Here is a 144,179-nt window from a genome sequence, read left to right on the forward strand (position 1 = left end):
TGTATGCATGTTTTGCTTGTGTATATGTTTGTCTATTATGTTCATGCCTGGTGCCCAGGGAGGCCAGAGGAGGGCACTGGATCATCTGGAACTAGAGTTACAGGTGGTTGTGGGTGCTGGAAACCAAATCTTGGTCCTCTGTAAGAATAGCAAGTGTTCTTACACCACTGAGCCAACTCTCCAGCCCACTTAATGATTTGCTTTTCCAACACTGCATACCTGGTTCTTTCTATGAACTTGGCAATACAATGAATTTAGTGAATGGCTCAGATGAGGTCCTTGCTTTCATAGATGTTATAAGTAGCAAAACAAACAAACAAACAAACAAACAAACAAACATATGTACAAAGAAGGCAGTTCTGTTGGAGGCAGGGTGCCTGTCTCAAGCACATGGTTGCCTTGGGAACAAGTTGGACTGACCAGTGAGTGCTTTATCCCTTGCTGTCCTCTTTATGCTTCGAAGTTGTTGGCTTAATGAATACGCTCCAGGAACTCCCAGATATTTTCTCTCAAACCACATGGAGCACTTGGAGTTCTGGGTTTTTGAGAGTGATAGATCTGCAGCCACCAACATCTGGTTCTGAAAATAGAAAGTCAACAAAGCCAGACAAAAAAGCCAGACCCTTTCATCATTCCACAGGTTGAAGCCTCCTTGAGGAGACAAAGATTTGCAGTCCCCCTCCCCTCCTTACTAAGGAGGTGAGGTATCTCATCATACACTTCCTGGATGTTTGGGTTTCCTTGCCCTGTGAGGTGCTTGCTCATGGTCTTCATTTTACTTTCTTTGTTGTGATCTCTTCATTTTGCACAGGAAGAACCAGGCTTGGGTCTGCGTCTCACAGGTGCAGCAGGCATTGCTGTGAAGCTGGGGATACCCACGAGTGCTCTGTGAGGAGCCAAGATGCTGTGGCATCATGACCCACACAGGATCACCGTGCTTCAAAATGCCATCAAAGCACTGCTCAAAAACAGAGACACATATCAAAGTGTCTCTTCTTTTAAAATTTTGTTTAAAACTTTTTTTTAGAGCATTTCATACATGAGTACCATATTCATGCCGCTTTGCTCCTCTCTCTTCTCCTTCAAGTCCCCTCCATATTCCCCTCCCTCAAATTCATGGACTCTACCCCTTTAACTACTTATTGTTACATGTATGCACACACGTGCACATAACCTATGAGTCTGTTTACTGTCACTCCAATGTACATGAGTTTACATCTAACCATCTGGGAGTAGATAACCTCTCAGGAGGCTCACCCCTGGAGAAAACAGATCCTCCCCCCCCCACCCCCCCAGTAGCCATTGATTTCCTATAGCTCTTCATCTAGGGGTGTGGCCTTGTGAGGTTTCCTGTAAATGGCATGTCACCTAGTGTTGCCACTATGCAGATTTTCCCTGAACCTTAGGTTCAGGTGTTATATTGTAGATGTACCAGCTGGGATTGGCACACCATGGTCATTTATTCTTAGTATTTTGACTAGTTGTTGATCTCTGTAGTAACTTCTATCTTCGGCAAAAAGAAACTTCTTTGGTAAGATCTATATTTATTTGTGGATATAAATATAAGTATTTAGAATACAGTTAGGAATTATGTCAGTTTAAGAAAAAGGTAGGTTCTTCTCTAGGGTTTATGATCTCCACTGCCATGGGTAGTTGGCTAGGTTTACAGTCCCTGGTATGAATTCCCTTCTATTGAGAAAGCCTTAAGTCTAATTAGACAGTTGTTGAGTACCCCCAAGACAAAAGTGCCATTATTGAACCATTAGGGACATCTTGCTGGGCTGGTCATTGTTGTGGTTCAAAGGCTTTATGTCTGGGTAAGACAACTGATTGGTTTTTCTTCCTCTGAAGCTTGTGGTACCTTCTGATGCTGTGATCTATGCTACAGTTTCTTTGACTGGCATCTGGGCTGATTTCATGTCTACACTGTTGTAAATAGTGCCACAGTATGCGTGAGGATGCAGAGATGGCTGTTGTGTGATGATTAGACTCTGTTGGTGTATTCTCAAGAGTGGGATGGTCGGATCATATGGGAATTCTGTTTTTTAGCTTAGCTTAGATTTTATTTTAGATTTTAGCAGACTCTTCCTCCTGCTCTCCATAGTGGTTGGACTAATTCGTATTCTCAACACTATGTGTCTCCTTTCCCTGACATGTTCATTAACATTTCCTGTTTATCTTTGTTTTCCCGGTGATGGCCATGCTGTCTGTGGTAAGATAGAATCACAGTGTAGTTTTGATTTAAGTTTTCCCAGTGCCTAAAGATATTGACGATTGCTATTATTTTTTTTATTGGCCATTTGTGAAGTGTCTATTCAGATCATCCATCCACTTAATGATGAGATTCTTTGATCCTCTGTCATTTTTGAGTTCTTTGTGTATTCTGGATGCTAGTCCTCTCTCAGGACTAAATGCTGGTGAAGACTTTCTTCCACCCCATAAGCTGCCCATTTGTCTGCCAATAATTTTTTTTTTTTGCTGTGAAGACAAAAAAAAAAGGCTTTTTAATCTTTGCTGTTTTTGTTTTCATTTTTTTTTGAGCAGAATCCTCTTAGAAAATCATAACCCCTGTGATGTTTTGCTATGTTTTGTAGTTTGAAAGCTGCTTGTCTTCCATTAACACTTTAATCCAGTTTGAGTAATTTTTGTACAGGGTGAGAGCTAGGAATCTAATCTCAGTGTTCCATCCACATATGGACGTTAAACTTTCTCACTACTGCTTGTTAGCAGGCCACCTTTTCTCCGCCTTTGGTTTTGGTATTGTGACTGGTAGCTGGCTGAAGACGGGTGAGTTTATTTCTGTGTCCTCTATTCCATTGTTCTACGTGTTTGTTTTCATGCCTACACTAGGATGATTTAAAATAAAAAAAAAAAAAAACTATGACTCTCTAGGGCAGTGGTTCTCAACCTTCCTAATGCTGCAACCCTTTAACACAGCTCCTCATACTGTGGTGACCCCCAACCACAAAATTATTTTCATTGCTACTTCATAACTGCAATTTTGCTACTGTTATGAATTGTAATGTAAATATTTCTGGAAATAGGTTTGTCAAAGGGGTTGTGACCCACAGGTTGAGAACCACTGCTTTAGGATATTTTTGAAACCCACCTTTGTGATATCTTTAGCACTTTCGTTTTGGTCAGGACTGCTCTGGGTGCTTCCAAAGGCCCAGGGTCTAACCACCATAGTTGGACTAAGTTTCTGCCCTGCAGCGTTGTCTGGCCTCAGTGGGAGAGGATGTGCCTTGAAAACTCAGGGTTCAAAGTTGCCTTTGCAGTCACATTCCCAAGCTCTGTCCCTGCAGAGACATGTGGCACAGCATAATGTCAGGATGACAAAACATGGCACCCAACCACCATCCCTCTTTTTATCCCCCCTCTACTTTGACTGCTTGTAGTTACCTTAACACAGCAGGCCATACAGACACTCCTGTCGACTACAGTGGTTTAGAGAAACCCATTTGTCTTGTTAAATGCTATGGAAGTAGGTAGTTAAAAAATAACTGAGTACCCATTTCTTGCAAAAGGAAAAGAGAAAATGAGACTTCTTTACAGTATGGCTGAATCACTGAGGATAACACATGTCAGGGTCCAGTAGATTCCAGCTACCACATGGAAACATCCTTGGTAACTGTAAAAGTCATCAGTGGGCTGTCATTGATGGATGTGGAAGGTACTGGTACCAGGGCACTCTGCATTACCAGGCAGCTGGGGTCTGTGGGAGAAGGTGGCGCTTGGTCTCCCTTGGCTGTCTGTATTTTGTGAGATTACAGGCCAGGATGGATGTGCCAAGTTTAAAGGGCCTGCGTGGGAATACTGCTCAGGAGAGCTGTTCCTATTTGCTGTCTATCCCTTGGCCCACCAACGTAGAAAGATCAAAGCCAGGTGAACTGTCTGTCTGCACAGTGTCCTGGCTCTGGCTCTTCTGTGAGCAGGCTGAAGGACTGAAGAAAGTCCTCTGTCCAAGCCCATTGCTATCATCTATAAAATAACCTGATTCTATGGATGGGCAAAACACCGATGGCTTCACTGACTGTTGTTACGTGCTCTGGAAAAGCAAACCTTTAACAAAGGCCGTACTTATTTAAGAATCTTTCTGTGTAGAAAATGAACATGCTTTAATTTCTTTATTTTGTGTCACTGGTCATTTAATAATATGCATCTTGAACCTCTCTGGGTATATCGTGATTTGCTGTGAAACGTAAATTCCTGAGGGCACAGATGTCTGCTTCATTTACTTTTTAGAACACCCAGAAGAAGGGCCACAAACAAGTAGCTTTCTAATCCGTTTACAGGCTGTTATTGTAGAATGGAATATAAACCACACCCCTATTCAGAAGGACTGTGCTGCTTTAGGTTCTGCAAGACCAGAACTATATGACATTTTCATGAAAGCATCACTGAACGCCCTTCTATGCAGTACATATAGATAAATATTGGTTTACTTTAGTTTTAAAATCATAATGCCAGATGACTTTCTAGAACAAGAACCTGACTTGTGTAAAAAAAAAAAAAATCCCTAAAAGCTTATAGAAAAAAATTTAAAGTAGTGTTTAATTCCCATATATGAAGCTAACTATTTCCAATAGCTCTATATTTTCCTGTGTGATTCATTTAAAGATCTTGTTAATGTTATTAGTCAAATGATTTTAAAGACTTTCAAAGCTTCTTTTTGTCTGTCAGTAGAGATGCCATGTTGTTTCCAAGTAAGAACTATTATCTTCCTGTTTTTCAGTGTTGTAAGTGCAAAGAAAAGACTTGCCAAAAGTTGCTAGTGGCTTACGGTCTCAAAGGCAGGCCATGGTTACTATGAGGGAAACTTTGATCCATTTGTTCCAGGGCACTTCTTCTCTCAGAACCAGGTGAACTACCTCTGATTGTCTCTCCAGGATTATGTCACCCACCAAGGCAACTTTCTGTTTCATTTGGTGATGTCAAGAAACAAAACACCACCCTTGAAGTGAACCAGTTTTGGAAAATAGAGACTGACTTTATACTCCACGGCTTTGATGTGCTCAGTAGTTCCTGTAAGGATCTGCCTCTCTTTTGTTTTGATTGACAAGACCTTCCCTATATATTTGAGTAATCAGGCAGCCTGATAACAGGAAAGAGAGACACTTACCCAGAGCAAACTTTCTCCACTCATTGCAACTTTTGAAAGCCTGGGGTGCAGGTGTCAGCCCCTCAAGAAGAGTTGACTCCAACAGAATCAGGTATGTGTCTCTCCATCTCTTAAGTCCTTCCTCCTGAGGAGAAGCCCATGGCGTCCATATGACGACCTATCATACCAGTAGGAACTGTGAGAGCAGCTTTGGAAAGGCAGCTCTTCTTGAGTGGTACTGACCTTGGAAGTTCTATACACGTGTGTTCTGTGCAGTGGGCAACCAGGAAGGGGCCCGTTGTGTGCTACTAACCAGAAAGGACCAAGAACCAGACAGGACAGACTTCATAGGAGGTTGTGGTGAGCTTTCCAGTCTTTGCTTTAAAACCGAGCCACAGCCTGAGACTTTGCATAGCATAGTGCAGAGGATGGGGAACAGAAAACGTTTTATGAGTGACTACCACACCAGGCGCCAGGTTCTATAATGTCTTCTGTATGGTAGGCTGGGTTAGCAACAACATACCCAGGACACACCATTATTGGTACTTATCTGCCTCTCCCGTTCATTCCTCCTGCTTGACACTAAAAATGCACATGTGTGCTAAGCTCTAGCATGACACATGCATACCCTGGACCTGGGTAAAAAGAAGGTATGTGTTTCCGTGTATTATTTTAGGCTCTACATTTCTTTTGGTGGTCCTCTTATTTTTTCACTGGGATAAATTCCGTTTATGTATAAATCAGCTCCAGGAGTTCACCAAAGAAAAGCCTGAGACTCCTTTGCGGGTAGGGTGTCTAGAGAGAACCACTGACTGTCTACTGGAGCTAGTTAGGCAGATGTTGTTGGAGTTGGTCATTTCCCTGGCTCATTTTTTTCCTGTAATGCTAAGAGCAAGGCCTTGTTGAGAGTGGCCAACACTGGGCAGCACCACTGTGAGCAGTCGGGTATGTTCAACTTTTTTTCCTCTCTCTCCCTGGGAATAGCATGAAGCTGGTATACCAAGTCCTTGGTGTCATGGCCCTCCTTCTGGGCGGCCCTGACTCTGTCCTCAGCAGCTCCAGTGGGAACCTGCACACTTTTGTGGGCTGCGCTGTGAGGGAATTCACTTTCATGGCCAAGAAGCCAGGCTGCAGGGGACTTCGTATCACCACAGATGCCTGCTGGGGCCGCTGCAAGACCTGGGAGGTGAGTGGTCCAGCGGGCTTAGATGGCAGTGTCCTCAGGGACAGCTCCTTGATTTCAAAGTTTCATGATGGAGGGGAAGCTGTCACATCTGCCCTGCCCTGCCATGCCCTGCCCTTCCCTCTGGGCTTTAAATAGCTGATCATACAATTATTTGGCTTCTTCTATATGGTCTGGAAACTCTGGTGATGCTCCTTTCTAGAGGGCTATTGAGGTTGTAATGTAATTTCCATGGTTCTGTGTGTTTGGGGCCATTTCTAGGAGGTCAGGTGCTACAATTTAACCATTGTAACGATCACAAGGAAGGAGTCAAGGGGGAATGGCTGCAAAGTCAGAGAGAGGCAGTGCAAAGTTGGAATGAATTCTTGGCCCAAACCTGTGACCACATCTCCTTCCTGTATTTTCTCAGCTGTGAGGAAGTCAGGCAGTTACCCAGAAGAACTCGGGAGCTGCACGCTGAGGAAGGCCTAGTCCCAGGCTCTGCCACAACTCTTCCCCCTCTGTTCCAGTCCAGTGCGAGATCTGTTCAGTTCCTTTATACTCAGTTCTGTCTGGCCTTTCATTTAGAGTGGGTATACAAATCTCAAAGGTGGCTTAACTAGAGAGTGTTCATGGTGACCAGCTGACATGACTCTTGTTGAAACTGGTGACTTCTCACGACCTGAGCTTCAAAGATGACAGACTTAGCAAAATTAAAGCCAAAACAACTCTGCCCCCCCCAATCAACCAGCCAGCCAACCAACCAGCCAACCAACCAACTCAAAACTCCATTAACCCCCTTCCACCTTAGACCTCACAATCTGAAGTGAAGTGTAATTTAAAATATAGGTAGGGAACTCAGATAAATTTGAATTTCAGATCAATAACAGGTTTATTTTGAACTAAGCCCACCCCAAATACTGTACGAGACAGATTTATAAAATTAAAAAAAAAGTGAAATACAAAGTTAACTGAGTACTCAATTTTTCTAGAATCCCAGAATCCTGAGAGTAAGAAGACAGAACAGAGAGAGAAACTGAGCTCCTCCTTCTGGTCCTTGTAGAAAGAGAGGTCTCTATTTTTATAATATTGAGGCAAGGATTTCATCTTGAGCTGGCTTGCCTGTCATCTATAGGTGTACACTCGCACACGAGCGCACACACACACACACACACTTGTGTGTGTGTGCCTGTGCATATATGTGCTTATGCATGGAGATATGTATGTATCATCTCTTTATTCTATGTATCTGTGTGCGTGTATCTATATAAGTATGTGCCTGTGTGTGCATCTGTTTGTGCCCATGTATAGATGCATGCATTAGCTATCTAATTTCTCTACCTTTTTTTTCTCAGAATAAAAGGACTGTTCCCTGAAAGATTACTGTTATTAATTCATTATTACATCCTTATAATTGCACTCAGAAGAGCCATTGACTACGTGTATTGAACTCTGACCTTTTGCCGGGGCTTGTCTGCTGCACACATCACCTTGTCTTGCTCTGTGCCAATGCTAGCAAAGGTGGTTTGCTTTATAGAAGGGGGAACAAGGGCTTGGAAGAGTTAAGAGCTTCCCCTAGGTCTCCAGCAGGGCAGGCACAGTGGGGCTGGCTGCAGGCTCTGTACTGATCTCTGTGTTTCCTCTAACAGAATTACCTTTGAAGTCAAGGTTTATAAAAGGCAAAGGGAGGAAGTGAACTAACCCTCCCAGTCATTACAGCAGAACATTCAGGAAGCTCCTCGGCTCTGCTGTCTTTTGTGGATTCAGTTGCAAGTAGTTATTGCAAACATCCTGGGTACCAGCCTGGCTGGGTACTGGAGAACAGTGGCTGACTTAGTGGAGCTTGGTCTCCACATTAGGAGTAATGTCATGCAAAAAAGTAAGATACAGGAGATGGTATGTGGAACGGACAAACATAGCAAACTAACCCCTAAACCAAACAGGAAGGGACCAGAGAGCGCCAGGGCTTGGAGGTGGGTTGAAGTAATTTAAAATAGGAGCAGAAAGTGTGCTGTGGATGAGGCGATATTTGAACAAAATCCTAAGAGTTTGGTGATGGAGTGTGTGCATGTGTATGCACATGTGTGTTGTATTCTGGGCAGGGGGAACAGCAGATGCAAAGACCCTCAGTTCCTGTTCTAAAGAAGCATTAGAGACCACTGTGACTGGAGGCTGGAGACAGTATTGGCAAGGCCAGGACCATAGCGGAAATATCAGAAATAAGAGAACCGGGAGAAAATGCAGGGACTTGAGAAGAATCCTAATGTCTGTGATGTTTTACCCTGAGTGAGATGGAGAATTATCGGGGCTTTGAGCCGAGGTGAGCCATGACTGACTTGTATTTTAAAAGGCTCACTCATGTTGTAAACATTCTGTAGGGGGTAATGGTAGGAGGAGGGAGACCAATTATTCGTTTGCTAAATATTTACCAAGTGCATCCTGTGCTCGCGGACTTCCGTGGAAGCTCAGGACATGGTAGCGAGCAAAGCAACTTCCTTCTCTCGGAAGTTTAATCATAGTGGGAAGAGTCAGTATGTAAGTAAACAGCCAGTGATGATTGGCACCAAGAACAGGAAGCAGATGCTGTATTCTAATGTTTTTCCTGTTTTCTTCCCGTGGGGACAGAAACCCATTCTGGAGCCTCCCTACATTGAAGCCCATCATCGAGTGTGTACCTACAATGAGACCAGACAGGTGACAGTGAAGCTGCCTAACTGTGCCCCTGGGGTTGACCCCTTCTACACCTACCCGATGGCTGTCCGATGTGATTGCGGGGCGTGTTCCACTGCCACCACTGAGTGTGAGACCATCTGAAGCCAGCGTCGCCACAGCTCGCGGCCCAAGCCTCACACATCCACTGGCCCCAGGAATAGATCTGCTGTATCCCCTGCATTTGGTTTGGGCCAACCCAAGTTACCTGCCTTCCTCTACCCAGCTTAGGCACAAGGTCCAGGTGCAGCACACTTAGGCTGAAAATGTAAAACAGTATTGGCCCTTCTGCAGAGTACTCTCTCTGGTTCATATGTCTGCAAATTCAGTTTTCTTCGCTTGACTTTTGGAAAGTGTGTTGTATATTGCAACTCTCCCCCAGGTTCTGTTGATACCGTGCCGTTTATTTGAAGGAGTTGGATATCCTTAAGCGGTGGAAAGCCTTTAAATCCCCACATTCTGCCATGGAGCTCGGACTGGATTTATGATTAAAGGGCAGGATGATCAAAACCAAAGTGCTTTCCTTCTGGCTCACAAGGATGCCCATCCGTGAGTGTTTTTACAGAGAGCGCCCCATTTCCCTTTGAACCAAGTGATTACCTAAACAAGAGGCAAGGACAGCCCAGACTGTTAGGAAAAGGTGTTTTGATGTGCCTGATTCATCTCCCAAGCAAATTCTCTAAGTTCCCTCAAGCTCTCTATGGAAGTGTCTGCTTGCCAATTAACAACAAACAAACAAACAAACAAACAACAACAAACCTCACAAAGCACCATTAAGAGCTATCATCCAGGTTTAAAAACACCAAAGACTAAATTCCCAGTTTGAGTGTTCCCCCACAGCCACAGTGAGGCAACCAGTTACAAATGCCCTTCCCTGCTTAGCATATTTTAAATCTAAATGGCAATTTATTAGACTCAGAATCCGGAGTATTTGCGGCAGTAAGATGGCCCTGTCTGTTCAGAGGAAGGAGGTGTGCCCGCCTGGTGCTTGATTGCTTTTTCTGAAGTCTTTAGAGCAGTTGATTCTGTGACCTCCTTTTTAAACTCCAATTTTATGCAAATGTTTGTAGCTTTGGCATTTGGGGAGTCGAGTTTACCTTTGTTCTTTTTTTATATGCCAGGAGCATCGGTACAGTGTCAATAAAGCGTGGTCCCTGTCACTGGAACTCACACAAACTTTCAGTAAGGTCTTTTTTGGTTTGCTTGGTATGACAATAAAGGAAAGTACTTGGAAGTTGGAGGTTCTTTTGATTGAAGGATCGATTTGGGATTCATATTTAGTGAGGGACACAGATCAGATGACTCATGGCAGCACGAGAGCCAGGGGTCCTGTCATCTGTCGCCACTGTCAGGTCCAAGCTGGGAGGCCTGAGTGCTCCTTGAAGCAGGGATTAGTGAGTCCATGAAAATCTACAGAGCAAAGGCTGAGACTGTGGTCAAGCCCTAGAATGCTGAGATTAATGTCTGGGGACAAAGGACTTGAGCAAAAGCCACACCAGCCTGTAGCAGCAGAGGTGTTGGCAGGAGAGGAAGTCGCTTTGAGAAGCTGCTTTGTCTCTGCTAGGAGTGGGTGCTGGTCACAGATGGCTCAGGGGTTCCTTACATTTCAAGGCCCTCCCTCTGGCTCTTCTGGGGGTTAGTCCTCTCGCCACAGTCTCAGGAAGGATGGACACAGCATTAGTAACAACTCAGTCAGGAAATAAGTGACACATTTGACCAGTGTTAAATAAACCAACAAGGAGGGGTGACACACTGGTGCTTTGGAATTGGTGGCCAACCTTAGGGTACAGTGATGGGAAGGATATGATCATCAAATACCAAGGGAAGCACAGCAGCAGAGCAGGTGCCCCGCACGAGCTGTGGCTGTTAGTGGGATGGGGGCAGCGATTTGACAAACAGACATGGGAGGAGTGGGGAATATTCCAGCCACTTTTTATTCCCTTGAATCAAATGGGAATCATGGGAAAGCAGAGACTGAGGGAACCCATTGATCTGGTCCTCCATAAATGCTGGTCATCTAGGAAGCAGGTTGAAAGAGGGTAAGAAACAGATCTAAGGATGTTTTCCTGATGGGAACAGCTATGGGATACAGAGAGGTTTGTGTCCGATAATACCTTATCTATAATGTTTGAGAGATATGAAGGCTGGAGAGTGGTACCTCCGAGGTCTGTGGCATTAGCTGATTATAAAATATGGACGAAGGCCTTCGGGCATGGTGTGGAAGCTCCATTTGAAGAGGCAAAGCTGAATCAGATCTAAGATTTAACTGAGAGAGTGGTCTAGTCACTCATTTAAAAGGCTGACTCTGCCACCATGGCGAGTCTTCTATTTTTACTCATGGTCCTAATAAGGAAGGACAGAGACACAGACACTTGAATGGGAACAATCAGATGGGTGCTCTTGAGGGTCTTCCGCAGAGAGGCGTGCTGGCTTCTCCTTGCCAGAGGAGAGCAGCCGGGAGGCCACATGAAGGACCTCAGGAGGGTGTTATTTTGTTATACTGTCTTCTCAATCAGTGTCCATTATTCCTATATTTTACTGCTCCTGCCTCTTTCACCTAAGGGCTAGGGTATTAGCTGTATGCCTTTGCATCCAGTTTTGTGATGCTGGATATTGAACCCAGGGCCTTGTGCCAACTAGGTAAGTCCTTTATCAAATGAGCTGCAATACCAGTTCCCACAAACTCATAGATTCTAGACCAGTGGTTCTCAACCTTGTGGGTCATGACCCCTTAAGGGGTCTAATGACCCTTTTACAGGGGTTGCTTAAGATAATTGGAAAATACAGATATTTGCATTATGATTCATAACAGTGGCAAAATTGCAGTTATGAAGTAGCAACAAAAATACTTTTATGGTTGGAGTGACCACAACACGAGGAACTGCACTAAAGTGACACACCATTCGGAACACAGAGAAGCTCTGCTCTAGATAATCAGGGGAAAGACTTTCTCTGGTGGGGAGGAATGACGGCCTGGACAGAAGGAGCTACTGGATAATTCAAACCAGAGGAATGGGTAGAAGGTACTTGGTAATGGGTGTGCACTGGGAAGAGAGGCATGAATACACCCAGATGGAGGAATACTCAGGGTGTGTAAGTGTGGTAAGAACATTGGGATCTTTTCCTGGTGTGGTGTTGGCATGGCTCCTGCAAGCATGGTGGGAAATTATGGCTTCTATCAATGAAGAGAAGACACTTTAACTACCCTGGCATAATACTGAGGCCCTAAAGACAAGCCTGCGTAGGACAGGGTTATTCCATGGGACGGAGGACTTAACCAGCTGTCTGTGTTCACCTGAGAGGTTTAGAAGACACCTTCTTTATCCAAGAAACAAGGGCTGCCCCAGTGAAGGGTGTGCTCACCACAGAAAACTTCACGCTGACTGTCCTCTTAGACCAGGGGATGCTGCTGTGGAACTGGGCTTTTAGGTGTCGCAGAGGTGACAGGACTCTGCAGGGACCAGATGGTGACATGTAGCTATATCAGAGCCAGAAAGTACATTACTCCTGTGGCAGACATCAGAACTACAATGGTGACCAGAGGCCTGTGACCTGCAGAGTGTGTGGTACTTCCTAACAGACAGTGGAGTGCTAGTCCATGGGGTTAAAGATCGCAGTAACTATATATTATAATCAGGAAGATTACTAAGGAAAAGGGGGAAAATATCTGCTAGGCTTTAGAACAGTGTCTTTCCCCTCTCTCCATTCCACAGCCTTCTTTTCCACAAATGTTTATCAACTCTAATTTCGTTCAAAGCACTGTTTCGGAAATGAAGATGCACGTACTGTTACCATTTATACAACTTCACAATTATGAATGCTCTTGTGTGTTTGCTCGCATGAGAACACACAACACACCTGTGTGCAAGTGAATGCCAGAGGTCAGCCTCTGATGTCAATTCTCAGGAGCTGTGGACCTTGTTCCTTGGGAGGTCCCTCTCTGAACCTGCAGCCTACTCATTAGGCTGGCTGGCCAGGGAGATTCAGGGGTTCTTTTGTCTCTGTCTCTCCAGGGCTGGAATTACAAAATGGCCACTGAATCCTCCTTGTTTGTTGTTTGTTTCATTAATTTATTTATTTCTTATTTTATATCCTAATCACAGCCCCCTCCCTCCTTTCCTCCAAGTCTCACCCTCCCACTCCCCTTTCCCCATTTCCCCTTTTCCTTCTCCTTAGAGAAGGGGACCCCTCCACACACAGGGTACCAACTCACCCTGGCACATAAAGTCTAAGAACATCCTCTTCCACTGAGGCCCGACAAGGCAGCCAAGATAGTTTGTAAACATGGGTTCTGGGGATTGAACTCAGGTCTTCATGGTGGCATGGCAAACACCTTACTGACTGAACCAACTCCTCTATCTTACTTTGTCAGTCTGTGTCAACCATATTAGGGTCATTTTACTAGTGCCGTTTTATAGATGATGAAGCAAAAAAGCCAACACAGTCCCTGTCACTTGCCCATAACAACACAGCTAATAAGCCACACACGCATGGCTTCTTGGACCAGATCAACCATGTTCTACTAAGGCATGATACCTTTGGGGAAAGTTCCTCCTAAGTCATTCCTGCTTGGAACAATCCGAACTGATGGATGTTAGACAGGCCATTAGCATCTCTGTCTTTCCTGGAGGTTGGCCAGTCCTGTGGAGATTGGAGTGTTTACATGATTTCCTGTATAACCCCAGGAAGGAGTTGGTTTCTGTAGCACAGATCAAGAGAAAAAATAACACGGCAGAAGAGTAAAAGAAACCAGAGGTGAGGGTTATGGCTTTGCATTGGTTTTCTAGGTGATGTGAAAATGGATGCTGAGGATAGTGGTCCAGGGCCTCCCAGAGCAGCTCTGCATAAATGGTAGCTCAGAAATTTCTTATTCCGAAGGACATTTATTTTGTAGTTAATGGAAGGTAAGGAGTAAGGGTTCCTTTCTCTAGAGCATTTTTGATTGGAGAACATAAATCCCCTCCCTTCCCTTCCCTGCTCTCTCTCTTTGAGACAGACTCTGACTCTCATGTAACCCAGGCTGGCCTTTCTGTGCAGTGTGAATGATGACCTTGAACTCCCGATCCTTCTGTCTCTACCTCTGGAGCACCTGGATTACAGATATGTACTTCATGATGGGTTCATACGACAATATACACCCTCATAGCTCATCTCGCGTCTGGTTTTGTTACACCTCCTGGTTGAAGTGGTAATTCATGCTTCCCATCTTTCACAAGACATCGGGAAAGTACTAAGTTCATCTGTGATGGCCCAATTAGTTCATCAGATTGATTGCATTTTGAGTTGATAAAATTATTTGAGAGATAACAAGCTACATATCTGACAGAAAATAATGCACATTGATAAAGTAAATTGCACTTCATAAAGTTTTTCATTCATTCAAAATATATTTTCTTCAAAATTATATACCCCTAGTGCTAGGATTAGTGGTATATACCTTATTCTCAGCACTTGGCAGACTGAGGCAGGAGGACTAAAAGTTTGAGGCTAGCTTAGGCTATGTGGTGAGACCTTATCTAAAGAACCATAAACAAAGAAACGAAATAATATACTCCAATCTTTCTTGGTTCTCTACTTCAGAATTTTAAGCAAACTATTAAAAACAACATTTTATTCAATTCTTTAACAAGTTATTCAACTTTTTTTTCTAAAAAATTTATATTACACTTACTTTTTATTTGAGCGTGGGTACACATGCACATATATGTGCGTGTATGTGTGTCTCAGAGCTATGGAATGTGTGTATGTATGTATACCTGTGTCATGGAGTATGTGTGTAATTCAGAAGATAACTCAAGAGTGTTAGTCCTCTCCTTCTACTTGTGGGCCCTAGGGATTGAACTCAAGTCTTCAGGTTTGTGGCAAGCATTTCTACCTGCTGAGCCACCTCCCTGACCCTGTTGAGATTTTCTTGTAATGGAACATCTATTGGAACACAAATCTTTCTATTTACGTGATGGATCCTCAGGTATTTCTGCTACTATCATCTTCCTTTAATTTTATGGATAGAATAAACTGGAGTGGTGTGTTGGGCAGTCAGGGCTCCATGGCTAGTTGCTGTGATCCTGGAGTGTCTACAGGGGGCGCTAAAGCTCTTCAGTCAGGTGTGATTAAGCACGTAGCTAGGGAAGGAATGGAGAGAACAAGGGAGCTGAGGCACTGCGCAGGGCAGACACTTCCCCAGTGTGGAGGCTGTAGAGGGTTAGTCCAACCTCCTTCCAAGCCTTCATCATCAGAGATAAAGCAAGCCTCCTATGAACTTGCTGGCTTAGTGCTTTTGATCCCAAGCTCCACCATGGAAGAGAAGTAGGCATGACATCCATCCCAAGCCAAGAAGCTATTTTCAATTAATATCTGCTGAGAGAGGGAAAATCTGTTTTGATTTAACAGGAAGATTGATATTCTTGAGGTGAATGTGGTCATTGTCTTTTAGTGATGTTGAAGATTGGACTACAACCAAGGAATAAATGTAAAGCCACAAATCCAACTCACAACCCTTTGAGAGAACACGTGGCCTCTGAAAGCACCGTATGCACACAGAGTAAAGTATATGGTCGTGCTCCAAAGTAATTATCTTTAGGAAGTCCACTTGTAGAACCAAGCACTTGAAGTAGGGCTTCACCCTGTTGATAGACATGGTCTTCCCACCTGGAGACCATGTGTGCTCTTCGGCTTTGCTGTCCACTGCATGGAGACATGAGCCATCAAAGTTAGGTGACTCAAGCTTCCAGGATGTTTTGAACCCACAGCTTCCACTTCCTTTTGTAATGTGGTCATCAAAATTAAAACTGTGATGGCAGTTTGGGATTAGGAGACTTAAGACATCTGGTATTAAAATGTTTCAGGAAGACATTTTTGCTCAGCTTGTAGGACCTGTCTGAGGAAGCTCAAGAGACCAAAATGAAGCTTCTCCCTTTGGACACATTAACAGCTCTAAATGAGAGAGAAAGTCCAATAGAAGCTGCCTGCCAACTTCAGCATTACAAGCCAGAGCCAACTTCAGAGCAGATCCAAGGGGCTAATGGTCCATGGATGGGATCTGTTAGTTTTAAGGGTGTAAGCTTCGAGCAAGGGGAGGAGGGGTAAGCAGGCTTAGACCAGGGGTTTCTCCTTCAGCGTTTGGTTATTACCACAGAACCATTTTTATGTAAGGGAAGACCAGCTTGCAGAAAGCCTGGACTGGGATTTTATTTTACTGTCTCAGAAATGAGACTAGAACTCACCAAGCAAGGGGCCTGTGAAATAGTTTACTTGGTAAAGTGTCTGCTGTGCAAGCATAAGGACCTGAGTTCAGATCCCTAGCACCTGTGTAAAAAGGTGTTTTGTGCTCCTGTAATCCCAGAGGCACACTCAGTCCATCAGATTGGCCTATAATCTATGTGGGGAAAATGTTTTTTTTTTTTTTTTTGATTAATGATTGATGTGGGAGGACTAGCTCAATGTGGTTGGTACCACGTCTGGGCTGGTGGTTCTGGGATGTATAAGAAAACAGGCTGAGCAAGCCATGGGGAAGAAGCCAGCAAGCAGCACCCCTCCACAGCCCCTGCTAGAGTTCTAGACTCCAGGTTCTGCTTGAGCTCTTGCCCTGGCTTCCCTAGATGACAGACTAGAAACTGTAAGGCATGTAAGTCCTTTCCTTTTCCCAAACTGCTGTTGGTCAGTGTTTTATCAGAGCAACAGAGAGACAAAGTAGGACACTTATAAATACCAGAATGACTTCCAGAATAGAATATTTTAGATTTAGCAGATTTTTCAAACCAGATGCTGCTTTTCTGACTGATTCCAAAATATGATGTTCTTTTACTGCAGCTGGTAGCACATGGTGAAAAGAAATCATATTGACAGCCTTTTATTCAACCAGTAAATGAATGATTTAAATAGTGACCTAAGGAGTACCTTCAAGGCAGCATCTGAGAGACCATCTACACTGATGGCTTCTTCATCCCTCAGCTCTGTGTTTGGATATAAAGACTAATTTATCCTCATATTTAGTGAGTCTGAATCACTTGGGGTCTTGTTAAAATGCAAATTCTGGTTCAGTTGGTCTGGATTGGGCGCCAAGATGCTGCAGTCTGAACTAGCTACCAGGTGGTGCTGATGTTGCCAATCCTTGGATAACTTTTTGAGCTGTAAACAGCTGGACAACTTCTTATCATAGAAAGACACCTTTGGAAGGCAATTTGTGTGAGTGCCTGATGGAAATCCCTGATGATCCCACAAATGAGAGCGGGGGTGGGGGGGGGAGATGATTTAATGACATAACAGTAAAAAATGTGATACAAATAACAATACAAATAGAAGTGACGGTAGTGTACACGAAGTAACATTGCATTAATTATGGAACAGGTACAGAGAATAGCCATTATGTAAGAGATGGAAGTCCCTTGACTCTGTGCACCTTACACGGGAGGAGTAGCTCTTGGTGCAGATGGGCAGCATCCCAGAAAGTCCTACATGTGCCCACTGTTTACTTGGAGCAAAGGCAATTCTACCAGGTGAATTCATCAACATTTCTTTTGTGGAGAAAATACCCTGATTGCTTAACGAATGCTCAAAGATGACAGGGAAAGGAGATTTTAGATGCACGTCTATTAACTACCCAAGACACATTGCTGTATTCAGTAAGTGTTTCTGTTTTCCCTCCAAAGCTCTAACAAACTCAAAACACTGACTTGTGGAGGCCACTGAGAGGCTGAGTCTGCTAGTGAAGGTTCCCTTTCTTTACAGTGCAGCAGATATCACATCCTCAGTGACACTAATCATGTCCCATTCAGTGGAGATAGCTCATAGGTTGAAACCTTGGGGTTCATTGCTGAAGACCACCAATTGCTACGGCTTTAGTGTTATGAAGGTTCTAGGCCACCACTGGACGTACACAAAAGGATAGAACATGTTTCTAACATACATGCATCAAAGCAACCATTGTCAACTATGTAACTCCTTAGTTACATAGATGGCAACCAAGATGCTCTGTGCAGCTTTTACTCTAATTCTTGGAGTGGAGCTTCAAGGGCAAGGGCTGCTGTTGAACTTACATTCCACCCTTTCACACAAGAGCCAGACCCTGGTGGCTGAGCAGAGAGCTTGGTGTTGTAAAGACTTTCCTGTTCATTACTGACTATGGAAGCACCTTGAATTGTGTTGTTTTATTTTACATGTCTGCACTTGTAGCATCTGTAGCGTTAAATATAATCTTTGTATTTGGGGATGTCTTCATAAACATGAACCAATATCATCTGTATGTCTGAGTGCACGTATTCCAGAGTCAGCCTTAAGTTTCCCTTGACTTCCCGCTGCACAGTCAGAGGAGGTGAAAGGTTTCCACCCCACCATGCTGTTAAAACTGCAAAGAGCACCCGCGGACTTTTACTGACAGAAGAATTCCTCATGTTAGTTTCCGCAGGGCTTGGCCTGGCTGCCTATGGATGGTCTCGACATTCTTGGTTCTGTCTTCAGTTGGATTCTTGACACTGGGCGGAAGCTAACTGTCCCAGAGCGGGAAAGCCCGTGGTCTGCCCTGGGTTTAGTTTTAACTTCCTCTTTCTTCTCTAAATGCTTCTTTACTCAAAGTGCCTACTGTCCTTTGTAAGCAACTAGGCTTTCCTGACCTCTTTTTCCTTTTTGTTTCTAATGTTCCAGAAAAGATAACTGTTTCTGAGAATACAAATACTTGGGAAGCCTTATCAATGAAGTTAGTAATCACCAAGAGAATAGGTGATCATCTGTAGCTCTCTCTAAAGTGTGGACACTTAATAGCCAGGCATGTGAACAAGGATGGATTTCAGGACAACACGAGCTTGTTAGCTGATACTGTCCAGCACAGTGTCAAATCTGTCTGTTGAAACAAAACCTCAACTTGAAGTTTCATCCCCTTCCTCTCAGGGATGTTTGCTTGGTGAATGTCACATGATGGCTTCTGTTTTTTTTATTTTTTTCTCACAGTGTTACTGTGTAACCCAGGCTAGACTTGAATTCATGATCCTCCTGCCCCACCCAGCCTTCATACTGCTGGGATTATAGGCTTGCACCACTATTCAAAGTTCTATTATATGGTATTTTGAGGTTTCCTTAAATTCAGATATTTCTTTCCTTATGATTGTTGCTCATGGGGACTGAGCCTCAAATAATGATATATTTTTGTTGGATTCACATTCTGGATTTGGTATTTATTTATTTATTTATTTATTTATTTATTTATTTAGAGACAAGACCTCCCTAGGTAGCTTGGCTGGATGGGCACTTGCCCCATAGACCAGGCTGGCTTTAAATTGACTGAAATCCTTGTGCCTCTGCTTCCTAAGTGCAGGGATCACTGCCGTGCCTGGCTTAGTTTATTTCCTCTAAACACCGTGGGCTTGGCTGTGATGGTTTTCTTTCCTCTTCCTTGTTGGTGGGAACTGTGGACGGCTGCGTTCACTTCCTTTGCCAATGCTCCTGCAGATCAGAAATCTCCCAAAAGATTCTTGTATAGTTAACTATCCACAGTATCCTCAGCTTCACAGGGTCAAACCTCATTTCGTATCAGAGCTTCAGGGCTTAGGATTTTACTTTGCACTTTTGGAATTCTTGGTTTAGCTTGTGGTATTTAATGGTATCTATAGTTGTTCTTAGAACATACCTTTTCTAGCCAGAAATCAGTCCAGACTTCTTACCCTGAACGTGGTTTTGATGTGTCTTAGCTTAGGTTGTCCATCAATGCTATGGAACAATCAAGCATCAAAGTGAAAAAAAAAAAAAAAACCTGTCAAACCTGACTTGACTACATGGTGGTTTCCTCTGGGTTTGCAGGCATAGTGTTGGGAAGGTCAAATTCTTGTCACTTGCCCATTACCAGTGTGGCGGATTGTTACTTTGTGTAGGAGCTTAACTACATGAAACTATGCATTTAAAATGTGTCTGAAAGCTGTAGGAGAAACAGCACAACTCTACTGATCTATCCTCTGAACTCCAACCAGATATAGGTGATGTTTCGTACAGTACAGTGCAGGGCTGCAGGGAAGCTGGGTGGGAAGCAGATGCCAGGCTTGCCTCAGTTCCGCACAGCACACTGCTCTTGGTGTCTCGCCTGCACACCAAGGGCTTGTGCAACATCCAGACTCAGGCCTTTTCTGTTCCCACATGGATATCAGCTGCTATTTGTTGACTGTTAGCAACTCTTACTTTTGATTTCTATGACTCTTTGTATTTAATTCTCAGAACAGTTGTTAGTTACTCTTGAGGGAGAAAGACAATTTTGTGAAACAAATCAGGTCCTGCTATAAAGATCTCATTGGTCCATTATGGGATGGCGGCATGGGGAGCAAGTTGTCTCTTGACTGCGTACGTTGGCAAATTCTCCTTGGTGGAGCCAACGTATGCTTTCAGTTTTTCCTCCAGAACAGTAAGAAGTGAGGAGCAGCCTTCTAGCAAGATGCACCTATACCATATTGTAGCAAAACTGGCTCATAGAACTAACATTGTTACAGGACCAGGTACCCATCCCTGTGTGTGAAGAAGGAATGGTAGCCCACAGCATTATGGCTCGTGGGTATTTGATTTATATGTATGAAGGCAAGCAATCCATCTTTGTTTTTCTAAATGTCAAGCTTTGGCTTACAGAACTCCAGTTTCTTTTTAGAGGGTGTGTTTGTGTGTGTGTGTGCGTGCATGTATATATGTGCTTCAGAAAAATTTTAGCTATTATTTGGGAGAGAAGAAAAACAGTACTAACATATAGAAGAAGCAAAAATATATTTCAGAAATTCTAAACAACAGACAACCAACCAACCCCTCCTAAAGATTGAAGGGGTGTCATGGAAGAACTTAAGAAGACCCATATCATACAATTTTCTTCTGTGGTTCTTCTAAGAGCAGAAAAGACTGGAAAGATTGAGATTTTTATTTTTCCTAACAGAGGGCGCTTCAATCTAGAAAAAGTGAAATAATTTCTTATTGCTAAGATATGATTTACTGATGTAATAAAGTTAAAAAAAAAAAGATAAATCAGCTTCCCTGGGTAATTCCAGGGCGTTTGAAAGCAAACAAGCAGGAGCCTTCACAGTCACAACCTCTAATGAAAACACGGATTGTCCCTGGCTGTTTGGTACCATCCTGTACCATCCTGCATCCTGCAGGATGCCTCACTGGGAGCTTCTCCTGCTCAGGGCCAAACGCCTTCTCCCAAATGTTCAATGGAGGACGAGCTTCACCACTTACTGGCTGAGACTAGAAATCATCCTTAATAGAAACTTATATGGAGACAAGCTGAGTAGTGCTTTCACCTAAAGCAAGTAGAAAAGTTGAGGCACTTTGACCCTGAAGGACTCTGGAACTCTTTTTTTTTTTTTTTTTTAAATGTCTGGTGTCCATAAAAAATCACCTTTCTTTTCTTTTTTTTCTTCTTCTTCTTCCTCTCTCTCTCTCTCTCTCTCTCTCTCTCTCTCTCTCTCTCTCTCTCTCTCGTCAGGCTATGACTGAGGAACACACAGATCTGGAGAAAACAGAAAAGAACAGAAAGAGAGTAAAGACGTTGTGTGAGCAAGGCGGGTCAGGCCCACTCTCCTAAACTGAGAAGATGGCTTTGCTGTATTATTGTCCTGAATGCTTTAGATGAGAAGTTGAAAACTGTTTCTTCCAAGACAGTCCACTTTCGGTTTGAGTGACGGTAGGATTTTGCAAGAGCAGACCCTCATCACCTGAAGCATTTGTAGATGACCTTTGGCTAAACTTGAGGAGCTGGAATAATTTACAGGATGTTTTCTTTCAAAAAGGTTAACCGCATTATAGGTCTGTAAGTGTATAAAAGCTGTAAAAAAATTTTTTTTTGTAATTAGGCATTCAGAGGTACATGACAGCTCTAAGAACATTGGCAGAGATCCACTATCAGTTGGCGTGAGCACCACCCAGCTTGTCTTTCGACTGTTTTGATGTGGATTTGTAAGGCTCAGGTGATTGACATCAGGGAACTGCAATAGAAATGAGTGTTAAAGGTGCTTGGGTAAAAGAACAGACTCAGAACAAAAAATGTCGGTGTTGTATTCCCAAGTTTGGTGAGGACATGAACTAAGGCCACCAGTGCAGGACAGAGTACTTGGTTTTCTCGTCATGACTTCCCGTTGGTTCATAACCGTGAGAGGGAAGATGTGAAATACCAGACGGATCCTCACTCGGCTTCCAACACCTCAACAACATACGGTCTGAACGTGGCTTTGCATTCTCCATGCGCAGTGTGGATGGTCTAGCTGGCTTGAGGCTGTGGCAGTGGCTTACAGGATGCTGGGCTGGGAAGTTGGCAGGGCTCCGGAACAAGCGTTCGAATGCAGGAATTCCTTTCTGGCCACGCCCTCTTTTTTGGCTAGAGTTGGGTCACAGAGACTGGCTGCCCTCCATACCCTTGCATGGCGGGGCGATGGGTCTCAGGCAACTTCAGACAATTGCACAGCAGCCCTGGCACCCTAAGCAGCCTTTCTTTTTTTTCTTGGGGTGGAAAATGGTGAGGATGGCTTCATCGAAAACCGCTTTGAGACCCTTCTGAGTCAGGGCAGAACATTCCAAGTAGCACTGCGCTCCGATCTTAAACACAAAGAAAAAGAGAAAGTTGTGAGTGTCAAAAGTCCGACTTGCCAGGTTCTATGTCTGCTTGTTCTACAGACAGCGTGTTTCCACTGTCCTTTCATTTCTATATGGAAAGTGACAGTGACGAGGCTCCTCTGTGTGGGATAAGGCATTGTCGCTGGACCTAAAGAGCAGCTAAGAAGCAGCCACCATAAATTATTCTTGATTGGCATGTATTTCTTGGCAACATGATACCATGTGCTATTATTGTTCAATATCAATAAACTTCGAAAATTAAATTAAAACACTAAAACATGAAGAAATAAAAATCATAGAAGACATTCATTAATAGAGGCTTATATTTTTGGTTGTGAGCCTAGCCTTTAACGGCTGAGCCATCTCTCCAGCCCTAGAGGCACCTTCCTTCACTGTGTATATTTTTTTATGTTTAAGTGATATGTATTTTGTACTGGGTTAGTGTTCTATTTAAATTATGATAACAATTGCTAATTGTTAAAATGAATTGTTATTGCTATTGATGATGATGATAATTATATGTGTGTGGGCATTTTGCCTGCATGGCATATCTGCACATCATGTGCATGCAGTGCCAACAGAGACCAGAAGAGGACATCAGATTGTCAGGAGCTAGAGTTACAGACTATGTATGTTAGTGGATGCTGGGAATCGAACCCAGATTCTTTGGAAGAGCAATCAGTGCTTTTAACTACTGAACCATCCCTCCAACTCTTTGAAGATGAAAACAAAATGACTTCACACTATGTATGGGTTATATAAGAATTAGAAAATCCCATGAGAAATGTGGAAACCCAGGCCAGAAACTGTTGATTCTCATTAAGAAAATCACTGGCCAGGAAGGCTGTGCTTGGCTGTCAGCTTTGATAAAGGAGGAGACCGGAGTGTTTTTGTCTCACAAGCTCACATGAGCCAACTATGTGCTGAGGGCCTCTGAATATTATGGACATCTGGAGAAACACCCACCCACCCCTTTTCCATTTTCCATTTTGAAACTAACTTTGAAAAAAGCAGATCAAATGCAGCAGAAGTTGGCTGGATATTGGACCTAAAAACTGTGGTGGATGGATGGATGGAAAAACTGGGAGGCAGAAGTGTAAGGGTGAGGGTATTACAGATGGAAGTTTGTGGGTAGCACACTGTGATGCTGAGAGACCAGGAGCAAGCAGCTGTGACTGAATGGTGTCCCCACTAGAATGGATGATATCCTTGGGTTCCAAAAATTCATGCTGGACTCATTTCCAATTTACTATACAGTCAGAGATTTAAATTTTTATTTAATGTATACAATTTAAAGAAACATTTTATGGGTCAGTTGGGATACAGATGTCAGATGCTTTCATCTGTCACCAGGAAGCTTGTATAATGTGGAATGAAGAAAAACTTGTGGTTTAGCTTAGACAAGAAAGGATGCAGCTCAGGCAAGGTAAAAGAGGCATTCACCCATTAGGAGAATTACTTTTAAAATCTTTGTCTCTTGAGAATTGTGTGTGTGTGTGTGTATGTGTGAATGTATGTATATGTGTTAGAATGTATGTGTATGTGAATGTGTGTATATGTGTGTGTGCATGTGTGTGAATGTAATTATGTGTGTGTGAGAGACTATGTGTGAATGTGTGTATGTATGTGTGCATATGTGTGTGAATGTGTGTATGTGTGTTAGAGAATGTGTTAATGTGTGTGTTAATGTATGTATGTGCACATGTATGAGTGTGTGTATGCATATGTGTGCAAGTGTGTGTGTGTGTGTTGAGGTCAGAGGAGGATATCAAGGACCCTGCTCCATCACTCTCTGTGTATGTATGAGTGTGTATATGCATGCGTGTGTGTGTGTGTGTGTGTGTGTGTGTGTGTGTGTGTGTGTGTTGAGGTCAGAGGAGGATATCAAGCATCCTGCTCCATCACTCTCTGTCCTATTCCCTTAAGGCAGGGTCTCACCAAACCTGGAACTTGCTGCTTTGGTTACCCTGGCTGGCTACTGAGCTTCTGGAATCTGACTATCTCTGCCCTTATACTAGGGTTACTGGCGTCTTTGTGGGTGCTGGGGATTTGAACTCAGGTCTTTATGTTTGTAGAGCAGGTACTCTTGCACGCCAAGCCATCTTCCCAGCCCTTGAGATGTATTGTTTTTCTTATTCTATGACCTTTATACTCAGCCCAGCAACAAGTTGGCTGAGCTAACAATCACTGAAATGGGCTTATTGAAAGGTCACAGATAAGAAGACTCAGTATGAAATGAAATTGTTTTGGTCAGGTTCAGACATTTATTTCAAAATTCTTCCTACAGACAGCATCTACTTTTTTGGGTAAGTGTTCTTTTCTGGCAAGAATGGCTATTTTATAAGCCAGTGGGAAATATCAAAAGCAGGGTATTGAGGCCATTGGTGCATGATGAAAACCTACTTTATAGATTTTGTTTTGACAATGGTTTGGCCTTTAGATTTGGAAAAAACTTCAACAACTTATTAAAAACAGGGTATGAGAGAGAGAGAAAGGGATAGAGAGTGTTTTCCCCTAACAATGGCATGAAATGTTATCTGCTGCCTTTGGAAGTTGACATGCACACATATAAAAAGCACAGCAGGTAAAGGACTAACTGAACATACTCCCTTGTAATGTGATGGCTCTGTCAGTTATGCAGAGAGGGAAAAAAACTTGGAAAGTGATGTAGGCTATTGCATTTGGATAAACTTCTTACTAATGATTCCAAAGCCCCAGACCAATTCTGAAAATTCCAGGAGTTTGGCTGATTTCCCTCCATTCACTCTAGGACCTGAGAGATGATGGAGGCTTGCTCCCTTCCTTCCCACATCGCTGACAGTATTTTAGTGTATTAGCCTGTCAGCCGGAGCCTCTGAATGAGGCAGGAGGAGCCCAAACTTGTCTCTTCCAATTCTGACACGGGGAAAGATAATGAGAGTCCATAAAGGCATTGTGTGAGGTGGTTCACGTAACATTATGGTGTGCTGATAGTTCCAGGAAAAGTAGACAAAGGGATTCTGGGTGGAAAAGTAGACATGGGATTCTGAGTATGATTTGGGACATTCCATGTGAGACACAGAGCTCAGTTGTGAGGTGATTGTTTTGCCATGCTCTCTACGTGCTCAGGGGGTCAGAGAGGAGAGTTTGTTGTGGTTCAGGGAAAGGGCACAGACATGTTAAAAAGAATTCGCAAAAAATTTATTACGGTCACCAAAGATTGAAATGGAAAATTGTGTCAAGGAAACACAGCCCTTCTTGTTTACAGCGGGGCCCTTCCCTCATCCTTGAAGCCAAATGATCTATTCATCTGAGTATTTAGCACTCATCTGCAAAAGCTCAGAGCCTCCTCATTTAGACACACACGTGTGCAATCTGCAGTAGGCTTGACCAAACTGACACCTTTCACGGAAGTACAACAAACAAAGGCGGGATTGAGGCTGCAAACAGAACACCTTCCTGATACTTTCTTACAGTACTTAAGGCGCATTGTTCCCAGGGCTGGGAAACACAGTGGTACACAACATACAGGATCTGATGAGAAGAGATGAAAACAAGCCAGCTTGTAACAGGCCAAACCAAGCGAAACAGCAAGCTACTACTTTCCCCCTCCTTTGACTGGGGTGGGGTGCTCTGAAGAAGCACAGCAGTATCTAGAAAGGCTGGGGACTGGAGCCTCGCTGGCAGCATTCTTGCCTGCAACAGACAAAGCCTAGACTTTGATTTCTAGCTCTGTATAAAATGGGATGTACTGATGCCAACCAGCAAGAGGTAGAGGCAAGGCTATCCTCAGGTGTGTGTAGAGTTCAAGGCCAGCCTGGGCTACATGAGAACCTTCTGAAAACCAAACAAAAATCAGTAGCTAGAAGGAACAGAGGCAAATGTCTTCCTGGCTGAGGGCCAACAGGCTCACAGGGATCTTCTGCAGAGTCAGAGCTTGTGGTATGTTAGCTCACTGCGGCACTGCAGGAGCCCAAGGCAGTAAGACTTGTGCCAACGCATTTACAGGCCCAAGAGCCGGCCCTAACTTGTGGAGATAAGGATGCGTCCCTCTCTCAAACCAGAGGATGGAACTACTCTGCTCTGCTGTTCCTAGAAGTCTTTGAAAAAGGATTCCCAAATTGAAGAATTTGTTTGCAGACTAGGAAGGAAGCGAAGAGTACTGTGGGAAGACCATCAACTCAGAACCTCTCTCTGCTGCTCACTTCCATAAACTTCATTTCCCTCTAGGAGAGTTTTGACAATAATGCAAACACCACAGGAGGGGCTTCGAGGATTAACTAAGAGGAAGCCTATGCCACGCCCAGGATCAGATCATCACTGCGTTAACGCTAGCTATTATAATGAAGTATCTGACAGAGGAGTCAAAGACCGAGAACCTAAAAAAGTCTCTGTAATTACAGGAATCACCACAAAACCCGTTTTAAAAAAAATCTCATTTGGTTTTTTTAGATTGAATTTTATATGCTCAACATGATTGTAAACCAGAGAGCAGTTGCTAGGAGAGACTGGCAAAAGGTAATCAAGCGATGAGCCCAGCCACTGTTCTTAAAATAAAGATGAAATGAAGCTGAAGGCTTTGGGGTGACTGTTATCACAGGGAAAAAAAAACCCAAAAACAAAACACAAAAAGCAACTTTCCAAACTCAGAGTGAGGCTAGGAAGCCACCAGACAAAGGTGGGGACAGTCCTAGAGGTAAGGAACACAGAGAGCAGGCTACTGCAGAGATAGTGGGCCCTCCTGCTAGAAGCCACATGTATTTTAGTGACCTCATCTGAGGTTGGATGTTGGAGGAGACCCTCAGATCCACTCATTTTCCCAGGGGCCACACACATGGCTGGAGAAGCCAGTGGGGATGATGGTTGGGTGCCCAGGTGCTGGTGTGCACACAGCTGGATTCAACTGTGTCTGTGATTTAGATGTGCTCATCTCCCCAGGGCCATTTCCTCACCTAAAAGAGGTTTAGCATGCCAACATCTCCCCAGGTGGCTTACAGGACTGTGGCAGAAGTAGGGAGGGTTCAAACATCTTTGTGTTGTCCTTATGCATTGTACCCATAAAACACCAAAGCCAATCTACTTCCGTTTGGGACCTTTAAACAAGCTTTAATAAGAGAAATCCCATTGTCTGTCTGTCTATCCTTCTATCTGTCTGTCTATTCTATCTGTCTGTCTATCCCTCCATCTATCTATCTATCTATCTATCTATCTATCTATCTATCTATCTATTATCTATCTAAAGAATAATTTGTACTTAACATCATTCTTGACTGGTTTGGAGAAATGTATGCTTGTGGGCATACATTTTTCAGGGTTAGTTACTTAGAAAGTAAAACATTAAAATTTTAAACTCTCCTGCTTGGGTTGATAGACTAAGTCAAGGAGAAAGTAGATTCAGATTAGAGAATTATGGCCCCTAAGTCTCCTTCTGCACATGTATCCATTATAGTGGTTGCTCCGCTCATGTCTGGTGACAATGGGCAGGCAGAGATTTGGCGTTTGGCAAATACATTTTGAAGCAATTCTGTAACAAGATCACTGTTTATGGGTGACTCTCGGAAGTGAATAATGGTCAGGGGAGGTAATTCCAGCTTCGCTCAAGCCATTTAGATCCCGCACCCTGTTACTCTCCGCTGTGTGTATGTTTTCATATGCTATTCACGGCGCTGCCCAGACTAAGTGGCTATTCATTATAGGAAGAGAAGGATTAGACAAGAGAAACCTGCCAGATTGCAAATCCAATTCTCTACCTGGAAAAAAAAAATCACAAAACACCTCATGTGGGGTCATTTAGATGAGTTTCACTGGTGATAAGCGGGGAGGTTTCCAGGTGTGTGCCTAATGAGTCCCCTTAGTTCATGCTAAATGTGGCAAGTTCATGATCTTGACACTGCCGAAGCAAAACGGTAAGTGCTTAGTTATTGAAACTCTTGAAGTTTCTTAATGAAGAAGAGAAGGTGCCAGCTGACAGGAACACTCTCCAAAATGGCTCCTTCTAGCTCTCGTAGAACAAGAGAGAAGCACAACATAAAGATCAGAAACACTTTGCAGTTTAAGGCAGAATCCTGTGTAGCTCACCCATCCCTGAACACACAATTCAAACGTGATCATACCGCTTTCGCCAGCTTCACACCGTGCTCATAGGTGAGGGGCTTCTCCTTCATGTACAGCAGCCGTGCCAAGGTTTTGGGGTCATCTCGAAGATCAATCTGGGACAAAGATATGTTAACTATTTTCAGGTCTTATCAGTTATTTTCAAGTGGAGACATAATATAGTACCTGATTGCATCTTAACTTCTCTGATGTTGCTGGAGGTTTTCCAAGAAAACAATATACATGCCTGTGCTATGTTTGAGAGTGTGATTTTTCTTCTCTTTGTCTATCTCTCTCTCTGTCTCTCTTCATCTCTTTCTGTCTCTCTTCCTTCATCTCTCTCTGTTTCTCTCTCTCTGTTTCTCTCTCTCTGTTTCTCTCTCTCTGTTTCTCTCTCTCTGTTTCTCTCTCTCTCTCTCTCTCTCTCTCTCTCTCTCTCTCTCTCTCTCTCTCTCTCTCTCCCCCTCTCATTGTTTGACGCAGGGTTTCTCTGTGTAGCTCTGGCTGTCCTGGAACTCACTATGTAGACCAGGCTGGCCTCCAACTCACAGAGATCCACTTGCCTCTGCCTCCCAAGTACCATGATTAAAGGCATGTGCCCAGTATTTTTTTTTTTTAACTTGAACGAAGCAGGGTGGCCTTATATACTCTCCTTCACAGCAGTTACCCTGGCTTCTGAGAACATCCTCCAATGGCATGGGTACCTTTTAATGATTACTCACCTGACTGTAACTCATATTACTTACTATATAATATTTTTTGTGGCTTCGGATCTATTGTTTTTTCTCCCCCTCCCCAGTCAAATCTTGACCTTCAAAGGGGTTGGAGATTTTCTACCCGTGAGACCTTTTCAACAGATAACAAATGGACAGGGAGGCTTTGCAGAGGAGTCCCAGTGAGGAGAGGCCAAAGGGTTTCCCTAGTGAAGCAGCAGAATATCTCTCAAGGGGGAGGGCAGCTTTGAGGGCAACAGGTGAAAGCTGACACTTTACTAAATGTAGTTTCTTTCAAACGTATGTGGGCACGCAGGGTTTGCTTCCTGCAGGAAGTTGGTATGGAGATGCTAGGATTCCATAGATTAGAACAATGCTTACGCAAAGTCATAGTTTTATGTTTCCATTTTCTTTTTATTTTTCTAAATCACTTGACTTAGTGACTATTCTAAACAGACTCAAGTCACAACGAGAGCTTTGAATGCCAATTACATATTTTGGCAGTAGGATCTAGATTTCTCATAATAGACAGGTATTAATATTTGCAGTTGAAGCTAAAACACTTCATTTAAACAAACAGTTATTGTTCAGGGCAGAAACACGACTCATCCTCAGCCGTGTGGATACACGAGATGTACGTTGTATCTAAGTGAACACATATAACCCCTTCTGCCTGGGTTGTTTTTAGAAGTCATCTTTCTTTCATTTACGGTTTTTAAAAATTTTTCTCTTTGTCAAATAGGATTTAAAATAAGAAATCAAAAGAAGCAGTGAGTGAGGCAGACAGAGAGCCCTGCAGCCATAGTATGGTCCTGAGATCGGAACACTAACACCGATTTTAAGACAACCAAGAACTAAAGCCATTTGAGCTATGAACAGTTCAGACAGTCCTCCACCAACAAGAGAGTTATTGATGGAGAGTCAAGCTGAGGAACCTTATCAGCTTCCGGACTCTTCCAAGGCCTTGGCAGTTTATACCTGTTACTCTCAAACATATGTGTTGTAACATCCCTAATGTCTGACTAAGGAGTTATGGAAATGCAGAACAGAGAGTTTCTTTCTTCCCCAGCAGGGCCGTCAAGGAAGTTTGTCATGGTATCTGCCCTGTCCAAACCTAGGGTCATACGGACCCACACACCTATTTCGCTGTATTGAAACAATTGTGTCTAGCTTTAAAAGCATGTCAAACAGTATGTAATCGGTGCTCTTGTTTTGTTACTCAGTTCAGGGCTGGGAAGAGTATCTGCTAAATAATTATCTTGTTATTTATAAAACAACCTGTGAGCTTAATTTTAAAGGCCAGACCCAAACTTTCTCCTGCATATTAAATAGCCCTATAACTTTTCCAACTAGGTAGTTGTGCACCTTCAGAACTTCTCCGCACAGAGATGATATACCTGAGAATCTGTCGTGGTGTTTGATAGAATGCAGGGTTCACCTTTCTTTCACACAGTCTCTCCCACCCGCCCATCACCCTCAGTTTAACCTGGGTTCCAATGAGCACGTAGGGCACATGAGGCATGCAGTCCTTCAGTTCCGGGACCCACTCCTCCTGAACGTTGTGATAAGAGGCAGGGTTTACGACAGAGAAGCAGATGAGAAACACATCGGTGTTGGGGTAAGAGAGTGGCCGCAGCTGGTTGTAGTCTTCCTGTGGGAAGAACAGAGGACAGTTAGTGCAGGTTGTGTGCAGAGGCTCTGTGTAGTTCTTAGGACTCATACAGGGAAAGGCCAGAGTAGCACTGCTGAGCCGATCACAAATTGCCCATTTCAAATCAACTTAGAAAAAAAAAAAAAACTTAAACAGCTTCATTGAGGTAGAATTTACACATCATAATGTCTACTCACTCACTTCTCCTTTATAACCAACTGTATATTAGTTTAAGATCTAGCCACCATGTTTTGTTACATCACAGTTGGGGAAGTCAGCAAATCTGTCTCCTCACAGAGTTATTGATTTTAACGATAACAACACCTAAAACCGTCTCTCAGCCCATAACCATTACCTAACCACACTTTCCTACCATCTGTGTATCAATGGTAGCTTCTAGAATTATCCATCCTGCTTAAGGGTAATTTTGTGCTTTGACTGATATCTCCTTACTTCCTGCCCCTTCTTGCCCTGGTAACAACCAGTCCCCTCTGCTTCTCTGTCTTCAGAAACTCACTCACGTAGACAGTACAATTAACAAGGATGGACACAGGTCTCGAGGGACACTGGAGTTGCATTATCTGGAACATGTATTTAAATTAGTGGGTCATTGGCCCACAAATCTCTTCAACAATTAAACATTGTTTTCAAATTGAACATAGAGTGAGCTAAACTACAAAGTAAGTGTTGTTGCCAAATGAGATACCTCTGTTGAGGAAATGTGTTTAGGACTTGTTCCTCAATGTACCCCGGTGCCACAGTGTGGTCAAGTTAAAAGCCAGGTGTTTAGTGGCCAAGGAGTTTTAGGCCATTCAATAAATAGTCATTGTATATTTTAATAGAATTTAGTAACACATAGGCAATAGGAATGTGTGCACGTGTGCACGCACATTTCCTTTTATATATGCATCCACACACCATTGTATACACCACATATTTAGACCTGTCAATGTATACATTATACATTATACATACATGTTGTAGAACACTGGCCTTTCCTTGGTCATTCCTACCTCATTGTGATTACAGGGAACGGGTCTGTTGATGAACCCTCAGCTTTTCTGTGGGCTTTTACCACAGTGGCTCTCATCAGGGCCACATGGAGAACTTTTAGAAAATCGTGGCACATGCTAAGACCCTCAAGTGAGGGAATCTCAGGCATCACTTGTTACTCTGCCATCTTGTCCTTCCACTCAGACTGCCACAAATGGATCTGGGCCCAGTTTGATTGGTTTTCTTGTCTTCTACCTATACCCTGTCCATAGCAAGTAGTTTTATGGAAAAAAGATGACTTGATATATAATGTGGGATTTAGGGGCTGGAAAGATGGCTTATTGAATGTTTAGGTTGTTCTTCCAAAGAACCCAGGTTTGATGACCAGAATCAATATGACAGCTCACAATGGTCTGTAACTCCAGGGTCCTCTTCTGCCCTCCATGGGTGTAGGCATGTAAGTGGTGCACAGACATGCATGTAGACAAACACCCATACAAATAAAATAATAAAATAAAATTAAAATGATTTAAAAAGTGGGCTTTACAGTGACCTCTAGGTGAGCAAATTCTGCAGGTCCTCCTCCTCTAAAATCAGAATCTCTGGAGCACTGGACTGGATAGTGAAGAATCCTGTACTGATTGGTCAGGTGGAGCCGAGAGTGGAGAGACCTGATTTGTACATAGCCCCATCATCTTCACCATGAAAGCTTGGGTCTGGGGATCATTGCCAAGGACCAGGCGCCATTACAAGAAGTGTGTGTATTACTTTCTGGAGTTCTGGGAGAAGCACTAGACAGATGGTGCTGACAGCCTTCTCCTTTCACAGAAGAGGAGGTCAAGGTAGAGGTATCCACAATAGGTCAATGCTACCAAGTTATTGAATACCACAGTCTGTGTGCGTCCTGACCTAGCTTTTGATTTGGACTGTTATTGCCGTATCTCAGGACTTTAGATGACACATTACGGTTTTTTTGTTTTTTGTTTTTTTTTAAACTTGGCTATCTAGGAATATATTACTGCAGGGATGCATTGTCTGTTTTATAGAGGGCATTGGCTCCAAATCGCCACAAGATGGCAGCAGACACTGTGTATTTAAAATCTCAAAGCTTCTGCTCCCTCTACACTCAAAAACCAAACCAAACCAAACCAAACCAAACCAAACCAAACCAAACCAAACCAAACCAATCCGATTAGCTGGGGAACCAGACAACAGGAGGGAAGCTGATAACTGGTGGTCTGAACGACAGACAGTGTTTATTTAATCCTTGATTCGCTAGCCTTTGAACAAATGCTGCTTAGACGATAGGAGAGTCGGGGAGCTGAGAGGTATGTTCATTTGCTTTCCTGGCAAAGTGGCTCAGGTCCCCGGCGCAGGAATTTCTGGTGGTGTCAGCTTCCGGCTTCACGGTGCTCTGGATTCTAGATTTCTTTGCTGTAGGACTTAGTCCTGTTGTGTAACTCTATTGAAAATGACAGATTACTTATTGGATTTGTGGCTCTGTCAAGGCTGCTGCATGAACTGTATAAGGTGATTAAGAACTGGGAATCAAGTGAGGAAATGAGAATGAAAATACACAAAATAGTTCCACGTGTGTGAACTGAGTTTCCTGCCTCTTTAGTTGGTCTGCTAAGGCAGAGTCTTCATCTGACCGAACTGGAAAATTCCATTGTCAAGTCCAGACAGTCCTCTACACCCGAATTCTTACGCTAACTTCCGAAGGACTCAGTCTGGCAGCACAGGCATCTCGAGAGCTTTTTAGACTCCCAGATGTTTATGGCTTAAGCTCATGGGGATCCCCCCAAGAGCCCCAAGTGGTCCAGTCTGCCTCAAACAGTTTCAGGGTCTCAGGCTACCATACTTCCTTCTTCCTGCCGTCAACCTTGCAGCTCTCAGAATCAGACATTTAAAAGATTTCAACAGAAATAGAGGAAAATTGCTTCCAATGAAGGTTTAGACCCGGCAGGCAGGAGCTCACCACCCTTGGTTGTGGCTGTGGCAGAAACCCAGAATTAATAATAAAAAGGTCTTGGTGGTGCCAAGGGCTTGATGATGCCAAGAGGTTGGGCATTTGAATTCATACCTGCTGGTGGCCTGACTGAGTTCTGTGGCTCTAAGCACACGTGCAGTGTAGATTATGGTCACGTGGAAATGGTGGGGTTCAGCTTCGAGGAAGGGCTAAGTGACCCTTCTGGCACTGAGGCCCCTTCTAATGCTACTCTGGGCAACAGGTGCCTGTGTGTATTTTAAAGAGCTGGTGTGTTAACTCATCAAAGCCACTAGATAGTGCTTTGGAGGGCCAGGATGGACACAAAGGGATTTGGGGCAAGGGTAGGGTAGGTAGGGATTAGGGGGCATGTAGGTTTTTGAGTACCTGCTACCCTTTGCACAGAGGTGGACCTGGGGCTGCCAGGTGTGTGCACTTCGGGAACTCTCAGCACAGACTGGTCAGTTTCCCAGGCCCTAAAGATGTTCACGAGTAGGTTCGCCACAAAGGGACAGTGCTGAAGCCACAAAGCCATTAGCTCTCCTTGCGTTTGGATCCCCGGGAACTCATTGCACAGTGGATTTATACTCAGCAACGGGTCTGGCGTGAAGCCTAGAATGCGCATGTCTGCTAAGTGCCCAGGGGCTGCTGTCTGTGTTGTTAAGGAAAGCAGCCTGCGCAGAGTTCTGTCCCATGCTTCACACTCGAAGAGGCTGGGAGTAGAATTCTGCTTCCTTTGCTTTGTGGGCTCCCTGACATTTATCCCAGGTTGCAGGCACCAGCTCTGGCTTCCATAGTCTAAGTTTAGCTAGTCTCAGAAAGCTGCACAAGGCGTGAGCTCGGGATGTTGCCCAAGAACATGAGGGGTGGAGACAACTTCTCTGGACTCAAATCCCTCCCTCGCCTGTCACTACTACTTCGGTGTAGTTTGTGAGTTCTCGTTATCTCAGTTTCTTTATCTGTAAAGTGTAGAATGCTCATCCCGTGGTGAGAATACAATGCTTTAGTATGTGTGACTCCTCGGATTGATGCTTTGAATACAGTAAGTATTTAAATGACAGAGTGAAAAGGTCCATCCCTCATCCAAAGTCAGCAACAGTTGCAGGTCCTGGAACCCCCGCCCCTATCCCCACTGGATGCCAGGGGCGACTCTGAAATTCACTTCTCTGAACTCAAAGTAGTAATGAGATCGGAATGTTTGTGAACTGTGATTGTGTCTTTTAGTCAAAGTTCTTCATCTTTGCTTTTGCTAATCTTGGGAAAGGTAAGAATGGGTCCTTAGTTACTTTTTAACCAACAGCTTATCACGTGGGCAGCATCCTCCAAACAGCGCAGTCTGAGAAACCACGCTGAGATACATGGGATGAGAAAGTTTGAGTTGCTTATTGAGAGAAAAACATTTATTCTGAGGTTTTAGGCAAACTTTCCATAAAGTGTCGACGCTAGACCCTGTGCTCCAGATGGCCCTGTTGGCTCAGACAATAGCAGAGGAGGAAGTCTTATGTGCTTCCAAGCGGACCTGGGGTTGCCTTTAATAAGCCCCAGCTGTACCCCCCTCCTGCTCGCTCACATGCGTCTGACGAAGAAGCCCTTGTGGGGAGAGAGGAGCTTCACGTATGTATCAGGTCCTGGTGAAACTGTGTGGTTGCAGCCCTGAGCCAGGGAGGCCTTCCTGCTCCCACAGTCACTGGTGGCTGCTAAGCTGCCCTGGGCTGTGGTTTGGCAGTGAGAGATACCAACCAACCCACATCCAATGTGCAGGCCACCTTGCGTCTTGAGGGGCGCATGTGCAGGAAACTCAGATGCGTTCTGAGGAGAAACTGGTGCCTGATTAGGGGACTAGCAGAGAAGGCTGCTCCTGGCTCCTGACACCAGGGCACAGTCATTCCCTCTGGCAGTGATGCTAACTGCTACTTCTGCTAGTGCTTGCTGTCTTTGAGAAACACCTACAGGGAGTGTGGCCCAAGAGCAGGCTTTTCTCATTATCGTTTGTTTGGGTGAGGGTCCACAGAGAAGAGGGAAAGATGCCTCACCACCATGGCTGATCAGCTGCAGACACAGAGGACACCTGGCCCTGAACACTGGCTTGGGAAACCCCTCTCACATTCTACTCTTCCCCAGGTCACGAGTGCTCAGGCTAGGCTCAATCCTCGCCACTCTGGAGTCATGCTTTCCACGTTGTTTCTCATGGCACAACAAGCCAGTGAGGCATGGAGTACGTCTTAGAACTCCGAGAACTTAGAACTTCCCGTAGCTGTGCCAGAGAACTGAGCGCAGGAACCACTTTCAGAGAAACTGTCACCTATACTTGACAAGGAGCGTGAGTCATACAGGTGACCTGGCCTGATGTGAATAGATTATAGATTAAGCTGGAGGAATGCCCTATTACTTGCTGGGTGATCTGAGGGGTAAATTCCTTACTAATCTTGTTTGATTTTTTTTTTTTTTTGAGACAGGATTTTCTCGGAGTAGTCCTGGCTATCTCAGAACTTGCTCTGTAGACCAGGCTGGCATCGAATTCAGAGATCCACCGGCTTCTGTCTCCTGAGTGCTGGGATTACAGGTGTGCACTACCAACACTAAGTGTCTGGAATTCCATCCAAGTGAATTCTGAAGGAGAGATTTTCCTTCAGAGTGCTCCATTCAAAGGCCAAATGATAGTTTGTCTCAGGAGTCTCGGGAGGAAGCCAGCTCCTAAGTGCTGGCAGCATATGCATGGCCTCATTAGAAACCATCGTTAGCAAAAGCTTGGCTGAGCTGGGAAATGGAGAGCTTGAGACTAACTCAGCAGCCGCCATGTTGGAGACCGAATCTCGGAGAGGCAACCCTCAGGGTTGCCTTTGAGGGTAGAGATAACAACTTTCTCTCCTGATCTTTCAGAATACACTTGCTACTTGAGTTGTTCTCAATGCAGCTCCCCTCTCCCCCCACACCCACAGTTAGCTCAGGACAAAGGTGAGGGCACACCTCTATACTCATGTAAGAACATCTAATTACTCAGGTTAGATAGAACTTGATAGCCGGGGTTAGCGACTTAATGCCATTGTGCGTTTGTGGTTCTGGATCTATCAGTCTGTTTTGAGATTAGTTCTCTTTCCTTATTTAGTGATAGACTCAGTGAGTAATTTTTAATTAGTTGTACGTATTCCTTGTGGCTTCAGTGACATCTCATAGAGTGTTGCTGAAGGCTACGCTGTGCTACTTAGAACGGGGACTAGAACTTTTGGGACAAGTCTTACATGATGGCTGTTCTTGGTTGTCAACTTGACTACATCTGGAATTAACTAAAAGCCAAGTGGCTGGGTTCACCTGTGAAGGATTTCTCTTAATTAAATCATTTGAAGTGGGAAGATCCTCCTTTAATCTGGGCCACGCCGTCTGCTAGCAGCCTATGTAAAGGACACAGAGAAAGGAAGTTGCTCTTTGCCTGCTTGCTCTTGCTTGCACTGGCAAGTCTGTTTCTTCTCTGGCATTAAAGCCCACTTATGTGGGTTTCTGGCATATACAGAAGACATCCAACCTCATGGACTAAAAAAGACTGCTGGATTCTTGGGCCTTCTGTTGGTAAACATCCATTGCTGGGCTAGCTGGATCATAGCCTGTAAGCCATTCTATTAATGAATATATAATAAATAATAGATATATGATGTATGACATCATATATTACATATTTGTTCTATTGGTGTTCATCTAGAAAGCCCAGACTAACACACCTTCTAAATTAAATTAGCTGTGAAGTTTTTAGGTAATTTGTAGATGTTGTTATTTTGTTAGGAACATGCTTCCTCTATCAGAGACTTAGATTCATTGATTTGGGGCTGGGGTGTGAGGGCCTGCATTTCTTTCTGTTGTGTTTTTGAGACAAGGTCTCATGTAGCCCAGGATGACCTTGCTTTTCCTGTGTAGCTGAGGATAGGCTTAAATCTCTGACCCAGTTGTCTTTGTCTCCTGAGTATTTCTTGACACCCATTTCTAAGATGCTCCATGTATGAGCAATGATGCCCACTAGCCATCAGCACTTTAATGACAGTTCCCCAAGTCACGGCTCTCAAAGTGTGCTGTTCAGGGGAGCAGCAATGGAAACCTAGCATAAGTGCAAATTCTTGGGGACTATCCTGGACTCGTAGAATTGGAGACTGTGGGGTGGAGCCCGTGGCTGGTTTTTATCAAGCTCTGAGTTGTTCTGGTGCCATGGTCAAGTTTGGGAGTCATTGTTCCAGAACAGGAATGTTGGCTTATCCTTTATTGTAATGTGGTTATCCCTGCATTTAAAATCTTTCACTCCTGAAAAGGCTCCCTTGGGTCTTGATTCAAACTCTTTTTGATTAATTACTTCAGTTCTTTCAGGATTTCTTGAAAATTATCTTTCAAAGTTCTTAATCATAGAACCGGAGGCCCAGAAGGAACCTTCTGCTATGTTCTTATTTCTTTTTTTCCACACTTCGTGGCTTCGTGCTCCCATGTGAATGTTGTCTATCCAGAGACTTCAAAAATAGGTGGAGAAAAACATCAAGGTGAGAGTTAAGTTGAAGAAATAGCTGGAACCTGTTTGTTATTATATTTTACAGCACCTCTCACCCTGTGTCAGAGGTTGGGGCCACCCTACAAGCTTCAATTTCAAGTTTAAAGGTATTTTCACAATCTATTATCACTTCCACTCTTACACAAGTTTTTTTTTTTATTTAAAGGACAGGTTAATGGGAAACAATAACTCAGCTCTACAAGAGCTTTTAAACAGTTTTATTAGATGTGAAGTGAAATAGGGATCAAGGGATATTGCTCTTGGGGCAACTGATGCATAGGACCCGACAACTGCTGTGGGCTACGACAGAAGCGTGGGAGAGCAGAATGGGCACAGGCTTCCAGAGTTTTCTAGGAAGGCAAGGGGGGCGGGAAGCAGTTTCAAGAGTATAAGAGAGTCCTTGTTGTCTTGAGCTTTGCAGACCGGGTTGTGTGCACTCCACCCATGTGGAGGAATGGAGACACCCTGCTGCTTACGTGATTGAGTTAGAGTAAGCAATTCCAGGTTCCAAATCCATGTACCTCATTTGCTGAAATGTTTTCTGGTAAGATACACTCTTTTGTATCAGACGACCCAAATTGATTTTTCCCCTTGAGTAGCTGTGGGGACATAGTTCCCCTAGTTTTGTTTCTGTTTCTTGACATTGATGGGACAGGTCACCCTACCCCTTAGTTCTGACAGTGTTTTTTTTTTTTTTTTTTCCAAACAGCCATCTGGCCATGAGTAGAAGCTGGAGGGTCCTGGGAAGGAACCTTGGGCTGATGCTAGACTATCCAGACTCCCTGCCCTGGATGGAAAACACGGCTTTGGTGTCTCACATACACTTGTCAGTGGTCCTTGCAAATGCACACTGAAGACCTTGAAGAATTTCCACTTATTTATTTTCTAGTAGAGAGCTTTCAAGTTGAGCAAAATGAGCTATCTTCAGATAATTGTGAGAAAAGGTCTCGACAAATGCATAGCTTTTAACAATTACCAAAGAACTCATAGTGGGAAATACCATGGCCAAACACTCACGCCAAAGGACTTAAGCTGAATAAATTTGAACTGACTGAACAACCCGCTGATTTTGACCTAAATAAATGATTCAAGACATATGGTAACACGCTCTATCCAAGAAATTAGGCCACAGCCACGCATGGCTCATGCACATCCTCTCCTCCACCCGGCGAACTTCTTACACTGGATGTTTTCCACAGCCCCGTGTGACGTGTGAGGTGCAGGAAAAAGCCGTTACCAGGTGCTGTTGCCCAAGGACAACCACGTGCAGCCTCACTGCTGGGGATTCATGTCCATGCCTTTCGTTCCAAAACCCAGAGAAGCACTTGTGACAGAAGAAGAATGTTCGGGGAATCTTAGAAACTGTAGAGTCAGTTTTCAGTGGTTTGGGGTTGACCTTCATCATTGGAATGTAGCCAGACCCCTGCTTTCCTTTCAGAGCTTAATCCATCTTATCCACCCCATCTCCTTTTGAACTTTTTCACAGTTCATTAGGTAAATCAAATAAAAGAGAGGCCAAGAAAATAGCATGGGGGCAAAAAGTGTGAAACTACAATTTGTAAAATAGATTCGGACATCTTGGATGTGGAATAGGTTTGGGTTGGAGGCAATTGAAACTCTTGGCTAGAAATGATATTTTGAATATTGATGGTTCGTCAGTGTTTGACATATCACCAGTGTCTTAGACAATGACTTAAGTTTATATATATATATATGTAATATATATTACACATATATGTAATATATAATATATATAAATTATTATATACATTCCAGATTATGCAGCAAGATATATTTAAAATTAATATATATGAGTAAACATATATATATAATTAAGAATGTACATTTGGTCATTGTTTGGGTAGAAAAGTGTATGTGCTCCGATGGTCAGATTGAGAAATGTTCATGTTGTTAGCTTCTGAATGATGAGCCGAATGAGGAACCATTTCTCTCCTACGTCCCCTTCCTCAACCCTGAAGGCAACAAGGCAGTGAGCTCATACCTGTCCTGCGGTGTCATACAGTCCAAGCAAGTGCTGCTTGCCTCCCACTGTCACGGTAACTAGGAGAGAAGAGAAGAGAATTCATAAACACAGGTTTCGATCGGAATGTCTCATGCCAGCGTCTCTCTGGGCAGGGAGGACGAGCATATGTCTCACTGGTGTATATTCTAAACCAAGTTGACAGCATGGTTTCTGAATGAAAGAGAACCTTGGGCCGCAGTGACAGCAGATGGTCTGAGCCACCTCCAAATCTCTCAATGGAGGTGGATATTTTTGGTGTCACTCGAGTACTCTGTAGACTGTTTGGTGACCTTTACTAGGCTCTGCAATATGAAGCTCGTGAAGGAAAGAATGTTCGGTTCCTTTCTGGCTAGGTTATCACAATCTTTGCTTTCGGCCACCTCTCAGGATACAGAATCAGGTAACAAACCATTAGACATCTCTGTGTTCTTGGGGCTGAGTAGATGGCTCTGTTGGTAAAGTGCCTACTGTTCAAACATAAAGACTTGACTTCGGATTCCCAGCACTCATGTAAAAAAAGCATGCACCTACACATATGACACACACACACACACACACACACACACACACACACACACAGAGAGAGAGAGAGAGAGAGAGAGAGAGAGAGAGAGAGAGAGAGAGAGAGAGAGCGCACACTGTTTGTACCTGACTTTGAGATACTGATAAAACCCAGGTGGTGTGTCTGGGCATGTGGTTTTAGGTATGTGGTTTCACATACCTACAGGGTTAGATTTAGCCAGCAGGCTTGATGTCATGCCAAGCAATTGTACCCAAGGTGAGGAGTAATGTGGGCACACCAGCCGCTCCGCACACGTCTGGAAATGACATAAGGTCTCAAGTTGCTGCTCAACCGAGAGGGACCAGATTGCATGCAGGAGGGATATGGTTCTCTTGGTGAGTGGGAAGAGCGAGTTTAAACATAAAGGAACCTCAAACTCTCTTCTGGGAAGCAGGGAATCAAATATGCATGAACACCTCCCTCCCCCAGTTGATTAGAAAACAAACAAGGACAGACTAAAGTGGGTTTGGTCCCCTCTGCTGTCAGCTGTGCAGGACAGGAAGGGTGACAGGACCAGGGCCTTTCAGAACTGGATCCCTAATGTGTCAGACACATTCCCTAGCCCGCAGTGCAGGGTTGCTGACTTGGATTTGATATTTACTTTGATTTATTTTCGGGTTGATGGGGGTCATGTATGTAAAAACGTTTCTTAATACCATTCTTTGAGACGCACTTGTTTTAATGGCACAGCTCCTGGGGGGGGGTGGGGGGAGGCTGTTTTTTTTTTTTTAAATCCACTCAGATCCACATGTGATCTGTTTGATAAAACGACTGCAGCTAGCCGTGCTTCTGAACGTGTGTGTTTTTAAACATCAAACTCAGCTCAATGAAATCCCCACTGCAATGATAATTGATGGCCAGGGATGGGACATTTCAATATTTTTACTTCTGTCCACAAGTCAGACTTAGCAATAGAAATAGAGGTGCCCAGAGTTCTTTGTTCTGCTTATTTCCTTCTTTGTGCACATTGGCAGAAGAGAGTCTGGGCTGCTGTTCCTGAAGTCAGCCTAAATGGGTTCTTTAATGACCAATGGCTTACCTAGTCATGGATCAAGAATGAATGGAAGAAATCCAGTTATTATAACATGGAATTTCCTGCCTCCAGTGAGCTGGGTACATGGAGGTCAGGCTGCTGTTCAGGAGATCCTGCACACTCTTCTGTGATCTACAGGCCCAGGACCACTAGGAGGCAAGACTTAGAAGTTGAGCCATCCCAGAGGCCATCCCGAATACTGCAAATATTCCTAAGAAATGCCCGTGACCTTTGTCACTAGAGTCCTGCAAGTCCAGCTCTCACACCCGCCTTTTCTTAGAGAACAGTTATTCCCCTCAACTCCTTTTCCTTCAGTACCCCTCCTTTTCTCCACGGTAGTGGGGACTCTAGGGAGTCCACCAGGCCTGAGATCAGTGTGAGCAAGGACCATTAAGCCGGGATTGGAGATTCTGTACCCTGCCCCTCTTCCTGGACTGAACTCAATATTGGAATCAGAGAGAGCAGATGCAGAGCAAGTAAAAGCATAGCCACATGCAGTGTAGCATGCACAGGGGAACACAGAGGCCTGGGAGCATGGCTGAGCATGCAAGCATTTATATGCTGTGCTAGCATGTGGTCAGAGAAGGCTTTCTGGTGGAGATGTCTGAACTGAGTCTGTATGGATGGCCCTGTGTTTCCTAGGCTGTTGTGGCTTCCCTGTCAGCCTTTACTCTGAAGGCTTTTTGTCAGGCTCGTAAAGTCTTTTGGCTAAGGAAATGGCAAGAAAAAAAAATGAAGAGAACTTCCTCGGGTTAACGTGGATTGGTGGTGCAGGGTAGTGGGGAGACAGTTGTTGGCATGGAAACGTGGTGGATTTTCAGCATTGCTCCTCCAGCTGGGCTGGAGGATGCAAAGAGCAGGGCTCAGGGCCTGTGTCCTTATCTCCGAGAGTTGCTCCAGCTCCTTTTTCCTGTTTCTGCTGGAGGACATCAAGGGATGTCAGAGACAGAGGTCAGTATCAGTTGTCCAAGACATGGCTTTGTGAGTCCTGGGCCAGCAGTGGATGTCTTATTGTTTACCAACTTGTGTCCCACAAGGCTCCGCAGCTCGGCAAGGACTTAGTCAACAACTCCACTGGAAGGAAGGTGCTGCCACCAAGTGCTAATCATCCATGAAATGAGGTCACAGCGGGGTTGCTCACCCCAGACTGCTCTGCCTTTGACTCCTTTCTCTTCATCATTAGAGCAACCCTGGGGACACCATCGAGCACACCTAAATCCTGTGCTTCTTTTCTATGTGAAAAAACAGGTCCTCGTGGAAGAAGGAGAGAAGTGGCTACCACAGATTATCTTCCGACCTCCATGTGTGTGTGCTGCGGCCTGCCCGTCCCCTCCCCCTAAATAAATGTAATATGAGTGTTTTTAAAAAGTGCAATCCTAGAACATTCGTGAGGAGGATATAAAAGGAGAAAATATCTGTCATATTTCACAGTAGATGCTGAAGGAATGTACCCAACAAGGGCCCATTCTGAGGACAGGGGGCAGTCTGTCTTTTTTTTTTTTTTTCTGACTCCCCCATGCATATGAACTGTCACAGGGTGGGATCTTCACTGTGGACCACTACTTACTTTTTACCCTAAATGATAACTGTTAGTCACCTGCGTTAGATGTCCAACCGCAACTCAGAACAGACCACTCAAGACCACACGGTTGCGGGGGTTGGGGGGAGGTTTATTCAGGAGATAGGGCAAAGGTGTGTGGGGGGGAAGAAGATGGAAGAAGAGAGGAAGAAGAGAAGTAGAGGCCAGCCATGACCACGTGGAGAGAGAGGAAGAGAAGGGGGGAGGGGACAGAGAAGCTAGAGGCAAGAGGGTAAGAGGGTAAGAGAGAGAGGAGGGGGCAAGCAGCCCCTTTTATAGTGGCCCAGGCCTACCTGGCTGTTGCCAGGTAACTGTGGAGGTGGAGAATACTAACAATAGCTGTTCAAATCTGTTTCTGTGTTCCCACTGAGGACAGAGGCTCATGGCCAGCACATATATTCTGCCACAAGAAGTGGATGTTGAAAACTCAACAGGAACTCAGCACAGGGTCCACTCATGGAGAGGAGGGTCCTTGGGGTCATGCAAGGCTGCAACTAGATCTTCCCTGGCTGAACCCTGACTTACAAAGCTGCCAAGAAGGCCACTCCCAAGCTATCTTCCCAGATTGCCTTCCAATTCTGGGAGCTTTTAGAGTTGGTTTCTGAACTTAAATAGCTTTCTAGTTTCTGACCTGTTAATAGCTTTGATGGTTCTCTCAAGAAAGTGTGAAAAGATGTCCATGACCTTTCAGTGGGTAAAATGAAGACTTTCCTCAAACTCATTGATTGTTCCTTCCTTCTGTCGTTCTGGGGTGAATTGGAGTGGTTAATTTCTTGAGGTGTGTAAGCCAGGATACAAATTTGCTTTCTTGAGCATCTTTAACTTTACCCAGAGAGAAAATAGCCCAGGCAGGACTACAGCATCATTCCCACAGTGTTTTAACTTCTTGAAGCTATCTCATTTGCAACCGCATAAACTCTTTGGCCTTCAGTCCAGCCTCCAGTGGACTGGGGAATTGGGTTAAAGCCTTTTCCTTGTTGAGTGGTAGCTGTCTCAGAGACTCATAGTCTTCTGAAGTCAAGTGTAATGAATCAAGGTGAGCCCCATAGATCCTAACAGTGAAAATGCCATATCCCTTAGAGGGAAACCCTGTGCCTGTCAGTTCCCAGTGTGTGACCCATGTCACTGTTGTCTAGTGTACTCTCAGTGGTAGGCTAAAGCCCAACTATGTGGTGTGGTGGATAGCACCACAGGAATGTTAGTTTGGAGGAAGAAGCCCTAACTTTTAGACCTTACCAAGAAACAGAATATTAAGAGAGTTACACATGTGGCTGTCTGCTCATAGGTTTATGAAGTAATGAATGAGTGAGTGGGCAAGATGGTGACTGTATCTAAGGAGCACTTTGAGGAGCTTAGCAGTGGGCAGGCTGAGGCAGGAAGATCAGGAGTTCAAAGCTAACCTGTCCTACACAGCAAGACCTCGCCTCAGAAACAGAACAAAACACCCCTGTCCCTGCCAAAGGCTGCTTGAGCAAATTCGACACCTATCCTAAGTCTCCTAAGGACGGGCAATTCAGAGGCATCAGAAATATCCATTGGAAAGCAAATTAGGATGAATCTAGACAAAAATACTGCTTTCCTAAATATAAGTGGTGGTAGGTTCTTCCCTTGCGGCCTCATCTTTCCAACGCCTGCCTGGCTCTGAGTGCTACGTGGGCCCTTCCCGCTGGCCGGGCACTTCCTGCGGGCCTACAGCTGCTGTCTGCACCAGCTTGTCTCAGCAGCTTGTTTCCTTCCTCCTCAGGGTCTCTCTTGTTACTGGAACACCAGGCTGTATGTACTCGTGAAACAAAGGTCACATTTAAAGATGTTTGAGCCTGAGGGGGAAAACCCAACAGGCTTCCTGAGAACTCACTGGGATTCCCAGTGGAGAGCTGTTTCCCTTTCTCCCCTGACCCCATTCTCATTTCCTTCTCCCCCATATCCTTTGAGACAGAGTGCAGTGTAGTCCAGGCTGCCCTTTAACTCACTCTGTAGTTGAGGCTGGTCTTGAATTCTTGATTTTTCTGCTATTTCTGGAATTACAGATACATGTCATCATGCCTGCCTCCCCCTTTAAAAGACAACTGGAATCCCATTCAAACAGGGCAGGATACCCTTGCTGTGCATTGTCTGACCCTGGTTTTGTTTCTCTTTGCCCTTAATGACGTCCGCTGTGACCAGAGATGTGGCACACACTTGAGTCATTTTCTAATTTCCATGCATTTTAAATGTGAAGAACTAATTGGAGCCCTAAAACTCACTGGGAAACAATGCTGGGACCTCGAGAAAGCCATAGCTTTCCCAAGCCTCCATTTTTTTTTTTTCTTATTGGCAAGTTGAAGAACAAAAACTATCAGGAAAGTGAAAATTTTGAAGATTTCCAAGAGTATGGTGTGGTGTCACTGAGCCAACACCTTCTTAGCGAGCTGTAGTCTGGGAGCAGGGTTTCCTGGAAAGATGCTGGTATGGTTCTGGGTGTGGGATGGATGCTCAGGAAAATATTTGCCTGGTCAGGATTTATTTGAGGAAGAAGGAAACGGGTGGGGTGGGCTGGAGAAGGAGTGGGAGAGCTCTGGACTCAGAGCTGACTTAGTCTGGGGGTGAGGCTAAGCCAAAGAAAGCTCCAGACAGCCACACCCTGGCTCGTCAGTCTTGCTAGGCCCCACCATTCCTTCTTCAGGATTCGTTTGGATTTGATCTCTTCCCATTCCATGCCCTAAATATCTGTATGCCGAATCTTTTTCACCATCCTTCTAGCTGCTCCCATGCAGGCTCCATCCTGCCACTGGGAAAACATCTTCTAATCTTCTTGGTCTTCAGGTTCCACTTTCTGTGCTTCCTTCTCAATGCTCCCAAGAGAAGTGCAAAGGGAAAACCAAATACCTTGTAAGAGCATACCAGATCCTGGTCGCCAGTCCCTGGATCACCTTCCTAAGTCTCTCTTATTTCTTCCTGGCCCATTTTAATCAATAGCTTTTGTAATTTTGGTACTTATGGTACCTTTGCTGGAACTCTTTCTCTGAGATGCTGGAAAGAAAGTTCTGGAATACTTGCTCCATACTTAGCCTTAACCTGGAAAATCTGCCTCCCCGACTCCTTGCCATCTCTCAGGAACCTAAACCTATTTCCATGCTTTCTTTTTGGGTTTCTGTTTTTTTTTTTAAATGTTTTTTTTTTTTCTATGTGTCTGTGTGTATGTGTATTCCTACGTATGCAGGTGCACTTGTGTGTATTTGGGTGTGTGCACATGTGTACGGAAGCCAGAGGAAACTTCAACTGCTGTTTCTTAAGAGCTGCTCATCTGTTTACTGTTTTCTTTTTCTGAAAGAGGGGTCTCTCACTGGCTAGGATCTCCCTGTGTGGGTTGATTGGCTCATAGTGAGCTCTCAGGATCTGCCCGTCTCTGCCTTCTCAGAGTTATGATTATGAGCATGCACCAACACGCCCAGTATTTAAATGTAGGTTCTGGGCATCTCACTTAGGTCTATGTGTTTATTGATTGGCCCATCTCCTCAGCCATGGCCAGATACTATTTATTCTCATGTCTAGATGCTAGCAAATCTTGGGTATGTTGCTACATAGATAGTGTCCAAGTGTCTGAAATGTATATTAAACTCCAACCAAAACTGAAGCTTTTCTCTGAGGCATCTTTGGTATTTTCCAAAAGGTCACCATGAACTTTACTGGACATTGAATGGCAGGATGGGGTCACTGGTCTGATGTCCCTCTCTGCAGCTGTTCCACCTGTTGTGAGGGATGCCATGGAAACATGGCCTCTCTGGGTGGCATCTGAGCTAGTGGTGGTCCTCTAGTTTGACAGTCAGCAGTGGCAGATACATCTCTGTCAGCAGGACAGGACCACTGACCATGTGTCCTGAGGTTCCCATATACTTGCATAAGCCTGATATTAGCCACAAAATGCAGAGGAATTATCACCTGTGATCTTAGAAAGAAGTGACCAGTTTGTAGGTAAAATTTGTATCTGAGGGCTGTGGCCCACAAACTAGAGTGCATTGTTTTAAGGGCCTCTATACAGAGAGACTCTTTAGAAATACACTCTAGCCCTTTGTCTCAGAGCCATACATTGCTGAAAGCTCATTGGAAGTGAGTTGTTGTGGAGACACAATGGAGCAAACATCTGACCTTCTAGGTCTGCATGTTCCAGTTTAGCACGGACTCTGACTCCATGATCTAAATCTTTATAGCCGTCACTGGAGGTGGGAGTAGTAGTCAAAAGGATAGCTCCCTTGGTTTGGTTCCCCTTAACGTTCTGAGGATGTAGGTCTGCATGGTTACCCAGGTCTCTTGGTAACTGAGTCCGCTCTGAACCCAGTTCCTTATCATTAAGGCTAGTATCACAACAACTTGAATACTCTAGCATCCTGCCCACGTGGCAGCCTGTCAGAATACTACATGGACCCCTCATAACGAAACCTTAAAATAGTTGAAGTGGTTCACTGGCATCATGCTTTGTACCACATCTACCACACAACACAGATCAGAGGGGCCGCCCAGGACATCCCAACATTTCGGTGGTGGCAGAAGAGAACAAGTATATTCCTTTTAAGAGCTTTAAAAGAATTGTTAGAAGGCTCATAAAAAGTCTTATCAGGTGCTGGTTAGACCAAGATACAAAATATGTTGGAAAATAACCTTTTCATAATACACACACACACACACACACACACACACACACACACACACACACTATAAATTGTCCTGTAGTGTGGAAGATGTTCACAGGGAAGAAATAGCACAACCCTTGCCAACATATCTAAAGGGAAAGAAATTCCGAGATAGCTCATGGTCTGGGCAAGAAGTTCTATACCTGGGAGCTGTCAAAGCTCCCCAATTTAATTTGCTTAAAGTAACTTCAAGAATTTTTGAATCGTGGGTTTGACAAGTGACTATATTGGCTATGAAGACTTAATTTAGAGACAACAACTAATGTCAGTCTATAGGTATGAATGTTAGTGTATATTGCAAAGTTGTACCAAAGAAGTCTCATTCCAGTGCAAAGATTAATAAGACAGGATAAAAATGTCAGACTCAGTGTTACATATTCAGTCTTTGATAAATGACATTTTAAATAAGTAGGAAAGTGGGAACTGTTTAAATATTGAGTTTAGATAGTTGCTTACCATTTGTGAATTAAGATAGGACTTTAAAATTATAAAAGCCAATGAAGAAAACCGTAAATAAATGATGGACATATTTGATTTAAAAATGAAAAGTACATGTTGTATAAAATGCTCATAATATAGGAAGATAAGGTCTTTTGTATATGAGCATACTTTCTTTTTAAAAACTTGTTTTATTTGCATGTGTGAGTGCTTGTATGTGTGCACATGTATGCGGCTACTTGAGGAGGTCAGAAGAGGCCATCAGATCTCTTGAAGCTGGTGTTCCAGATGGTTGTGGGCTGCCTAATATGTGTGCTGAGATTTGAACTCTGGACCTCATGTTCGAGCAGGAAGCTTTCCTCATCACTATGAAGTCTCTAGCCCCAAGCATACTGAAAAATATTTATTCTTTTCTGTGTATGAGTGTTTCACCTGAATGTATGTGTACCATTTGTGTGTGTGTGTGTGTGTGTGTGTTTGCCCATGGAGGCCAGAGAGGGCATAGAATCCCCTGGAACTGGAATCATAGGTGATCGTGAACCACTTTGTTGGTGCTTGGAACCGAACCCAGCTCCTCTGGAAGATCAACAAGTGCCCTTATGTGCTGAGTTGTCTTTCCAGCTCCCAAACCATACTTTCTAGTCAGTAACAATTACCTCTATAGGAAATTAAAAAAAAATGTTGACATTTGACAAAAATACAAAGGAGTATGAATGAATATTCAAGTCAAAAATTCAAATAAAAAAGATACAATTTTTTGGCCGGTAAATGGCAGAGATAAATCAAATGGTACCGGTCAGGCTGAATGGTACATGTTTGCAATTCCAGTTACTCAGGAGTCTGAGGCAGAAGAATCAAGTTCAAAGCCAGCCTAGCCAAAAGAGCTCAGTGGTAAAGTGCTTTTATAGGGCTAGCATATTGAGGCCCTGGGTACCATATCCAGTAACATGTACAGACAGTTTCACAGACACACAGACACATTAACACACAGACACAGACACACAGAAATAGATACACACACACACACACACACACACACACACACACACACACACACACACACAGACACATGGGGTATTGAGGGAGAGTGCTTACTTGCAAATGGTTAAAAATGTGGGTGCTCACACACTGTTGGAGGAGATGTAAATTTGCTCAAGAACTTTTGGAAAGTTGTTTGGTGATAGATGGAAAGCCTGAGCTTAAAATCTAAATTTCCTCCCTCCTGGCTCAACACTCTCTTCAGGAATGTGTTTCAAGTGCACAGTAATGTATACATAAGAATATTCATCAATTTATAACAGCTAGTGGCTGAAAGGGGCCTAAACTGTCACCTGTCAAGGACGGGCTCTCATCAGTTACGGAGCACTGTCACAAAGGAACCTGGTGAGGGTAAGGAGGAGTGTGGCGAGAGACTGAGGACATCATTCTTAGAGAAACAGAAGATTCCACAGTGCATCCATAAAAGATGCACACGGCACTCTTACTTTTTCCTGCGTGTTACTGCGGCCATGTGACACCATCTTAGAAACAGCAAAGTGCTCTGGAATAGTGGCGAACATTCTGCTGTTGTTACCGCTGCCTACAGATGGGCTTGCGTGTCATATAAGTCACCTCTTATCAAGTTGTTTCGTGTCTTCTGAGTTCGCTCTCTGAAGCTTTCCTGTCAGGATCATCCTGATTTATTTTACATTCTAGATAGAGCCTGCATTTTTATGAGGAAGGAGTGTGATGACAACCTGCTTTGAGTGGGTGCGCACGGGGCTGCCAAGCAAGCCACCTCTCCCAGAGGATGAGGACAGGCAGGCCCTGAATTCTCTACCTGCACTTGCTTTTTGAAGGCACCAAGGAAATGTTATGCACTTGAGAGTGTGGCATCTCTTGATGTGTTACTCACACACTGAGATGCATGCTCTGTAGAGAAAGATGCAGGAAACTGAGTGTAGCCCTTTATTGCCATCCAGGCACAGTGGGAAAACCAGATGAGAGAATACGCAGTGTATCTCTTCTCTTTACCTTCCTCTCTGCAGTGTGGCAAGATAATTTTGAGAACATGAAGCCATTCTTTCTTTTGTGGTTGTTACCCTTAGGTTATATGTATCCACCCATTTCTTTGCTACTCAGTTGAGGATTTATGTATTTGTGAGTTTTTTCTTTGTTTCATTTATCTTTATCGAATATTCATAACTGAATAAGCCTTCTTTTCAGATAACAAATAAGAAGTTCTTTCCAGGTAAAAATTGGGGAGCTTATGATACATTTCTTTATATATGTCAAGAAATATGAATATTAAATAGGCATATTCTTTAGTGCTGCTACATTCTGTATTCTCTGTGTGAAATGAGGCATATTAGAGACACTAAAGAAATGAAAGAAAATACAAATATTTACTGATTAATATTTGATATGTCATTACAATAGGAGGATCTGTGGGTGTATATGTTTATATATCTAGACATCTAAATAACAATTAGAGCTAAAACAGCTTTCTATAACAAATACACGGGAGATCATTATTCCTTGTAACTTATATTCTTGCATATTTTCTATATGTATATATATGTACATTATATTGATATAACATATATATATATATAATATTTTAGTATTTGTATGTGATAAACACTTACTACTTCTATGTTCTTGTTCGGTTACTTTTTTTTCCTAATTGTTTTTCCCCAAATCATCTGAAGTTAAACATACAATTTTATCTAAAGATGTTTCTCAGCAATACAGGATGCCCAGCTAGTCAGTTACATAGGGACAGAAACAGAGTCAGTGAGAGATGCCCGGACAGCTGGGAGTGCAAGGATACTTTCTCTCCTCAGCAGGAGGAAGAGAGGGAAGCTGATAAATGCCTTAATTTTCTATCCCTTCTTGAATTCCTGACCTATTTATAATACAAGCATGCACCCCTGCCTCCAGGCCTACTGGCCATGTTTTAACTCTTCTCATTGTACTGATACCATGTTTCTCTTTTAGATCCCAAGAGTTTTAATGCTTGTAGATAACACCCTTCCTACTGGTCTCCAGATCACCTGCTCTGTCTTCCTCTTATGCTCTCCAGTGTGGCTCCTTGGAGACCCTCAGGTGATTGACAGGTGACACATATGAGAAGGAGCTGTATATTTCATGGAGACAGAGCAGAAGGGAACCTGGATCTGGGCTACTAGTTCATACATGCTCCTTTCTGACCTTCAGATGTCAGGGAGGTTGGGACAAAATCCTATTACCAAGTCTGTGGACAGCTGTAGGGCTCTGTGATCAGAGAAACTCCCCAAGGGGTTTTCATGTCCTGAGTAGTGATTTGAGATGTGAAGGGACTCTGGCCATAAAAGGACAAAGATGAAACTGTAAACGAGTCTTCTTGTAGCTTGGAATGTCTCTGTCCCTTGGGCCATCGCTGGGATGTGGCTCTCAAAATCTGAGAGCACCAGAAGTGTGTGTTGGGGGGAACGGTAGGCATTGGAACCATGGGAAGAGTGGCTTTCTTATTTGTTTACTTCAGCATTTCAGGAGATTGTTCTAACAGCTTGGATGATCATAAACACCCAGTGGTCTTTTCTCTGTGGGGACTTATACTTGTCTTCGAGGTTTTGTAACTCATTTAAAAAAACATACTTCTGGATCCATGGAAACCTTACTGTGGCTATGGGTCCATTGGTCCTCTGTGACAGCCTACATGGACTGGCATTATAGGGTCAAGTGGTGAAGCCTTAGTTCTTATCTTTTATGGGTGAATGCCCCTTGGTTTGTTTGCTCCTTTCTGGCCCTGTTAATCAGTGTCATCTCTTTGTCTTTTCCCTCTTCAAAGTCTATCCTGTCTCCCTATCCCTCCTACACTGAGGTGTTTTAGCAATGATTAATAGCTGGCTGGACTGTGTATTCCTTGCAGGCAAAGATAAACCCTGAGGGCTTGGCTAGTGATGTGATTTTAAGTAGTGGGTATATATTGGATGAATGACTAGATTAAATGTTCCTGCAGCCTCCAGGAGAGCATCTGTTTCAAGTGGGAACCACAGTCAATGGATGGAGTTTGGTTAGGGATCTTAGGAGCTTCTGGTAGGTGGGAGGGGAGTGTGTCACGTCTTACAACTTTCCCAGCATGCAGGAAATCACAGGAGAAGGTGCCTGTGATACTTTTTGGCATGGATGCCAGGAAACACAGTTGTTGAATCAAAACTGATCAATTCTAGAAAACAAGGAAGGCCATTAAGCATTGGATTGGGCATACTACAAGACAGATAGTGATGGAGTATTTGGTTAGCTCCCAGTGCTGGCATCAGGGACTACTCTGATCTAGCCTTGCAGGACATAAAGCAGCCATTGAAGTTATCAATCCCAGGGCCTAGGGTATAGCCCAAGCTTTTAATCCCAGTTTCTGCAAGGGGTCTGGAACCACCTGCAATCCAACTACTATGGGTGGGAGCACTGTGGGAGATGGGTGGGAGCACCATGGGAGATGGATGGGAGCACCATGGGAGATGGGTGGGAACACCATGGGAGGTGGGTAGAAACATGGGGTGGATGGGAGCACTGTGGGGGATACATGGGAGCATTGTGGAAGAAGGATGAGAGAGCTATAGTGGCTCTGCTCCCAAATCTGACTCCAGCCAAATGGCGGAGAGACAAAGAGACAGCAGACTGCTGGCTCATTACGTCCCAGATCCTAAACAAACAAGTAAACAATGCGAAGGACCACTGTCTGTATCTCTCGAGACAAATCCAAATTGAGTCAAAGTAGTTTTTTTTAAAAGAAGCTATCACATTGGTTGACACTTAGCTGTCAGCAACGGTTTTCTCGATTACTCTGTGTGTGATTGGCTGTTCCAGCTAATCATGAGGCATAGTATTTCCAGCTGCCTGCTTTCCCACTGTGATCTCACAGGCACTGAGAGGGGAGTAGCCTTACAGATCAGTGAGTGCTAACCCACCTAAAAATAGAAGTGGCTTGAGGAACGCAGAGGATACACGAAAGAGGAGAGCAGCAGGAAAAGGCTGAAGATGGGTTTAAAATATCCAAACCTGCACACTCTTGGAATAGTCAGGGGTGTGGGAGTCTTTGGGTACTATCATCTTAACTTCCTGCAGGTGAGAGGCTCATGCATTGGTGCCTCTGTGTTAGAGAACAGCATGAAGCCCAGGACTGATGGTGAATATGTGTCTGTAAGGTAAACCATTGATGGCCCTAGCTTTGGGCTCTGAAGGGTATATTCACACCGAGAATAGCCAAAGCATGGTGCTGATAGATTTTATAAGAAAAGGCACAATGAATAGATAATAAAAATCTATTGAAAAATCTAGAGTTACTACTAAGGCTAGAAACTGCCCATAGAGTAGGCCAGATCTATTCTTAGCCAGCCATGGAGAAGTTCCTAATTTCTGTGTTACATAGTACCTCATTGGCATCACATCTCTGTTCTAATTACATCTTCACATCTTCTGGGGAACTGAAGGAGATGGAGGAAATGATGGGGAAAGGAAGGAGGAGGCAGGGAGGGCTGATGGAGCAATACAGGGGTGTGCGTTCCAGGCAGGAGGGACAACCAAACCTAACCACTGATCCCTTGGTGAACAAACGAGAGGAGCCGGTGGTGACTTTATTCATTTATTCTGTGTGGTTGAAATCAGTGTTTGGAAACATCCCTGCTCCACTCTTCCAGACCATCTCTGCAGCCAGGGATGGGAGCTAGCCGAGCGCTCTGTCACTGTGACTTGGGGTGTGCCCAAGCCAATGCTCCACACTGGATAATTTTATATCACGTCTCTGGGCTGGGCTGTTTGTATTCATCATCGATTAGAGTTCATGGAATAGATAGGACTGGAAAGTTCTTTGTATTGATTTTTAACCACATCTCAAATTCATATATCCTGGTATATCCAAAAGAGATTATTAACTTGTTATAAGTTATCTTAAATTGAAGTTAAGATGATGGTGCCCAAAGACCATTAGACCCTAATTTCACTAAACAGACTTGGCAGCTGTGATTAAATTCAAGATGTTGAGCTGGGGAGATTATTCAGGGTTACCTGTAAGGATAATCAGAAGTATCCTTACAAGATGCTAAGATGGACACAGGAGAGTCAGTGTCCAAGGAGATACAAGATCAGAAGCAGAAGTTGGGTTGCAGTGAAGGAAGCAATGAGCCATGTGTGCAGACGACCTCTAGGAAAGGCCAGATGGAGTTTCTCCTCCAGAGCCTACAAGGATGTGCTGTTTGCTGGCCCCACAGGGATGTGCTGTTTGCTGGCCCTACAAGGATGTGCTGTTTGCTGGCCCTACAGGGATGTGCTGTTTGCTGGCCCTACAGGGATGTGCTGTTTGCTGGCACTTTGCTTTTAGCCTGTTGAAGCACCACTTAGATTTACGATCTTCAGAATGGAAAGATAATGAATTTGAGGTGCTTTGTTTACAGCAGCCACTGGCAACTGTTACAGTATTTTATTTGTATATGAAAGCTTCCCAGATGCAGTGAGTTTGTGTTTGAACTAGAGAACGTAAATGTCATTTAGTTAGCCGTGTTTGTATGCAGGAGGCGGGGAAAGCCATCTTCTTTCTTGACTTACGTATCCTTGTGACTGGAATCACTGAATGTTAAGACTCTTGGCCCAAATGCCCTCGGGGAGTTGAGGGAAAGGTCCGACTGGTAACTTGGGTGGAGCTGTGGTGTGCAGCGCGGTCTGGCTGTTCAGCTTCTCTCCTTTCCCTGGGGCTCTGTCTGCAGAGCTTCCGGAAGCCCACTGCTGGCCGAGACCACTAGGGCTCCACAGCCCTGTTCCACAGGGCCCTTTGCTGCTCAGTGCTGCTTGTGATCGCTCTAGAGGCTCCCTGCTGTGCGCTAGGGCTCCTTCCAGTCTCTTTCTGTGTGAATCTGCATTCTCCTCCAATCAGGACAAAGCAGTGTTTTTCATAAGATTTCTGAAGTATGACCTGCCACATAGATGTTTTTTCTCTTTTCCTTGAACAAGTTATTATTTTAATTAATTGTGTGCATTGTGTATTTGTATGTGGATGTGTGCATTCCATGACTGGAGTGGGAGGTCGGGGGCAATTTGCTTGGAATCGGTTCTCTCCTTCTGTCATGCAGGTCCTAGGGATCTCCCCTCAGGTTGTCACCCTTAGCAGCAAGTGCCTTTACCATTGAGCCATCTGGCTGGTCTGAATGAGTTGCATTTTTATTGTTTTATTATAATGGAATGTCACTAAAATATATTAGAATGACCAATAAGGAACAGAGGGGAAGTGACAGACTGGTTGGCTAGATGAAGCATGAGCGAGATGAGAATGAGACTCTCCTGAGAGTCAGCTCTAGTGATGGCCAGGCAAGGTCTACACACCTGGCTCCGAGCTTCTTCATCCAGGGGAAAGTGGAAAACATAATTGGTGGATGATTTATCGAGTCATTATGAAATCAAAGTCTCATGGATGATGAAATATGGAACAAAATGCCAGCTGGATATTCTAGAAAAAAAAAAATGTAACAATCCTAAGGCCCAGAACAGCTTCTTCCTAAGGATTTTCTAAACAGAGTACTTATGTTCTGTAGTAGACAGTAGTCAGTATTCTGACTACTTCTGATCCTTGTAAGGATCTTAGGTTTGTACAGCCTCCCATTTCTTACCTTGTCCCTCAGTGTAAGAAAGCAGAACATAGCTCTTTCATGCGCACTGGATAATTACTGAGCGTATGCTATGGGTCAGAGAAGGGTGCGTTGTAGGGCGTGTAGGAATAGACAAAACCAGGGTCTTTATCTCCAGAGTGCTTATCATTTAAAGAGAGGAGCCAGAGTTCTTATCATTTAAAGGTATAGTCCATACAGACTCTCACCAGGAAAACAGGGGGCTCTACTTTGCATTAGAGCATTGGGAACAAACTCTTTGAGGAAGTGATATTAAGCTGACACTTGAGCAATGAAAAAAGCTTGAAAGTCAAGAAGCATGTGTCTGCTCAGTAGGACGGGTCAAGTGTACACAACACACACATTCCAGACAGAGGGAGCTTTGTAGAGTCCCAGAGACAGGAAAGATGTGGAGGACAGGAAGGCCCAGTGTGGCGGGAGTGTAGAGGATTAAGCTGAACTTGTGTGTTTTGTACTCCGAAGTTTATTGCAATAAACTATGAGGCACCACAGACTGAGTGGAGCCCACGGAGAGGAAGAAGCTGTTGCCATGGGGGCAATGGCACATATACATAGCTTGCTCTTGGACGCTCCTTCATGCCCCATTTCATTTGATATTATGCTAGGAAGATTTCCACTGTCTAAGTTAGGGCATGTATACTAGGAGATGCATTTGCATTTCTCAGATGTTCTCAGAAGCAGTCTTTGGTCTCAGCTGTACCCACTACAACAAAATCCATTAGACCCAGGCACTGGCAGTCACCAAACCTCCCCAAGCAATTCCTTTGTACAGCCAGCGTTGAAAACCACCTAATTAGAGCAACAGCTGGGCAAAGAGGTATTAAATGTGAGATTCCAGTATAATCCGGCATTCAAGGTAGGAAACAAGATGGAAAAGAGTATTTCTATTATCACGAAGTTAGAGTGCAGCAATTTATAATTCTCTCTAACAGCTTTACATGGTGGCAGACTGTGGGAGGGGTAGACCCTGACTGGAGCTGAGAATTTGCCTTTTCCTTTGGCGAGTTCTACATGGGGAAAATTAAGTTGTGATTAATTGAGGAAACCATCATTCTTGCAAACATTTTAGCTTTCAGCGGCTCTTGTTAAATTCACCCGAAGTCCCGAGCTTGATAAATAAAGATGAATTCTTAGGTATGGCATGAATCAAAGTATTGGCTAATTGGACACAAAAGGTTTCACCTCTAAATCCCTGCCAGAGGCCAGCAGCCTGGAGCATATGGCACTTGCTCAGTGGTAGCTCTTTACAGAGCATGGTCTCCATCCTGTTGCTATGGGAAGATTCCCCAGGGCTGCCCGCTTGTCAGCCTCACTTCGCTGAAATGAGTTGAGTATGCAATGGTTTGGAGAATTCCCATCACTATGCCTACTTTGGGGAAGCTATTAGCTGTGTAAAAAAAACGAACATTTGGGTTGACTGATGGCTCAGTGGTTAAGATGCTTGAGCAAGCACGAGGATCCCAGTTCAGATCCTCAGAAGCATGTGTACATGCTGGCTGGGTGAGGTGGCCTGCCTGTAATTCCAGTCTCAGAAGGCAGAGAAAGGATTCTCAGGACAAGCTAGGCATTGTTGCAGAGCCTGGGTTTGGCTGAGGGGTTCTGTCTCAACAAACAAGGTAGAAAAGCAGTGGAGGACAATTCCTGGTATGAACCCCAGGCCCCCACATACATGTACGTGTGCACCCTAACTCCCACCCCCACAAGATATTAAAAGAAAAGAGAAGAACAGGGATATTTGTGGCCGTATATTGTTCCTTCTGACATCAATTTCGTACTCTCTTTTTTTTCCCCCAAAGCGCAAAGGTTCTCAGCCCTACATACGGTATTCTTTCAGGCGTCAAAGGTGAATTTTGATTGGCTTAAATCTATTATATATTCTACAGGCACATAGATTGGTTAAGAGTTATTACATACACCAAGTCCTATCAGCAGAGAGAATTAATTCCAGGTCCCTAATTGAGCCGTAGGGAATAGGTCCTTTTCTGATTACAAGCGAGGAGGGAGGTAGCCTTGGGAACTGGCAGAGACCATGGAGCTATAAAAAGGAGCCTGAGAATGAAGCCAACTCAAGAATGCAGGTCTAGACCACGTCATGGGTGGCAGAAGTCAGGCTTCACTAGCAGCTAGGGCTTGGCCACTAGCTTTCCTGCCGTGATCCCTTTATGGCTCCAGCATGACTATCTGCTTCTCAGATGGAGGCAGGAAAGCTGTCAGGAACTAGAAAGCAGTATTGAGTTCTCCTTCGAAGAAAACACATTGTATCAAGAGCCAAACCCTCATCTCTTTGACGTCTTTGAAATCTCCAAATAACAAATGTGGAATTCCCTTCTGATTACCTTAGCGTGACCAAGAGCTAAAATGGAAAAGCGAAGTAATCAGTCCGGTGTTGGTGTGGATGGGAGGGAACAGATTCTTTTCTCATAACACTAATATTTAGGGAACTGTGACTCAGAGGCAAAGGCGTGCACGCCAATGAAGTTCCAAACAAACCTCATTCCCTCGGCTGTGTAAACCTTCCATCTTACTTAATCGCATCCACTTTGATATATGTTATCTAAAGTATGCCCACATTTGAATTTGATTAATCACTAGATCATGAAAGAAGCCATGCATACATGGAGATGCTCTGCTCAACACAGAAATACTCAAAGTTCCACATCACAATTTATTAAAATGACCCTTTATTGGAGATTATGAAGAAACATTTTTTTTTATGGGATCTAACTTATTTCTCCCATAAGAAATAGGCAAAAAGAAGGCAAAACGGGAAAGTCCTACCAGAAACCATGGTGCATTCGAAGAAGAAAAGTGAGACAATTTGTTTCCATGAGCCAGAATGACAGTTTACACTTGCTAATACAAACGTATCAGTTTTGTCGCTGACATTTACAATGAAACACTTTATTTCTTCCCGTAAGCTTATAGTTTCTTGATTACTTTCTGCATTAAAAAACAAATAAAAACAAACACTCACCAGAATGCACTAATTTGTAGAGTTATAAGGAGAAACAGAAGCCAAGGGCAGAGGCTTTAATTCCCAATTTCATGCAAGGAGAACAGGTAGATAAGAAGGGAGGTCAGCCTTTACTGGAGGGGCTCCACTGAACCTTCAAGTGCATAGTGCAGGGCACTTGTTGGCAGCCCAGAACCTACCTCACACATGAATCTACACGGAGAAAACCTGTGCTTGATTTCAGCACTGTGCTGAAGTGTATGCAGCCTCGGATCTGGCTGCTCCGGTTTTTCATAATTTTCACTTCACCCAGGAATGTCTCCTAGAAGCCTCTTACAGTCCCAGACCTCTGCTTCCCGTACTGGCTCTGTATTGCTTCCCAGTTTTGCCTCTAAAATTATAAGGCTGGAGTGGGTTGGAACCCAGCGGACAGTAGAAACAAACAAATGGGCCTATGTCCACGGAGGGCTGACTCTGAAGCCTTCTCATATAAACTCGTGAAAAGGCTGTGATGTATTTGTCTGCCAAGTTTTGAAATTAGGAAGGATTTACCCACCCCATCTCTTCTCAGGGTTTGCCTTCCAAGGGTGGATTTCAACAGCACACGCTAAAGCTGATTATAAATACATAAGAAAGCCAGGGAGGGTCTCTTTTTTCCGTATACTACCGCAGCAAAGTGTATCTTGGAATGTAGTGGCCACCGAAAAAGCAAGGCTCCGGGGCTATGAGTAGGCAGATGCGGTTTATAACAGTTCACAGACGTGTCTTACCTGTAGATGCTAAGTGCCATATCTGGATGGTTTTGTCTAGTTCTTCACTTTCACAGTGAAGGAGAAAGGAACCTCAGGCCCTTTATGTTTTCCAAGAATATACTGATAGTAAGAGACAGAACTTGGGGGCGAACATGTCAGGTCAGTTTGCAAAGCCTTACTCCTCTCTGCTTTTTACAGAGCGTATGAAGACACCTCTGGACAGTTACAGGCTCTCAGCCCTGCTGCTTCTTATTACTTCTAATTTCCCAAAACACCCGGAACTTAAATTTTTAATATTTCATTGTTGCAGGTTTGTGCCTCTCACTCATGCATGAAAGTAGAGAGAAGTGAAACTGTCCGAGATGAAGAGAAAACCATTTGGAAGAGCAAGGGAAAGGGTGTGTGGCAAGGAGGGAGGATATGAGGGGAAAGGAGAGGGAAAGTACTCCAGCAGGTGATGGGAAACAGCAGACTCTGCCCTTCCCTGGAGCCTGGCCCAGCTCCTCAGCTTGTTGCCAGGAAAGAGCTCGGGGTGGGGAAGGGAAGCCCTAGTTTCTTAAACGGGCTGTTTGAAATATTGTGGACCCTTGCGCGAGGGAGTGTCTTTGGTTTATGAGAAGATCATAAATCATCTAAGAACAACATAGTTACATGGGGAACGGACAGTGAGCTAGGATTAGAATTCAAGCCTGTTTGAACTTAAAGCTTGGGCTCTAAGCCCTCCCTTCTTTTGATCTCTCTCACTATTGTAACTTCTATGAGGTCTGTCCCAAGGGTGGTTATGAATTTTCCAAATCTTTCCACTTGTGTTTATCCATAAAAAGATTGGAGTTCTGAATTCATATGCTGGTCTACATTTAGGTTTGATCTGTACAAACAAAATCTTGTTTTCCTAGACGGTCAATGGAGACTGTTGTCATTTCTGAGACTCTTTTTAATGAAGGAAGTTTGTCTTGAGCTTTTATTTTTTCTTTTCTGTTAGCCTGAATTGAGATGATTCAAAAGCAAGACAGAGACACTTTAAAACAAGAGCGCCGAGCCAGTTTAAGAGGACACACACACAGCTCCTCAGAGCAAGATGGAAACGCTTTGGGCTTAGTGTTTCCAAGACATCACTGAATGGGCTGGAAGGCGGGTCTTTGGTACGCAGCATCTCTCACAGCCACACAGAGGTCAAATACAGGACACTGTGTTAAAGACCACGTTTGTGTGTCTCAAAATTCAGACTGTTTTCAGCATACATGATGCCGCTTTCAGAGTGTGTAAACATGTATGTACATACAAATAATCGTATGTTCACGTATCTAATTAGAGATGGGTAAAATGAATTTGTAGCTCTACTGCTTAATGGAAAACTCCTTTGTTTGTTAAAAACTACTTTCACATAGTCCCATTACCTTGGACAGGTTATCTGATGTGTTTGAGTTTCAGTTTTCTTATTTTTAAAAATGGGACTTGTGTGTATGTATTTGAGTGTGAGTGTATATGTGAGTGTGTAAGTGTGTGCATCTGTGTGTTGAGGCTAGAGCCCTTTCTAACTTATTGTTTCAGGCAGTATCTCTCAGTGAATCTGGAGTTTACAACTTGGCTAGATTGACAGGCCAATGAGCCCCAGGGATTCTCCTGTCTCCATCTCCCCAGTGCTGGAATTACAGATCTGTACTGTGGGATCACCTTCTTGTTCTCATTCTTGTTCTTTTTCTTCTTGTTCTTCTCCTCCTCCTCCCCTGCCTGTTCCCTCCTCCTCCTTCTTCCCCTCCTTTTCCTCCTCCCCCTCCTCCTCCCCCTCCTTTTTCTTCTTCTTCTTCTTCTCCTCCTTCTTCTCCTTCTTCTTCTTCTTCTTCTTCTTCTTCTTCTTCTTCTTCTTCTTCTTCTTCTTCTTCTTCTTCTTCTTCTTCTTCTTCTTCTTCTTCCTCCTCCTCCTCCTCCTCCTCCTTATCTTCTTCTTCCTCATTCTCTTCTGTGTGGGTTTTAGAAATTGAACTCAGGCCCTCATGCTTTTGAGGTGAGCATTTTACAGACCAAGCCATCTGTCTATCTTGAAAATAGAATCTCAATCCACTTGTGATTTTGTATAAGGATCAATGATAGTGTTTATAAACATCTCCAATGCAACGCTTGAGATTTCATAAGCGTTCAAAAAGGGTAGCCATTATTAATTTCCAAAATGATTAGTTTCCAAACAACCAATCCTTTAATTTGAAAACACCCGCTAACTGCTTCACGAGAAATGCTCCTGAGATAGTGATGGTGAAAATAGTCACTAAACAGAGAGGAGTCAGGAGCCACACCTTCCTTGCTTGCTGTTGTTTCAAAGAGCTACTTTTAAAGATGGCTCTGCCACTTAGAAAAGATGTGATGTGGGTCATTGTTGTGCATCAGACATCTTGTTTGATGTCATTATGCTACTTGAAAGGATTGGGAGGGCCTGGCTTTGGTGCTTGTTCATGGGCCAGTGCAGCAAAGGAGACAGTTACTAAGGATACCAGAGGGAGCCGAATCCCCGTCCCCACACCCCTTTTAGAAGGTCTTGTTTAGATTGAGGACTGGAGGGTTTGAAGGCAGATTAACTTCCCTTTTCCCTTAGGCATTTTTCATTTCAATTTAAAACATTTTGAGAAGCTGTGACTGCTGTGCTCTCGGCCTTCAGCCACTCTCCCATTTCCAGGGGGATCTAGAATCCAGCATTTTCCCTTTATTTGATGATGAAGGTGCCACAGTGTATTGATTTGAACTTCGAACTGTGAGGCTCAATAGAAAACACACCTTCAGTGTTAAAACATTGGATATTAGTCCTCTGTTGGATGCAGGCTTAGTCTTCTGAGAGGCTCCACTCAGCAGCCAATGGAAAGAGATGCAGAGACCCACACACAGACATTAGATGGAGCTCTAGAAGCCTTTCAGAAGAGTTGGAAGAAAGACTGAAGGACCCGAAGAAGACAGGGACTCCACAGGAAGACCAACAGAGTCAACTAACCTGGGCCCTTGGGCATCCCAGAAACGGACTCATCAATCAGGGAGCAAGCACGGGCTGGATTTAGCCCCCTGCACACATGCAGCAGATAAGCAGCTTGGTCTTCATGCAGGTTCTCCAAACAGCTGCAGCCGGGGCTGTCCCTGAGCCTGTCACCTGTCTGCCTGCCTGCTTGCAGATCTCACACCTTGGACAGCCTTGTCTGGCCTTAGTGGGAGAGTTTGTACCTAGTCCTGCAGTGACTTGATGGGGGAGGTGTTGACATCTAGATGAGGGCTTTTCCTTCTCAGAAGATAAGTGGAAGGGAGGATGGGGAGGACTTGTGTGAGGGGACTGGGAAGAGAGAAAACGCTAATATTGGGTTATAAAGGAATAAATAAGTAAGTTTAATTAAAAAAAAAAAGAAAAAAAGAGAATTGGTTGGAGTTTTGTATTCATACAAAAATGCTGCCCATTGCAAACTGTTGTCATTGTTGCTGTCAAGTCTTTATTCTTAGCATGACTGTTCTGGTCATGGTAGCCATGGTCTTTAGCTTGCACAAGAGTTTCTAGATTATGCTTATATAAGGAGATTTATGGTACAGAGACTTCAATCACCAGAAGGTGATTGCCAGTGTGTGCCTGTCCTCTGACCCAGGCTTCTCAAGCTGCATCTGTGTAGTGAGTCACAGATGAGAGATGCTCCCCCTTGCCTCATCAGTGCCCAAGAGAATGCTGAGACAGCATGTTTCACACTGGCCTCGAACTCAGAGATCCTCCTGCCTCTGCCTTGCAAGTACTGGGATCAAAGATGTGCACCACCACCACCCAGCCTGAGGACACTAAGATTAATGAGAGGATTTCAAGGGACTTTTTGTATTATACTGGCACTGCTGGGTCTGCTCTCATAGCTTGTCCTCCCCCCTCCTAGTGTGTGCAAAGCCTCACCTTCCCTCAAAATTACCCCTCAGGGATTTGCTTTGCAGTTATTTTTCGCCAGAAGACAATATTTGGTTGCAAATATTAAGAAGTACCTGTGATTTCATGGTGATACTTTAGTTCATTAAAGAGTGGTGTGGTTTCTAGTGGTGGTACACTTATGTCTATCTTTAGTCCACAAAATCTCCTGGTTTGAATATAAAATAGCGTGACATTTAGAGACTGGCCTCACCATCACTGGCTCCTTCAGACACCTTGCAAGTCTCTGCCCCATGTCTCAAGTGGCTCTGATGGCAGTTGGCACTTTTCCTCTTCCTAGCACCACCTCTGACGGCTCAGCAGAGCTAACAGGGTATTAATGTCCCTGTCATCTCCAAAGCTGCAGTAAGCTCGGAGCAGTGGTTCATGTGCACCTCCTTTCCCTATACTTTCCTTTAGGTCGGTAAATCCTACCTCCTGCCCCCAAGAGTTGCACAAAACTGACTGGCAAGTCATTCTTCTGAATGTGTGCCCAGAGATGTCAGATGGGATTAGAAACCTTCAGCATTTCCTGTCAGTGCCTCTGAGAATGTGTGGCTCTTTCAGAGATTCTGGAAGATGCCAACATGTTTTGGTTCTTGCTTTTCCACAAGGCTTGGAGGATGGATGAACAGTAACATGAGGTTGCTGTCTCTTTAAACTCGTAACTTAACATCCAGTTTTCAATGGAGACTTCTAGCGACCTCAGGAAGAGTGAGGACAGGTATGCAGGAGCTCTTACTGCATTTGACTTTTCCCTGAGGGACATTTATGAGCTCCTACATAACTCATGTTAGCATCACAGTTGCCTGCCTGGCCCTTTCTCACCTGGCGCGTATTTACATTAGTCATTAATTCTCACGGGCTCCCTGAGGTGTGCGGGGGTGGGGGGTGGGGGGTGGTGGTGGCAAGTGAAATATCGGGAGAGGAATGTTTTACGTGCTGAATTCAACATCAAGAGCTTTATGCTTTCTCTACTGTTTAAAATATTCTTAGCAAATAGTAGGCACCACTTTTATATGGGATCATATAAAAATGATAACACAAGTGCTGTGGACTCCTACCATAAATATCGTAATTTAGTTAAATGGTTTTCTTTAAAAACCTAGCTTTACGGGGGGGAAAGCACTGGCATAACTCACTTATTCCTTCTGCTCTTCTCTGACAAAGTCTTGCCAAGTTGTCTAGGTTGGCCTTGAACTCACAATCCTCCTGCTTCAGCCTCTAGGATGCTGGGATTACAGTCATTTGACAATTTGATTGACGGTTTCAGTTATTTTTTTTTTTAAACTTGTTCTGAAAGGCCAGTGTGTATTAATGAAAGAATCCCTGTGTGACCCAATGACAATATAAAAGAAACAGCTTTGCACTTCATGACTTGCTGCAAATGGCTTGGTTTTACCAGCTACTGCTGGCAGTCCTCACCTGTTCTCTGTACCGTTTGTCCGCCCCACCCAGTGTTACATCATTCCTGTCTCTCTCGCCACCTGGAGCCCTCCACATCTTCAGCCATGTTGGTCCCTTTCTTTGAGATCAGTGAGCCAGCACGTGTCTGTTACATGTACCACATATTGCAGGCTCTGCAGGAATTAGGCTGTAATCCCCAGAGAAATGACAGGATCCCAATTTAAACCTCTGCACTGACTCAAGAAATAGCCCACGTCCAAAGCACTTAGCAATTTCGATCACTGTGCCAAAAGTGTACCTTAGGAACAGTGGAATGATTTTCTCTCTTCTTTTTTATACCTTTGTACACTTAGAAAGTACATTCATATACCATCACTAGTAAGCTTTCCATAGTTTTGTTCAGCTGAGAGTTGCCCCTCAGCCTCCAATTCTCCCTCTTAGCCAGATGGAACTTCTTCAGTGTTTTCTCCAAGTCCCCATTTTCAATGTTATGAATTATTCATTTTATCATTACACTGTATTTACAGAGCACCTGTCACATGGAATAAAACATAAGGTGCTTTGACACTTTCTAAAGGCTACGTGAGGCGGGGCTGTTGCTCCTGAGGATTGTCGTGGAGGGCTCCTACTCCTGTCCTTCAGAATGTCATCCCTCGTCCTTGAGCAGAACGGTCTTCCTTTAGAATTCCCCTTTCTCCTGTCCTTCGCCACAGAAAATACACAGATTGGTAAAGAGCCTTCTCTTCCTCTTCCTCTAACCCCGTGAGAAGCCTGCTTTCCTGTGTCCTGTTCTGAAGCAGCAGCGTCTACTGTGATTACAGCTACAGCAAGGGGCCCAGACCCCGAAATACAGGAGCCCTCCACATAGCAAGCCCAGTCCGCTTCTGACAGTTAGTTAGCTCACTTTCAGGAACAAGTTGAAACGTTTAAATTTCCTTAGTGCCAGTAAAAGCATTTACTCTCGTGACTTGCAGTGTATGTCATAACTCAATGGAAGTCAATGGACCTGACTTACTTTCTGTGTGTTGTGTGTGTGAATGTGTGTGTGACTGTGTGTATGAGTGTGGCTATATTTGTGTGTGAGTGTATATGAGTGTATGTGAGAGTGTGTATGTGTGCATGTACATAACTGAGTCTTACTATTATTTTTAATAAGCAAGGATCTTGCTCCTCGATCTTAGAGTTCACTAGCTCAGCTGGGCTGACTAGCCAGAGAGCCTCCTATCTTTGCCTCTCCAGAGGCTGCTGTGCCTGGCTTTGTTTCTCCTTTCCACGTGGGTACTTCGGGTCAAACTCAGGTCCTCAAGCACATTTGAAAAGCATCTTACCTGCAGCCATCTCCCTAGTTCCTGGCTTTCTTTTAAATGATGGGAGAACCATAAAACTGGACAGAGTTCCTGTAATAGTTTTCTACTAGCAGGGATCCAGTGAGCTTAGGAGCTGTCATTTTAATTTCTATGTTAAAGGGATTAATTTTGCATTTGAATGGATCAGCAAAGTGTAATAGCCTCCAAAGGCCATAGGCTCTTACTTTCCTAGCCCTCAGCCTAGGGTATGAGATGCTTGTGTGGTTTTAATGTTATGAACACTGGGTGGAAATCCAGCCATACCTCTTGCTCATACGTGATGTTACCACGGTATGCTTCCAAATCGTATTGTCTCGTTTCTAGAAACGGAGAGATCACTTTACGTCTAAGCCAGGATCCCCAAGAATATATACCAAACCTGAAAACCGCCTCTATTTCTGAAGTACAGCGGGCTCCACACACTTCATACTGATTACATAGGTTGAGTGTCTCTTATGGTAAATGCTTGGGACCAAGAGTGTTTACAATTTTATAGCTTTTTTTTCTAATTTTGGAATATTTAATGTTCATAATTTTTCATGTACATAAATATCTTGGGGCTAGGAGATAGACATATCATGTAACTCATTTATGTTTCATGTACACTTTATATCTAGAATAAGGGTAACTTTACACAATTGTTTCGGTGCAGCTGGGTTTTGACTGTGATCCATCACTCAATTTACCCAGCTTCCTAGCACAGCTTAGTCTTCACTACATTTTTCTTTTATGCCAAAGAAAAGGAAGAAAATTCCCCAGCAAGCAAGGAAAATACCTCTTAAGGCCGTTATCTTTGGTACTATTTTCGAAAGAAATCAAACTTCTGATTTCTAAATTTCTTAAATTCTATAATTTTTCTCATCTCTCACCTATAATTAAGGTTTTTGTCTATATGAAACAAGCTTCAGTGTTAAGTGCAAATCTGTTTCGGGTGGGAACCAAGGCAAAGAGGTAGATGTGTCCTACCTCTCTCAGTGAGAGTCCGCAGTGTGGTAGATCTGTTCTGAAGTTTGCCAAGGCTCGGCCAAAGTGGGTCAGCGGGAAGGAGCTGGGTGGGAGGAGAGCCTGGTAAGAAAATTTCCCTTTACACCTAAGCTGTACTTGCTCAAGGATGAGAAGCTTGTGAAGACTCCCTTATTTCAGTGAGATGTGAGGACAAAACCAGGGGTAACGGAGAGGGTTAGGACACCATCGATTAACTCAGCCTGACGTTCAACTGACAATAAAAATTAGTATAAAAAGGTATGGCTGCATAAGAACCAACTTTCTTGTGTGTGCTTGTGAGCTCTCTCTCTCTCTCTCTCTCTCTCTCTCTCTCTCTGCTTGGAACACTAGAAGGATACTACCTTAGAATCCTTAAAGTTTTTGGTTAAACTGAAGCTTACACAGCTGGGGTTGAGTTCTGACTAGGGGCACATCACACACTTTCTCCCTGCTATTGGCCTGAGAAGGAAACTATAATTTTAGAAACGATAGAAAACCCTGACAAGCAGACATTTTTTAAATGCTTACAATTCAAACGTTCCCAGGGACTGCAATTGATCACACATGCAGATTATTTCAAGTATTTTGTAGGGTACGTTGAAAACAAAAGAAAAAAGGTGGTTCTTTTTTTTCTAAGAACATTTTTTCTTTGTTTATTGTTTGAGTATTTTAGAGATGCATATAATGTCTTTGATCAAATCCCTTTTAAGGTTCAAAGTCTTTCCTCATGAAATAAAGTCCTCATGAAATAAACTTGAGTTGATAAATGTGTTGTTAGGTCGTGTTTTCCAGGTTACATCATCTTGTTTCCTACGGAGGCCAAACTCTGTCTTGAAATATGGGCAAAGCCATTTTTCTTCCTTTTGCCCACATTGTCCCTTGAATTTATAGGCAAACTATGTCAGATGAAAGCTCTTCTGTTCACTAATGGTCCTTTGATGTAGAGTTTGCTTAAGTGTTAATAAGTGTCTTTACATTAGTATGTGTGTGTGTATATACATATATATGTGTGTCTGTGTGTTTGTGTGGACATGTGTTTACATGTGCTTTCACATGCATGCACCTGTATTTACATGTGTACACACGAATGTCTTTACATCTATGTTTTTGTGTGTTTACACACATGCTTGCAGGCACTCACACGTATAGACACACATCTTTACGTTAATGTACATGCATGCACATGTGCTCATGAGTGTGTGTGTTTACACATATGTGTATGTTTACTCACATACCTGTTTCTGTGTGTTTACAGGTGTGCGCATCTGTGTGCTTATTTCAACTTCTTTTTAAGAGGAGAGAATACTGGAGTTCTCACTGATTCTTTGTCCCCAGAACACACTCTGTGTCACACACTGAGCTGGAGAGAGTATTTTAGACAGTTATCTGCCACCAAAGCTGGCCTTGTTCAAAAAGGAGGCACTAACTTTGACAAGTGACTTGTGACGCCCGCATTGTCTTCTAGGACTGATGGCTCTCTTAGAACATGCTGATCACACAGGAAAATGTGGGGTCAGTGTAGGAAGAAGGGGTGTTGGAAGAAAGTTCTGACATTTATGAAAAGAAACCCAGAACTTCAGCTGCTTGGGAAGGCTAGTGTAGCTTTTAGAATCCGGAAATAATAAAGACACACCTTTGTGAAGAATTCCTTCTGTATGTTTGTGTGTATGTATAATACACACACACACACACACACACACACACACACACACACACACACGCGCGCACACACACACGTAACTTTTCTGGAGAATACTCATTCAAGCAAGAGAGCATTAGCCATAAACCTGTATTTTGATAGTTCCCTTCTGGGAGAGATAATTCTAGCCTCAAGTCTTTTTGATAAATACTAAAGTAGGATTAGATGATTCAGTTTTCAGTTTTAAACACAGCATCAGTGTCTACAGCCAGAAACAACCCCTGCGTCGCTCTACTATTAATTGCTCACAGAAAGCTTTCTCATTGCTAACGCCAAAGGAGCTTCAGTTTGAAACACGTGTTGCAACATAGGAAACAGGTAATATTATTATTGTTGTTGTTGTTATTGTTGTTGTTATTTTAAAAAATCTCAGAGGCTTTTTACCCTGTTTTTGTTTTGCAAAATTTGAAACATAATAAAAAGTGAAAAAAAAAAAAAAAAAGATAAGTAGACTCCCCCACCCACACGAAGGCTTATCTCTCCACACACAGGGTTACAGCCAAGAGCATTGCCAGGGCACTTGTAAGTAGCTGTAGACCAGGCAGCAGGTTACCCATACATGCTACCTCAGCTCCTAAGAATAAGGTCACACTGTCACATAACTGTGTGTTGTCAGGCTCAAGAACCAAGCCGCTGTTTATGGCATCTGGGGTTGAGCCTAGTGCTTTGAGCATGGCGGGCAAGTTCTCTTCCACTGAGCCCCACCCCAGGACTCCGTTCCCTTTTTATTTTGAAGTTGGACCTCACTGAATTGCCCAGGCATCCCTTGGACTTGCAATCTTTCTGTCTCAGGCTCCTGAGTAGATATTACAGACCTGTGTCACTAGATCCAGCTAACAATCGAAAATATGTGTATTAAAATATCATTAATTGACAGCAAATGACCTTACTATCATTGCTCATTTATTCTTGTTTTTTTTATGGTTTTTTTTTTTTTTTTTTTGAGACAGAGTTTGTTCACCCAAGGCTGGACTTGAACTCAGTATGGAACCAAGGATCCTCTGAACTTCTGATCCTTCTGTTTGTGAATGCTGGGTTTTCAGGTGTGTACCACCCTGTCCAGTTTATACTGAGGATTAAATCCAGGATTTGCTAAATTCTAGGCCTAAGCCTTAAGCCTAGACTATGGTTTTTTTTTTTTTTTTTTTTTTTTTTTTCAGTATCTAGCTTGAAACACAGCATTTGACATAGTGTGGTTTCCATTTTTTCCCCCTTTCTAATATTGATGCTTTTGGAGTCTAGGCAAGTTTTCTTTGGCACGTGTCTAATTCTCAGTAGTTTGGATTATTCTCTTTATAATTCAGAATCGCAAAAGAAGAATCCTCATAACTCAGTGTGGTGTGTTAATAAACAGCAAAACAGGAGAGGATATTAAAACGGGAGCCCAGGAGATTTAGATAGCTGGAAGGCATTTGGCAGAAAGCAGAGTGGTATTTTGGGATCCCAAATATTTCCAATTTTACTGGGTTTTAGATATTTCAAAATCAAACAAAATAGAATGGATTAAAGAACAACAGGTCATCATTCCTCAGTGGACATGTTAATAAATGACTGGGCATGCAGTCACAGTGCTCCCACAGAAATTGGCAACAAAAAAATCTGCATAGTTATGCACATGAAGACCTGTGGGGTGGGACACTCAGCCTTTCTTTCTGTATATGCAAGTTTAGTTTTTAGAAATAGTAACTGCAATATTGCTGCAGTGAGACAGGCCCTTGACAGTGAAGGCTTTATGTTGTCTTCTTAAGAGGCCTCATGTGCACTCCGTCTGATAGAGGAAAACGTCAAGAAAACACATCAGGGGCTGGGAGATGGCTCAGGTGGTGACGTGTCTGCCATGTAAGACCTGAGTTTGGATTGCCAGTATCCACGAAGAAACCAAGATGAGGTGGTCCGTGCCTGTAACCCTAAATGTGAAAGTGGAGACAAATGAACCTCTGGTCAGCCAACCCAGCTCAGTCATAAGCTTCAGGTTTAGGAAGAGATCCTGCCTCAAAAAATAAGGTAGAGAGCAGTTGAGAAAGATACCTGATGTCAACCTCTGACCTCTACATGTGCAGGTACGCATGTCCCCACTTACTTGCACACACACGCACACACACAGATACACACACACAGTCATCATAGGCTTTTTCTCAGAAGGACTCCAGTTGCTCAATAAATAGTGACCTCTTGAAATGAGACCTTTTGAAAATGAAAAGCTTTGTCTAAAAGAAACAGTTAAGTAAAAAGACAATCTAAAGAATGGGAGGAAACCTTTGCTACTTATATTTATAAGACAGAGGATAACTCAATACTAAAGTATGCAAAAAGCTCAAAAACTCCAAAACTCATACAGCCCAGTTGACAAATGGATTAATGAAATCAGCAGATTATCTCTCAATGATGAAATGCAAATGGCCAAAAAACATGGAAAAAAATGTTCAACATCGTTAGTCACCAGAGAATATAAATCAAAACTTGGAATTTGAAATCATGTTTTCATGCTGGTGTAGCAAGCATTCCACTCGTCGGGCCATCTCCACACTGAGTTTGGAAACAGACTGTGCTTCTTCAAGGGCTCAGATGTGTATTGGGTTTATGTTTTGGAACACCTCTTATGCGGTTAGGAAAGCTGCTTCTGAACGCAAGGCTGGTTGTTTTCTTATTGCCTCCTTCCCAGGCATCTCAGTAGACCTTTCTCTCTTTTGCCACCTAAATCCTGAGATTATTTTGGACCAACAAAACAAAACAGCCAGCACGTGTGGAAAATAACCTTTTCAAGTATCTGAACAAAAGGGAGTGCACGTGGATGCCTAAGACGTGAAAAGCTTCCGTTGAGAGTAGCAGGCGCGTCCCCTTAGCTGGAAATAATTTGATGACTCCCATAAACTTTCCTATGAGAAATAAAAGGCAGATTTAGAATGCCTGGAGGAAGTCATCTTGTATCGTTTCCTGCCTCATGCATGTCAGCATCTTAACCACCCGACTGTCACCACTGTCCCCTTTCTGAAGCTTCATAACTTTAAACCCCATGCAAGGTCTTAAGAGCAGTCAACACACAGCCATCCCACCTATGGGTGTTTTGTCATTTACTCCTTCCTGGATGTGGGAAACTGACCGTAGTCAGGGGAAACACAGTTTACAAGAGGAGCGATTTCCGAAGGACAAAGAAGTTAGCTTGATTACATCTAGTACATGGACAGAGCAACAGTAGTGGAAGCCACTGCTGTTGCCTGGGTGCTCCCACATGGGTGAATGGGCTGTCTTGACTCACCTCAGAAGCTCAAGAAAAAGTATAAGTGTCATGTGCATTTTACAAATGGAGAGACTAGCTAGAACTGAGGGAGGAGACAACTGGGCTACATTCTGGATGCATCTGTTCCCCAATATGGCTAATGAACGTAAGTATAAGACGTGGCTTTTGCAAAAACATCACTACTCCCCCCACTCCTCATGTCTCCAAGGAACATCATGGTGAAGTGGAAACCTAAGGGTTCTTTGGAGAGTCCGTTGTGCTGGATGGTGTTTTGCTGGGCAAACATGTGAAGGAGTGTTTTCCTGAAGTGGACACAGGTGAAAGACTAAGGCAGACTCGTGAAGGAACGTTTCACTGAAGCGGACACAGGAGAGAGGATGTTCTGCTAAAGCAAGCACGTGAAAGGATAAAGGATTCTTTGCTAACAACACGCATGTATTGGTCCGTCTTACATTGTGTAGTTGAGTTCCATGTGCTGGGACACCACCGACTCGGACTGATTGGATGCACATGCTAAGGTAAGACACATGATGTTTGGAGGGTATAAATAGGACTCCATGGAGTGATGGAGACAGAGCGTGGCTTGCTGGTACAGATAGCTGCTGTGCAATGCTTTGGGTCTCCCGTCTTTGCTGATCTTTGCTTTCCTAAGAGAGACACAGCTGAGAACTTCTCCTGGTGTCCCTCTAGGCTCCTCCTGCTCACTCGAGCTGAGGCTGAGGCCTGGCTGTCTCTGCTAGGTTATGTTACTGCTGGTGTTACTGAACTGGACTGCTGGTGTATCCGTGAAGTGTTTGCGAGTGGATTGAGCTGCCACTGCCTACTAAATTATGAACTGAATTGCTGATTTCCAGACAGCAAAGATGGGATTGCCTCAAAGAACCTTGCTAAAGAAGTCCACTTCCCCTGTATTCTTTCTTTTCCACTTCCATTACCTCTGGTGTGTGGTGGGCTACAAGGGGGGTTATAGCATTTAAGAACCATCATTCAAAATAAGGTTCGAAGAAATTAAAGTTGCACCATGATTTAAGCATAATTTTCTATAAAGAAAGTGATTTTGATTTATTTGCTTAGCTATTAAAATCATGAAGAAAGGTGCTGAGATTCATTAGTGGCTTATGGAGCTAGTAAATTTGTTTGTGTTTATTCATATTTTTGCTCAATATTCCTTATAAAGGACTCAAAACAATCAGAGGGGGAAAGGTAGGAATGAAGACAATTTTTTTGGAGCAAAGAATCAATATATAGAAATGACTAGGAAATAAAAGCATTTTATTATAAACTTTCATTTATGCAACTCAAAAATATTTGCTAAGATGTTTAGACATTGATTTTATTTTATTTTTCAAGACAGGGTTTCTCTGTGTAGCCCTGGCTGTCCTAGAACTCACTCTGTGGACCAGGTTGGCTTCGAACTCAGAGATCCGCCACCTGCCTCTGCCTCCCCAGTGCTGGGATTATGTGCCACCACTGCCTAGCTTTTACATACTTTTTTAATGTTGATGATGTGGGCCCTTGTTTACACAGATGATGAAGAAGCTTGTGTGTGTGTGTGTGTGTGTGTGTGTGTGTGTGAGACAGAGGCTGATGTTGGATGACTTCCTTGATTGTGTTACACCTTATTTTTGAGACAGTCTCTTATTGGTTGGTCTGGAGCTTGCTGTTTTGGCTGGACTGGCTGGCCAGCGAGCCAAAGAATGTCTTCCCATCTCTGCTTTCTCTTGAGGCATGAGGGCTTTAGTTTTTTTTTTTTTTTTTTTTTTTTTTTTTTTTTTTTTTTTTTGTGGGGGCTGTAGATCCGAACTCAGTTCTTCATTCTTGTATAGCAAATACTTTAACCACTGAACCCTCCACATCACCCAGCAAAAATTGTTTTCGTGATTGGACTTTTTTGTTTTGCCTTTTAAACAACAAAATACAATATTCAAAGGGAAATGGAAAACAGTTGCTCAGATGAAGATAATAAGGAAGGAAAAGACCCATTTAAAACTAATTATGGGGAAAATTCCTTAGGGAAACTCAGGAGTCAGTTGAGTGATGGTAACCTTCATGTCTTTATACGAATGACAACATCTGCTTTTATGAAGGTCAGAAAAATTTCTCTGTGTTTCAGACAGGTGTGTGTGCATGTATGTGTGTGTATGTTTATGTGTGTATATATGTGTATGTATATATATGTGTGTGTGTGTGTGTATTTGTGTAGTTTGTATTCACCAACTGTTCTGTGCTGTTCCCTGTCCTCTGACTAGTTTTAGACTTTCCCAGACAGCACCATCACTTCCATCACCACCCCCCTGCTCTGTTTTCTCTTTCCCGACACCCTATTTTCTAAAAGAGAGGCAGGGGCAGTCTTTAGAAACCCCAGCTCATGGCCTCAGGTCATTAGATTCCAGCAACTGAGAGGAGGGAGAATTCCATTGAAGATGAAGAACATTCTTTCTCTGAACAACACAGAGAACATTCCTTTAACTATCTCCTAGTGGTGGGCATTAACATGTGAAGGGCCACCATAGGACTGCAACCTTCTTAATGCTGCAAACCTTTAACACAGTTTCTCACATTGTGGTGACCCCCAACCATAAAATTATTTTGTTGCTATTTTGTAACTGTGGTTTTGCTACTATTATGAATCATAATGCAAATATCCAGTGTGCAGGATATCTGGTATGAGACTCCTGTGAAAGAGTCAGTTGACGCTCGAGGGGCTGGTGACCCATTGGTTGAGAGCTGCTGCTCTAAAGTATGATATCGGGCATGGATTATCACTTGTAGCTCAGCTGAGATCATTGATGATAGAGTCTTAGTTCTCATCTTCATCTTTCTGTATGACACAGGATTGAGAGTTGAGATATAAGCAGGGATCAGAAGTATAAGAAAAGCCACTTCTCCGTTTGATTGCCACCCTCACTTGAAGGCTTACTGAGCTGGCTCAAAATGTGTTGGCTTCCAATAGAGCAATCCAGCAGTGCAATGTATGGAAGCATCACCTGTCAATAAAATGCTGTTGTCCTATTTAGCTTAGGCAGGAAATAGGAGGTGGGAGTTCTAACAGAGAGAGGATTTCTAGGATAGAGTCATGTGAGACTGACTCTGAATAAGTCCCACGTATGAAGTTGAGAAGAGGTAACTAACCATGTTGAAGACAGAATAGTTTAAATGGGTTAAATAAGTTATGAGCTAGCAGGAACAGGCCAAAGCTTTAGGCCTAGGCATTTATTCATAATTAATTGAGTCTCAGAGGAGTTATTTTGGATACTTGGGCTCAGGTGGTTACGTTTTCCCCTCCTTGATTATCTTTGGGTGTTACTCCCTTATCTCCAGTGCTGAGGAGAAGTCTGAGGATCAGAGCCCTCCTCCTTACTAAGTCACTGGTTCTTTTGGTCTGCTTATTAAATATATGGAATACATCTTTCTTGCACATGGCCTCTGAGTGATGCTTGCCAGGGTTTTATACAATGAAAATCACAAGTCTGTTTCAAAGACTTCATTATATTTTGACATTAGTATTATGCTTATTACCCAGAAACTTACATAGTATTTATAGTATTTATTTCTTTATGGTGCTCTAGAACACTTTAAATAGCATGGGAATGACTTGATTGGATTTTCCTACAATACCCTTGAGGGCTTTTTTTTTTTTTTTTTTTTTTACTCTTTTGAGGATTAGCTCTTTAACAAATTCCTTTCATTCCTGTCTGGAAATACTTAGGTTTAGATTTTTTTCTTTTTTTGAGTGGCCCCTGCTTCACTTACCATAAATAGTGAACAATAACTCCCTGACTACTGTGTTCATGTCTACTTGTCTCTTTATGTCCTCTAGGGTTTGATTTTGATGGTTGATAGTGGCCTAGACTGTGAATAGAGCTCTGACTAATTTCTCACCGTGGCTTGAAGCCTTTGGTATGATAAAGTGTTCTCTCCTTCCCCTGGGCACATTTTGATATAAAATATTTCCCAATGACTTTCTTTTGTGTATGCCTTATATATACACAATGGAACTGGGCTTTACTTTGCTCCTTAATCAGATTTTAAAAATAGTTAATTTAAATGACTTATATTTATTAAAAGAGCAGTTATGATTGGTCTTAATTCTGTCATGGACCCTTGTGTACGTGTTACCTCACTCAAAGCCTTACTGAGTTGGCTGGAAACATGTTGTCTCATACTTCCCCTCCTGGGCTACTTTTGGATGTCATCTCCACCATCTCCAGCACTGTGGACAATCTTCAGGCACAGTGTCCCCTTCTCCCCTTAAGTGATTGGTCCTTTTGGTCTGTTCATTGAGAATTATCATTTAAAAAAATTTTTAGGATTCCTGTCCATGTTAATGATTCCATATCAACTATCCTTATGAAGTCTTTATATATGTGTCTTTTTATTCTATTCATATGTATTTCCTTTATAGTATAAACCCATTCATGTGTTATTTCATATACAATCTCCTCTGTACTCCTCTTAAAATGTTTATTCTAATATTTATTTATTAAAAAAATCTTCAGGTTTACTGAGTCTGTGTTTCTGGGGGATTTTTGCTTTGGTGCCATTGCTGATTATATCTTCTCTTTTCTGTTGACTGTTTCTCCTTCTAGTTAGTTCTTTTCCAGTCCTGACAGCCAGTGCGGTGTCTTTTCCAGTTGTCTTGTCATTTCTGCATTGAGTTCCTGTGCTTTCTTTCATGACCCTTTGTCATTCAGAGGCTGTCCCATTAAATTTTCCCAAGTCGTAGCAAAATATTTGTTCACAGTGTTCATCTCCAGTGGTGTATTACTTCTCTAGACAGTAAGCCTCATCGGGTAACACATTTAGAAAACAACTGTGATTTGTTTAGCTTTGAATTGCAGTTTTACATCTGTTTATTTAACTTGGGGTTTCTGTGTATATGCGTGGGACAGCATGTATGGAGGTCAGAAGACCCTTCGCAGGAGGTGGTTCTCTCCTTCTATCATGTGGGTCTTAGGGATAGAACTCACGCTGTCAGGCTTCGTGATGGGCGACTCTACTTGCTGAGCCATCTTGCTGCTCAGTTCCCACTTGCTTCTTCTTGTAGTGGGAAGTATTAAAAAGGATTGGCAGTCAGCACCAGCAGGCCACATGGAACCAAAATCTCTCCACCCAATTCCCTAAGTTCCCTCTGGCAGGTCACTACCACACCAGCCCTGTGCTTCAAAACCCCCACGGCCTTTGTGGACATCAGGCAAACCCACGCTTTGCTGCCAAACCTTTCTCTCTTGGACTCAGTAGAGTCGTCCCAAGAAGAAAAACACCACACAAAATTAGTTTGGAAACAATGGTAACTCAATCTCTGGGCACAACAACTAGAATGCTAATCTTGTAAGCCATATTAAATCTAAATTCTCTGGTGGCGAATCCTGGCAGATTCACCATAAACCAGGAAGACTCAGTAGCTACATCTTACCCTACAGCTGTCCCATCTGAAAAGGACCCTCTCTCCCTCCTCCTCCCTCTCTTCCTGTCTCCAACTGGGAAGTCCCGCCTCCTACTCTACCAGTGATTGGCTCTTTTATTCATGAGGGGATGGTTCATAAGAAGTCCTGAGTAGTGACTCATTCCTTGTTCCCGACAGCCCCTCCCAGGAGAACAAAACTAACATCAGAATATAAAATACCGGGGGCCATCCACAACACTTCTCCCTTTATGTTTTGAACAGGAACTACCGATTGGTTTTAATTCTTCCCAAAACATCTTCTGACATCTTTGATTGCCTGTGGGGTAGTTTCTGTTAAAAATTGGTCATGGCATTAAGAAGTGAAGTTCTCTATATCAGTTATTATAAACTGGTCACTGGGAAAATAAAAAGCTTATTTTCTAGTTGTTACAGAGACCTACATATTCCAGCAAATATCTTTCACTTCAGCATTCTCCCCAGGTCTATGAAGTTGTGGATATTTGAGAGATTAATCTTTTTTTTTCCTGAAATCCTTTATGTTAATTGGATATAGTTCTTTTCTCTACCAGATGTGTCCCTAACCACTAGAATCCATCCATCCAATATCTATCTATCTATCTATCTATCTATCTATCTATCTATCTATCTATCTATCTATCATTCTACCTAATCTAATTTTGTTTTGGTTTGAGAAAGGACCTCAATTTCTAGCGCAGACTGGCCTGTAACTTACTATGTAGCTCAGGTTGGCTCCAAATTCTGACCTCTCTACCCCTGCTTTCATAGTGCATGGATTATAGGTGTGTGACACCAATATGGCTCATTCTGTGGCTTCTGAAGTTAGTGTTCAGTTTATCCCAGACCCTTGTTCTGAGATCCTCATATTAACCCCCAGTCATATTCAGTAGCCTCTGAATCCCATCACAGTTTTGGGTTTGGTTGTGGTCAGTCTTCAAGGAATATGTGTCCATGCTGTATATATTTGAAGTAAAAATTTCCGGTTTCTTTGGAGACTCAGTTGTTTCATATGATGTCTTTCTGGAAACTGTCTTATGAGAGAATGTTTTGCTGAAGCAGACATGTAAGAGGATGTTTTGCTGAGAACAAAACATGTAGTATTTTTCTGGAAGCTACCTGGTGAAAGGTCACAGGATATTTTGCTGCAGCAGACACTTGAGAGGGCAATGGTTCACCTTGCAACTCTGCTGGTCTTTGTTAGGCTTTGCTGAGGCTGGTCTTTGCTGACCACTCTCTTGCATTCGTTTTCCTGGCTGTCTTTGCTGAGTTTTGTTTGTCGTGACTTCATGGATAGAAATGCACCAAAGAACTTCTAGGAATATTTGAGCTTCTTGCTGCTTCCATGGACTTGTGCTGATTGGTGCAGCCTCACTGTTTCTCCTGAACGGAGCTACTACTGCTATTTTGTTTTGCTAGGGGACTGGGGTGTTGACAGTGGAGATTGGAATTGCCCCAAAGAACTATTTCTAAACACTCCACAAACCCTCATTTCTTATTAACCTTTCTTCTCCCCTACCTCTGGTGGGTGATGGGCTAGAAGGGTGGTTGAATCATTAAAGAAGCATAATTAAAGTCAGCTTTGAAAAACCTAAGTCTACATATATGAACTTCTCATAAACGTCTCAGACATTATCTTAGTATGAGGCTTATTCTCATGATATTTCATTGCTTTGTAACCCTTAAGTTATGGCTGGACACAGTCATACTGCTGATGTCACTTACTTTATTTCATCTTATCACAAACATCTTGAGTTATCACCAGGATGAAGACCATGTGATAAGGTATCTACAGGAAGAGAAGAGAGACTGTGCTATCTGTTATTGCAGTTATTGTTAATTTCTACTGTGTGTATATTTATAAATTAAACTTCATCATAGGTATGTTTTTATAGAAAAAGACAGATATAGGTTTGTATTATCTGTAGTTTTAGGCACCCATGACTTAGAACATGTCCTTCACAGATAAGAGGCGCTACATTACAGATACTCTGTAGATTTGAAAGAGACTCAACCTAGAGCTGTTTTTTTTGTTTGTTTGTTTGTTTTGTTTTCTTTGTCTGAAGTGCAGAGGCTCACTCTCAGAGTCTTGTACATGCTAGATAGCCCTGGGCCATTGAGCTACATACCCAGTTCCCTACTCTGTTATAAGGCAGTCAAATGTTTGTGGGATAGTATCAGCAGTAAATAGTACAATTACAATCATGTCTTTAGAATAGAGTGTTTTAATATTCAAATGTTCTTGTTGTGAGTCTTTTTAAGGTCATAAAAATGGGATGACATGACTTATTAGAAATGATTGTTGGTGTTGATGCTGGGCAACATTTGCTGTGGGAATTCCTGCCTCCCCTGCTCCTGAGATAATGCCAACAGCTCCAAGGTATTTCTACCCATAAAAGGAGCAAGAAGACTGCTGTAAAAGTGGCAGCATTGTAGTAGCGACCTTCTGGTCTATGTCCATATTGCTTACGAATTTGTGAAAGAACACGGAAAATGAACTACATTCTTAGATATGCAGTGTTGGGGGAGGGAGTGCCTTCAATTTCATGATTAGGCTGTAGCTTGTAGTTAATTGCACATTGTGCCATTTCAGACTTCTGTCACATTTAATAAATAAAGTGATTTATTTGTGATAAAAGACAATAACATCCTGTGGTGCTTTGAAACACACCAAACACTTCCATGTACAGTCTACCATTTGTGATTTCGGGGGGGGGGGGGCAGTTGGCTAATACAGATAGGTTGTCTGGTGACCCCTGAGGCCCTGTGTTGTCAAGGGAGATAGATAACTTCCTAAATGCTTGATTTAAATGCAAAACTGTACTAGAGACAGTTAAGGTACTAAGTAAGCTCAACAGAATAGTTTTAGAGGCTCTCGGTGTTGAGAGAAGCTCGACTATGGAGAAGGGCTATATGAAAACTTTTAAAGAGCTTTCACGAGCAATATCTTTTCTTTAAAAACTAAAACATACCGCAGTCTCCTTTTAAGGAGTCTGAGTCCTAATCTGGAAAAGCAGCATTTGCAGGGATACCGTTCGTGCTCGAAGAATATGCTGATGTAGTTCATTGTCTCACTGAAAGTTGCAGCTCCCTTGTCTCCATCTCTTTTTATCTCAGCCTCTTTCTGTGTCTCAGCTCCTTTCTTCTTCTTGCTCCTGCATCCTCTCCCACTGACACCCTCACATACTCGATGAGGAACAACAACAAAGCGAACTGTATTTACCATGGTGTCCTAAAAGTTCAGGATTGGAGTATACATGTTGACTACAGATAAGGTTCGAGAAAGTTTTAAATTATAAGTCGTTCAGAACTTTTCTATGAAACTTTGAAGGAAGTCATCTCCTTGTAAAGAAAAGATAGGGAATATTGGATTGGGAGGGGCAGGTTGGAAATCACAAACTTAATAAATGTGCCCCCTCCCCAGGGTGCCTCTGTAGATCATTTGAGATTAGAGACAATAGGGCAATCTCTAAACATATCACACATACATTGAGAGATTGGATGGAGAGGAGAGGAATGTTATTCACAATAAAGATCAGTGGTCTGTCAATGATAAGGGTTTAATGAAGAGAAGGTGGGTGAGGTCCCAATGATAATGAGGTCAGTAGGTCCTGCCAGAATCAATGGTTCAGGTGGCTGATTTTCATTTCCTGCTTGTCAGCTGAAGCCACCAGAGAGCTCAGAGCATGGAGGAAGAACCCTAAGAATGGACGAATACAGACGATGCCAGGAAGATAAACTCGTCTGCATTCTCCTGGACTCACAGTCAACATAAGGACAGGATGCTGTCATTAGGAACTGAGCTCACTCATACCAGTGTCAGATGCTCAGAAGGGAGATGCCACCAACCTCATAAAATCTATGTACCGATGTCATTTTGAACCTGTTAATTCTTTCAATCTCAGTTTTATATCAAGACTTATTTTTGAACCATATTAGCCAGGCTGACTTAAAACTTAAGAGCTTAAGCCATTCTCCTGTCTCAGCCTCCCGAATAGCTGAGACTGTGGTTAGGTGCATGCTGCCTTGATTGGCTCCATCATTTCTGAGATTAAGATAACGTTTCTGGCCATGTCTATGGGATCAGCATAATACAATCCTCATCACCAGGATATCCGTTACATTCTTGACAGTTGAAAAGGTGCTATATTCTTTTTCACCAGTCTTCTGGTGTCAGAAATATAACCAACAGAATGACCCCGATTACCCCTAAAACAGTGCTAATAGAACAACAGTAAAGATGTTACCAAGTGCCAAAGACAAGCTTGCGTGGCTGTGGAGAGGCCGTGCCTATTGGAGGGATAGCCTGCAGAGGGGATAGAAGTGCCAGTAGTTGAGGGCAGCAGAGAAGGAGGCTTAGAAAACTGGGGGGGGGGGGGGGGAATATTACTGTGTCAAAAGTCCCAGTACATGAGTGTAGATCTTAAGATGGCGCTTGGCAATAAGTATTCGTTTTACTTTTGAATCTGAATTTTTAGCCACCAAAGGATAGTATGTATAAAGATGGAAGAAGTTTGGAAGCCAAATTAAAATGGTATTCCTTATGTTCCAGAGAACCATTGGATGTTTTGTGAGAACACCTGTTACCCCAGTTCCCGCTGTCTGATAGACCCAGGGCCTCCAGGCAGATCCTGCTTTCTGAAGCACTTCTCTTGGGCAGGGAGATTGGGTTTCCAACAAGAACTTTGTGTATGGCTTTTGGAGGATATATAGAATCTGGTTGTTTCTTAGACAAGAGCAGAAGTTTGGGAACCAATAGAAGCCTTAGGCACCAATGTAAGGATTTTAAATGATTTTTTTTTTTTTTTTTAAGAGCTGGCTTTTACTATGTAGCCCAGGCAGGCCTGAAACGATCCTACTTGCATCCCCTGAGTGCTCAGAGGTGTGAGCGCCACCTAAAGGGCTTAGTAGGAAAGTGCATGGGCGTGAGGCTGGCAGAGATCTACTCTTGAATATTACAGAGAAATTTTTACTTAATTTTCTTTTCCCATACATATGAGTGACATTTCTTCGGGACAGAGCCATGCTATTCCTCCTGCATCACTGACTAATTCACTGAGGAAGAAATCTGCTTCTCCTCATTCCCCTCACATCATGGTGTCATTTCCATAACAGAACTTCTGTCCTCCTCATGGATACCACTAAAATATATCTTGAGTCCCCCTTTCCTTGATAAAGGATAAAATTTAAATAGCATTAGCATGAAATCTGGCTTATCAGGAGCTGCTCTTAAGTGAATATACCATATATGTTTCTCTATATCTTTTTCTTGGCAGAGGAAATCTCCTTTGTGTGAACTCACTAGGAAGAGGCCTGTAACTGGGATAGGAAAAGTCTTCATGCACAGATCAGAAAGTTCCGAAACTTACAAGGAAGGAGTGGAAGAGCTCCCTTTTAAAGATGGAGTAAGATTGGGCAGTGGTGGCGCACACCTTTAATCTCAGCTTTTGGGAGGCAGAGGCAGGAGGATCTCTATGAGTTCTACAGAGCTAGTTATTATAAGCAGGGCTATACAGAGAAACCCTGTCTTGAAAAACCACACACACACACACACACACACACACACACACACTCACATACACACACTCTCATATACACATAAACACACTCACATACACACACACACACTTTCACATACACATACATACACACATACACACTCACATACACACACTCTCATATACACATACACATACACACACACTCACATACACATACACACACACACACACTCTCTCTCTCTCTCTCACACACACACACACACACAGAGACAGAGAGAAGAGAGAGAAAGAGAGAGAGAGAAGAGGAAGAACAAACTAAAAGAATAAAGAATAATAAATGCAGTTTTTTATGGTTAGAGTGTTGGTTTCAGGAACCATGAGAGAGACAAAGTTTGATGGCATATACTTTCAACCCTAATCTCAGCACTCCAGAGGCAGGAGGAGCATGAGTTCAAGACCAACCAACCCTGGCATGTCAGTGCATGTTTATAATTGTAACCCTAGCACTCTGGAAGCCCAGGCAGGAGGATTGCTGGTCAAAGCCTTATACAAAGAGCCAGTCTCAAAACCAAAGCAAACCAAGAGGAGAAAAACATATAAATTAAATTCTTTGAGTGTGAAGCTTTAATTTGAAAGTTAAGTTGACAATCTGCAAAGAAAAAGAAAAATGGCAACGTCTTTGTTGTTGTTCAGTCAGCTCTTTTCAGGGAAAAAATGGGGTCATTCTGTGGGCAGATCTTTCCCATCTGCAGAATGCTTTATTTCACGCTCCTCCCGGCCCTGAGTTACTGCAGGGCTTGAGGGAGTTGGGCTTTTAAATTGGAGCCAAGTATCAGCAGAATTCTCTTCCTTATTTCCCAGGAAACAGGTTTCTAAAGTGTTCACGAGATGGTAAAAGTTGGGGAAACTGAGGCAGCGACAACACCCTAAAGAAAATTGTCAGCACCTTATGATGAGGAAAGCAAATCAATTATGTTTTCTCCAATTGTATGGATGCACCAAGAGTGAGCTTCAGGCTCCCAGCTTTTGTGACCTGTCTCCAGTGCGAGGGTGGGCTTTGCTGATGTAGTTATCTTTGAGTCATTTCTGCTCCTGTAAGTGACTCCAGTAAACCTCATTGGTCCACCAAGTTGGACCGTGGTGGTATCTGTACTTTGGTCTATGGTGGGATCCTATCTGAGGTATGCTACATCTCCAGGAAAAGTCTTGTCACACAACACACCTGGGTACAGAATGAATTTCATGAAACTGGAATTCCATTTGGAGTGAATGTTAAAATTGCTGAGCAGGGTATTTGTGTAACATGTATTACCTTAAGATGATGTTAAGGTATGGGTTTAGGGATGCAGTATATGAAATGCAGAGCTGATCTGTGATCTGACAACACTATGAGCTCGGATATGCCTTGTTCCTTTTTCTGTTACTGCTAAAATGCCCTAAGAAAAATAACTTAAGAGAGAAAGGGTTTACTTTAGTTCATTGTTCAGAGTGCAACCCATCATGGTAGGGAAGTCACTGAGGCAGGAGCTTGGGGCAGCTGGCCACATCATACCCACATTCAGGAAGCAAGAGTGACTAACGTTCGTCTTCAGCTTTCTTTCCCCCTTCTGATTCATTTCAGGAGCCTGGCCTGTGCGGTCACAGTTAATGTGGGTCTTCCGACCTTAATCCTTCACAGGCATGTTCAGAGACTTGTCTCCTAAGTGATTTTTAGATCCTGTCAAATAGACAGGATCAGTATGAGCCACTGTAGACTATATACCGCATCGTAGTGAGATGAGAGTATCTGTTAAAGTGAAGAACAATCGGATTTGAGATGCATGGTGACTAGAACAACCGAGCCATCTTTAATTCCCAGCTTAGGACACTGTTGTCAAGCAGTCACTTCAGTATGTCATGTATGGCTGCCTGAATTGCTAGGGGACTCATAATTACATTAATTTTAATATCCAAAGAAATCTTGTCTTTTGATAAGCCATGACATGACCTTATAACGTAGTTACATTTGGGATTAACTGTACAGATATTTGTTAGACTGTTGGGAAAGAGACGCTGCTCTCATGCTGATGGCTCCATTTGTTAACCCGAGTGATCAATATGATTGACAAGGGATAAAAGCAAATGACAGGTGTGATCTGAAAGATTATTTGGGGGCTGGGGAGAGAAGGTTCAGCACTGTCCTTCCAGAGGACCTTGGTTTGATTGTCAGTACCACAACTGTATGTAATTCCAGTTTCAGGAAGTCAGATGTCCGCTTTGACCACTGTGTGCACTAGGCATGCATGTGGTGCACAGACATACATTCAAGCAGAACACCCATATACATATGTTGAGGATGGTGATGGTGGTGATGATACTGATGTTGGTGATGGTGAGGGTGGTGGTGAAGGTGATGTGATTGTGGTGATGATTTGGTCCAGGCTTATCCATCCTGTTAAAGCTGTACCTAACTGTGCTGACAAGATTATTATTCCTGCATTAAAAAAATGTTGCAAAGCTATTCTGTGAGGCTGTGTCTCTGAAGTGCATATTATTGTGATTGACCTGAAGTAAATTTGGGAGATACTTCTCATCAAAAAAAGGGGGGGGGGAGAATAGGTCAGATACGAAGGGGACTGGAAGAAACTGGCTAAGATATTTTATGATAACAAGGATGAGATTTTCTCAGTCTTCAAGTACTTAAAGAGCCTTTAGACTAAGGGTGATAATGAGGTGTTTCTCAATCATCACTGACCTCCAGGGAGAGGAAATAACTCTGATCCACAGCCTGCTGTGGCTTATCAAAAAGAAGGAGCCTGAAGTGAGCTCTCTGAAGGGACAGGCAAGTAGAATAATGGGGTAGGGTTCCCGAGGCAAAGCCCCAGCACGCACACTCAGAAAGCTAGCACCCACTCTCAGTCTCTTTAGAAGAGTAAAACATGTTTACTCTGGTAAATTCTTAAGCCTCTTATTTACCAATTTGAACTATTGCAAATACCATGTGGAATTTATTTTGTTCGAGCAAAAAAGCATTTAGAATTCTTAATGTGAGGTAATCCAGCGTAAGCAGAGGGAGGGAGTCTTGAGGAGATAGTGCAACCTCTTTTCCCTTCAGAACTCTTGCTGTGACAAGCACGGATTGCCCTATGACTTGAGTAGAGGAAAGCTCCATCACAAGCTTTGCAAGCACACTTGCTGAAAACAGTTACACTGTTACCAAATGAGGAGCGTTTTCTAAGTGTCACTTAGTTCTCTGGAGGCTTACCCATGCTGCCCGTTAAGGAGATAACTTGCTTGTCATTTTTCTTCTTAATTAGCCTCTTGATTTGAAAGGAAACTTATGTGCCACATTATTTAACAAATCCAGTTGCCTTTCCATCCACTCCTTTCGGATATCAGAAGAACAGAGGTAAAAAACAAAGCTTTAATACAGCCAAGAAAACCACCTTATGCCTAGTTAAAGCACTCAGAATGCACAAGTTTGAAGTCTGACTGGAACAAAACATTTTCTATCCCCTCATGCCCTGCCCCCGAAAAACTTTTCTTTTTTTAAAGCTATTCTTTTTGTGTTCCTGATAGTTAGGGTGTAGAGTAACAGGATAAGCTCAATGATTGTTCACACAGGGTGGTACATTGAGTGAAGTGCATCAGTTAGGATGTCACTCTCTAAGATTCATGTTCATTTCCCAGGCTCTGAGAATGTAAGAACAAACTGAGCGGAAAGAATCCAGCCTCCTCATACTTATGCATAGGTGAAAGGGAAAGATCCACTTACATAAGGCATGATCATGATCAGGTATTAAATATGGGGAAGAGGGCATGTTTGTGTTTTTTCTGCAGGATGCTGAAGGAGCATGGTGGCTTCCAGAGTGACAGCTGAGACATGCTAATGGTGGAACAAAGAATGATGCTGACCTGTGTGCTTGCTGAGTGCCCTGACAATGGTGACTGGAAGCTGTATTGGACATAAGTTCCCCGCCCACCATTGCTTACTTATACCCCTGATGGGACAACCTGTCTTGCCTCAAGTTTTTAGACCTCAAAAGAATCAAAAAGAGAAGTTATAATGACTCTTATATTGTTCTTAAATGTGACCAGTTATTGAGACTCAATCATGGACTGGTCTAGAAATCAATCAAATATTGGAAATAATAGTCTTTGTTTGGAAGTCCGATTCTGGACATTTTTAGAGACATATATGAAAATCAGCTTCAGTTCTCTATGATGTTATGTTAGCAAGAGATAAAATTGGGGCAGGATCTTGATTTCAAACAGGTATTAGCACATGTGTTAAGGCTCTTTTAATTGTCAAGTTAAAATTACTTTTGTTTCTTCTACAGTATTTAAAGTAAGTTGCATTGATTGTACACCTTTTAATTGTGTTTGTGTTTTGAATTCTGGCATGTAAGTTATGGAGGTCTGTCAACCAGCTTTTGTTTTAGTGCCCTGAGTATCACAGAACCTTGGTATTCTAAAAATAGCCTGCAAGTACTGGAAGAAATGAGTCAGGCTTTAAGCAGAAGCAAGAGGATAGTGGGCTTGATTATTGCTGGTATAACAGCTTTAACTGCATTAATTACGAGCACCACTGCTTCTGTAATTGCTGTGACACAAGAAGTTAACAGAGCTACTTTTGTTTAACATTTAGCAAAAAATGTTACTAATGTGTTGAATATATAAGAGGATTTAGATAGGCATTTGGAAGAATGGATTGATGCTCTTTATCCTATTCAAATTATCAGAAGGAGGTTCAGAATTTAAGAGTAAGGAGCCATCTTGAGTGTAATGCCAAATACCATTGGAATCATGTATGTTTTAAAATCTACAGTGGTAGTCACTATAATTAGGAAAAAGTTTAAAGACACTTGCAGTGTATTTGGCATAATTCTAACACCTCTCTGAATGTTTTTAACTTTACATAGTGAGCTTATGAATTTCGGGAATGCTGCTCTGCTGAGTGTTGATGTGGCAGATACTGCTGATAAAATTACTCATGGCCTGAGGTCAGTATTTCTATTTTGGTCAAGCTTCAAGAATGACATATATAGCTTGACCATATCACTTTTTGTCCTGGAAATACTTTTATTCCTGTTCATCGTGTTAAAGCTCATCTTTAACAACATCAACATGTTGGCAGCCAAGTACATGGTTTGAACCTGAAAATGGATCCCCAGACAGAGTTATTAAATTAACAGGCTGGCAAGCCAAGGACTGGTAAGATTCTGCACAAAGCCTTTCCAACCTAAGACAGAAGTGCATTGCTTTTGATAATGCATATTCCATGACTGGTAAGGAAGGCATTCTTATCAGAAATGACCTAAGACAGGCTCAGTCTTGTTAATGAAATAAAAAAAGGGGAGAGGTGGAGAGCCTTTGGGGCTGCTCAACAAGAATCTGACATGGGCCAAGGACAAGAAAATGGGCTGCTTGGCAGAAATATAACATTGGCCAAGGATAAGGAAATGGACTGCAGGCAGAAATCTAACACTAGGCTAGAACAAAGAAGTAATTTCAGGCAGGAATCTAAATCTTAGGCCAGAACAAAGAAGTAATTTCAGGCAGTAATCTAAATCTTAGGCTAGAACAAGGAAGTAGTCTTCAGATTTGAGAATGACTTTGGGCTAGGACAGGAAGTTGGCTCAGATATTTTGGTCATCCTTAAGCCCTTAGAAACAGTGATCATGGGAGTGTTCATGGAATTTTGTTTATTGCCTTGCTTGTCCTTTGACTATTTGTGTTTATTGTCTTGCTTGTTCCTTGACTATTTGCATCTATTGTATTGCTAGTTCTTCAACCTAGAACTGACCTGAATACCTGCATGTAATTCAAATGCTATAAAAGCAAAAAGGAGGAGGGGGGATGGGATAGGGAGTTAATGGGGGTGATGGGGAAAGGGGATGACATCTGAAATGTAAATAAATAAAATATCCAATTAAAAAAAAAAAGAACCCAGCCTCCTGCAATTCTGTCTTCTACAAGGAGAGGCTGGTGATAGAATAAAGGAATAAGAAATACAAAAGCCCAGGAGTAAACAAGCAAGTGAATACAGCCTAACTGGGGTGCTGTGCCTTGTTGAGGAGGTAACAGTTGGAGAGATCCGAATCCCAACTCTGCCATTTCCAGCCACAGGATGTGTGATGGATCATTTCTCTTTGAACCTTAGTTTTCTTGCACACAAACTAAGGACACCAACTGCCTAAGATAGAACAGACAAGATAGCAGAGGCAACAGAGGACTTGGCCCTAGGAAATACTCTGCTATTCAGTATTGCCAAGTTATTACTTCATGAGTGAACTATGGCCATAACTGTCTGTTTCACCCATGGAGGCTTCTGCTTGGGCCAGGACAGTATTCTCTATCCATAAGATCATCCTTTGAGGATTGAGCCACAGACTTGTATTGCGACAGACAGCAGAGGTTAGGTTGATTGTCAGCAGGATTGCCTGTTCCCTGGGCTGTCCTGATAAGGACAGGGAGTTCCAGTAAGAGAACTCCGGACCCTCCTACAATTTACACACTTTCTTTTTCAGGCCAATTCTATCTTCTTTGGAGGACTTTTATACTCAGAGAAATAGTTCCGAAGGAGGTTTTCCACCCTGCCACCCCTGACCCCACCAAATGTCAGGTCAGAGCATGAAGCAAAACAGCAGAGTTTGCAGCTATGTAACAGGTGTTTACTGTTCCTCTCACAATCACAGGGCCCCATGGATGGAGACCGAGAATCCCTTCCAAGATGGAGCTGCACCCGAACCACCCCAGGACCCGGGCACGTCCCATGGGAGGAGATGTTCCATAGCTCTCCTTGGTGACTCCCCAAAGCCTCAGAGTCCTCCTGCTTATTTAGTCTGTGGGGAGCAGCCTCAGGGAAAAGAATCCATGGTTGGGCAGCTGTGTAGAGTGTGCTAAGTGCCAGGTTTCTCAGCAGCTGGCACATGGTTATGCCCAAGTTGGTTGAGTTCCGAGTCCTACCAGTCTCTGCTCCCAGCCTCAGAGCCTTCTATACCTTGATCCACAGGGTCTCTCCCAGCATCTCTGTGACTTTTTTCTCTTTCAAGGCCTCTGCAAGGCTGTCTCAACCTTGGATACAGTTCACTTTTTTGAGGTCACAATTTAGGAGTTTTCTAGCTGTTCCTGAGAGACTCTAAAGGCCCCTTATACATCACACAATCTGATAGACTCTCCCAAATCAGGACATTATATGTGTATCTACTTTATCTATTGAATATGTGTAAAGTACTTTATTGATTGATGGTTGATTATAAAATTGCTCCTTCTGACTTGATTTATAGTCATCTTCATTAGTACAAAGAAAAGTTAACTGAACTTTGTAGAGTGAAAAATTATAAAGGCCATTTTATGAAATATGTGTAGATTTTTCGCCTTACAGAACTCGGAACTGAAAATAAGATTTCAGGCCTTCACATTCCAGGTGAAGGACACTTGCTGGATTACATTCCCCAAGCCTCGCCCAAGGCAGGAAGGCATTCCTGACTACAGATAAAGATGCTATCACCTAGGTGGGGCTATAGCCCTATAGCCGGAAAAAGTAAAGATAGTAATCTGAAATGGCAGGATAGGACACAATAGCATGGTGAAAACCACATTTTTGAGAAGAATGAGTGTGCAGAGTGATCTCACATGACTCTAGATCATTTGGGCTAGATTCTCTGAAATGTTCCACTGTTCTTGGTTACCCCTCCCTTGGTCTTCCCAGTGCTATGTTCAAAATTTGTAAAACAACCAATCATGTGTAAGCACGCGAAAATGCCTTCCTCCCCCCACCCCATGCTATAAAAGACCCTTTAACCCACCACTCGAGGCCAAAACCCTGCTCTTGGAGCTAAAGAGCTTGTCGTTTTGACCTCCGGCTCCTCCCCTAATAAACCTCTGCTGTTTGCATCCAGGTATGGTTTCTTGTGATTTTCGGGTAGCCGAAATGTCCTAAGACTTGAGGAAGGGTCTCCGGAGTTTGGAGCTCTTCAAACTTGATAAATTGCATACGTTTGAGGAACTAGGGGCAAGGCTGCTGACTAAGGACAGGGCTTGTGTGCAAGCATGAGGACCTGAGTTCAGATCCCCAGAACCCACAGGCGTGGTGGCACATGACTGTAACCTTAGCCCTGGGTGGGTCAGAGACAGGCAGAGACCCCTGGAGCCAGTCTAGCCCAATTGATGAGCTTCAATTTCTATGAAAAACTGTCTCAAAAAATAAGGTAGAGAGTGACTGGGGAGGAGATCTGCTATCAACCTCTGGTCTTCTCACACATGGGTGCTCATGCACAAACGCACACACACACACACACACACACACACACACACACACACGTATGCATACACACATAAACACCCACTAAATGACATTCATTGAACACAGAGCTCAACTCTGTGAGTGTGTAATGTCCCAATGATTTTGAAGCACAACATACCCGCTTCACAGATATTGTCCAACAGAAAGCTTGTAGAAGTTGATGTTCACAGTTGGGGAGAGAGCCCAGATGGTAAGTGCTACCCGAGAAAGCTCAGGGACCTGAGTTCCATCCTTAGCACTCACCTGAAAAGACAAGTGTAGTGTAGAGCCCCAGAGAGAAGCTGTTAACAAGGGGACGATGCCTGGGAAATAACAATGTTGTTTGACCTTTGACCTTCATATCCATATGCATGCACATCTCAACACATGCACACACACACACACACACACACACACACACACACACACACACACACACCCTAATATTTTAAAACTAGAGATTTATAGAAAACATGGTAATGGCCTTGTAGAGTTAAAAAGATTCATTTACAATTTAAAAAGAATGTTGGGCTGTAAGATGCCTCTGCCCCAAGCCATCAAGTCTGATGGCTTGAGTTTGATTCCTTGGATCCTGATGGCAGAAGAAAAGAACTGACTCCCAAAAGTTGTCTTCTGACCTGCACATGACCCTGCTCCATGTGTGCCTCAGTGAATAGGTATCCTAAAATAAGAATCTGAGCAGCAGATGTTCATGGAACTTTTACTAAATCAGAATTTTCTCTAAATTGTAGAATATGATCCCAGTGTCACCTCCTGTTTAAGCTACATTCAATAGCCCCCTAAGCTATTGCTTGTCCGAAAATAAAAGTAGCACAAAATGAAACATACTTAATGGCTATGTCTAGTGAAGACATTTTGGTCCTGACATGATGACTGGCTCAGGAACTTACCAGAAACCTTGGTATTTAACATGTTCATGCTTAGAGAAAACTAACTGAGCATTCCAGATACATAGTCAAGAAGTCAGCTGAGAAGTGTGCACCCCCACCCCCACCCCCAAACACAGAAGACAGCTATACATCACAAGGTTCAGTTTAGATGTAGGGCACAAGGAATGATGGACCACGAAGAAGAACTTTTAGGCAGCCCAGGTCAGGGAACTTAAGAATGATATTCATGGGTTCTCTTAACCATCTATATGATGGTCTTCCCAAGAACCTTCCTCATAGCTGATGCAGGGGGCTTCCTTGTGCTTCTCTAGGTTCCAATATTTCATTACTGTCTCCTGCTTCCTCTGTCTGAAAAGGGGTTTGAATATGTTGGACACCCTATTTCTGTTTCACCACAGCAGCAGAGATGGGTCTGCATATAGGGTAGAGAACTGGCTATTACCATGAAGAATTATGTTTAAGTCATATTGAGAGGGGTATGCATAACTTCTTGATGCTGGAACCTGTAACGGTGGTGTGACACAGGGTGAGCCATCTTGGGAAAAGGTTAAGTTTGCTTTACATATGAGGAAATGTGTGTAAAAATATTCGGTGGCTGGAGAGAAGCAGAGATTGCTTATTTCTACCAAGATATCTTCTTCTTTGTCCTGAGCATACAGGTGGGTTTTTTTTCTAAGTCTCCCTCAGACTGAGGGGTAGTATGTGACTAATTATCTTCCATGGAAGATGACAGGAAATGATGTCTGTCTCTTCCAGGATATATCTATAAACATTCAGTCTGCTCCATACTCTTTCTTTTTTAGCTGGTCCATGACAATAACTATGGGATCCTAGAGGACACCAAGGTCACAGAATAGAAGCATTCTGAGTCCTTAAGTAACCACACTGAACAAAGCATCTCTACTGACGAGAATGCTGGACCAGGGACACAAGAGTATTATGGGATACCCTGCCATGTCTCAACATTTGTGACTATTATTACAGCTTCGCATATCACACTGGAACTAACAGTGGCTTTTGGTTAATGTCACAAATCTAGCCACTGATTAATAGTACTTGCTATTCCTTGGTCTCCCCTTATGCCCTTATAAGCAATTTAACCTTAGAAAAATATATAAATTTTATTATATATTTAAGCAAAACAGAGAAAATGATAGCGTCTCATGGGATGACTGGGAAGTGGCAATGAGTAGATGCTGAAGACGCTTTGAAGATGCCTGATCATTGCACTGGTGCTTTTAGAATATGGCTTTTACTGTGTGGTCACGCATTCCAGTGTTATTTCAGTCTTATTATTAATGCTGCCACCCTCCTGAGATTGACAGTGTGACTGGGAATGAATGCCATGACTGCATGGTGAACCAGGACCAAGGCTAAGTGACCACCCACGAGCCACATCTTGTCTTTTGTCAAGTCTGAGTGTAGGTAAGAAGTTGGTGGACTTCAGAGTGTTCTGGGCAGAGTGAGGATCCTCTGTGACTTGGAATTGGACCATGCTGAATTAATGGTGGGAATCTATCCTGACTGTGTTATTCTTAGAAAAACGTTTTGTCTCTGCTAACTAAGAGCTATCATGGCTGTGTATGTGGGAAAGTAAACCTACAGGCCAGATGAGAGTCTGTCCCTTTGTAGAGAGATTCAGAGCGCCACAACCTGGAGCTTGTACTGAAGACTGGCACACAAGCCAGGTCTCTGCTTTTTGTTCCCATCCTCCTGAAGGATTTTATGTTTGTTTCCCACCTTCACTATGCCTTTGTAGAAGAAGGTGGGTATGCTCAGAAACAGAGGCATCCAATGACCAAACCTACCAGCTGTTGCTAGAGACCCTTCAAGAAGGAGGAGAGACGAATGGATGAATGAATGAATGAATGAATGATGTTGTAGAAGCTACTACAGGGAGTTTACCTGAAACTCAGCTTCAGTGGACAGTTGTGTGATCAGTAAGGGGAGCCTGGTTCTGTAGAATTAGCCTGCTGGCAGGAAGCCTGTCCACCTAAGCCTGGCTTGGCTGCTGTACTTGGAGGGTTGCTGGCAAATGCTGGCATGTAGGACCATCATGGATGACAGATGAAGTTCCCAACCTTGGAACAGTTGTTTCTAATGTTACACTGGCCACAAATCCAAGCTTCACTTTCATTTATTATTTTTTCTTGCTTGCTCCTAAGAAAATTAGTTCACAAGTCCTGCCTCAGCAGCACAGTTTGATTTTCGGAGTGCAATTTCCGTTCCAGCTACCTCTGAGAGAGCTGGTCTCCCGTCTCAGTGTGGACTGTGGGAAGACATGCATAGGTGAACCTTAGGTAGGGTAGCCCAGAGTCTAGAAGAAAGTCTTGCATATATATCACATTCTTGACAATGGGCTATTGAGTGGAATTTTGGATATCTGAATGTCGGTCATTGCAGTGGGGGGACCAGATGACCAATTTACTCAATAATCCCATTTTTGTCTTTTCTGTCACAATTACCACGTATACTTTTATCTGAGGCTAAGAACCTGGCATTTCATATATGCAGTGGTGCAAGTGCCTGCAATTTGTTTTACCCCCTTCCTCCATGACACATAAATAAATAAATCTTTGCTCTCATCCCGGGTGCTCCTTTGGAAAGTTTGTCACTGTCCTTAGAGTGGCTTAGTAGCCCTTGATGGCCGCCCATAACCCAGCAAATAGAAAGTAGCCACTTGTTTGCACTAGCCTTCCTAGCTGGTTATAAGGCCCCTGAAAGCAGGGGCCATGTCCAGCTGGCTCTGTACCTCATGAGCAGGGCCTGGCTTGATGCTGAGGAAGGCGGTACACTTTTGTTGAATGGCCTACCCGTCTCTCCTCTGCAGTGTGAGGTTACTGTGAGAGGGTCTCACTTGGTTTCTATCCTAGGCGGGGTTTTCTGGCAGCAGAGAACTGGTGAGAGGACCCATGTACCCATGACTTAATCAGAAGGGAGTCCAAGGGAACCAGCGGATCATTTGGGATGAAATCAAAGGTGTATTTGATTTTTTGCCCCGTTTGTTGGCATAGAAATTTCTAAAATCATTGGAGTGACAGGAGCATGTTTTGCTATCCATAGTGACTTCTTCCTCCTTTACCTGAGCTTGTGCCGATGAAGGGACTTTTGTCGTGTCCCCTAGAGAGCTTTAGGAGGGAACTGGTCACTAGAAGGGCTGTGCTGAAGTGAAGAGATAATTTTCTTTTGTAAAATAAATTTTAGCTATTTATCTATTTAAAAAAAGTCTCCAGTGGTTTATTTCATAGTCTTATAAAAGTTGCTTTAGGTTTTTTTTTTCTTTCCAAGAAATGAGCCCGTTCTTTCTTTAGCGTGCCTATAAATGCTTTTTATAAAGAGTGAGAGAGATATTCCGAAATGGATTTTCCTATAGGGCAGAAGTATGTTACAAGTCTTTATTTTTTATTTTCATAGTGTCTGGACTTAACTTAGTGATAGACAAGCGCTCTACCATGAAGCCATATCTCTAGCCCCCATGGAAACTCTCTGTAGGCCTAACACTTAGTGTTTACTCAGTTTATTATTTCTCTCACCTCTGTGGATTTGGTCTCATTTCCCCGCACTATTCCAGCTGTTACGGCTGCCTCTGAGTCTACCTTGGGCCAACTGCCATTCAGTTTGGTGGAAAAAGTTAGAACCAGATTTCAGTTCTCTGTGAAAACAACTTCCTTTTATATCTCACTCGGCTGACAGAGTAACTGGATTTTCCTCTTTTCCATGAATTGTGTTAACTTCCTGCACAGGCGGCCTGGGTTTGCAAACACTGGCTTAAAGTGGCTTCCCAAATGGAATGACTTCTGATGACAGAGCTCTAGGTGGGACGAGGGCATCTCAGTACAGAGCGTGATGGTGAAGTAGGGTCTGTGGAGACATGCTTCCACTGAAGATGGCCTATTTTACACCAACAGGTTCCTCACTTTAGAAACTACATACACTGCCTGACAGCATACAGTCCAACCAGACTCAGATGGAAGTTTCACTCTGAAGCTATATGAAATGTTAACAGATATTTTTTCAGTAAGCAGTTGATCACAAAACTGAAGAACAGGAAGATATGTTCTTGTTGTATGCTAAACTCAGCAGCCCAGAGGCTGTTAGGGGATTTTAAGGAATCCTTGGACGGGCTTAGGAAGCAGTGTCCGATGGTACTTTTAGAGCCTTATAACAAACACCATTTACCCTTTCTGCTTTGACCCTGATGCTCCGACTCTGCAGTCCTAACCCTTGGTGGAACTTGGCTTATTCTTGCACATGCTCTGTTTATAAGAAGTCCAACTGTTTGAGTGGGCTACACCAAATGCAGTCTAGCTTTGAGTGTAATGCAGACGGAGGAAATCAGGTGACATTTATACATTGTAGAGTGACACTCTTCGATAGTTGTCGCAATGTCCACTGAGGTCAAGACAATGATTACTGTATTATAGCTACAGTAGAAGAGATGATTGTATAGAATATAGTAAAATACAAAAAAAACCTTACAAGATAGAATATACCTAACAAATAGTTTCACATGCTCATCCTTAAAGAAATATATATTAGACTGGCATTGTATATTTGTCAAAGTTTTATTTTTCTTCCAGTGCTTGATTATGTACAAGATCCAGAACTAAGGCCTGAGCATGTGTGGCAAAGTTTCTACTACAGGACCACGCCTTTAGCACTATTCATCTAAGCTTTAATGGACTAGAGACGACTCTAACGCTGGAGAGAATAAGACGGCGAACGCTTAGTTAGAATCAGTTCGCTCAGTCATTATCTACTGAGGATCTACTGAGCTCTGTTTTGAGAAGCTGAAGGTAGTAAATAAACACACAATGTTATGTAGTATTAAAAATGGCCAGAAAGGTAAAAAGAGCGCTCTCTCTCTCTCTCTCTCTCTCTCTCTCTCTCTCTCTCTCTCTCTCCTCTCTCTTGTGTGCGCATGTGCATATGTGTGTTTGTTGGCAAATGTGCATGTGTGAGTGTGGGGTTTTTGTGAGCACACAAACACAGACACATGGATGAAATTATGTGGCTAGTTAATACTATGTCAGATCTGGGCAGGGAGTGTTACACTAGGGTAAGAGCGAAAGCCAAGTATTTAAGGAGTCTTCCATGAGAAATAGCAAGATGACTACCGTGGTTACAGTAGAAATACCGAGAGCAGTGTTCGAGGACAAGAGGAGAGAAAACAGATAAAATCATTGGAGCACCTTGTACACTAGGGCAAAGGAGGAGTGTGAGTTTGGAAGGGGAGGGTCGGGGAGCTGGGTCTGTGGATGGCTCTGTGCCAGCTGGGTGGACATTCACAGGGGTCAGGGTCAGAAGCAGAGACTTGGGAGGCCACTATGCTAGTGTGCGTGAGAGATGATGGTGGTGTGGATAAGAGAAAAGGCAACGGGGTCGTGACAAGTGGCATTGCAAATGCTGAGTTCATAAGTATGAGCAAGGGATAGTAACTGGTGGCTTGAATGGAGAGGGAAGAGGAGGGATCAAAGGGAGCAAGGGGTCATGGGTAGCACTGGTGTTTGTTCTCAGTCACTGGGCAGAAGAAACCAGCAGTGATCTCACGTGGAGAAGGGAGGTGGAAGGACTGATGGGAGACTTGAAGAAGCATTGTCTGGAGATGCCTGTTAGATACATAAATGGATGTGTGCAGTTATACAGACGGATGTTCTGAGGTATAAGTATGAAATTGGGAGTTTACCAATGGCATCTTAAGCTGTGAAAGTCGATACTAACACCCAGGTTCCAAGGCTCACTAGAGAAGTGAACCAAGGGACTGACCACTGAACTGTTAGCACTCAGTCCCTGGGAGATGGGGGAGGCACAGAGGAGGTGGCGAGTGTTGTCAGGGTGTGCAACAGTAAAGGGAGGAGGTGTTCCAGAAGCCAAGCTAAGAATGTGTTTTAAGGAGAGTCAGGAACCATCAAAGCATCTCTGGGGCAAGATGCCAGCTGGATGTAGCAAGAGATGACCTTCCTTTAAGGAGTTTCAGCACAAAGAGGGGGTGAGAAGGAGGCTCAGCACAGAGAGGGGGTGGGGTGGGAGTGAGGAGGTCCACAAACCACAACAGGATGGTGCAAACTGCCTAGCGATGTAAACACATTTCTGGAGGTGACTGCACACAGATCAAGAGCCCTCCTCAGAAAATTCAGGAATACCATGTAGAGTTAGCTTACTACTATACTTTTGAATTCTGGTAGTTTGGGATTCTGGTAGCTTTGAAGGACAGGTAAATTAGGGGGAACAAAACTTCAACTTTTTTTTTTTTTTACAGTTTTTTTTCTGCCATTACTTCTGTATTTTACCTCTTAAGTTAACATCCTATTACTACTGTAGCCAGGGCCGTCAGTTCTCAGCTCCATGATGGCTATTTTATAAGGACAATACACTCTATCCTGCCCTGTATTTTCATTATAGGGCACTCCCTCCACCCCCAGTTGTATTTCTTCTCTTTTAGTTACATTTTAATTTGATTTAATCACTGTGTGTAGTTGTCTAGACCTTGATGTGATATGTGATCCCACATCTAACACTGCACGCCGGGCTCTAGAACTTTACAGGCGATATCAGAGGTGTATCATGTGGTATTGTTGTACTCGGTCTTACTACATCACATACTTTGCTGGGATGCACCATCATTAGTGAACCATCTTCAAGAGACAGGCTGTCTTCGATTTCAACTGCACTTTTCAAAAGACACTGCAGTTGTGTTTCCTGTTGTTCTATCAGAGTGGGTCAGTAGGATCCAGGGAACTGAAAACTGGATCCAGATGTGAAAGGGGGCGTTTGGTTATTTTACAGTTGATCTGCTCCCCGATGGCCGCCCACGGGCTGATGCTGGGCCAGAGCAAGTATGAGCAGGGTGGGGTCCTTGGGATGAAAATCAGCACTTCATGCGTCTCTGGTGTGAGTGTGGCTCATGCCCCTCCCCCTTAACCACATGGATGGCACATGAGATATCACGGATGAAAGAAGTGTAAAGAATAAACGGAAGTTGCCATGTTCAGGAATGTCTATTGTGTACAAAGAACTGCTCTGTGTTTCATGGCTGTGATTTCTTGGATGCTAAAATAATACAGTTCAGTTCTTGAAAAACTCAAATATTAAAACTTCTTTGAGACGTTTTGGTGCTCAAACACCAGTCAGCATGTATACAATTGAAACACAAAGTAGCTCAGTGCCAGCATGGAACAGCTGGCTCGACCTCTGATTTTTTTTTTTTCCATCATAGGCTAACTTTATTTCCAAAGATGGTTTTGTCTTTCTCCCCAACACCACTGCAATTGGCCCACCCGAAGGATGGGTATCTGGAGACATAATTTCCCAAGCACTAAAAGCCTTTCCTTTTAGTAGATTTTCAGATCTGTCTTTAATCAGAAAGCTCCTGAAATAAAGTACTTGCCACGTTCCTGTCTAGCTGGAAGAAGACATAGGAGAAATAACTTCTGCTATGATGTTTTCAGGACCTGAATTAGAGTCCCTTCTTCTAAGCATAGAGTCCTATACTTTACAACACTTCCCCCCCCCCCCCCAAGATAAACCTGTTTTTGTCTATGTTCCGTTCTCATTAAAAACTCAGTATGTTTTCAGAAAAGCTCAAGAGATTTGGTCTTCAAATTTGTAGATAATTTCTACAAACAGAAAGAACCTGCTAGAAAATGAACCCCCCTCCCAGCCGTGACTCCCTCCCTCTTCTGTCAGTATACCACTGCTGCAAATATGTCCACTTAAAAGGAAGGGAAGATGGGGGCGGGGTAGCACTCCAGAGAAGATGACCATCGGCAGCTTCCTATGGAGGGAGGATTTCAAATGGTCATAGAGCAGAGCTTCAGGCTGGCTTCCTGTGAGCAGCTTCCTTTAGGCTGATCCTGATCTCAAGCCAAGGTGAAGAGAGGAATTTTCCTCCCACCAGACGCCAGATCCCTGATAACTCACCAGCGATCGCAGTGTTCAAAATGTTATAAACCGAGGCCACAGGGAACCCAAGGCAACGCATCAGTTCACATAGGGGAACCTTATGGGTCACAGCTATGTCGGAAACAAGGCATGTTGCTGACTGACACCTCCACACATTCAGACACTCAAATACCAAAAATCCCCTGAAAGGATTAAGATACGACTACAGCATCAAGGCGATCACGGTTTAAAATACTTGATACTCAAATTTGTCTTTTCAGGACATACTTGAAAACAATTTAATTGCATTTGAATTTTTACTTTTAAAAACATAGCCATCTTTTACTTAATTTCCCACTCAGTATTTAAAAGCGTGGGTCACCTTTCTCCTTAGCTGCCATCCCAGAAGAGTGAAAGTACAAAATTTAAGCCCCAAGTAATCCAGAAAAAAAAAAAAGAGACGGTTTTATTGGCTGGTTCTATTAGCCGTTCGGTCATGACTAGCATGGAGTAGAAGAAGTTTAGAGAGTAGAACACTTTCCATGTGTCTAGTGGTGATTTTTTAAAAAAGGAATATTTTGCAATTATACTACATTAAAAAAAATCATCGTGAAAAGTTGAAAAAAGTTTAGGCAAAAATGTTGAGAAAAATTTCTGGTCCGGAGATCTGGAGAGTATTTTCCCAGGATTACATATTTGCTTCAGTAGGAGAAACATGTAAGTTGATGCACAGGTTACTCGACAGGATCCTAGCACCACTCTTGACTGAGTAACCTGGTACCTGCTAGGCCCACATCAGTCTCTGACTTTCTGGCTAAAGCCAGGTCCCTCTGAACTCTGAGCTGTGGCCAGGGCCCCGGCTGCTCCTCTAACTGGAGTTAGTCCCCACGCTTTCCTACCTGCGTAGTGGTCAAACACAGTGGGCACGTATTCCTCCGGGAAGGCGTCGTTGGCGTAGCTCATCAGCAGGCAGGTCTTCCCCACCGCGCCGTCCCCGACCACCACGCACTTCAGGATCCTGTTCTCGTCGCGCCCACCGCAGCCGCAGCTGCTGTCAGTCCCCTCTCTGCAGCTCATGTTGGTGGCTCCCGCAGCTGCTGCTGGGGCTTCTGCAGTGCATGGAGCGGTGACACCGGCCCCAGGCTGGAGCTCAGGCCGCCTGACTGTGGCTGGCCCGGCTTTCCCAGGCACAGCCCAGACACACAGGAGCCCCGCCGCTCACCATGCTGGAGAAGAAAGGCACTCCTGGGAGGAGAGATGAAAAGGTCTGTCCCTTTCTCCCAGTACCAAGAAGTGGAGTTGGAGTAGTGCCGGAGTTAAGGAACTCTCATTTCCAAAGACTTCCCGGGACTTCCTGGCAGTCTAGAAGTCTCAGCAGCCCGTGAGAGTCTCACTCTACCCTCCCCATCCCCAGCCAGGCTGATGACACGGTGGGATTTGGATAACTCCTGCCCGGTTTTCCACCACACAGCTAATATGGAGGAGAGAAGGGCTTTTAAACGGAGTTTCCCCCCCTCGCTTCCTCCAGCTTGCGGAGTGTCAGGAAATCGTGGGTTTCCTGCTGCATTCCATATTAGGATCAGTGGGCCGGGAAGGCAGCAACAATGGGGCTCTGTGCGTGTGTTTGGACTTCTGGGGAACCAGGCCAGGACACGGAGAGGGAAAACGCTAGGGGTCCTGCAGTCAGCTTAAGCTGTCAGACTTCCTGCTTTATCCCCTGCTAGCCCGGCTGCTGCCATGTGGCTGGGAAGAAGCCAGCGAAGAAAGGATGGAACCCGGGGAGTTCTGTCTACCACGGAAACCCGGGAGAGGACCGAGTTGAGAGCTTGAGGGAGCTGAGAGAACCACATAGGGATTGCAGGCTAACATATGACGTCATCCCTCCCTCCCTGACTCACCAGTTCAAAGCAAATTGGAAACCGACAGTTTTTTCCCCCCCTTTACTTAAACGAGAAACTCAAGCAATTTTTTTCGGCAACAAGGAAGGATATCTTCCAGAGTCACACGGTTTCGAAGGGGAGGGGGGACCTTGTGTAGGTTGTAGGTATATTACCTGTGACCAAGTTTACAAGTCTGTGTTTGGCACAATGTTCAAATATACATTTCAGATCCCCAAAACATCCCCTGTGATTTTTTTTTTAAACAGAGGAAATCAACCAGATATTGGGTATTTGAATTTTCTCTTACTATGCATATGCTGAGCTCAGGCTTCACACTCTTGGAAGTGAGAGAGAGGCGAGTAGTGTGGCCCTTTGGCTTGGTTAGAGTCTCTAACGCTGTGTGTACTTAGAGGCTTTCCTTTTTCTTTGAATCATCTCCCTCCCCCTGGGTCAGACTGGCTCTCCTCAATGACATTAGCATGCCATCTAGTTAGTTTGCTTGGTGCCTCAGAATGAAGCCCCATTTTATTAATGGACTTGGTCTAGGAGATGTGACCCTGCAAATGATATTGACAAATGTAAATATAAATGTAAATGTAAAGTAAAAGAACTTTGCTTTTCTATGAGATTTTGAAGATTGAAGATTATCTAAGGTCTTTGAGCAGTTTCACTATGGCTGGGTTGGGGAAAAGTCAGCTTTAGTAAATGACTGTTGATAACCTAGGTACCTACAACTCATGTGCATGCTAGCAAGCAACAGAGTCCAGATTTCTTCTGTTTTGAATAGAGTAGCACTTGCCATGATGCTTGGTGCCCCAATGTTTCTTTTCTGTGAAAGAATAACATTTCAATTAGATATTGAGTGTGTCAGGGGCATTATGTTACCATGACAAACAATCCCCAAAGCTCAGAATTTGCAATAACACTTTCTCTCTTCTTCCTCTTTCTCTTCCTCCCTCTCCTTTTCCTCCTCCCTCTCCTCTCCTCCTTTTTCTTCTCTTCCTCCTCATCTTTCTCCTCCTCCTCTCCCTCCTCCTCCTCCTCTTCCTCTTCTCCCTCCTCCTCCTCCTCTTCCTCTTCTCCCTCCTCCTCCTCCTCCTCCTCCTCTTCCTCTTCTCCCTCCTCTCCCTCCTCCTCCTCCTCCTCCTCTTCCTCTTCTCCCTCCTCTCCCTCCTCCTCCTCCTCTTCCTCTTCTCCCTCCTCCTCCTCCTCTTCCTCTTCTCCCTCCTCCTCCTCCTCCTCTTCTCCCTCCTCTCCCTCCTCCTCCTCCTCCTCCTCCTCCTCCTCTTCCTCTTCTCCCTCCTCTCCCTCCTCCTCTTCCTCTTTTCCCTCCTCTCCCTCCTCCTCCTCCTCTTCCTCCTCCTCCTCTTCCTCCTCCTCCTCTTCCTTCTCCTCCCTCCTCTCCCTCCTCCTCTTCCTGTGTATCTTGTATACAGCATTGTTCTTTTTATTCAGGGTTGGGGCTGATTGCACTGTCACGCACACCATGACTGATCACCTTGGCAGGTGAGGAAATGAGCATGGAGGAGCTCTGACTCTATGTTTTTTTTAGGAAGTGACCTTGCGCTCACATTTACTGGCCAGAACAAGTTGCACACTCACAGGGGCTCAACAGAAGGATCAGAAGCATCATCCTCCCCTGAGCTGGGAAGGAAGTACCACACGCTGATAAGCAGCTTGAATGACAGACAGAGATGGCTTATTTGGCTGTACTTGGTGGAATGTGAATGGTTCATATGAAGCCATGTTGTGAAGCATTTGAAAGCCCCCACGGCTGCCTGTAGTTGCTGCAATTTTATTTCCAGTTAGTCTTTCTGGGGAACCCAGGGTATGTAGAAATAAAATTGTAATTTAGAAACTTTTGTTATACTTCTGCATAAAAGGCTTCAAGGATGAAGGAGGTAGTCAAATAAACCTGTTCAGGTCAATCAATGATTTATTGGCAGTGCAAATACACCCTCTCCCCAAAACTCATCCCCCCCCAAAAAAACCCTGCTGTCTGGAAGTGAACAGGGTGACTTGAGCACAATGTGACAATGGGCGTTGGCAGAGCTGTGAACAGGGTCTTCCTTGGCCTTCAGGCTGAGACTGGCAGAGCCTGCATCTGCACACTATAGATATTGGGCCTGCATAGAGGCTTTAGGTGAGGTTGCTGTTTCCATGTGTAACCTAAATCTTGCACCATGGGACACACAGTTAAGTCCATTTTCATGGTCATGCAGACTCTGTACTGAGACCTTTTAAGATACTTCCAGAAGCTAGTTCTGTGTCTCTTCATCTGTGGAGTGGTACTTCTGCCAGGCTGGAAGACATGTGGCTTGGAGAACATTGGTTATATTTCTCACAATAAAGTTGTTTTGTCACTATTTAATAAAAATGTAATAACTATAGAAAGAAGTTTTGAGCATTCTATTAAAAAGAACAAAAAGATAAAAATTTAATATTAGACATATATAATATTAACTTATTGTTAAGTGGATTGTCTATGAAATAATATAATTATTAACATTAAAACCTTTAGACAACAAGACTGTCATGAAAGCTGGACCAGGAGGGACACTCCTTTAAGTCCAGCACTCAAGGGGTAGATCTCTGTGAGTTCAAGGAAAGTTGGTCTATAACCTAACTATATCCAAGCCAGTGAGGATTATACAGTCAGATCCTGTCTCAAGCATAATGAAACTCTGAAACAATAACAGCAGTGACAACAACAATAACAACAACAATCCTAACATGAACCCGAATCTTAAAAATTTAGCATTGTTCTTACAGGTCCAGGAAATTATATAGCTGTGTCTGGTTGATCAGGTAGAATGACTGAGAGTGCCTTCCATTGTAAACATTTGTCTGTATGAGTTTGGAAGTGGTATGGAGACTGCTGTCTAACATGCTCTTAGGCAGATGTCTGTACTTTTGGGTCCTGAGCCATGTAGATGATTGACTGGTGGTTACATAGCCATTAATTATTTGGTTTACCTCACCGCTAAGTTTACCCAAACTTAACAGCGCATGGTGAAATCTTGTTGGCTGATATTTTTTCCAAGAGACCTTAATTCCCTGTCTGACTCCTGTTCTCTGAGCTTTGGTTTTACAGGAATTTATGCAAATATCAGCTCAAACACGTACACAAACACACATTCTCTCACACACTCTCACATGCACCACATACACGCTCTTTCTCACACACACACACTCTCACACGAACTCACAATACACTCTTTCACACACATACACACACTCTCACATGAACTCATAATAGACTCTCACACACATGCACTCTCTCTCACACACTGATGCACTCTTTCACATACACACACTGTTACACACTCATACACTCTTTCACACACACACACACACTCAGACAGATATGTACTCTCTCATACATTCTCTGTCACATGCACTACACACATACACACACACTCTCAAACATACACAGTCACACATGCAACTCATTCACACACTCTCATACGTGCACACACATTCGCTCACACACTCTCTCTCACATGCACTCACACATTCTCTCTCTTTCTCTCTCTCTCTCTTTCACACACACACACACACACACACACACACACACACACACACACACTCATATCTTGCACAAATTCTGACTCATCTGACTAAGTCCAGTTTTCCTGTGACTTTAATAGAAGGAAGAACCTTGACTTCTTTCCATGTTTTCTCTCCAGATGTTGCACAGGGAAGTAGTATAACTGGGTCAGATCTTCTTATTCCGGGATAGTTTTTCCCTCGCAGAGTATTTTGTTTCCAGGCTTAGAAATGTGCAGTGTGATTTGAAGGCACCTAGAAGTCACTAGCAACCTGCATACCATAGAAAGTCTTCTCAGAGGTTAACCAGTCTCTAGCAGTGATGGGTACAACGTGAATTGGGAACGACAACATTCCATAGTTCTAAGGCTTCTGACCTAAATATCCTCAAGATTGGCTAGGATGCTAACACTGAACAGAGTGTTCTATCTTGGACTGGAACTGCCCCTTCCCAAGGGGGATGAGTCATCTCCATCTGGGATGCTCATGTGTCTGTGTTCTGCATCTTTTGAGTTCCTGCACTAAGCTTCCAGTTATTGCCGATGTCATGCACCATATCATGGCATATCTTATCGGCCACAGTTTCTTAGATATGATTTTTTAAAAATTCCATAAATGGATTTTTTTCTATCTTGAGGACTTTTTCTCCCCTGTAATCTCATAATTTTGAGAGAAATTCAGTTAATTGTAAATGAGGGGTGAGTGGGACTACTATCTGTTTAAGGAGAGATGAGATCTGTTGGGTTAGGGGTCATTCAAGTTTCCTCTCTCCAGCAGATCGGGTGACATGCAAAGCACTTGGGAGGCTGAGGAAGGAAGATTACAACTTTGAGGCCACCTTGGTCTACATCACGAGACCCTGTCTCAAAAACCAAACCAAACCAAACCAAACCAAAAAAACAAAAAAACAAAAAACAAAAAAACAAAACAAAAAAAAAAAAGAAAGAGAGAAAGAAAAAACAAAACAAAACAAAACCAAAAGCACAAAACCATCCCACAAAATGAATGACAACAACAACAATACCTCAAAACAACAAAAACAAACAATTCCCTTCCCCCTCTCCAAACCAAAACAATATCTCCAACACCATAGGCTGGAGAGACGGCTCTATGGGAAAGGTCTTGCTGCATGTGGACCAGATATCAGATCCCCAGTATCCATGTAAAGTCAAGATAGACATGGTGGTTCACCTGCAACCCCAGAGTTCAGTAGACAAGATGAGAAGCCTCCGAGTAAGCTGGCTAGTTAGACTACACAAAATCGCAAACTCTGGGTTCAAGAGAGAGACCCTGCTTCAATGTATAATAAGATGGGGAGGGATCAAGTTAGCCACTTAATGTCAACCTCTGGTCTGCACACTCATGCACATGTATGTGTGCCCACACATATGAATATGCATCTGTTCATGCAAATGTGCACACAGAAGCAAAACAAACTAACAAAGATAATCTAAAATGGAAAAGTTAATGCATAATCCGAGGAACTGAAGGGTCAATAGCTGGAGAAATAGGCCGTGTTGTGTCCAGGGAATCATTTTAATTATTATGAACAGACTAAACACAAAATGATATTGTCTTGAGTGCCCACAGGTTACCAGCCCTCAACTGATAAGACACTAACTAAAGAAGTGGGTTCTACTGAGTGGACTCAGGTGCCTGGGCAGAGTGTCTCAAATTCATCCGCATCCAGATTTTATCAGCATCAGAAAATGTCATGAGAGCGCTGAAGGTAAACTCTTACTGAGGGCAACTTCTTTTCTTTTAGATTTTTAGTTTGTGTATTATAAGCCGCCAACCTGACGGCTGACTAAACGGAGCCGCAGATCTGTCGGCTGACTGAAATGGCTCCTCAGATCTGAGGCTGAGTAAAGCAGCGCCAACTCAACAGCGCTGCCACTTTGACTCGCATTCGAGCTCGCCAGCCGCTCTGACGGGGCAATCCAAGATGGCGCCTGCTTAGGCTCTGGTAGTAACTACCAGTGCATGCACAGTGCACTTTGGAATTTGGCTCCAGCCCTTCCCGAACAGGGCATGCAAATGAGGTACCACTAGGGTACCACGAACCTGACCAATCACCCCCTCCCAGGCGGGGTATGCTGAGGTGTATGCTAATGAAGCACTGCAAATGGACCAATCGTGCACCTCCATGCGCTTATCTCCGCTCAGGGCTGGGGGTATATAAGCAGCCCGTTCTGGGCATTCGAGGTCTCTCCCAGAAATCTAAAAGAGCGCTTCTACAATAAAGGCTGTTGAGAAGAATCCGGTTTGTCGTGTCTTCCTTGCTGATCTAGCGGGGGTGCGACAGTGTATGATAAAAGAATATGAATTTTTAAAACTGAGCTTATAAAGAGAAAATAAGCAACCCACTAAATGCTTTGGGTCTCATACATTTCACTTACACTCTTGACCCTAATTTGTCTTTCCATGTCACCAGGAAGATGGGTCTTCAAAATTGTCTCAAGCTATAAGCATCCAGGGCTGATTCTAGTCCCAAAATCTCAAATGGAGCTCACTTGCTGTTTGGAAGGTGGCGTTTTTGTGGTACTATGTGGCCCCTCTACAGGTAATTAAACATTTATATCTAATCACCTTTTAATTTTTTATAATGTCCCCCAAATATTTTTAAAACCAAGTCTCATGGAAGATAAAAGGGACTTTTATAATTGTCAAATCCAACTCTTCAAATAATAAATCAATTTTAAAAATAGCTCATAGGTTGTGTCTTTTTCCTGAATACTACTGTTTATTGTGCAAAACAGCAACAACTATGCTTCACTATATTTTAGTGTGTGAGTATATTTGTAGTCATGTGTAGAGTATGCAAGCCTGTGTGTGCATGTGTGTATTTATGTTCAAGACCACAAGTGGAGAACAGAAGAGGATGTTGACTGTCCTGCTCTGGTACAATCTGTCTTATTCCCTTGACACAAGGTCTCTCACTGAGCCTGGAGTTAGGCTGGAAGTCAGAAAGCCCCAGTGATCCCCCATCTCTGTGCCCCATAACCCAGAAGGTCCAGGTGCATGGCAATGCTTTGTTTTTTAACAGGTGATTTTCCACCAAGATGCCTTCTTCCTTCAGTTTAAGTATTCAGTGGGGGCAGATCCAACTCTCCACTCCAGGCTTCGATTAGTGGGAATCAAGTCTGTGCCTGTTGCTGAAGTCCTCAGGTGTTCTTTTCCCATGGACGTCTCTCACTAAGGATCACATAAGCTTGTTGGAGGCATCTTTGTCACCAGGAGGGAAGAGCTAGCCTGATGCTGACAATAACGATAATTTAAAGAGTTTGTATTTAAAGTCAGGTAGTCCCTTCTCCAAACCTAGGGGGTAAAAATGATTATCATCCTCATTTTTATTACTGGAAACATGTGGTGAAGTCAGGTAATGAGGTTAGTGTAAAAGGTCTGTCTAGGAGCCAGTGGCTTAGGGAGTCTCAATCCCACAGCGGTGTGCAGAGCTTGTGATTTGTTATCCAGACACTGAAAAAACACAGCTGAGAGTCAGAGAAAAGCTCATCACTGATCTCATCATTTCTAGCCTACTCCGAGTTCCCTTCAGGAAGGGGCAACACAGTCCTTTTGATTTCAGTTGACTTGGGATGGATTTCCATTACTCACACTTGAGTGTCCTCCCTCCCAAGGACAATACCTGTGCAGAAATGGGAAGTCCTGTGTTTTTGCATGTTGGGGCCCTTCATGCAAGTCCGTGCTTGTTGAAATACTCTGGGAATGTGGAGGGGCATCCCAGGCACCTGGAGTTAGGCACTGGGAGCTAATTTTCTCCTCAAAGCCACTTTTCTGTACTTACTGTGTTAAGGCCTAGATCTTTGTTATTGATACTTCACTGGTGTGGGATGCTGAAAGATTCTTGAATATGACTTCTCCCGTCAAATAAAACAATTAATAATAGAACATTGTCAAGAACACATTAAAAAAAATCTAAGTAATAAAATTGGACCCAGACTAGGTTAAAAGATATTGTCTTCATCAATTCAGACAGCAATAACAAAATACCCTAGATGTGGTAATTTTTAAGCAATAGAAATTTATTGCTCACAGTTCTAGAGGCTAGGATTTAAAATTCAGCATGCTAGCAGGTTAAGTGATTGGCAATCTCCCTCTCCCTCTCCCTCTCCCTCTCCCTCTCCCTCTCCCTCTCCCTCTCCCTCTCCCTCTCCCTCTCCCTCTCCCTCTCCCTCTCCCTCTCCCTCTCCCTCTCCCTCTCCCTCTCCCTCTCCCTCTCCCTCTCCCTCTCCCTCTCCCTCTCCCTCTCCCTCTCCCTCCCCTTCCTCTTCCCCTTTCTCTCTCCCTCCCCTTCCTCTTCCCCTTCCCCTCTCCCTCTCTCTCTCCTCTCTCTGTTTCTGTATCTCTGATTGTGTCTTCATTGTGCCCATGATGGCCAACGATCTATGACTTTCTAAACCACTATGGTTTGCACACATTAACATATGGTCCTTGGCAAAGGTCTGTGAAAGAAGCATGCACAGCCACCATTTTACAATCAGGTGACTAATACACAGAGGCTGAGTTTGTGTAGCTGAATGCTGGTGAGCCCAGAACTCTGTCTTGTTGGCTATGGCACTTGCAACTTTCACTTGGCTATGTGGATTTCTGCCACTGATCCATCTGTTCCTTGAGCCAAGGATGGCAGCTAAATTACATCTTCCTCATTTTCCTGACCTTTCACACACTCCAAACAGGATTGGAATGTAGGGGTGAAGTGTCATGGCTTGAGTCAGAACAGCTGGGTCTTTGGCTACAGATGTTAGACTTGATGTTGAGTGTGGATCATGAGATCTTATGGTTTATCTTTCCTAATCGGTAAAATTAGCACCTAATAGAAGCATTTGTTTCCTTTTACTTTGTATATAAAGGTTGGTTCTTAGGTAAATTGAGTGTCTTTGGTACCTTTATCGAGAAGTGGGGTGGGAGAGCTAAGTACCACTGTCTCCACTCTTCCTTCTTGTAATGTCCAAATACGTTCTGGACATTATATTCTTTACTCCACAAAACCATGAGTTATGGTCCCTGGGCCATCTTGATGAAGACTGTGGAATCCTACTAGAATAGTCTATCCACTCATAAGGTCAGGCTTTCTCCCCTGCACCTATTTCTCACACCTCTAGGATTCAATAATACTTAAGCTTGGAGTTTGAACTGGAGATCTTTTAAAAAGTGTTTGAGTCCTCACTGTATCATTTATGTCATTGGGAAAAGCTTCCTTGTAGTAAATATGGCCTTTCAAAATCCCATTGAGGTCATGGGATTTGTGGAGCCTGATTAGCTAACCTTTCATGGTCTGGACATGGTGAAATAGACTCCATAAAATAAAGTGACAGCTCAACTGGTCTGATAAACTCTTGTAGAAATATAGATTCTTCTGATGTCTTTCCTTAAGCCTTTCTTAACCCCAAATAATTCCTTGATTTGACATTGAAGCATGAGGCAGCTCCACTCAATCACGCTAGGAAACACAAATGGAAATTGGAGGACAAGGAGGATGGCCTGTAGGCAGTAGATGAATCTTTACACATAACATGGTAGGTTCTGCTCAGCTGCTACCTCCACCCTCTTCAAGATTCATGCTTAATATTGTCCTGGTTTTTGAAATCTGGACCTGGGTGATAAATTCCTTTCAATCTAGTAAAATCCTTCTGAGCAGTCTTTATCAGACAGAGGAAGTGGCTCCTTGTGGTAAAGGAGGAAGGCAAAAGGAAGCAATGCTCACTTCCACAGCCCTTAAGGAACAACGGTGTATTGGACAGTGTTCTGTAAAGAAATAGAACTGAGAAAATGGATATATAATTATATATAATATATTAATAATTATATAACATTATTTATATTAATTATATATTTTACAGTATATTAATATTAGATATATAATATTAATATATTATACAAATAATTCTGGACATGATGTGTATTTAAAATAATTAAGCTACTATATTCTTTACACCACAAAACCATATGAGTTATGGTTCATGAGCCATCGTGATGAAGACTGTAGAATCCTAGGAGAATAGTCATATCCACTTGTAAGGCCAGCCCCTCTCCCTGCACTTATTTCTCTCACATATATTATATATTATATATTATACATTATACATTATACATTATACATTATACATTATACACTATACACTATACACTATACACTATACACTATACACTATACACTATACACTATACATTATATATTATATATTATATATTATATATTATATATTATATATTATATATTATATATTATATATTATATATTATATATTATATATTATATATTATATATTATATATTATATATTATATATTATATATTATATATTATATCCCATCTCTATAAATCCCCCACCATAATACACACACACACACACACACACACACACACACACACACACACACTTTGAAGAGGCTTATAGGCTGTAGTCTGGCTGACTCCCAACAGAAAGTCCAAACATCCAATAATGGTCCACAAGGCTGGATGTTTCAGTTGGTCTTCAGTACATGTTAAAATCTGGAAGAAGTAGGTTCAAATATCATAAAAGAATTTCCCAGTGAGAGTGAGGGCAAAAAGCAGGTAAAAAGCAAAAGCTCCCTTTGCCTGTGTCTTTTATATAGGCTGCCACCAGAAGGTGTGGCTTGGACTTACTGTGAGTCTTCCCACTCAAAAGATCCAATTGAGAAAAATCCCTCACAGGTGTGCCCAGCTGCTTGGGTATTAGTTAATTCCAGATGTAGCCAACTTGGCAGCCAAGAATAGATATCACAGATGGTAAGATAAATCTTTTCAATAATAGAGAGATACACATCACATTTTTTTCTTTGTACTTAAAAGGAAGCTCAGTCCTAAAGTCACATAGGTAGAAATTTTAGCTACGGGGTAAAGATTCAAGTCCAAGTCTGAATCTTTAGATCTTACATCTTGCTCTTTCAGCACTTTAAACCTCATTATTGATAAGCAATTGTTTAGAAGAGTTTAAACATATAGAATTGGCTTGATATCTTAGTTGCTTTTCTATTATTGCAATAAGACAGTTAAAGCAACTCATAAAAAATGAGTTTATTTGGGGCTTAAAATTTCAGAAAGTTAGAGTCTATGACCACCATGGTAGGCAGTAAGACAGCAGGCAGGCATGGTGTTGGAACAGTAGCTGAGGGCTTACATTTTGATCCACAAGTAAAGGCAGAGAGAGAGGGGAAGGGAGGGAGAGAGAGAGAGAGAGAGAGAGAGAGAGATAGAGAGAGAGAGAGAGATAAAGAGAGAGAGAGAGGGAGAGGAAGGGAGAGAGAGAAAGAGAGAGAGAGGAAGGGAGAGAGAGAGGGAGAGGAAGGGAGAGAGAGAGAGGAAGGGAGAGAGAGGAAGGGAGAGAGAGAGAGAGAGAGAGAGAGAGAGAGAGAGAGAGAGAGAAAGGGAGAGAGAGAGAGGGAGAGGGGGAAGAAGGGAGGGAGGGAGGGAGGGAGGGAGGGAGAGAGAGAGAGAGAGAGAGAGAGAGAGAGAGAGAGAGAGAGAGAGATTGTTCTCTGGGAATGATACAGGCTTTTGAAACTTCAGGGCTCCTAATCCTTCCTGAACAGTTTCATCAACTGGGGACCAAGTAGTCAAACCTATGAACCTATGGGAGGGTTCATTCAAGCCACCACACTTGAGAAAATGCCTAGGAAAGGTTTACTATGGATATATTGATTTCAACAATATATCATTGACAGTCATTGAGCACTACTGAGTGCTGGGGATATTGCCATGAGAGAATAAATCAGATCACTGAACATGTGGAGCTTAAACTCCAGAGTGAAGAAGATGGATAACAGACGTAACAAATGTATAAAGATAGGTGATGAGAGATATAGACAAACAAGAAAACCAAAAGCAAGGTGGTGATGACAGACACAGAGAGAGGATGAGCCTTTAAGTCTGAAAAAAATTCAGTAAGGATGTACATCATTGTAGTGTGTAATTTTATTCTTTTTTATTTTTTATTTGATATTTTATTTATTTACACTTCAGATGTTATCCCCTTTCCTCATCCCCCCCCCCCCCCCAATTAACCCCCTATCCCATCCCTCTTCCTCCTTTTTTGCCTTTATGCTGTTTAAATTACATGCAAGTATTAAGGTCAGTTCTAGATTGAGGAACTAGCAATACAATAGATGCAAATAGTCAAGGAACAAGCAAGACAATAAACCCAGATAGTCAAAGAACAAGCAGGACAATAAACAAAGTCCTATAATCACTCCTGTGATCACTATTTCTAAGGGCTTATCAGGATGACCAAAATATCTGTGCCTACTTCCCTGTCCTAGCTCAAAGTTATTTTCATGCCTGAAGCCTACTTCTTTGTTCTAGCTTAAGATTTAGATTCCTGCCTGTAATTACTTCTTGGTTCTAGCCTAAGATTTAGATTCCTTCCTGAAATTACTTCTTTGTTCTAGTCCTGCCTGAAATTACTTCTTTGTTCTAGCATAATGTCAGATTTCTGCCTGCAGCCCATTTCCTTGTTCTTGGCCAATGTCAGATTCCTGCCAGGCAGCCCCAAAAGCATTCTACATCTTCCTTTTTTTGTATTGCATAAACCAGACTGAGCCTGTCTTAGGTGGTTCTGACAAGAATGCTTCCTTACTTGTCATGGAATATGCATTATCAAAAGCAACCCACTTCTGTCTTAAGTTGGCAAGGCTCTGTGCAGAATCTTACCCATCCTTGGCTTGCCAGCCTGTTAAATTAATAACTCTGTCTGGGGGTTCATTTTCAGTTTCAAATCATGTACTTTTGGCTGCCAACATGTTGATGTTGTTAGAGACAAACTTTAACACGATGGGTAGGAATAAAAGTATTCCCAGAATAAAAAGAGCTAGAATGACCAAGCTATATATGCCATTCTTGAGGTTTGGCCAAAATGGAAATACTGACCTCAAGCCATGGATAATTTTATTAGCATTATCTGTGTGTAATTTTAAGTAATCCCATGCTTGCTCTGGCTAGATGCTGGCAACGGTCATCTTGCTCCCAGGGCTAGCTTCACGAAGCCACTCTGGTCTCTGTCTGTTCCTTGCCTGGTACAAAGACCTGAGACCATGGTGGCCACCCATTCTTACTTTTAGCTGTTGGGAGCCAACTTTTAGCAGAAAGCGGCTATCAGCTTTGCAGCCATCTCAAGCCATAAACCCTGACATGAGACTTGTTTTTCAACAGCCTACAACAGCTGAAGCACACTCTGATATCCCACATATTTTGATTTGCTGTTTACTGCCCCCAGCTGCAAGGTGCATGTGGTATCCATGCCTGCAAGGCATGCGGTTCACGTGCTGTCCACGTGCTATCCATGCCATACATGCCTGTAAGGCACATGTGTTATCCAAGCCTGTAAGGCACATGGTATTCACGTGACTACAAGGCACTGGCAATAGCCTATAAATACCCCAGATTTCCCTTCAATAGAGAGAATACGGGAGACAATGAGAGAGACAATAAAGGAGAGAGAGACACAATAAATGAGACTTGAGACTTGATCAGACCCTCTGTCTTGTCTCCATTCTTCGAGTCACCTGCCTCTCTCTCTCTCTCTCTCTCTCTCTCTCTCTCTCTCTCTCTCTCTCTGGACCTGCAGAACAGAGCGGGCGTTACAGTTTGGCACCCAAAGTGAAGTTCCAGTAAGCGTTACATTTAGCTTTGTGAAGCAACCCAGCAGGTGTCCATCCTGATACTCCAGAGGCAGGCTCTGTAGATGGCTGCCACTCGGCTGCACCCTCTCACTTGCCCACCTGAATCGTCACGAATGAAAAACACCACACAATCTTAATATGTAAAACCAACCAGAAGGCACAACCACTGGGCCCAGAATCTAGTGTCCTAAGCTCACCAGCTATTCTATGTTGGAATTCTTCAGGTGGTGGAGGCTGCCACCAGGTCTAACTTCTCCTCAGCCTACATTCTGCACATCTTCTCTCACCACCTTTCAGTAAAAGCCCTTTCCTTTGTCTCCTGTCTTCCTCTTCCTCTCTGGTACCTAGAAAACCCGACCCCTTATCTCCACCCTGCGATTGGCTTCTTGCTGTCTTTATTAGCCAGACAAAAATAATTAGGGGAAATCCCCCCCCCCAACACTATCCTTTGGGAAAATGCTACAGGTAAAGGGATCTCCCAATACAAAGACCCTCATTTGACAGTGTCCCTGGAAGATTTGAGTTTCACTGTAACAGGTGCTCTGAGCAATATATATATATATATATATATATATATATATATATATATATAGAGAGAGAGAGAGAGAGAGAGAGAGAGAGAGAGGTAGAGAGAGTGAAGTGAAGTTGAGCTGATCGATCGATTGATGGGAGCTCTCAAAGGGCTGGATCACAGGAGTGATGTGACTGCATGTGTTACTCTAGCTTCTGTGAAGGGAATGGGGGATGAAATCAACAAGAGCAGTTTCAGTCATCCAGGTGAGATTCAGTGACACTCAGGATTAGACAGGGAACAGGGGACATGTCTAGAGCGAGGTCTTGTGGATGTGCCAGTGGCCTGGCGAATTAGACACGGTTTGAGAGAATAGTAGGAACCGAGGAGGACCTCTCAACAGTGTGTCCTGAGCAAACAGGAAGACAGAAATTCCATGAACAGAGACTGTGAATGGAGATTGACAGGCTGGATCAAGTTCTATTGAGGGGGAGGTGCCTGTTAGACAAGTTAGTGGAGGTGGTCAAGGGCCATAACCAGAGCCCCAGAGAAAAGGAGAAACTATCAAATGAGAGAAGCAAAGCAGACTGAGAAGGAGCCGGAGGAACCTGAGAGAAAGAGGTGTTCTGGAGGCTAAGTATTATATTTCAATACTTCCTTACAAAATTCATATGTTGGAAACCTAATCCCCCAAATCACTTTGTTAATGGTATTTGGAGACAGGACTTTGGAAGGTAGTCAAGGTTACATAATGTCACAAAGGTGTGGGCCATAATACTTTAATGGTTTCAGAACAAAAAGAGGAACTGGGACTAATATTTGGTCTCCATATGATGCTCTCCATCATGTTACGAAACAGCAAGAAGGCCTTCACCAGATGTTGAACAGATGTTCATGCTGGTCTTAAGAACCATTAGACAAACAAACATTCTTTCTTTTTTCTTTCCTTCTTTCTTTCTTTTTTGAGATTGGGTCTTGCTATGCAGCCCTAGCTAGTCTACAACTTTCTATGTAGACCAGACGTGCCTGGGATTTATGGTGATTCTCCTGCTTCTGTTTCCCAAGTGTTGGGACTTTAAAGCATGTACCATTATGCTTGGCTTAAACCTCTATTATCTATCTATCTATCTATCTATCTATCTATCTATCTATCTATGCTGAGTTTTGAATGCTTTCACTACAAACAACTGGTGCTTGAGGAGATAGCCACATTCACCCTGATTTGAACACAATATGCTTATGTATCAAAAAGCTAATACCATATATACACACAAATATATATATATATATATATATATATATATATATATATATATACTTATGTACTAATTTTAAAAACAGCACTGCTGACGTTTAAGTATATGGAGGCCTGTTGGCTACTGGGTTTTGTAACATGGAGTACACGGGTGCTTTGACAACAGTGGTTGCCATAGAATTGACTGAATCACAGCAAGAAGTTGGTTGAAAAGGATTATGGAGATAGCAGAGCAAGAGGGGGAGCTTTGTTTCAGGGAAAGAATAATAGCATGTTTGTAAAGTGGTTGGGATTGGTCTAACAAAAACTAAAAATAAAAATGTAGGAGATGTAGGTGTGGCAAATTATTTCAGTGAGGAAAAGACAACGTATCTTCACAAGGAGCTGGCCGTGGCTGCAGTATGTCACTGGGATGTGTTTTCAAGTGCTTTGCTCAAGTGGTGAATCTTTGTGGTGTGAGAACCTCAAGCACTCTACTACTCTATCTAGTGTTGATAGCTGCCATAGCCTGGCTTTCAACATGGAGGCTCAAAAGAAAGAATCACAGACTGACCTTCACTGGAAAGGGCTCCATGGCTAAGAATTTGATTTCCCCTCCCTCTACCTCCCTGAACACATAATGATGTTCTTCTCATGTCTCAGACAAAACCAATTCTTTTTGAGGAATAGTTGAAAACCATCTCTAAGTGCTACTAGAGATCCAGAAAAAGGGCTGCCAGACCGGACAGGGAACTGATTCATGTTAACCTTGCAGCTTAGATGTATGGTATGTTCCTTAAGTGAGCACTTGAGAGACTTTTGAGAGTGACCTTCAGTGAAAGTTTCTATCTTAGTCAGGGTTTCTATTGCTGTGAAGAAACACCATGGCTTAAAAAGCAAGTTGGGGAGAAAAGGGTTTATTTAGTGTACACGTTCACATTGCTGCTATTATTGAAGGAAGTCAGGACAGGAACTAAAACAGGGCAGGAACCTGGAGGCAGGAGCTGATGCAGAGGCCATGGAGGGGTGCTGCTTAGTAGGTTGCTTCCCACGACTTGCTCAGCCTGCTTTGTGGTAGAACCCAGGACCACCAGCCCAGGAATGGCCCCACCCACAATCACTGCTTGAGAAACTGCCTTACAGCTGGATCTCATGGAGCCATTTTCGAAACTGAGGCTCCTTCCTCTGTGATAGTCTTAGGTTGTGTCAAGTTGACACAACAAGCCAGCCAGTACAGTTATCCTAGAATCTTTTGGGTCCTCTAGCCTATTAAATCATGAGCCCTCTGACAGTTTCACACCAGACCGTCACTCCTAATGATCTGTCTGTAGTTGTGATTTGAGAGTTTATAGATTATTCCAGATAAAATGTAAGATAATAAATCACATAGATTTTGACATTGGATGTTTACTTAGAGTTGGATGCCTTAGTGAATGTCCCACTTCTCATGCATCTATATCTATTGTCATTTTTATCTTCAAGCAGAATTTTTATTATTTGAGATAATCTTAGTTTCACCTTGCTTTTTAAAAATAATTTATTTTTATCTTATGTTCATTAGTGTTTTGACTGCATGTATGTCTGTGTGAGGGTGTCAGATCCTCTGGAGTTACAGACAGGTATGAGCTGTCCTGTGGGTGCTGCGAATTGAACCTAGGACCTTTGGAAGAGCAGCCAGTGTTATTACCTGCAGAGACATATCTCCAGCCCTTCATCTTTCTTTTTAAGCCTAAAATTGTAGCACCGTGACAACTGAATGGCTGTCATGTGATCTCCAGTCATCAGAAGTTGGAGAAATGGATTAGGTCATGCTGGGGAATGTAGGCTTTGAAAAAAAATTGGGTTTTATTTGAGTAATGGGAAACCACTTATAAATGTTGAACAGGGGAATTCCATACTTCTATGAGTCTTTTGTGGGATTGACTTGTAGTTAGATGCTAGTGGTAGGTTAGGGAGGCACAAATGTGGGATTAAGGATCCCAGTAAAAGGCTTGTCTTGTGGACAGAGGCAGGCTGTGATGAAACAAGGACACAAACAGCAGTCACCTGTAACACAAGTCTCTGATTCATACAACAAACCTGAAACATGGGTGTCAGGATTGACCCCAGCTTTACAGATGAAGCCATCGAGGTCCGAGGAAGCAAAGTTACTTAAGGTCACAGAGATATGAGGGTAGAGCAATGTGATTAGAGCATCTGTGGCATTAAGCATTGATTTCATGCCTTTCAGATTGAAATGGGATGTCGGCAAACTGTAGTATGGTTTTTATAGAAAGAGAGTCAGTGGACTAGACAACTCATGGCATGTGGGCAGGAGGAAGATGTAGGGTCCTTCCTGCTGGAAGGAGCTAGTAATCATCAAATCAGAGAAAGACTGATTTAGATAGGGAATACAAAGGGTTGAGTATAGTGGGCACTGGAGCAGATGTCTGCTGGGTATACAAATAGAGCCTCACGGTGGGCTGTGACCTTGTAGATCTGCAGCTTAGGAGAGCCGTGTGGGCTAGGATACCCATTTGGGAAGTGGCAGCTTCTCTGAGGCTATAGTTTAGGATGGTACCCAAGCTATACAAGACCTGACAACAACACAGGAATAGTGAGGGATGGTACCTAAGTGATGCAGAGCCTGACAGCAGCCTACAAATAATGAGGGATATTTAGAGTCACGATACTCAGAGGTTAGCTCTCTGGGCATGAGGTGACTTATGGTGTCCCCTCAAAACACCCTCATTCTTCAGCTACTTCCAGTTCATTCCGTAGAAGAATACTCTGAAAAACTCTCTAGAAATGCACACATTTTCTTAAGTAGCCACAGTACATTTATTGGATTTAGGAACTATTTTGTTTTTGATGGGTGGGTGCACATGCGTACGGAGGCAGATGTTGATGGGTGTTTTTTTTCTAGCTGCTGTCCACCTTATTTTCTGAGATGGTCTCTCACTTATATCTGGAGCTCACCAGTTTGGCTAGGATGATTGGACAGCAAGCTTCCATGATCACCTGTTTCTGTCTCTCCAGGGCTGGGATTTCAGGTACGTGCCTGACTTTTTACATGGGTGCTGGGGATCTGAACTCAGTTCTTTATGCCTGTGTGTGAAACACTACTGATGAAGCCATTTGCCCAACTTGTTATTTTATTTTTATAGGACCATTTAGCCACATCCCACATCTAGGTCTCTTACAAGCATCTACCGTCTTCATAGACAATCTACACTGGGAATACATAGAATATTTAGTCCTCCACTTTCTTCTTAAAGATCTTTTAAGGTGCAATGCCATTTACTGTATAAAGACATTGTTAGTTTTGGAGATGGAATAATACACTCTTGGATGAACAGTGAGCTACTGAAGAAACCAGTGAGAATATTTAAGAATTCATAGTATCAAATGAAAATGAAAGCAAAACTTATCAGAATATCTGGGATACAACTAAGGCAATTCAAAAAGGGGGGTTATAGCTATGAGTGCTTATATAAGAAAACCAATACAAAACAAAAATGAACAAAAAATAAAAAAGACACCACCACCACCACCACCACCACCAAAACAGAGTGACCAGAAATAAATAACCTAATTATGCATCTCAGGGTCTTAAAAACCTGAGACCAAGTCAAAACCCCAAAGCAGTAGGTGGGAAAAAACCTTATCAGGACAGGAATTAATGAAAAGGAGGAGACCAAAAGACCTGTAAACAGAATCAACCAAACAAGTTGGTTTTCTGAAAGGCAACTAAGATGAACGATGCCCTACCCAAACTAACTAAAGTTGAGAGAGAGAGAAGAGCCGCATCCATAAAATAAGAGGTAAAGATGAGGTTGCAACAGAAGATTCCAGAGGTTTGTTAAAGGATATTAAAACCTTTGACTTAAGACTGTGGATGAGATAGGGCAGAACTTAGTTTAAGTCCTTCACTTTAGAGTCACTGACATTTTGTCCCAACGTATGGCGTGGTTAGATTTAGGTCATGCATTTTGGGGAGGATGATGCTCACAGGGCTGAAGTGGAAACTTATGGGTTCTTTGAAAAGTCAGTTATGTTGGATGCTATTTTGCTTAAGCATTCACATGAAGGAGTGATTCGTTGAAGTGGACACAGGTGAAAGGATGTTTCCTTAAAGCAGACATGTGAACGTTTTGCTGAAGCAGACACAGGTGAAAGGATGGTTTGCTAAAGATGAAGAATTCTTGGGTAACAACATGCATGTATTGGTTTGGCTTACACTGCATAGCTGAGCTCTGTTTGTTGTGACTCCACAGAGAAAAATGCACTAAAAAACTTCTGATGGTGTTCTGGTGGCTTCTTGACACTTCTGTGGACTCGGGCTGATTGACAGAGTGATGTTAGCTAATACAGACTCAAGTGGAGCTTTGCTAAGACAGACCCATGTGCTGAGGCAAGACCCATGGAAGACATATGATGTTTGGAGGGAGTATAAGTAGGACTTAACGGACTGGGGTCAGGAGGTCCTGCATAGCTAACTTTGCAATGCTTCTTGATCTCACGTCTTCGCTGATGAAAGGCACAGCAGAGTATTTTTCCTGATGTTCCTGCTAGTCTTGGTTGCTCCTGTTATCTCATGCCAATTTGTCTGAGGCCTGGCTGTTCCTGCTAGGTTGTGGTACCACTGCTGCTATCCTGACTCTACTGGACTGGACTGCAGGTATAATCATGAAGCATTTGCAAGTAGATCGAGCTGCTGCTGCTGAATCTTGTGATCTGAACTGCTGGTTTCCTGGCAATGCAGCCATGTGGGATTTGCTCCCAACAACTATTTCTAAAGAGGTCCACTTCCCCCTTTCTTCTCCACTATCTCTCACGGGTGGTTGGCCAGAGGGAGGTTAAAGCATTTAAGAAAACACATTAAAAGTAGGATTTGAAAATCTTAGCTTACACAGGGCTGTGTGATTTCGGTGTGCAATAACAGGAGGTTAATGACATCACCTTGCCCGACTACTGGTGATATGGATATCTAGTTGTCGGTTACAGTAGTGGTTGCTGTATTTCCATAATATAAAGTCAAAATATGTTCCTTTATAAATATTAAAGTAACCCAGAAGAGTTAGAACTTGATATAAAATCTTTTCCCTAAAAGCAACAGCTGTAGCTCAATACTTGGTTCTCTAGTTACCAGATTCTCAGGAGAAGGACACAGTAGGGACCATTGGCAAGCTAACAATATCTGATGGTGTTCATGTGTTCGGTTGAGATGGGCATTTGTTTAGGTTTGAAGGCCGGTGAGGGGAGGGCATATATTCCTGACGTGTTTCTGCCCAGTTCTGGCAAACAGGAGCTGCCCCTACTCTCTGAGTAGTCCAATCTAGAAGGATTTGTCTGCTTGTGGTTAAATATATGTCTCAATTTCTTTTGATGAGTTACGGTTGCCGTATCTTCCTTTCAGAAGGTTCTCACCTCCCTATTATTCTGGAGTTGAGAACTGGATCCGCCCCTGATTTTCTGTGTCACCAACAATCTCAGCTGGCCTCCCCCAACTCGCTTGCTGAAGAAGTGCACAAGTATGCTTACATTCATCTTGAGATAAATGGTTATTCTCTCTCAGGCGTGTTATCTGTTTTCAGACAAATGTTGTAACAGCCGTGAGAACATGAAAAAAAAAAATCCCACCATACTTGTGTAAGGACTTATGCATATTTTACCCGGTTTTATTTTATAAACTTCCAATGAGTCATCCAATGTGAATGTTGGCAGGCTCCTATCAAGCAGCAGTTATGGGATTTTTTTTTTTTTTTGAAAGATTCTGGTAACTTTGGGTTACATTTTGCCTTTTCCACATCTGTTCGAAGCCTACAGCAAAATCCCACTGAAATCTCTACACAAGATTTCAGAGAGAGTTCATTTTAAATGAATTTTTAAGTAACGAATGTTTACATGAATGTTTAAATAAGGCATGTGTCTTAGTTGATAGAGCGCCTGTCTGGTAAATAAGGGATCTGGGCTTCATTCTGTCTCACGGGGTTACTCTTGCATTTCTAGGTACCTAACATTCAAATTAGCATCCTTTCCTTAGGAACAACCACCCTGACAGACTCTTGAGGGAGTGGAATAGAGAGAAGGCAAGTTTTTTTTTTTTTTAATTCTTTTTTTTTTTCCAAGATTTATTTTTATTTTATGTATTCACCATTGCTCTCTTCAGACACACCAGAAGAGGGCACCAGACCCCATTACAGATGGTGGTGAGCCACCATGTGGTTGCTGGGAATGGAACTCAGGACTTCTGGAAGAGCAATCAGTGCTCCTAACCACTGAGCCATCTTTCCAGTCCGAGAAGGTAAGTTTTGATATTCTTCATGGTACATCCAATCTGCTAAAAAACAGCTGTTCCATTTAATAGTAATCAATTAAAACACTGACCACTGATACTAACCTAGAAGATCGATTCCTTTGATTGAGAATTGAGATTGAACATTTCAGGTGTATGTACTGCTGAGAAGAGCAGCCAGCTTTATCCCAGTAGTGGGCTAAATATTTGCAGCCCTCTTAGAATATGTTTTAATTAATATCAAAATTAGATAGTTTTTTTAAGCCTTGAATGCATTGTTTTAAAATCAATTATACGACACTTTTCCATTTTTAGTTTTAGAATTACATATATGTATATATATGTATAATTTCTGTGTGCATATGTGTGTTCCTGTGTGTGTGTGTGTGTGTGTGTGTGTGAGACATGGTGCAGGTATGAAGGTCACAGAACAACTTGTAGGAGTCAGGTGGACGACGATTTTATTCATGAAACATGTGCCAGATATCTTCTGTGTGTGAAGCAGGTTGTAGGAGCTCATAACCTGCATAAAACCAGTGCTTTCTCATGGGCTTTATTATAGACACCATGAATAAGGCAACTCTTTTTTTTTTTTTTTTTCTAGACAGGGTTTCTTTGTGTAGCCCTGGCTGTCCTGGAACTCACTCTGTAGACCAGGCTGGCCTCGAACTCAGAAATCCGCCTGCCTCTGACTAAGGCAATTCTTATAAGGACAACATTTAACTGGGGCTGAATTACAGGTTCAGAGGTTCAGTCCATTGTCATCAGGGTGAGAACATGGCAGCATCCAGGCAGATGAGATCATCTGCATCTCAGATCAGAGGAGCTGAGTGTTGTACATCTTCATCTGAAGGCTGCTAGAAGACTGGCTTTCGGGCAGCAGAGTCTTAAAGCCCACTCCCACAGTGACACATCTACTTCAACAAGGCCATACCTCCAAGTAGGCCAAGCATATACAAACAAGGACTGTTGGAGGTTGTGGAAACAATGGGAAGGGATAACTTGATGGATTCGTACAATGACTTCAGGCATGTGTCAAAAAGAAAATTGACGCTGGGAGAAGAGTGGGAAGGCAGTCCAGCATTGAGAGACTTCTAGAAAGTAAATGTGGAGGAACTGGGAAGACGGCTCAGTGGTTAGGAGCATTGGCTGCTCCTCCTGAGGATAGGGGTTCACATGGAGGCTCACAACCATCTGCAAATCCAGTATCAGGGGATTTGATGTCCTCTTCTGGAGTCTTGGGGCAGTGCACGCATGTAATGCACAAGCATGCATGAAGGGAAAACGCCATACACAAAGGGGTGGGAGTGGGAAGAAAAGAAGATGACAGTTGATCTGAGTCCCACTGATAAGAAGGAGATCCAGGGAGACCTGTGAAGAGCTTTCCAGTGGAAGGGAGAGTCAGCAGGCAGAGCCCTCATGGTGGCAACAGCTAGCATGTTAAGGGTGGTACTATGTGCTTCTGTGGTAAAAACAATGACAGTAAAAAGGGGAGGATAATTTTGAATTTGCTGCTTATGTTGTATGGAATCTTATAGGTGGTTTGGAGAAACAAACAAACAAACAAACTAATGTCCAAAAAACACTCTATGGATCTAAAGTTTGTGTGAGAAACTGCCTTTTAAGCTACAGAACAAAACACATTTTACTTACCATTGTCATGAATTTTTAACAGATTTATTTATTTACTTATTTGTGTGTGTGTGTGTTTCTGTGTATATGTATATGTGAGTGCCTGCATGTCTGTTTGTATATTATGTGCATGCTGGTACCCTGGGGAGGCCTGAAGGGGGTGTCATATCTCCCAGAACTGGAGTAATGGACAGTTGTGTGTCTTTATGTGGATGCTGGGAACTGGATTTAGGTCTTATGCAAGAAGAACACTTAACCACCAATTCATTTCTCCAGCCCAAACTTTACATTTTTAAAAGTTCATGCATTTGAATCAGTGAGCCCTTCTCTTAACAACTTTTTAGACCATTTAGGAGTGTGAGCTATAGGAGATGACTAGAAAAACCACAGGTAAGTAAGCCCAATAACGCCACAAAGCTCTGTGGCTGTTTTATCGAAGTAACTCTGGATAGAAACACATATCAGGAAACTATGGTGGGTTTGTTAAATCGGCCTGTTATCACTGCTCTACTTCCCGGTCACTTGGTATATACAAAATGTTATTTAAAGGCTGCATAGAGAAAGATGGCATAGATGTAAGGGAATTTGTGCATCTTTCCTTGAACATTTGGGTGAGTTTCTACTCTTCATCCTGTTCCCAGTTGCTCCCTTGTCTACTTTTCTAGGGTGGATGGGACTATGTTAACTTCCAACTTAAGGCTTTCGTTTATCCTTCTGTGTGTCTGTCCAATCCAACGAACAGTGCAATTCAATGCAACTTTTTCCTTTAATAAACCCTACCTGGAAAAAATGACAGCATGCCTATTGTTCTGCAGGCTCTCTCTGACGCAGGAAATGTGTTGTTTTGATTTTTGGAAAATCAAATCCAAGACAAAGGCTTTGGGGGGAGGCATGGAGGAGAGAGGGAGGGAGGAAGGAATGGAGAGGGAAGGGAGGAAAAGAAGAGAGAAAGAGTTGAAAGAGAGAGGAGGACACACACACACACACACACACACACACACACACACACAGACACAGAGAATGGTCCAATAAAAATGTCATGACTCAGGAGTTGACCCAAGATGCTTCCTTCTTTCTGTTTGGCTAGTGTGTTACTGGAACCATGGTGCTTTGTTATGAGGGAAAGAATGAGAAGCACACGGTTATCATCCATGATGGCAACAGTATTTTGTTCTCTAGAACTGGGCAAAGGAGATAAAACGAGCATACTGTGGCAGGCAGGAATAGTCTCAAACATCCCCATCCCCAACCCTGAATCTGTGACTATGCCATTATACCGGTCAACAAAGAGATTTTAAAATGTTTTCATTTGCTTACATTAATTTTTACATAATAATAGATTTCATTATGACATTTTCACAGATATATTTGATCATATTTGCATCCCCTTCGGTTATATTCTTCAAGAGAGATTGAATAATATTTATTATTTATATTTCTAATGTATGCATTATAAATTAATAATTCTAATTTTATTTATTTATTTATTATTACATGTGTGTCTGTCTGCGTATGTACAGGTGTTTGTGTACCACGGTGTTTGTGTGCAGATCAGAGGAGAACTCTCTCATCATTCTCTGCTTCTGCCTTGAGTCAGGTCTTTCTTGCTCCAAGACTAACTGGCCCACTAGCTTCAGTGTGGATTCTGCCGCCTCCGCCTTTCACCTTGCCTTAGAAAAGTTGTGATTACAGATGCAAGCACTGCATCTGGCTTTTTATATGAGGCTCAAACTCAGGTCCGGCAAGCCACTGAGCCATCTTGCTGGTCCTCAAGGGAGATTTTTCTATAGACATAATCAGGTAATGGATTTGGAGTCCTGGGTGAAGTCAATACTCATAGGAATCCTTGTAAGTCATGGAGGTGAGCTTGAGAAGCGATCATGGGAGCAGAGATGGGAGGGATACATTATCACACATTGTGGGATGGGATACCTTCCAGAAGCTGGAAAAGGCCAGCAAACCGTTCTTGTCTAAGCGCCCCCTGAAGGAAGACAGTCCCGCTTATGCTTCAATTTTGCCTCGTGGAATGAATATTTTTAGAACTGAACCAATGACACATTGCTTTTAAGCCACCGACCTGTGGTCATGTGTCTCAGCAGCATTAGGAAGCTAAGACAGCTGCCACTTTAAATCGGAGTAGGAGTTGCTTGGTTTAGATATTCATAATGGGAGTTTGATGTTTGAGCAGGGAAACAGTGAAGGAGGTAAACTGACGCTGCAGAGGGGGCGGGGCAGATGCGATGCCGCCTGGATGAGGCGCTGACTCCTCCTGCATCTTTCCCAGGATTGTGGACCCTGCTCCAAACAAACGTGAAGTTAAACATATGCCCATGCAACCATGTAAGCACAGGCTTTCCTTTTAGATTACAAACTCTATGAGCGAATTCTAATGATTACAGTAGCTGAAGCAGCCCCATAGCGGGCAGGATACAGGTGAGAAAATTGGGAGAAGATTCTGATGAGGAAAGAGAAGTGAACAGAAAGTTGAATGGAGGGAAACTTGACATTTTGACTGATTCCTTGGATGTGTAGAACATATTATATTGCCTCATAAGCATGTCTGACCATTCCACATGGCACCACAGTATATATGGTACTCCGTCATGTTACACATGCTGTCTGTCTCTAACATACTTTAATGTGCTCTTAACATATTAAATGTGACATTTATCAGCAGGAGGCTAAGGCTCGTTGATGGGGCCCGTTATCTGTTCATATGCCAGTCTAGCCGGCTATCGTCTGTCCATCCATTCATTCGTTTACTTTGGGAGGTAAAAACACAATGGTGGATCCAGACAACTGACTTCCCCCCAATTATCTTTCCCTTTTCTTCTCTCCTTTCCTATCTGCCCCTCTGTTTTGTTTGGAGCCAGAGTTCTAGGATATAGGCCTGGCTGGGTTAGAACTCATGACATAGAGTAGGCTGGCCTCAGAGTTGTGGTGATCCTTCCTTCTGAGTGTGGGGATTACAGGCATGGGCCTTTACACTCAGCGTGATGTGACCTTGGTTACGTTCTTTAACATTCGTTTTTGGATCTGTACAATGATAACTAATGTGGTTGCCGAGAAGTTTAAAGTCAGGGTGACTGAATGTCCTGCTACAAGGACATTGCTGAAAGTTGCCTGCTATTGTTATTCGTCAAATAAAATATGTTTTGGTTTAGTAGAAAGAACCAGCAATCACATCTCTGCTAGTGAGTTACGTAACTTCCCTTTAAGCAATGGGTCTCTTTATTGTGCATGTGAGCTATCTGAAAGTCCTTGTGAGGGGCTGATTGATTCTGATCAGTCTGGGAGTGGAGGGTGAGACTCTCCAGTGTGTGTGTGTGTGTGTGTTATGTGTATGTTCATGTGTACACATATAGATGTGAGTGTGCATGACTATATATATGCACATACATGCATGTAAAATCCAGAGGTCAGTGTCAAGTGTCTTTTTGAGGCAGAGTCTCTCACTGAACCAGTTAGGCTTGACTGGTTGGTTAGCAGGTCCCCAGCTTCTTCCTGTCTCCACTCCACCAGCAGTGGGAGTATAGACTGTCGATCTGTGGGGAGATCAAGGATGCTCATGCTGTGTGTTGCTGGTGCAGGGCCTGAATTCTCATCAGAGTTTCTGCCATGCTCTTGCCTCTGTCTGTCTGTCCATGGTATTAATAAATCTTGTGGCTCAAGGAACAGTCTGTGCCTTTGTGTCCTTTACAGTATTTGAAACCTTTTAAGTTTCTGTAATGAGCCTGTATAGTCTAGAAAATGTAAATATTATTTAAAAATTTACCAGACCTGAGTCCTCCCAGTGCAAAGGTTTCCGCTATGTATGTATGTATGTATGTATGTATGTATCTGTATTTATTTATTTATATATTTTTTTGAGACAGGGTTTCTCTGTGAAGCCCTAGCTGTTCTGTAACTCACTCTGTAGACCAAGATGACCTCAGACTCAGAGATCTGCCTGCCTTTCTCTCCCGAGTGCTACTGGGATAAAAGGTGTGCGGCATCACTGCCTGGCAGTGCTCTCCCTGTTGATAGGAGCTTTATATGTATGTCCCTTCCTTCATTTTCCATCCCCTGGCTCCACCGGGAGAAAAGGCCCTGGTTTCAAAAACATGTTTTTTTCTGTCACACCTGTTTATCATTACTGTTTTCCCCATTGCCCGATAGGGGTGGTTAACGTCTCTAAACCATAGCAGGGTGACCATCGGAGCCTGGTTGCTGCATGGCCACATCTCACTCCCTGTGATCGCCTGCCTCACCAGATTCCTTCTCTGACCCCTCTGGGGTCCACCTTGAGTGACAGGACAGGATGAGAGGGGAAAGATGAGGTCAGATGCTGCTCAGCTGTGCTTCCGCCAAGTGTGACTTGGGAGTGCAGCCCTGCAGCTGTGGATCCAGCCAAGCAGCCAGCCTCGTCCACAGCCGCCGATTCTCCAAGGGGCCCAAAGTCATGGAGCCAGATGCTGTTCCCAGAACAAAAGTGCTGTGCAGAACTTGGCCTCCCAGTGGTGCATCTGTCCAACTTATCTTCCACTTTGTCACAGATAATAAAAACTCTGTGAGGAGAGGGCTGGAGAAAACAGAGCAGGGACCTATCTTGACTTTGAAAAGTCATGATATAGCAATGTTTTTGCCAAAACATTTATTCTGAAGTTTCTCAGATTTCTTAGTTTGGATTCACATTGTAATGAATTTTGGTGAAAAAAAAGAACTCTGGTGTTGAGCTGCTAGGGCAGGCTCTGCTTGATTCTACTTTTTTTATGTCCCACAGAGCTTGAAGAGGAGGTTGTTTTGCTTGAGAAAAAGTGAAAATCCTTCCCCACCACTGTCCACAGTGAAACTTCTTTTGTTAGCCTGTTGACCCTTCCAAGTTGCCTGGGTGTGGTTTGCAGGTTGTGAACAACCAGGGATGTCCAGAAGAGGAGAGTTTAACGTGTAACCAGTTTTTATGAATTGAAACATTTTAATCCCAGCATTTGGGAGGCAGAGGCAGGCGGATTTCTGAGTTTGAGGCCAGCCTGGTCTACAGAGTGAGTTCCAGGACAGGCAGGGCTACACAAAAAAAAACCCTGTCTAAAAAAAAAAAAAAAAAAAAAAAAAAAGAAAGAAAGAACTGAAACATTTCTTTCTGGAGAGAAGACAGAGGTCTTTCCATAATTCACAGGAAGTAAATGAAACTTACAAGGCTTAGGAAGCTTTTGGAAGTTTTTAAGAGCCACAGGGACCCTCACCAAGGTTACATAAAACTAGTTACCAGGGAGGGGAGACTTTCCCATGAGACCCTGATATGCTGCCTGTCTGCAAGTTGTATGGGAAGGTTAAGGAAAGCAGCTTTCATGAACTGTCAATCATGCTGAGGCTTTTAAGTTGCCTGGGAGAGATCCAGGCAGCTTGCTCGTTTACTAAGTTAGACTTGGGTGGAATAATTTTTTGTGGTGTGTTGTCCATTTCCTTTCTGGAGTGAATAAATGCTTGTTCACGTATCCTCTGGAAAGGTCTTAGAACACATTGGAGGTCTGTGTATTGGGATGTACCTGGTGGAGTGGTGGAGGTCTCTGTCCTACTTGGAAGGGTATCCTTTTTTTCTTTTTGTCAGTCTTGCACTTTATTGTTACTGTCATGTCAGGCCTTGACTGCACAGCCACTCCTTTCGTTGCTGCTTCTTGGTCTTCATCTTTTCTTCATGCTTGGGGAGCCGGTGGTGCATGGCTCTAGTCTTCTTGGGTCACAAGTCCAGAGGCTTGTATTTCTTGCCCTTGTAGAATTTCCTGAGTTGGTTTTTTTTTTTTTTTTTTTTTTTTTTTTTTTGAGTCTGGTTAATGACAGTGAGGACACGGGCGATAGATTTACACGGCGCCACCTGTCACTGTTGGCGACATGAAACTGCTACAGTTTCACCTTCAGATCGTCCAGTTGTTTCAACAGCTCCTCCTTCCTCTTGCCGCACAGGTCCTGAGCCTTAATCTTGGCCATTGCTGCGTTGTTCACGACTGAGGTCACCTGGTTCGAGAGCAGGAATCCTTTTTTAAATGACACAAATTATTAAAAGATGACACAAGATTACAGGAAACTAGCTGAGACGAAACTTCTGTTTGGATGAGGTTTTTGTTTGTTTGTTTGATTGATTGATTGATTTGGAAAGCTACAGCATGACGGCCAGAGGCAGCCATGATGGGCCGTGAAAGCAGAGAGCCTTCAAGTTTTTTTCATTTCAAGGAAAAGGGAGGGCTTTCTTGCCCTTAAGGGTTTCCGGTTGTAGAGACCGGGAGGTTCATGCTACCTGATTTAGCTAAAAGTAAGAAAGGTACTGATAAGAACTGGCTATACAGCCAGTGATTATGAATCTGGATGGAGGGAATCAGGGATGTTGGCTGTAGCTACAAATTTGGCAGGGTGTGGGAGGGGGACTGTTAGGTCACATGGGGGTGGGGGGAGAGACTGCAGGGGGCACAGCCTGGTTTGTGGGAGAGAAGGAGGGTCTGTAGCCTGACACTGGCTACTTGCCGTCTCCTGTGCCTACAGGGTACTCTGTACCTGCATGGGGTGAAGCATCTTTTCTTGGAGAGCAAAAGTGTTGCAGTGACTCTGCCTGACTCCATTTTAGTTCTTGTGATCTGGAATCACTGTCCTCTGAGATGTTGGGCCAGTGGCCCCACATCGTAAGTCACATCCATTCTGACTGTAAACGGCTGGCAGGACTCTGCCCCAGGCTCAGAGCACGAGGCTTGACCCAAGATTATATCTCCATTTAGACCAAGGAGGTTTTGTCCTGAGATCCAGGCCTTCAACATGGACTTACCTGACAGATATGTGTCATGTTTCCTTGGCCAGATTGAGATCTTATATATCGTGCCTGTGTCTTGAGCTGGGACATGTCTCTGTCTGCCCCTGGGAATGCTGGGAACTCTAGGGTATTCCTACTCCATGAACCTGCTGGTGTTTTTTCTCTGAAGGTTTTTTTTTTTTTCTGCTTGGCTCTTCTTAGCATCTTGCCTGCCTGTGTGTGCTGAGTTCCTAAAGCTGACAGCTTGCCTGGATCACTTCCATTCTTTGTTCTCTTAAATCCTCTGGACACTCTATTCTGACTCTCAGGCTGGAACTTCTAGAGACCTGTCCATTGGGATGGTCTGAGTCTACGTTTTGTTGTTACTGGGTCATTTTGTTCTACTGAAAAGAAGATGCATGCATATGTCTGTATTCCAAATTGTAGCAGTTATCTTCTGGAAGGGCCAGCCTATGTGAGCAACCTTTCATGTCACAGCAGAAACTGTCTTAGAAGTGTCTCCTTATGACATGAATTGTGTCTGAAACCCTGCTGAAGCTTTGCCAAGTTCACGAGTCCTTTGCAGGAATGGAGACAGAGGCCAATTGGCAGAGAGTATATAGGGCCATTGATTGTTACCCTCCTGTTTACAGGGATTAGGGCTACCAGCAGCTTTAAGAGGCTTATGGAAGCAAAGAAAACTCCTAGAGACCACTCACTTTTCTTCCTTTACCCTGCCTGCTCATGGGCTGGCAGCTCATGCATGTTTAGGCTTTGGTGTGGTTGGGTATATCATTGGCTCTGAGAAAATGCTGGACAAAACCTTGTTCTCCAGGTTCTGTGCAGGCAGAGTGGAATTTGCTTATTACTCGATATGAGCAGAAAAGCTGTGATGGTACCACTGTTAAATAGGTTATGGTATTTGAGAAAAAGGATAAAACATGGCTAGTGGTAGAAGTGAGTCTGGAACCAAGCTGGGCAAAAGGATGTAGGTCACTGGCAAGTCCAGTTAGGGTTGATTCTAATGCACACAAAGCTTTGAGACTACTGCCCACACCCTGACCTTATGTAAACACTCCCCGGTCTGGGTCAGTCTGGGCACCTCACTTCCTCTGTGCTGTTAGAACACAGATGGGATGTGTCCAGAGAAAGCTTAAACTGGGTGATTGACAGCCTGCTGGGTGAGAAGGAAAGACCTGCTGCTGATTTTCTTTTTCTGAAGTCTTAGGGGTTCTCTGTGGAGGGTAACCCACACCTGGAGATGGTGATCCAGACTGAGTGGAAGGTGACTGATGCCAGCCAGCGCTATGTTCTCTCAAGATTCTGGTTCAGCCAGTTACTATTTGTACATGCTTGCACACTTATCCTAAGTGTCGTTTTCTTCATCTGTGCCTTGTTGTGATAATGCCACCTATTCTGTGGGCCATCGAGAGGAGTGCAGGGCATGGGACCATGTAAGACTGCATGGGAAGCTACTACAAATCTCCCAACAGAAGGGAAGCATAAATCGTGTCCCTGTGTTTTATTAGAGAATTTTGCTGTTTTTCTTCCATAACAACCCGGCATTTTTAAAAAATCAGTACTTTCTTCAAAGATGTCAAAATACTTTTTATTTTTGAGTCTTCTGGTATGAATAAGAATGAAATACTAGCACATGTATCTCATTTACTTAATGGTGAGAGGCCAAACCTACTCTATCTTGGGACCAGCCTCCATCTTAAAAGAAAAAGAGCCTGAGAATTTGACCTGCAGCTGAACTCAAGCTGCACCCAAGTACCAGGAAGGACCCCATAGCTTGTCCTTGGCGAGAGTTACTCTCTAGATACTTCCTAGCAATAGTCAGTCAAAGATTAGTCTGTACTTTCAGACCATTTGTGATTGTTCATGGTTTTGCTTCAAAGCACCTACCTGTTGGCTTAAACCCCCCTGCTTGCTTGCCATTCCTTATAAAACCTTATCCTGGTGAAGGCTTGGGGGCTGCTCCACCTTGCAGTCCTGCTGTGTCAGGGTTGGTGGTTGGTGGGGAGCCCCAGCTCAAGCTTGTAATAAAGAGACCTTAATGCGATTACATCGGAATCAGCTCCTTGGTGGTCTTTTGGGGTTCACGAATGTTTCCTGTCACAATAATAGCACGTAGCAAATGGATGGGGTAGTACATACACTCACACAGAAGGTATCATGCTTCAGAACTGTATTATTTATAAGATCTTGGTACCCCGTGGTACCCTGCAGGGTGGTCTGGAAGGGAACCAGGTTCAAAGTTGTGTGGTATTTGTCCTGTTCATGTCTTTATGTAATTAATGGTCTAACCTCATTTCCGAGATGAAACATATAAAATTTCAGCTTTTGTTATTAAAAGCTCTCCTAGCCTCTTACTTAATAATCCCTGACTTATTCTATAGCAAGAAGAGGGGGGGATGTCAACATTGTACAAGCATTGTGATATAGAACAGATGTAGCCTAGGGCATGAGTTTGAACCTGTTGCCAATGTTAGGAGATTAAATGAAGGCATGCTGCTTCTCCAGGATTCAGTGCCTCATCCTTTGGCCAAAGGGCAGGGATTAGGCCATGGTTAACATCTCCACTCTAAATCTTTTATGTGCCATGAAGCTTTTGTGAAGGTTGAAATAATAACTAAGTAGACGATTTGTTCTCCAGACACCAACTAAGTTAAGTAGGATGACTTAGAATACTCAAAATGAGGAGTTTTCCTTTGGACCTACTTGCATCCTCACAGGATTGAAAATATCAGGAAAATGGCCCACTGGAGATGAATAGGGAAACAACTAAAAACTGCACTTCCCCTGCAAGGTTAGAAAGAAAGCTCTGTGTGTGTGTGGGGGGGGGGGGGCATCAGGGATTTCCACTGAACAGCCCTACTCAATGTTTCCATCTAGACTTGACTTTGTTTATTCTCTTGTTGGCCTCTGTGTTTTCCCACTCCTAACCTCATAGTCTATGATTAAACTTTCATTCATATATATATATATGTGTGTGTGTGTGTGTGTGTGTGTGTGTGTGTGTGTATCTCAAAATGAAGAAGATATGTTGGAATATTCTAGGGCAGTAAAGGTAATTGCATTTATAAAATGCAAATTACATCTGTTCTCAGTTTTCCTCTCTGCCAGTGTGGATGGTTCGGGAAGTGGGAAGACATTTTTCAATAAAGAATTCACATATCTGGGTGCGCCTGAATATTTAGATGAGGAATGAGGAGATAGAAGTTTATCATTTTATTTAATGTGAGTATTAAAAATAGGAGATGCAGGAAGTCCGAGGAAGAGATGTGACAGAAGCAGAGTGCCGGAGCGTGCTCTGGCTGAAAACTGGGAGATGAAGAAGCCAAGGGCTTTAGTTTCCTTGAATGTAAGCACTTTCTGGCTGGAGGAACAGATTTCTCTTTATTATCTGTATGAATAATGAAGTCTCAGGATGTGCTGTGAGTGTGTTGGCTTTTGTTCTCAAATTTTAACCTTAAAGTTTTATTCCTTTAGATTCTGAAGCCCCTTTGTCCTAAGGCCCCAGGTATCCACAGCTACTTATGGGTGTTACAACTAACTTGGTCCTTTACAGTTTTTGGGCTCAGGGTGGTATCTGAAGATAGTACCGTGAGTGGAAGGGGAGATGAATTGGTACAATCTCTATAGCCCTGATGTAGCTAGGCTGTATTTTCTGGGGTTGTCTGAGAGACTGAAGGCTCAATGGCATGCTGTAAGACTCATTAGTTCAAGTGCTGAGGTTATACTGACTAGAAGATCATATAGCTCACTCTTGGAAAGGAAATGCACAGATTCTAGGGAGATAAGGAGTGACTCATGTGTATGGAGTAGCTGCCATCGCCACTCATAGATGCACCTTGTGCTCACCACTGAATCCATTAGAGAATTGTTAGTAATGAAGCCAGGGTTCTCATGTCTTCATTGTAGGGGCCACTGGGTGTCTTTCTCCACCTAGTGGCCACTGGGTTCCAACCTCAGAGCTAAAAAAAACTGCTTATTACTTTAAAGAAGCAAGCATGGCTTCTGGTATTGTAAGAGACCGTCAAGTCCTAGACTGCATGGGGCAGCTGAGCATGTGTTTGGAAAAGCCATCAGGCGTCCCAATAACTAGGCTGCCTTGCAACGTTTCCATTGTTTGGTGGAGAAAGCAGATTTGGGAATGCTTGTGATTAGGTAACACACAGAGATGGAGATGAAGGGTGGATACTTCTATAACATGCCAGGCTCAGATCATAACCTCACCTTTCAAAACACAAAATAGAAGGAAAAGAGTCAGAGTTTTCATAATTATTAGCTTTACATGATGCTCCACCAGTCTCTGTGATGCTCTGGGCATATGAGGCATTCAGTAGAATTTCATATTGAATTGTATTAGTGCCTTGATTTTTATACATTGCTATGCTTACTTCTAGTTTCCAGATAATTTTAAATTACATTTTAAAAATTTCTGGAATCCATATCCCATCAATCGCATCTTTAAAATATGTATAATGAACATTTTCCAAGTTGTTTTTCTGCTGTTCTCAGCAGCATTTGACAGTGTTGAATACTCCCTCTTACAGACTCCCCTCTTCTGGTTTCCATGACACCACCATCTTCTGCTGCTTCCTGCTTCCCTGGTAAGATTGTACTTTTCTGCTTTCCAGAACATTATCTCTCACAATTACTTAAGAACTATTGAAATCCAAGGTTCACTCTTTGTATGTGACTATGTGCTGTACATGTGTGCAATATATGTGCACATGTATGTGTGTGTACCATGCTCATCCAAAGACTGGAGGAAAACGCTGCGTGTTCTACTCTATCATTCTCTGCCGTAGTCCTTGAAGATAGGGTCTCTCACTGACCCTGGAACTGGGCTTGCAGCCAACTATCTTAAATGATACTCCTGTCTACTCCCAAACCCCATAAACACGCTTAACCAAGTTTCACTTTTTACATAGGTATTAGGATTTGAACTGAGGTCCTCATGCTTGGATAGCATGGGCTCTTACCAATGGAGCCATCTCCTCAGCTCTAAGGTCCATTATTAACCTTCTCTATGTGTCAACTTGACACACGCTGGAGTTATCACAGGGAAAGGAACCAGCCTACCTTGAGGAAATGCCTCCATGCGATCCAGCTGTAAGGCATTTTCTCAATTAGTGATCAAGGGGGGAGGGCCCCTTGTGGGTGGTGCCATCCCTGGGCTGGCAGTCCTGGGTTCTATAGGAAAGCAAGCTGAGCAAGCCAGGGGAAGCAAGCCAGTAAGTAACATCCCTCCATGGCCTCTACATCAGCTCCTGCCTCCTGCCCTGAGGGAGTTCCAGTCCTGACTTTCTTTGGTGATGAACAGCAATGTAGAAGTGTAAGCTGAATAAATCTTTTCCTCCCCGACTTCTTGATCATAATGTTTGTGCAGGAATAGAAACCCTGACTAAGACTCTATTCATCTTGTCCGTCAACATATGAATATGAATGTAGAAAGACTATCTCTGGCTTGTACTCTCCTGAGTTGTACATCAAAGCTTCAGCCTGAGCTAGGAGTAGGACATTGTGCCTAGTCCCCCCTCCTTCATGCTAGGACTTTGTCTGGTTTGAATCTGAGCAGTCTTGCACGTGTTATCACTGTCTCTGTAAATTGATATGTGTATCAGTACTGTTGTGTCTGGAAGATGCTGTTTCCTTGGAGTTATAATGGCTCTTATAGTTGTTCCAACCCCCCTTCCACAACCTGATTTCTATCTACATCACATCCTTCTCCTCAAGGCTTTGAGAAGAAAGATGTGATATAGACATTCCAGTTATGGCTGAACACTCCAAAGTCTCTTATTCTGTGCATATTGACCAGTTATGGGTCTCTGTGTTAATGAAATTTAAACTTTTAAGAATACATTTTAATATTAAAATATAATTATATTGTTTTCCCCTCTGTTTTCTTCACCCCCCCCTTATCCCATATAGCTCCCTTCACCTTTCTCCCTCTCAAAATCATGGCCTCTTTTGCTTTAGTTGGTGTGTGTGTGTGTGTGTGTGTGTGTGTGTGCTTGGTCTGATTAGTGTTACTTGTATGGATTTGATTTCAGGGATGACCATTTCATATTGGATAACCAACTGGTGGACTCATGCCCCCAGGGAAGGCTACTTCTCCCACTCTCAGAATTCCTTAGTTGTCTATAGTTCTTTGACTACAGGTGAGGCTCAGTGAGACTCCTTTTTTCCATGTTAACAGATCGATTGGGGTTGTACTTCTTCAAATCTTACTGGCGCACAATTGCTGTTGGAAGAAGGAAAGCCAGTTTTCTTTAGTGGTGTGATATTGACCATGCTCTGGGGAAGGTCTCATGCCCAAGAGTAGTTTCCCAATGCAAGCTGGCTCAATGTGTTTAAATATCTATCTATCTATCTATCTATCTATCTATCTATCTATCTATCTATCTATCTATCTATTTTTAAGTTGGATGGGTAGGGAGATGGGAGAATCTGTGGGGAGTTGGAAGAGGGGAGTGAATATGATGAAAATACATTGTATAAAATTCGCGAAGAATAAACACATCATTAAAAATTCCAGCCTGCCTGCTCAGTATTTGTGTTATGGCACTCTGCAAGAACATGGAATCTTGCACAATAACAATGGGGTCTTATGCCTTTCTGAACAGTGTGTATCTGAATATCTATCAATGCTACTCAGTGTTCGAGACCTAGTAGATGAGTGAAATTTGCCCAGTTCACACCCCAGTGTTGATTCTGATACTACTACTAATTAAAATGTATTAATCAGCCGCCTTTCCTCACATCTGGTGCTCAGGGATTCATACACCACTGCAGATAACTAGGCATGGCAGAATGCCTAGATCTACTTTGCTTTCGGTATAGCCATGGTGAAAAGCTTCAAGCTTACTGTCACTGACCACCTTCAAGGACATGTCTCAGTTTTTCTGTCTTAGAGGTTGCTGGGAAGCTGGCAAAGATACTTAGGCACCACAAAGTCCATTGTTGGATGGAGGAGCCAAAATTGCTAGGAATGGTCAAACACTCTGTCTTCCCATGTCAGAAGAGACACTCTACAAGCTTTCTCAGAAATTGCTTTGAGCAACTGAGCTACTGTGACTCAGAGTATTTACTGGGCCAAACAAGGTATTGTTCAAAAGTCGTTGGTGTGGTGTTTCTCCCTGCCTTCCTTGCTCTCCAACCTGAACCAGCCACCTGTACCCAAGTCCAAACTCAAACTCTGCTCTTGGAAGAACTCAGATTGAGACACACTGCATCATCTTCACCATGTTATCTCTTCTTTGACAAAAGGTTATTTTATTTTTATTCAGTGTGATGATACCTTTCATCACAGTATTGGTTTGATGTTAGGTGGAGTTGAAAGATTTATAGTGTTCTGTACATCTAAAAAGAAAACAAGGGGGACATACTTTCGAAAAATTTTAAGAAATATTAATGACTTAGTCCATTGCTTTTAACCTTGTGTTTCCTTGTGACTCAGAATATATTGGTAAAATGTGTACTCATGCTTGCTCTTAAGAGGAGTCTTTAAAGTGAAACAAAACGTGGGCTGAAGCGATAACCTGGTCAGTAAAGTCCTGTGCAAATGTGAGGGCCTGAGTTTAAGTGTTCAGAGGTAGGAGGAGCTAAGAGCAGTAGACTTCAGCTGTAATCCCAGGGTACCTATGGCGATATGGGAGATGGAGACAGTAGTGAGTGGGAGATGCCAACCTGGTGTATACAGCAGGGAAGGAGACCTTTTCTTAAACCAGGTGTGGATGTGAGCTGGAATTACATGTTATTCTTTGTCTTTCACATGTACGGTGTGCCATGCGTGCCATACACACATACTCACATATGCGAAAGTGCAATACGCACACATGCAGGTGTGCATGCAATGCGCACATCATGCACATACACAGAATAAAAGTTAAATAAAGACAGAAGAAGAAATAACAAAAATGGCTTGTCACTGAGCTGTGAAGTGACAGGCAGGGTTTGACACCAGTTTGAAAGTAAAGATAGCTCTTGAAGGAGGAACCTCGAGCCGCTCTGGCTTCACCTCTTGGCAGCTTCCCGTGTTTTCCAGTGACCTCGAAGATCAGTTATCACTGTGCCAGTGGGAAGCCAAACTGGGTTGTGAGAGATGCCATGAGCACTATCTTAACCTGTGGTACCTAAAACACCACAATTTGGGCTCTGGATAGCTTTTCTTTTTTTTAAAAAATTTTAAATTCCCTCCCTTTCATTCCCCTCTCCCTTTGAAAGAAAGGGCTCTGCTTAATATCTCCAGCATGGTCTCAAACTGAGGATTCTTCTTTTCCCCAGTTCTGGGATTACAGGCATAGCTGAATTACTTTATTTGTATGTTTTGGAGGTTGGGAAGTCCTAGACGAAGGTGCAGAGAGAGTAGGCAGTGTCCTTGGTGTAAGGACACTCTCTGGTTCCACTGTGTGGAAACAACATCTGCCAATAAGAAGCCAATGGCTTATAGAAAAGGCAGAATACCAGGCAAGACTCAGGAAGCCGGATGTATGGAACTGAGCAGAGGTAACTAGCCGTGTGGCAGACATAGAATAGTATAAATGGGTTAATATAAGTTATGAACTAGTCATGGAATGAGCTTAGCTTTTAGCCTAAGCACTTATTCATAAATAGTAAGCCTCTGAGTCATTATTTGGAGACTGGTGTATGGTGGAAAAGCCTGGGGTTACACTTGGCTTCTGTTTTTCTTTTCTTCTTTTTTCTTGTTTGTTTCTTGAGATAGAGTCCCACTACTTAGCACCCAGGTTGGGCTAGAACTCAAAATCCCCTTGCCTTTGTCTCCTAAATGCTGTTGTTACAGGCACACACTACCACATCTGGCTCTGGGTAGCTTTTAAATAACATAGATGAATTTCTTTATTTTTCTGTTCTAGAAGCTCAAGGTACAGACAGGCTAGGCAGGGAACCACTGCATCTTGCTGTATCCCCACATGCAAAGCAGAACATCGAGCTCTCTCTTCGACCTTTCTTATCTGGGTGGTTATTCTGTTCATTACATTCTGCCCTTAGGCACAAGCACCTTGCAGAGGCTTCACCTCCTGACAGCATCCCATTAGGGACTCTGCTGCAGTGCACCAGGGTTGGAGGAGTACACACATGCGAAGGCAGACTGCTTTGACTTGCATGACCCTTCGAACCATACTGTGCTGCTTGAGAAATGGAGCAAATGCATGGCTACGTGCAAGGGTTTCACAGATCTACATTTATAGTAAACATTCCGAATGCATGGCTCAGGGGACATGATAAGCCACCCTAAGGCAGATGGTGAGGCACAGGATGTTTCCAGGACCATCTAGGTAGGTCTGGATTGGATGTGGCTGGTGACCTCTCTTAGAATTCTACCTCCAATTTTCCTTTGGCAACATTCCCAGGGGCAATCATGGATGCTACCTCTAATATAATCAGAAAATTATTCTAATTATACTGCCTACGACGGCTAAATCACCACAGTGAAACGCATAAATTTGCATTTGCATTGCTCTTTTGCCAAAAAGAATGTCCGCTGCAGGGCGCCATTTTTATAGTAGGTCTTGACCTGCAGGCTAAATGGGGCCTGCTGCTTATTTGTGAACAACTGGTGAAATGAAGTGATGTTTTATTTATTTATTTTTATTTTTACATTGTTAAATAGTGGGAGAAGATCACTCCACAGTCTGTGGCTGTGATCTTCAATGTCTACGTTCTGTCGTGAGACTTAGTTCTCACAGTGATAGTTATAATAGGTGGTGCCTTTGGGAAGTGGTTAGGCCTTGAATGTGGGGCCGTCTCAAGTAGGATTAGTGTCCTTATGAAAGAGGCCCAGGCAGTCCCTCTGCCATGCAAGGCCACATGTATATTGTGTATGAGAAATTGACACTCCCTGGACACCCAGTCAGCCTCTGCCTTCATCTCAGGCTTCCTGCCTTCTAGACTGAGAGCAGTGCATTTTTTGTTACTTGTAAACTAGTCAGTTGAAAGTAATTGGTTGCAGCAGCCGACTAGTCTAAGATAGAAGTGAGGAGTATATGGTATTTAAACTTTAGTGCACAAATAAAAGTTTGTTGGAACACAGCCCTGCCCATCCATTTGAATGTTGTTTCCATTGTTTTTGTACGAAGGCTGTGTTGAAATACTCTGAGAGATCAAGATCCTATATAGCTCTCAAGGGTTAAAATATTTACTCTCTGCTACTAAGGTAGGAAAGCACAGGGAGTAATTTAATCAGTTGGGACTTGTCTTGTTGGGGCAGTTTCCACTCAAGCACAGTCCCAGTGTACCCAGTATGAAGAATGAATGACAGGTTTTGGTTGCATGAATAATGAGACAAAATTATGTCTTCAATTGAACTTTCAGGGGACATTCCCCTATTTACTACATTATGCATATGCATGACTGGGTGTCAATAAGGTTAAAATGAGCTGCGTTATGAGGCAGGACGTTCACAATCTGTAAAAAGCTACAAAACTGAAGACTGTCAATCAAAGTAGAGGCATACCCAAACTGTGGCACTTAGCAACAAACATCTCCTTCTCTTCACTGCCATACAAAGAAGTCCTAATCAGTGCTCAGGTTCTAGCAAACCTTCCTTCATGTCATCCACTGCTCTCTTTTAGAGTCTTTCTTTCTGACCCTATTTGATCGTCATTGAAGTTTCCTCACTACTTTACAAAGCTGTGTGAGTTTATTTTTGGCTTGATCACTAAGAGACCAAGAGTTGGAGACAATGGCTCCTTGACCAACCCATAACAGGACTCTATGGTTGACCTCCCCCAACCCCCATTCCATGCTATTTGATAGCTGAAGGTGAGATTTGACCATTGATTTATATCTTTGTTTTATTAAAAAAACCATTAAGATGTGAATGCAAATACATATATATCTAAATACTAACATGCATGCGTGTTTTCTTTATGTATGTTATAGTTTCTCCTTCATGTTCAAGACAGTGTCATTGTCATCTATGGGAGTCAGTTCCAACAATAGAGAGACTGAAATGAGAGAGATAACCTTCCATTTAGAGGCAGAGCCAGTCCTTGGAAAGAGATTTGTTTGCTGGGAATCAGATGAACAGTGATGCTACACTTTGTGGTTTAGAAATCATGTTCACATAGCAACCACATTTAGTTTTGAATTTAGAAATGACCACCAACCACATTTACTTTTGACATTTAACCTTATGAAATCATATTATTATCACTTACATTGTATTTACATACAAGTAAAGTGAAGTTTTTAAGGTTAATTGACATTATTAAATCTTTAGAGTCAGAAAGCAGACTCAAACAGAGCCTGTTTTTCTTTTCATGGTGTGGGAGAAATTGTAGTTAAAAGGATACATTTATAATTTTACATTTATATACAAAATAAACATTTTGTTATTGCTATTAGAAGACACTGGAATTCCTTTTCAAGAAGAGTTGCTAGATTTTTTATTTTATTTTGTGGTGTCTTACTTTTATTCTTTGCCTGTGGTTCTGACTGCTGGGAACAGAGGGATGAGCCCAGGGCCTGGCAGAGTCACTCATCTATTTATAGTGTTCTTCAAGGGAGCATCCTCTTCTTTGCCAATATTTTGTGTTATGCTAGTTAACTCTTCAGCTCTGAAATACAGTTCACAAATAATGAGATATGTGAATGGGGACTAAAATTATTTCACTTACACAAAGAAAGATGTTCACTTGATTATATAGAAAATTTCCCATACTTTCTGACTATAAAAAATATTTCAAATGACTGAAGTACATTAAAATGAAAAATTTAAACTGAGGTCTCAAGACATAAACAATACGAACGAGGTCTATTTGGATTTATAATTTAAATTTACAGAATTTGTTTTTCAAATATTTAGATATGTTAATACTGCACCGCTTCAGTTATTGCTGATGGCGTGAAAAGAAAGAGACGGCACATCTTTCATAGCTTCATCATCTGTGCAGATCAGCAGATGTGTGTGGGGAGCCGACAGAAAGCAGCTATCATCCTTGCAGCCATCTTGAGCCAT

At 43.1% G+C, this 144,179-nt stretch overlaps 2 protein-coding genes across 2 annotated transcripts; one reads left to right on the plus strand and one right to left on the minus strand.

Moving 5' to 3' along the window:
• Positions 1 to 6,086: 6,086 nt before the first annotated feature.
• Gphb5 (glycoprotein hormone subunit beta 5) lies at positions 6,087 to 9,954 on the plus strand. The gene is made up of 2 exons (XM_076920905.1): positions 6,087 to 6,287; positions 8,889 to 9,954. The coding sequence occupies exons 1-2, from the start codon at positions 6,087 to 6,089 to the stop codon at positions 9,075 to 9,077; spliced, it is 390 nt and encodes a 129-aa protein (XP_076777020.1). The 3' UTR covers positions 9,078 to 9,954.
• Positions 9,955 to 21,355: 11,401 nt separating this feature from the next.
• Positions 21,356 to 102,189, minus strand: Rhoj (ras homolog family member J). Its single transcript, XM_076921997.1, has 5 exons — positions 101,588 to 102,189; positions 40,482 to 40,540; positions 30,813 to 30,977; positions 28,634 to 28,729; positions 21,356 to 22,523 (listed from the first exon to the last, which is right to left on the minus strand). Exons 1-5 carry the CDS (start codon positions 101,763 to 101,765, stop codon positions 22,377 to 22,379), a joined length of 645 nt encoding a protein of 214 aa, XP_076778112.1. The 5' UTR covers positions 101,766 to 102,189; the 3' UTR covers positions 21,356 to 22,376.
• Positions 102,190 to 144,179: the final 41,990 nt, after the last annotated feature.

This window comes from Arvicanthis niloticus, chromosome 23 (assembly GCF_011762505.2).
Source record: "Arvicanthis niloticus isolate mArvNil1 chromosome 23, mArvNil1.pat.X, whole genome shotgun sequence".
NCBI lineage: Eukaryota > Metazoa > Chordata > Mammalia > Rodentia > Muridae > Arvicanthis > Arvicanthis niloticus.

Excerpts from the sequence above, each read along its gene's own strand:
- Gphb5 (XM_076920905.1), top strand. The coding sequence starts at position 6,087 with ATGAAGCTGGTATACCAAGTCCTTGGTGTCATGGCCCTCCTTCTGGGC. Across the intron at positions 6,288-8,888 it reads GCCGCTGCAAGACCTGGGAG|AAACCCATTCTGGAGCCTCC; the intron begins GTGAGTGGTCCA and ends CCGTGGGGACAG.
- Rhoj (XM_076921997.1), bottom strand. The coding sequence starts at position 101,765 with ATGAGCTGCAGAGAGGGGACTGACAGCAGCTGCGGCTGCGGTGGGCGC. Across the intron at positions 30,978-40,481 it reads TGTATGACACCGCAGGACAG|GAAGACTACAACCAGCTGCG; the intron begins GTATGAGCTCAC and ends TTCTTCCCACAG. Across the intron at positions 22,524-28,633 it reads GTGTGAAGCTGGCGAAAGCG|ATCGGAGCGCAGTGCTACTT; the intron begins GTATGATCACGT and ends TTTGTGTTTAAG.